General features: G+C 35.2%; 7 protein-coding genes and 1 long non-coding RNA gene across 11 annotated transcripts in view; 5 read left to right on the top strand and 3 right to left on the bottom strand.

Moving 5' to 3' along the window:
- Positions 1 to 45,487: 45,487 nt before the first annotated feature.
- LOC104897547 (histidine kinase 3) lies at positions 45,488 to 54,551 on the top strand. The gene is made up of 11 exons (XM_010684440.3): positions 45,488 to 46,887; positions 47,883 to 48,164; positions 48,331 to 48,500; positions 49,390 to 49,602; positions 49,736 to 49,922; positions 50,024 to 50,075; positions 50,191 to 50,420; positions 50,532 to 50,630; positions 50,859 to 51,991; positions 52,500 to 52,863; positions 53,949 to 54,551. The coding sequence occupies exons 1-10, from the start codon at positions 46,402 to 46,404 to the stop codon at positions 52,756 to 52,758; spliced, it is 3,111 nt and encodes a 1,036-aa protein (XP_010682742.1). The 5' UTR covers positions 45,488 to 46,401; the 3' UTR covers positions 52,759 to 52,863; positions 53,949 to 54,551.
- A 7,619-nt stretch (positions 54,552 to 62,170) lies between these two features.
- On the top strand, positions 62,171 to 65,999 carry LOC104897546 (nuclear transport factor 2B). Its single transcript, XM_010684439.4, has 2 exons — positions 62,171 to 62,601; positions 65,635 to 65,999. Exons 1-2 carry the CDS (start codon positions 62,308 to 62,310, stop codon positions 65,707 to 65,709), a joined length of 369 nt encoding a protein of 122 aa, XP_010682741.1. The 5' UTR covers positions 62,171 to 62,307; the 3' UTR covers positions 65,710 to 65,999.
- A 739-nt stretch (positions 66,000 to 66,738) lies between these two features.
- On the bottom strand, positions 66,739 to 69,751 carry LOC104897545 (uncharacterized). Its single transcript, XM_010684438.4, has 2 exons — positions 69,323 to 69,751; positions 66,739 to 67,374 (listed from the first exon to the last, which is right to left on the bottom strand). The coding sequence occupies exons 1-2, from the start codon at positions 69,557 to 69,559 to the stop codon at positions 66,913 to 66,915; spliced, it is 699 nt and encodes a 232-aa protein (XP_010682740.1). The 5' UTR covers positions 69,560 to 69,751; the 3' UTR covers positions 66,739 to 66,912.
- LOC130591709 (uncharacterized) lies at positions 67,812 to 69,970 on the top strand. Its single transcript, XR_008969751.1, has 2 exons — positions 67,812 to 67,907; positions 69,051 to 69,970. It is a non-coding gene; the product is annotated as an uncharacterized LOC130591709 (long non-coding RNA).
- Positions 69,971 to 82,950: 12,980 nt separating this feature from the next.
- LOC104897544 (calmodulin-binding transcription activator 4) lies at positions 82,951 to 110,580 on the bottom strand. Of its 4 annotated transcripts, none has more exons than XM_010684437.4 (13): positions 110,216 to 110,580; positions 103,853 to 103,978; positions 103,655 to 103,770; positions 102,402 to 102,490; positions 102,125 to 102,170; positions 101,028 to 101,463; positions 89,005 to 89,156; positions 88,328 to 88,412; positions 88,004 to 88,206; positions 87,065 to 87,735; positions 85,396 to 85,984; positions 84,513 to 84,809; positions 82,951 to 83,329 (listed from the first exon to the last, which is right to left on the bottom strand). In XM_010684437.4, the coding sequence occupies exons 1-13, from the start codon at positions 110,226 to 110,228 to the stop codon at positions 83,240 to 83,242; spliced, it is 2,913 nt and encodes a 970-aa protein (XP_010682739.1). In that variant the 5' UTR covers positions 110,229 to 110,580; the 3' UTR covers positions 82,951 to 83,239. The 4 variants fall into 4 exon arrangements, with proteins under 4 accessions (XP_010682739.1, XP_048502403.1, XP_048502402.1 ...); XM_048646446.2 differs by lacking the exon at positions 110,216 to 110,580 and adding an exon at positions 104,723 to 109,185; XM_048646445.2 differs by lacking the exon at positions 110,216 to 110,580 and having other exon boundaries at positions 103,853 to 109,189.
- A 15,173-nt stretch (positions 110,581 to 125,753) lies between these two features.
- LOC104897543 (hypothetical protein) lies at positions 125,754 to 126,453 on the top strand. Its single transcript, XM_010684436.4, has one exon. It carries the CDS (start codon positions 126,053 to 126,055, stop codon positions 126,275 to 126,277), a length of 225 nt encoding a protein of 74 aa, XP_010682738.1. The 5' UTR covers positions 125,754 to 126,052; the 3' UTR covers positions 126,278 to 126,453.
- Positions 126,454 to 128,877: 2,424 nt separating this feature from the next.
- LOC104897542 (hypothetical protein) lies at positions 128,878 to 129,399 on the top strand. Its single transcript, XM_010684435.4, has one exon. The coding sequence runs from the start codon at positions 129,028 to 129,030 to the stop codon at positions 129,235 to 129,237; it is 210 nt and encodes a 69-aa protein (XP_010682737.1). The 5' UTR covers positions 128,878 to 129,027; the 3' UTR covers positions 129,238 to 129,399.
- Positions 129,400 to 130,372: 973 nt separating this feature from the next.
- LOC104897541 (hypothetical protein) overlaps positions 130,373 to 133,561 on the bottom strand; it is a 3,574-nt gene continuing 385 nt past the window's right edge. Inside the window, exons 1-2 of the mRNA XM_010684434.4 lie at positions 133,271 to 133,561; positions 130,373 to 130,853 (exon numbers count right to left, since the gene is read on the bottom strand). The exon at positions 133,271 to 133,561 is cut by the window's right edge and continues 385 nt beyond it. Of these exons, the coding sequence (XP_010682736.1) occupies positions 130,837 to 130,853; positions 133,271 to 133,561 (308 nt within the window). The 3' untranslated portion in view covers positions 130,373 to 130,836. The remainder of the gene's footprint in view (positions 130,854 to 133,270) is intronic.

The raw sequence follows: 133,561 nt of genomic DNA, 5'->3' as shown, positions 1-133,561 counted from the left end.
CACCCAAAAGACTTGTTGTACACAAGTATAATTAGGTTACATTATTATCATTATAAAATCTATCTCGTATTATCTATAAAGCTATAAAGTCTTATCGCACAGTACAATTGTTTCATAAGTTGTTTTTTCACTTTTTGTAGAAGAAACTAGTTATTAGGCCCGGGTTATATCCCTGGTAAGAAAAAATTTCATTTATTAATAATACTTTATGATTATAATACTAAATATAACTTAGCCTAGTGGTTAAGACTTTAGTATATGTATTTGAGGTCTCGGGATCAAACCTTGTACTATGCAATTTTTAATTTTTTTTATTGACATGGATTACATGAACTAAAACTCCCTAGGGAGAGCGCCACGTAGCTTAGTTTCTTGTTTATGCACGCCTTTTAATATATTTGTATAGATAGATAGATTCTAATTATCCCTAAAGAACGATTCTTTGAACGTTAACCTATTTTATTTGGTGTAAGTAAAAAATATAAAAATTTGATATTTGGAATCCTCTCATTGAGACGAATCTAACAAGACCTCACTTGACTGTTATTTCTTATATAATAATACGAGATAATTTAATAATTTTTTTAATAAATAATACCACAAAATCAAATGATGCAACTAAAAAATACGGAGATAGTATGACATTTCCATGGCAAATTGGCAACACATAAGCTATCTATCCTAGAAATTTAGCTTATCTTATTGCCATTCCCAACATATATGATATATGTCAAAGAAAAGGTAGTGGGTCGCAACTCGAAAGCCCATCGCCTCGTAATTTTGAGGGGCTTCGCATGGCCCATGGAAAATAATAAAAATGCTAATGCGGTTTCAAATTATTGGACTACTTAGCTGGAGAACTAGAGATGTTGCTCTCTTTTTTTTTCTTTTTTTTTTTTAAGGGAGATGTTGCTCTCTTTGATTTTTTTTTTTTTTTTTTGAAAGAGACTTTGATTATATGAAGAAAACGTAAAAGCTAAGGTTGGTTTAGGATTACTGTTAGTTTTAATTATTATTTTTTTATTTTATGAATGTAAGAATTATATGATATGAGTATAACGAGCTTAAAATTATTCATATTTGTAGTAATATGTCAATTATAAAAATCGATAATCAAAAATTGAAAATAATATTTCTAGTTTCCATATTTTGTTTTTAGTTTTCAAAAGAATTAAAATTGAAAATTATAAACAATAACGAACAGACTCTGAACTAATGCTATTACTTGGTTCATTTTGAATTTTTATACAATTTAACATATTACTCTGTGTAAAACAAGAAATTTTTATGTATTTTCTCCTTCTCCCAAAGGATTTTTCATTGTACTCTTGACACTACTAATAAATAAAACGAATCTTCAAAATTCCTTTTAATATAAAAAGAAAAAAAATATAGTGATGTGGAGGCTATATTCGGTTTGTGTCAATGGATACATTAAAAAATCGAACATTTATGATCTTTACGAATATGTGATCAAAAATCTCAATTTTAATATATTTAGATAATTTCATATAAGGTATGATAATGACAAATAAATCATTATGCTTGCACATTTCTCTAGTTCCTTTTCTTTCCGTTATTGGATTGAGGTCTGTCATTCTACTCTTTCTGATGATCACATAATTAAGTCTGCTTTTATTTGGTGATTTATTTGGTTCACTAGAAACAAAGTTATCTTCAATGATGAGGGTTTTTCTCCTCGTCGTGTTAGTTTTATTATTAAGAACTTTTATGAGCAATGGTTGAAGACTGATATGGATGATGGAAATGATACTGTCGTTTCCACTTCTAGCATCAAAAAGCCCATGATCAAGTTAGATAGATCGGGCCAAAATCTTATTTGGTCCCCCCCTCCTCCTAATTACTGTAAGCTTAATTTTGATGGCTCTAAAATTAGAAATGGGAATGCTTCCTTAGGTTTTGTTATTCGTAATAATTCTGGGGAAGTCCTCCTAGCTGGTGCCAAGTCTTTGGGGCCCAATATTTCTATTTTGCATGCTGAAGCTTGGGCTCTTAGAGAAGGAGTTAAAGGAGCTATTTCGCTTGATATTTCTAATATTATTATTGAAGGAGACAACTTAGCTGTCATTAATTCTATGAAGAATTGTTGGCGTATTCCTTGGGAAATTTCTAATATTGTGATAGATGCAGGTGTGGCTACTAGGTGGTTTCAGGATTGTCAGTTCTGTCACTGCTATCGCGAAGCTAACAAGGCTGCTGACTTCATGGCTAGGAAAGCGCATGACCACCCCTCCCTACTATATTGGTTCCCCCCACTGTTTGGATTTTTCCCTCATCATCCGAAAGGATGTTTTAGGCTGGCCTCCAGATTAGAGGTTAGCCTAAGTTTGTTCTCCTTATCAAAAAAAAAAAAAAAAAAAAAAAAAAATACAGGCTCACCGCTCACACTAGAGGAGAGAGTGACTGTCACACACAAGCCCAGACAAGGTTCCATCCTAAAACCAATTGACAATAGCAGGATTAGCTCAATAAACTTATATGTTAGTCATTTCTCTTTTTTTTTCAATGTGGACAAGCTCACATGTGGGTTAACACATTAACACTCTCCCTCACATGTGAGCCCATATGAAATAACAACCCTACATGGAGCAAACACTATTATTGAGCCATCCCTATATGGGAACAACAATGGGCTAGGATAGTCCTGCTTTGGTACCATGACAAATACATTATTAGGTTTTTACATACAGGTCGATACTAAAAGAGAGAGTGACCACACACAAGCTCATATGAGGTTCCATCCTAAAACCAAATGGCAATAAGAGGAGTAGTTCATTAAGCCTATAGTCATTCTCTAATTCTCTCTCTTTTTCTTCAACGTAAGACAAGCTCACATGTGGGTTAACGCCTTACCCGATAAGGATTAACAAGATCTAGATAAGCCTTGTTCTTCAAAAGCACGGTTTCATTTTAGTTAAGTTGTTCAACTAATTTTCTCTCACAAGTTTAGTTCAACTAAGTTCACTTCAGCTCAATTCAATTCAATTCGACACAAAAAATTAGACTCTAACACGTTTAATTACATTCAGATAAATTTAGATAAGTAAAAATAAGTTGAAAATCATGTACATGGTATATTTTTATATAGGTTATAAAAATTGACTACACTACAAAATTAATGCTCTTAGCCCTTAGGTGTCGAGTCCTTGTACATCTTGGATAGTGGGTCACAATCTCTGGCCTAGTTGCAAAAACAAACCTCTGGCCTTTACACATGTTTCACGTACATCCTGCCGAAAATTTTGCCTTTTGGAGTTTTTTCTTCTTTCTCCATTTTTGTGCTGGCATTGTCTCAATTCTTATCTAGAGTTCTTAGTAAAAGTATTTTTTTAGTATTTTATCGCAAAAAAAACAACATGGTTATTATTATTTATTAGTACTTAATTCAGTCTTCATGTCTCCCTCGTGTTATCTTATTAGTGTAAAAAATAACATTATCCTTTCGAAAAAAATTATTGAGGCCATCTCGAGAATAAGTCGTTTACATATTATATTTATAGCAATTAATAATTTAAAATATCGATTTTCTTAGTTTATTTTTTCTATAAATTCTTTATAAAACAAAGATAGTTAGAAGATTTCACATACTAAAAAATGACAAACAAAATAAAGACTAAGAAAATGAAGCAATTATATAGAATATTTTCTGATCTTTTTAAGATAGTGTGTAGGGTTGTCAAGTTAATTAGACCATTTAAAACCGTTATGATTAACCTGTCAAAGTGTCATGCGTAGATTCAAGGAGGGAATCTTCATGATACTGGAATTCTAGGGCATAACGATCCCTTTTGTCTGTCTTACCGTATTTTTTTCGTGGGCGATGTTTAATGAGCCTGGGCCTGATCCATTTGTGTCTTAAATGGCATATGGGCCTAAAGAATCAAAAATAAGTATTGATGAGAGGATAAGTATTAATTGAGTCAATAGGAGAAATGTTGCGATTATGGCAATAGCTGCAACCCTTAATTGTTAAGGGTTGCGGTTATTGACTGTAGCCCCTCATAATTGCTAAGGGTCGTGGTCAATAAAACGCAACCCCTGAGTCGATTTTGACCACAATCCTTGGTCTTTTTTTTCCTGTTGTGTTAGGACACTCCAGCCACTATAAATACCTCATGATCTGAATCATTAAAGTACATTTATAATTATTATTCTATACTACTTGAGAGCTACCGGCTTTAACTTTATTGACTTGGACGACGTGGAGATACTGGTTAAGCCCATAATCGTTATTCCATACCATAATAGATAGATTCATATTAAGGTCTTATTTTTTTTACTTGACTAAAAAGAACTGACTTTATCTGGATTATATTTTATCATGCGGATTTCAAACTATCTTCCTATTTATTAATTCACTATAAAATACTAATTTTCTTTCTGATGCACTAAAAATCTATATACACGTACATAGAAGCTTAAAATTGTACTCCGGCAAAAATGCAAAATAGTTGGTCGAAATTGGTTTTGGCTCGGTCAGACAAAATTACTGGATTTTAAAGTGTATTAAGATACCAATGAGTCTATTCAGTCTAAGGATCAGGTTGATCAATTTGACTCAAGGTCTAGCACTAATTAGAAGTTGCTCGCTTCCTCTATTGAAATTTTGAAGCTTTTAGAAAAAAAATTGTTAGGTCCAGGTTCATAATAACTTATTGTGTGCATAGAAAATCATGTAACATAATCACTGTAATTTAATATAATCAGTTTTCATTTGATATAGTCCATTTTGTATGATTTATATATAGTCAGTTTTTGTATAATATAGTTAGTTTTCGTATGATACAATCGATTTTATTATGATACAGTCAATTTTTATGTGATAAAGTGAGTTTATTTAAACCTTTCCACCCGAGACATTTTGAGAAAAAAGATATATCTTTTTTTCGAATTATGTAACACTAATTTTAGGAAAAAGTGTTGGTAACCAACTGCAGAAGCCTTCAAAAGACTATACCAAGGGCAATTTTGATATTTGCATACATATATGCCTCTTCCAGTTGATACTTAAGTAACATCATTTTAGTACCAAATATTACTAAAATATAACCATTTTAGTACCAATTAAAAAAGGTGTAGGTACCAAATGGTAATAATCAAAAGAGGTAGAAGTAATTGAGAAATAAAGGTTAATATGACACGTATATATAGCGTCTAAAAAATATTAGTAATTACTTTAATGAAGGGGATAGAATACTTTAGTCGTCATTAATTTGCTTATTTCATAATATATCCTTTATATTTTAGATTTATTTTCAGTTCAATTTATTTTAATTTCTCTTTACAGTTCACTTTTTCCTCAATTCAATTCAAATTATCTGATTCTAAAACAAGGATAGGAGTTAGCTCAAGTGGGTATAGCACTCCCCCTTGGCCCCTGAGGTCAAGGGTTCGATCCTTACCCCCAACATTATGTTGGGGTATTTCCTTAGCATGCTATGCATGCCTTACCAGCCAATGTGTTGGTGTTTCCTACAGGCTAGTAGCCTTGTAGGGGTTAGCCCTTGTGCTGACTTAATTTCCCAATCAAAAAAAAAAAAAAAAAAATCTAATTCTAAAACAAACATGACCATAATAGTAAAGTGGCTTTGAATTTGATGCTCTAAATCTAATTCAAATTTTGCTTATTTTGCTTTATAAGCAACTCAAAATTTCGAATACAATCAGTAAATTATTTAATGTAATACCTCTTTGTTGCCACTCATGTGTAATCAACAAAGCAACCTAATTGCTTATGTCATCATGCAATGCATTTAATTGTTATATAATCAAAATTTTATTTTCTTTTAGGGGATAATCAAATTTTATTGATTAGTTTTAAACTTTACAAAAGTCGGTATTGGAGTATGACTCATCTAAAGAGAATGATGAGTTACTCAAGTGCATGACATTACCTACGTCCCCATCATCGACTACGGCACGCGGTGCTCAATCGGTTAGGCAATGTTCAAAGATATACACAAGTTTTGTCATGTTTACGTGTAAATGTTACGAGATACTTAGTCCGTTTCATAATAAGTGAAACACTTATCTAAAAAAGCTCTTACATAAAAGAGAGAAGTATTTCATTTATTATAAAACGGAAGAAGTAGGAGATTAGAGTTGTTGATTAACGCACAAATTTATATTTGAAAAATCAGGTGTCTGTCAAATATCACAAAACTCTTATAAAAAAAATTGTATTAATATATGCTATTACCAACGAGGAATAATATTAATCAACGATTTTTTTTGTAATGATTTAGTTGAATATATTTACATTCATCAAGTTTTATATTGACACTTTAAATAGTAATTATGTAAACTAGATCTAATTTTAGGTTTTATAGAAATTTTACCTATTTTATTAACTGACTTTCACATTATCCACATTTTTCTGAAGTATTAGGAATAGTAACATGGTACCAAGGATGTCTTGGCCTAGTGATTAAGTTGAGGTCAGTGTTGTGAACGATATGTTACAGGTTCGAATCCTCCTTCTTTGTACTTTGTACATCGTGGCTCATATGGATTAAAAAAAAGAATCGTAATATGGTGCATGCTATGACATCTACTACTTCAATTTATGAAACAATTAAAATGTACTACTAGAGTTTTTTTTATTTAATTGAAAAGAACAATGCCTTAATCCTGGGTAGTATATGTATTTTTTTTTTTTTTTTTTGATAAGGAGAGAAAACTTAGGAAGACCCTTCAATCAGGGGGGCAACCTAAAACATGTTTGCGGATGAAAAGAGAAAAATCAATATTATAAGGAGGATAATTATAGACGAGATCCGAGTGAGAGTGTCCACGATGCGCCATAAGGTCCGCTGTCTTGTTCGCTTCCAGAAAATAATGATGAACCTGAAAATTATCAAATTTAAGCAGATTAGCATTGACATCTAAAATGATATTATACATTTCCCAGGGGACTTTCCAGATTTTCCTAACAGCAAGGTTATCGCCTTCAATCTCTAGATTAGAAATATTAAGCGACAAAGCCGCATTAAGGCCTTGCTTAAGACCCCAAGCTTCAGCTTGCAGGATAGAAATGTTAGGACCAAGCGAGCGAGCTCCAGCCATAAGAGCATCACCTGAAGAATCCCGAATCACAAAACCTAAAGCAGCATTACCATTATTTAATTTGGAGCCATCAAAATTAAGTTTGCAAAAGCCAGGCACAGGGGGGGACCAGACCAAACCAGGCCCTGTGCGAGGTTTATCTCTCTTGGTGTTAGCAACTAGATTAGGCTTAGAGCCTATTTCTTCTAAATTAAGAGCTTTTGACCACGAGGTAGCAAAATTACTAATAATAAAACTATCCTTCCTAGAGGAAACCACTTCATCATTAAAAACAAGCTTATTCCTGAAAAACCACACAAATCACCAAACAAAGGAAAAAAGAGATATTTCTGATTTAGACGACAATGAGAGACAAGCTTCCAAAACAAAACGGAAAGAAGTAAGATCTATATTTGCTAAACAAGAAGGGGGACTCAGCCAATCAAACGAGGCCTTAAGATAGGAAAAAATATCTAACGTAAAAGGGCAAGCAAAACAAAGATGGCCTATAGATTCACTTGCATTATTACAGAACACGCATTGCTGCGGCCAAAAAATATGACTTTTCTCAAGACGCAATTTAGTTGGGATACCATCATTACAACTTTACAAGCTTTCCAAAGAAAGTTTTTAATTTTAGGAGGAATCTTAAGCTTCCAAATCCAATTAAACTCAATTTTTTAAAAAGAGGAAGGAAGAATCCCTTGTGCAAGAAGAGCCCCACTCTTAACCGAGTACTCACCATCAGCTGTAAGGCCCCATATGAGATTATCTGGTTGTGACTCAGAGGGGATATAAATAGAACAAATCTGCGAAACAATGTGAGGAGGGACAAGGGAAAGAAGCATCTGAGAGTCCCATTGTCCAGAAGGCATGATACATCTACTGACAGTCAGATTTTCTGTACCAGGGATAGGAGTAATGATAGACTTAAGAGAGTATTGGAAAACCCAATTATCCATCCAGAAGTTAATACATTTACCATCACCAATCTGCCAACGTAAAACCTTTTTTAAAAATATCACGTAAACTTAGAAGGTTACGCCATTGCCAAGAAGCCGATTTAGAAGTTTTAACAGAAAAAATACTATTATTTTTTATGTACTTTTTTCGGACTAATTTGACCCACAAATTGTTATCATTTTTAACAATCCTCCATAATAGCTTCATTTGGAGAGCTTGGTTGTTAGCTTCAGCCTTACGGAAACCTAATCCACCCGCCGATTTTGGCTTGCAAATTCAATCCCAACCAATAAGGTTATGCTATGTTTGGATAGCAAGATTTCATTTCAAATCCTGGATTTGGATGAAATCTATTGTTTGGATGGCATGGAATTTGAAATTATGGAATTTGTCCAAATTCTTATCAAAAGCCTATATTAGTAGAATTTGAAATTCAAGCTATTACCTTGTCATTTGAAATTCTCTCCTCATATATATCCCAATTCCATGAGTATTTATATCCCAACTTCACTCATTCTCTTTCTAATATTTATTTCTCTCTCCTTTAGTAAACCCACACTTTTTCTCTCTCTCCATTAAACCTCTATTTCTCTCCTCTATCAAACCCCCTTTACAAAACAATGATTAGGAATTGAAATACAAACTTTAAATTCCAGATTTCAATTCCATTATTTGAAATGAAATACAAGTTTCCAAACACTACCTTAGGGGATTTATTAGTGGTTTCCTTGTTCCAAAAGAAATTTCTATATGTTCTATACAAATTCACCATGGGTAGTATATGTATAATTCATAAACGGTACATATACACAACGAGATATCCTTTATTATATATTATATACAAACAATAGAAGCATACAAAATTTGACTATTTTATGAAAACAAAGTTTATGAGTTCATCGTGGAAGTCCAATGATTAGAGCTCCCACCTCCTAACCACGTAGTTGAGTGATCGTTTTTCATCAGCATCAAATTTGAGGCGCTTGTGTAAATGTTTGGTTTTGGATATAAATTGTTGAAACCCATTAAATGCCCACTTGTAAGTGTCCTACATTGGAGAAAGATGAGAGAATAAACTACTTTATAAGATTAGGAGTTACTCCTCCTATCACCAATTAGTTTTAGAATGGAACCTCCTAGCTTGTAAGTGGGCTAAACTCTCCGGCCTCTTTATTGGGTTATCCTCCAGGCCCATTTTCATATAATCTAAAAATTAATGTAAATCTCTAGTTTTCAATTTATGAAAGTTTTTTTATGGATTGGAATTTTCTTTTTACCCCTACTCATGAGAGTTGATCCTGTTTGGACTAGTTAATTATCGGATTAAAAAAAATGCAAACAAAGCTGACCTACCATTTACCTGAACTATTATGTATGCCAGACATTCTTACCTTGTTGATGTTTATATTTCTTTTTTCTTGATCTTTGAAAAAAAGGTTGGCTTAAAGTTAATGATGTGCGGTAATATATATATCAATGACATATGTAATATAAAAAAACTCAAATGGACCCGGTGCATACTAACTTAGTGTGCACCGGATTGGTAAGATATTAACTTCATATAGTGAATTCTATAGTGATATAGTGAACTTATATACAATATAGTATATTTCATTAACGGAAAACATAATGTGAAATTATATGCAATATAATAGAGGAATTAATTAAAATGTTTTAATATACAGGAAGATCTAAGTTGCGTAGTATATATCATGACACGTATTCTAACATATGGAATGATTTAGTTTCTTCATGATATAATGAGTGTCTGAATGATATAGTGAGTCTCTACTCGATATATTGTGTGTTTGAATGATATAGTGAGTTTCTGCATGATATAGTGTATTTCTGAATGATATAGTGAGTTTCTGTATGATATAGTGTGTGTCTAAATGATATAGTGAGTTTCTGTATGATATAGTGAGTGTGTCGTCTGAATAATATAGTAAGTTTCTGCATGATATAGGCTCCGTTTGGTAGGGCGTAAAACGTTTTCCTGGAAAACTGTTTTCCTCTATTTTCTATTTTACATTGTTTGGTTGGCAAAAGAGTGTAAAACCATTTTCCCTTGGGGTAAAATTACTCTCACAATGAAGGAAAACCATGTTCCCTTCAAAATGAAGGAAAAACTATTTTCCTTATCTCTTTTGTTCATTCTTCTCCCTACCTTCTTACTTTCCCTTTCATTTTCCTTTCACTCCATCATTTTTCTTACATGGAACCAAACAACGGAAAACTAATTTTGAAATTGTGTTTTACATTGTAAATTATTTTCCATGAAAATCATTTTACACTGAAAATGTTTTACACCCTACCAAACGGAGCCATAGTGTGAGTCTGGATGATATAGTGGATTTCTGCATAATATAGTGGATTATCAGTAATGATATGTTGTGTTGCCTGGTGCACACTAATGTTAACGTGAACCGTGTCCACACAAGTCAGATTGTTAGTTTCGATCCTTCTTGCATGGACCAGGTTCACACTAAAAATAGTGTGGACCAGGCCCAGTCACGTGACCGGTTAAGAAGTACTTACTTATACACTATATCAAAAATAGATACACTATATGATACATAGATACACTATATCAAAAATAGATACATTATATCATAACTACGTACACTATATCATACAGAGATACACTTTATCATAACTAGGTACACTATATCCCATAGGAACACTATATCATAACTAGGTACACTATATCCTATAGGAACACTATATCATAACTAGGTACACTATATCCTATAGGAAAATACTCCCTCCGTTTCACAATATAAGGCACGCACGATGTTCGAGGTCGAACTTTGACCTTTAATTACTCTTAATTTATGTTGATAGAAAATTAAAAAAAAAAATATTATTATAGTATTTTTCAAGACGAATCCAACAGTATAATTTTTATAATTTTTACTTATCGTATTTGAGAGATATTTGTGGTCAAAGCAAATTTTCGTAAAGCGTGAATGCCTTATATTTTGAAACAGAGGGAGTATTTACTTAAACACATTACAGAAACATACACTATATCAAAAATAGATACACTATATCAAAAATAGATATACTATGTTATGTACACTATATCATTTTAGCATACACTATATCATTTTAACATACACTATATCATATCAATATATATTATCCTAAACTCACGTGATATGGATCGGGTGCACGCTATATTAGTGTGCACCGGGTTCATATTAGTTTTTGGTTATTATTGATAGAATATCATATATTATTATTGTATATAGGTTTTTTAGGACAGTATATGCACATATATTAATACATAGATATAAGACGGCTTTATACTATATAGTATATGCTCCTATTAATTAATTTAATCAAGTATGTCTTGGCATAATGGTTAAAATTGAGGTGATGTGAACGATAAGCCACAAGTTCAAATCTTCCCTCTCCTTTTTTGTATTGCCTTCGTGGCTCATATGGATAAAAAAAAAAAAAAGTTTAATAAAACTTACCAAGCAAGACTTGGCCTAGTGATAAGGAAAGAGCCTCCTTACCTCAATTAGGTTGGGGGTTCGATCCCCATTAGAGGAATTTTGGGAGAGGTTTCCCCTTACCATCCCTCCAATCTCAAAGTGTCTGCCCGCAAACTCAGGTCGGGTTAACCTGCCAAAGGTGTCAGTATGGCAGGGCATTCATTTACTCCTGCTACTCTCAAGCGTGGTGATCTATGTAACTGAAGTGGCTTATTTGCGAGAGGTGCTGGTCCATTGGAGTCATTATTATAGTAATTATTATATTTAGTTTGAAACTTTTCCCTTGTTACAGGTTTCATTTTTAAAAGAAAATCTAAAAAACTTAAAAATAAACAATTGGGATTTATTTTTCCCGGATGTGATATTAAATGCACTAGATTCACTATATAACTCCAATTTTGTAATAAGCTAATTAGCAACAAAACATGTAATTAGTCAACTCTCAACATCTTAAACTTCACTTTCTTTTGTCCCCCCTTTTGATATAAAATACTATATTTTATATGTATTCCATTCCATATAAGAGTACTATCGGGACTTTTGGTATGAGGAATTGGGAGTTTGGGGATTAGAGGATGGGATTGGGAATGGGAGTTAGAAGGTGGGAATTCATTAAATATATCACAATCCCTTGTTTGGTATGTTAGTGGGATTCAGTATGGAATATATTGCTAAATTACAAATTTACCCATTTTAATGAAGGATAGCAAAAGAAGAGCAAGCAATATTAGTGAAGTATATTTTAATGAAGGGTAAATTTGTATTTTAACATAACCAAAAATAATCCCCCTCCCTAATACCTGCCCCCCCCCATGTCTTATTTTGGTGGGATAAGAGGGGTTTTAATCTCATTTCCCTTCACATGGGAATTTAGATATCCCCTCAAACAAACATGGAATATCTACCCATAGAGATATAATATCCCATTCACACCCCCTAATCCCCCTAAACAAACACCCCGTACTAGAAATATACTAATATGTGAGGTACTTGCAAACGTATGCACTATGATATTTGTTTTATTATTAGTGGAGTAAGTCCAAGGTTTAAGACAATATAACAGTACCTTTATTAGGCATAAACATGATTACATGATATAAATATAATATGTTTAATATTGCTAAGTGCTAACATAATACGGAAAGAGTTGGGAAGTTCTTGAGCCGTAATGTTAGAAAAAAAAGGTATGAAATTGAAAGCAATGAAGGGGAAGTTCCACCAAATATCACGTGGATGAATGTCTTTCACTCTTAATGGATATGGACCTAGACTATGACCCACATATTTATGCATTATTTTAAGCTTAATGATTAAACTAATCCTTAACTTATACATTACTTGAATTCTACATATTGCATGTTCTTTTCTCACTCCCCGCCACTATATTTTTCCACATATACATCAACACAAATTTTTGGGTGTAACTGTTACACCATAATTTCTGGTGTAACAATCCATAAATATAAAACGACGTAATTCGATTTTTTCATCATATACTCTTGACAATTTTTTTACACCATATACCATTGCAAGTTTCGAAATTCACCTTATACTACTTTTCAAAAGATCCACAACACGCCCTTAATAAATAACTGATGTTAACACCGTTAGTCATTAATTTCTAATTATCCTAATTAATTCATCTAAACCTAACCCTAGCCCTAATCCCAACCACCACCCACCCCACCCCTGCAGCCCTACCCACCACCCTCGCAAACCCCTACCTCTCCCCCTTCCACGTATCCCCTTTTCCCCTAGCCTCACAACCCCACCCCCCTCCTCACAACCCCACACCCCTCCGTAGCCCCCCAGCCTCACAACCCCCTCCTCCACAGTCTCCCTTCGCACAACCTCGCAACCCCCTCCTCCACATCTTCCCTCCGCCCAGCCTCGAAGCCTCCTTGACACCCGTCAAAAGTAATTCCTGCAAAACCTTCTAACAATGTAGTAGGGTAAGTAGGGTCGAATCCACAGAGAGATGGTCGTTTTAATCTAGTTTCTAAGGTATAGATAGAGAAACTAAACAATATCAAGAATATGAATATTAAAATTCTAAACTAATTAAATTACGAAAATCAAACTAAAAAGGATCTAAGGTAATGGTTCACCATGTTTATAACTATAATCTATCAAAATATCATCAATAGTTCAATCAATCAGATATCTAGAGCACAGTTAATCCTTGGTCAGGCATTAACGCTCTCAAATCAACATATGCTAGTACGGTCGCTCAACATAATCAGATTTGCTAATTGTAGGTAAGCCTCTAAAGAGTACTATCTCTCGATCTATGACTCGATATTACAATATTTAATCAACAATTGATCAGATTGCAAGATTAACAATAAAACACTAATCAATTAGAGAAATCAATAATTAATCAAACACAGAATAAATATCAATCAAATCATAGCATATAAACATGGATTCCCAAACCCTAGAAATAAAAACTACTCTATCATGAAATAAATAATGAAATCTAAATTCAAAGAAAACATAATCAAAGAAATCAAGGAAAGAAACTAAAAGAATCATGAATTAATGAAAGAATAAAAACTAGGGTTTACAACTAAAACTAGAGAGAAAGAGAGGAAGAGAGAAAACTAAAACTAAACCTAAAGAATAACGTGAAAGGGGAGAGAAGAGAGAAAAGGAATGAAAACCCTAATCTAAATAATATCTTTTAACCTAATATGACTAGGAAAGTAATTTACAAGATAAGGAAAGTCTTAATAAATCATTAATGGCGGATTAGTGATCCGCGCGTACCGTGGCAGATTCCAGCAGAAACAGTGCAATCTTCCGAAAAGCATAACTCCTTGACTAGAAGTCTCCTCGGGGCGTGCCACCTATCGTTGGAAAGCTCTTCAAGTCTAGTTTCCAAATCTGCTGGAATTACTTGATTTTAAGAAGTACATCATAAGTTATGATCAGAAGAGTAGACTGACTCTTTTTCACATTTCTTCTAATGATTTTCCGCTTCGTTTTTGCTCAAACTCGTACTATGACATATCCATACGATCCTTATGCATTGTAGCTTCTTTCCAAGTGCTCCTAATCCTCAAGTTTAGCTAATCATACTCCAAATACGTCTCAATGCCTGAAATTCATCAAAAACAAGAAAACATACCGAATAGGAGTAAAAAACATAACTTAAGAATATAATGCAACAATGAACCTAAATATGAAACTAAATGCTCTAAAATGCAACCTAAATGCACCTAAAAACTATATATAAAAATAACTTATCACTCCTCCCACGCAACCCTAACCCCCTCCCCTCGCAACCTCACATCCACCCATCCCCACCCCCGCAACTTTGATTTCTCTCTCCATGGGCTAATAGGTTGCGGGTGTGGGGGGGATGCGAGGTTGCGGGGAGGGGTGCTGCGGGGCTAAGAGCGAGGGATGGGGGTTGCGAGGGTAATTGTCATGGTGATATGGTGAAAAAACCGTAAAATAATTGACATAATGACATGAAATTCATGTCATTATTTGTATAGTCTATGTCATTCTTTTTTGAGTCTATGTCATTATTAAGTTACACAACGAGTTACAATATAACATGTTACATACAAGAAGCGCACTCATATATAAAGCCATCCAGCAGTTTTTTACCACAAATTAATCTAGAATCATAAAGAAAATTAACCTCCATTATGAACACAGTTTATTGTTTCAACAAGATCTCACGGAAAGTAAAAGAGACGGTAAAATGTTACAACCTTAGTTACTATAAGCAAGCTTCTTCAATGCATCTTCATGCATAAGCTTTGTGACAACCATCTTGAACTAAGATGTCGTCATCTTAAATTACCAAAGGTCAAAATTAATCGACCTATTGAATTCCTTAATTGCATCATGCAATTCTCTAAAGACTAATAGTATTGACAACTAATTGTTGATTTAGCTGACTCTCTACTGAGAACATGCACTGTGGTTAATTTTCTATTAGTTTTTGTTTGTTTATGGTTATTCATTAGTTTTATTTTTGGTTTTCTCCGTCTTCAGCATTGGGAAGACCCTTCCTAGAAGACAATGAATTTTACTTCCAACAAAAATCTCTTACTTACAACCGAAAAAAGGTAAAATTCATTGTTGCAAATAGACCTGGCAAAGTTGGTCCTGATTCGAAAATCCGGTCTGAAATATTTGATTCATGGTCCGATCTGGGTCCGAACCAAACAGTCCGAACTTTTGGTCCGAATCAAACGGTCCGAAAACGAAACGATCCGGTCTGATCCGAATCTGGCCTGAAATAATCTTGATATGAAACTCATCCGAAATCCAAATGATCCGATATGATCTTGCTCGACCCAAAATTAATCTGATCCAAAGGTAACCCGATCTCAACACAATAAGAAATTATTGGCTTCCATTAGGCTTTGATCCAATGTACTCGAAATTGACTACTTTTAAAAAGAACGATTATCACAGTACTCTTTGGTACAAGTTCTGACTATGCAAATTAGTTATGTATACCTTTAGAAAGCATGAAGAGTGGCAGTTTCATATATGCATAACAAAAGCTCATAGTCAAAAAAACCATCAAACCAGAGGAGTAACAACTCCATTTATAGTAAAGATGAGACAATCCACCATTTGATCCACAATCGTCCGATCCGAAAAGCATCCCAATCCGATAATGATCCGAAATTTGGTCCGATCCGAAATGGCATGGTCCGGTCCGAATCCGTTCTGAATATAGCTTGATTCATAAAACGATCTTATCTGAATTGATCCGGTCTGAATCCGATCCAATTGGTCTGATTGCCAAGTCTAGTTGCAAACATGATAGAAAAAAAATATTGAACACTTCCTCTACACACCTAACTAATAGAATATTGATATCATTTGTTTTAAATTTAGGGTATAGGCTAAGTGTTTGATTTATGAATAACAAATTAAAAAATATAGAATGAGAAAGGAAATAAGAACATAAAGAACACATTGATCTATATGGTTCAATCAATGATTCTTAGTGTACTAGTGGGGATCAAGATTTCTTTCTTTATTTTCAATTGAAAAATGCAAGAAAATTGAAATGTAAAAAGAATCTTAATGGGTTCGTATATCCCATCACTCTCAACAATCTATATATGAGATTGAGGAAATTGCTAAAAAAAACATGGATAATTTCTCAAGAATATCCAAAGAAGTTATAACCATCACGAAATATAATGAAGTACGTTGACGACAATTATTAAAAAAAAAGTACATTGAACACGATGTCTTGTCCGACCTCCAATTTGGACTCTAGATTTGTCTAGCGGCCAATATATTCCAAAATTACATTTTTCTTTCTTGCTCAAAGTATTTTGTGAATGATTAGAAAATATCTTATCTTATTTTATCAATTCTGAAAAAAAAATTGTTTTATCAAAAACAAATAGGCTTCTGATTCTTTTAGATTATTAAAAAGACGGTAGTAGAATGATCGACACTTTTTACAAGCCACTTCCGCTCAGCTTAGCAAATAAAGTCCTTTAGGAATAAAGAGGAATACTAAGCTAGCATGAAAAACATCATGTATCTATATCAGATATCCTTTTTGCTTTCTTACAGTCAAAATTGATCAAGTTAGACCATATTTCTAAATTTTACCCATATTTTTGAAAGGCCAAACTTATGAAACTTTGACCATCTTTTTATTATTTATATAAGAAATCCTTTATTATGTGTGATTTTGTCAAATTTTGTTTCAACATGTATTTTCATAATATTATTTTTCAAAATTTTACAGATACATAATTATCATTGAACAAATATGTGCATTAGAGATTCAAAGATATGTAAAAAGTGGATAGAATGTAAAAATTGAGGGAATATGATATTAAGAATATTTTTATAGTATTTTATAGGATTTTGTTGTATTCATTCTCATGTGTATTTTCAAACAATCATATTTTGTAATTTTTATCACACCTCAACCATATAAATTAGATCCTAAATACTTATTCCATTTCCTTTTACTCGCTATATTTTGACTTTTACGCTTGACGATGCACAACTTTGACTATTAATATATTTAATTGTGTATTAGAGTAAAGTATTAAAAAATCAATTTTATAAATATATACATTGAGACAAATCTAACAACATATTACATCATAACATTTGATTTTTATCTAATAGTAAGTAAGCATGGTCAAACCTCATAGATGAATAGTGAAATTTTCAAAGTGTAGCGAGTAATTTTTTTTTTTTTTTGACATCAAGATAACGTACATCAAGGAAAAAACAAAATACAACCTACAAACAGTCTAGGGGATCATTACATCTTTGCTAGCAACAGATGCTATGCCTGCGTATGATCCCTCGACCGCGACTGGAGTGAGACACTGACAACTACAAACAGTAAAACAAGAACAAACGAAATTAATATATTTTTTCCTAACATGATAAGGGAGGTCTGATGAGGGCAGAACATTGCTTTTCCTCTTAGATCCGACATGAGGGATGTCACCTGTGTTGATATTTTTCCTAAACATCCTTCTAGACTTGAGATTGGCCTGGAGAGCACCTTGTTCGGTTGGTCTTCGACGCCTTTCAATTGAGCTTCGTGCCTTCTTTTTCGTATTCTTTGCCTGTGCTTTGTTTTCCTTGAGTGAATGATCCAAATAACTGAGTTTGTCTTCACTAGTAGAATAAATGATATTTGCTGCGGTCAAAAAGTGCCATGTTGCTGCGGTTTTGGGCGCGCAGCAATTAAGGGGGCAGCAATAGGTATTTAACTATATTGCTGCGGTTTTTACACTATTGGAAAAATGAAGAAGGGCTGCGCTTTTTGACAGCAGCCCTTTCAGTAGCAGCCCTTCACTTTTTAAGTAGGGCTGCGCTAGAAAAGCGCAGCCCTTAAGCTAGAAGGGCTGCGCTAGTTAGGAAAAAGCGCAGCGCTTCTAGCCCAGAAGGGCTGCGCTAGTTAGGAAAAAGCGCAGCCCTTCTAGCCTAGAAGGGCTGCGCTTTTTCCTAACTAGCGCAGCCCTTCCTACCAAAAAAAAAAAAATTAAAAATAAAAATTTGTCATTTTTTTACTCATAATCTCACATTTTCTGAAATTAAACAGAAGAGAAGAGAAACGAAACGAAAATACTAAACCCAAAACAATAAAAAGAATGAAACGAAAATGAAAAAAGGAACAAAAACTAATATACAAAGAGAAGTATACAATAAGTATTCAAGAAGTATACAAGAACATTAATCAAAATAAACAAAGAGAAGTATACAAGAATAACATTAATCAAAATAAACAAAGAAAAGTATACAAGAATAACATTAATCAAAATAAACAAAGAGAAGTATACAAGAACATTAATCAAAACAAAGAGAAGTATACAAGAACATTAATCAAAACAAAGAGAAATATACAAGAACATTAATCAAAATATATAAACAAAGAGAAGTATACAAGAACATTATAGATCTGAAAAAATACAAGAACTACAACCTAATAATGTTTAAATACATAAAACAAAACCCAAATACATAATTTAAGGGAAAAAAAAATTCGGAAAAACTTAAAATGGCTATTTGGAGGCTTAAACGAACTCGGATGGCTTAAAAAGCCTAAACTTCACGGCATATTGCCGTGAGTTTGACTCGTTGGCTCGTTCCGCTTCCGAAAAGGTATCACAATAGGCAATCGGACTCCGTCGCCATGTTTAGTGCAAATCATTTTAAGGTTTTTGTCGCAAATGTTTCTGGGAGTTTTTGAGAGAGAAGAGAGGATGAGAGAGAAGAGAAAATGAGAGAGAAGGAGGAAAGGAATAATGAGGGACGTGAGAGAGGAGAGAGAATGAGGGATAATATATTTGACGAATCCCCGCTCAATATTTCAAAGCCCGCGATTCCGAAATTTCAAATTTTTTCAGGAAGGGCTGCGCTTTTTTAAAAAAGCGCAGCCCTACTAAGCAGAAGGGCTGCGCTTTTTAAAAAAGTGCAGCCCTTCACTTAGTAAAAAGCGCAGCCCTTCTTACCTACAGAAGGGCTGCGCTTATTTAAAAAAACGCAGCCCTACTTGTGAAAAAGCGCAGCCCTTCTGCTTAGTTGGGCTGCGCTTTTACGAAAAGCGCAGCCCTTCCTGCGCAGCCCTTTATGTTTTTTCCCCTAGTGTTCGTCTAAACCGCAGCAATATTATAATTTTTTATCAGGAAAAGTTCAGTATATTGCTGCGGTTTTTAGCCAAAACCGCAGCAATATGACCTGGTAGAGACAAAAAAAAAAAAAAAAAATTTGTATTTGTCAATTAAATTTGAAATATTAAAACCAAACAAGCAACATATTCACTATCCATTAATTTCATAGACAAACTGAAGATAAAATGTTCATTAATATATAAAGATGAAAAATCTAATTACATCAATATTACAAAAAAATAAAATATAAAATACAAACGTAAAATTAAAAAAACAATTACAAGTAAATGACTAATAAAAACAAATAATACTAAAAAAATAAAAAACTGAAAAAAAAAATCTCAAAACAAAAAATATACAAATCTAAAAAAACGAAAAAAAAAGGAAAAAAAAAACGAAACAAAGAAAAACAAATCTCAGTTCATGTTCACGTTCGACAACTCCCATTCATCTCGCGATGACCTCTGTATACAGAACCAAGATGCGAGGTCTCGAACAATGAGCGACGGCGAGGTTTCAGAATATGCGAGGTCTATTGGGCGACGAGGATTTGCGAGAAGACGAGATTTAATTTGCTGGGCGACGACGATTTGCGAGAAGACATGGTCTTCTGGGGTATCTGGGTGACGACGAATTGCGAGAAGACGAGGTATGCTGGGCGACGGCGAGGTCTCGGGCTCATTGAAGACGTCGGCGAGCAGTGGGTGAATTGAGCGACGACAACGTGAAGAGAGAGAAACTCACCTCAGCGCCATGGGTGAGGGTGAACTGAGAGAAAAGAGCTAGTGGGTGAATTGAGAGAAAGAAACTGGTGAAAGGTGAGAGAAGTGAAAGTGAATGGTGAGAGGAGTGAAGGGTGAGAGGGGGCGTGAGAAGAAGGGTGAGAGACTGAGAGGGGGCGTGAGAGGAAGGGTGAGAGGGGAAGTGAGAGAGAGGCGTGAGGAAAAAAAACCCTAGCTGATACACACCTCTTATATATTTTTTTTAATACTTTTTTAATGATATCAAAATATTATTTTTTAATATTAGTTTAATATATTGCTGCGGTTTTTGTCAAAAACCGCAGCAATATGTATGGTAAAAAAGTCAAATTTTTTCAAAATAATTCCGTTGAAACTATATTGCTGCGGTTTTGAGTAGGAACCGCAGCAATATTGTCAATTTCTATTTTTTCTTTTCTTTTTGCGTGTTATATTGCTGCGTATAGGTAAAACCGCAGCAATATCACCGCAGCAATTAGCATTTATTCTACTAGTGCTTGTCCTTGGATACCTGCACTCAAAATTGTGTTAGTTAAGGTATCGATACTTACCTCTTGGTGTTGCATTGCATTTTTACAGCCCAATAACCAATCCGCTCCATGGAGAGGTGTAGATGTCCGATTTTCATCGTTCGGACTCGATGGCGGATATGAGATACCAGCCTGAAGGCCCTCATCTTCAATGAGAGCCGAATTAGAGACCTGAGCGATCCGCAATTCAGAATTGCGGGGGGGCTCCTTCAAATTTCCATTTTTTGAAGTGAAGGTGCGAACCTTCAAAATTGACAGAAAATGAGGTTGATAAAATTGGATTACTTTCCCTTTCCTTAACTTGTCTAAATCTGATTGTGAAATCATAAGGCGAGAGGATGGCTTGCTTTTGTTGACGAATGGGATCTTTCTATTGTTTTGAGCACAACGAGGCCCTGCACACTGCAAGTTAGCCGAAGGAGCCTCTTCTACCCCCTTCGTATCCTGGTTGGTCATGATCTCATTGGCATTGCTGTTTTCAAAAGAGAACTTGCTCTTAACTGCTTCCTGGACATCCAAATCCATTGTAGTGATTCCAGGGTTCAGTAATGGGGTACCTGTAGCATCCGGTGGACCGTCGCCACTAATCACCGAGGGTTGACCAACACCCTCAGCAACCCTATGAACCTGAAAAAGGGCAGCCTCGAGACTTGAAATCTCTTTAGCAATCACCTTATTTTTTGGCTCAACTCTTCGAGCTGTCCTAAAGTCACTGTAACCATCTTCAAAAGTACCAATTTTTGTTAGAGCCACGCCTCACCTAAAAAGAGCTTTCACATTGCTCTTGTCAACCCCTAACACCAAGGAACATGAACGGATGGCTTCCTTAAACAAACTAAGTTTGATTTCACACGCTGCAATATTCAATTGCAGAGAAATAACTAGCTCTGTAATTTCACGATCAATATTATGCACAGAGCACTCTTCATACATGACAGAAATGGTAAGACAAAGGCACTTCATAGCATTCCTATGTCTCATAAGCTTTGCAAAAATTAGTCACTTTGAAAAGAGAATTACCAATCTCCTTTGATGAGGTCACATATTGAATGGCCTCATTAGGTCCAGACTCTAGTAGTGTTTGCAAACAAATCCTCAAGAACTCTATCCTCCTCATCCAAGAAATCCAAGTGGTGCAACATGAATAACGCTAAACTAGGATCCTCCCCCATACTTTCTAAACAAACCATTAAAACTGGCAGTAAAAAACAGTAATAACTACAGCTAGAAACGCAAATCAGAACCACAAATACAAACTGAAGAAACACTAAACATCACAATATTCAATCCTATTCCCAATTCAACCAATTTCATCACACATAGTATACCCTTCGCTCCTTCTAACCAAAACCCAATCTTGTTTGTGCTTGACTTTAGTAAGATTGGTTCAAATGAGAAACGCAACTACAAAGACACAGTGGGAGAGCAAAGAATACTTACGCGTGGAAACCGCCTTTAACGGTGATGGATGTGAAACTGTGCAGAGCCGTTGAAAGATCGAAACCCCCAATCCGAGCCTGTCGGCCACCGGTGGAAACGAGGGAGATTCACAGCGCGAGGCTACAGAAAGGAGTCGCAAAGACTGACGATAACCCGAACTAAACCTTGAAGGAGAGGGAGCAGAGACTCGCCGGCAGCCAGAGATAGAAGAGCGAAATTTCTGGCCACCGGCGAGCTTTCAGCAAGATAGGAGAGGTGTCAGCGACGAGCAAAGAAGTTACTTAGGGTTTCGCTAGGCTGTACAATTTTTTTTTTGAGCCTTGAGCATACTTTAGCAACTCTCCATTATTAGGTGTAGCGAGTAATTCGAAACATACTTTATTGTAATTAAACAAATAGATAAAATATCAGTCTTATGGATATTACTACACCTGTCCATCGGGTAAACAATCACTAGTACTAATAGAACATTATAAAAATAATTATTATATATTGAATTGAATTTCATTATTACCACAACTTTCAATCAGTCTTGACTAATGACGGGTAATCTACTCGATGTTAGACAAAGTTTTTTCCAATTAATGACGAGCAATCTACTCGGTGCTAGACAAAGTATGACATGTACAAGGGATTCGATATTGCTCAACAGCTCTTCATTGGCAGAAAGCAATAGAATCAGTACTCTGAGCTTTATAGTCTTCTAATTTATTCTCACTTTGATGTCATATTTTCATCAGCAGCTACAATCTGATTGGTTTGGAGCACTTGAAAAGAATGCCGTAATCTCTGACACTTGTATAGTTATATCATCCGACATTTATACTTGCAAATAAAATATTGGCACACATATTTAGCTGACTTTTTTTAAGCTAGTATTTTTTGTTTAAAACCACACGAATTTTAAATGTATAATGGCAATATAACTACCTTTATAGAGTTTAACTAGTGGGTTTGGACGTTGTTTCTGGTGTTAGTTTTATTTTTCCTCATAATTTATATATATTTTTTCCACTTTTGTAAAAATTAATTTTTACAAAAATTAACATTTAATTACTTTATGTTTCCAATGAATATATAACATTATGTCGATTTATGAACCACTAAAAAAAGTTGATTGAGATGATGAGGACAAATTTCTCCTTGCAAGAGGTTGTACGTTAAAATCTGGTGGCAAACAATATTTATTTTGTAACATAACGCATATGTGGCGCATATATAGTGAATAGTGTCACGTGACCGGTGACACCGTTACTTTGATAGGTACACCTTTTAATATATTACTACCTCTGTTTTCTATTATTTGCAATGCTTAGACATTTTCCCTCTCTACTTTATATCAAATCGTTGCACATAATAAAAAACGGAGGTAATAGTATAGATAGATAGTCTAGTTAGAATAATGTCCAATCACTATGCAATATTACAATACTTTCACATCTATTCTTTAACTTTTTTAAGAAAAAAATAGTATACTATAAAATATTGAAAGTTTGCTCATCTTCCATGTTTTGTTTGCATGCTGAGTGAAGATTTCTACATCCGAGTCACAGAGTAAGTTTGTTGATTATTTTCTAATGATCAAGTTTACATGTTGGTGGTATCAATTTCAAATAATTATGAGTTTATGACATGATGACCAATAATAATATTCACGAGGGTTGTCTCCAAAAAATATATTGATGGACACATACAATGTGAAGTAAATAATATGCCAACCAAAATTAAGAAAAGACGTACACAATTTTATATCAAGAAAACATCACTAAATGATATAGTATATATAAATATATTCTTGGGGCCTCAACCATTAGCTTAAGTTTTTGGTTGAGTTGGTCCTTTGACATGGTATCAAGAGCCAGCGTGACAAAAAGGTCACGGGTTCGAATCTCATCTACCCCTCCTTTCTCAGAGGAATATTTAGCCTCAGGTATGAGGGACACCTGTGCTGCATCCACACTTCAAGCCCAAAGGGCTCTTGTGTGAGGGGGCGGATCTACTAAGTAACAAGCCCTCAAAAAAAAAAAAGCTGGGAGAAAAAAAAAATAGAAACATAATATATACAAAATCTAGGAAGATAATATCGATGTTTTGTGCACTGCCGCAGTGGTAAGTGTACTATCCAGAAAACAAGGAGGTCTCAGGTTCGACTACGTCTAACATGTGTAACATTTTTTTCGTTTTTTAGTTTCTTTTTTCTTTTTTTCCTTTTTCCTCTTTCTTTTTTCCTTTTCTTTAATTTCTCCTATGTCCCAAATTTTTTCAATCTTCTACAGTGATACTTGTAAATTTAAATAATATAATACTTCATATAACAACAAACTTTATTTTAATTATAGTTGTCGTTCATTATATTATAAATTTTACTCTTCTAATTTCGAATAAGAATGTTCAACCTTTTATAAATCACATATTATAAAGAGAATCTTTTTTGATAAAGTACCCATGTATTTTTCCATTTCCTACGTTATATTCTGAATATTTTTTTCATTTTAAATTGTAGCTTTGATTTGTTTTATTCTATATTGTACCCCTCTGTTAAATCAACTTTAAGTTTTTCATTAGTTTCTTATTTTTAGTTCTTCAGGCTTACATTATACGGAGAGAGAAAATTCTTCTGCTTTAAAAGGGTTGGATAGGATAAAGTAATAGGGTACATAGATTTTTTTATGGGAAGAACTCTCTCATAATGTACGTCTAAAGAATATAGTATTATGAACCATATAATAATATAGTGTCGTACAAAAGGGTTATAAGTGTAGGTTAACGTGAATTATATTATACTATTATGAACCGTTATTTGGTTAGTTATGTTATGCTACCCCTAATTGAAAATCCTGGCTCCGCCACTGGGCGTGATAGAGTATAAATATATTCCTGTGGCCTCAACCATCAGCTTAAGCTTTTGGTTGAGTTGGTCCCTTGACATAGTATCAGAGCCAGCGTGACAAAAATGTCACGGGTTCGAATCTCATCCACCCCTCATTTCTCAGTGGAATATTTAGCGCTAGGTATGAGGGAGACTTGTGCTGCATCCACACTTCAAGTCCACAGGACTCTTGCGTAAGGAGGCGTGATAGAGTATTATAAATCTATTCCTGGGACCTCAACCATCAGCTTAAGCTTTTGGTTGAGTTGGTCATGTGACACTAAAAACTCTAATTCATGTTCAAACTTCTTAATCAATTAAAAAGGTTTAATGAATACTAAGTACACCTACACCATGTGAGATGAGAGGATAATAATGAGTTTAATTGTTTTTTTTCATTTAGACTATTATAGTTAGTTTTCATTTTTTTATTGTGAAATTTCAAGAATGATATAAGTAATGTTTTAGAACTAAATACTATCTTTTTATGCTTCTCAAATTATTGTTTAAAATAATTAATTTAGATCACTATGATAACAAATGACTATATTTATATTTATTTTAGGTGAGATAAAAATCCAATTCAATTAGTGGATGGTTCACTTTGATAACACTAGGAATTTATGCACGCGATGCGTGTCTCACTTTTTTAGAACATAATTTTTAGCTTTTTTTGAGCATAAATAAAGGTAAAATTTGAACATTAGACATGTTTTTTGGGCTAGCTAATTTTGTTGATTAAGCCTGTACTCCCTCTGTTTTTTTTTTTTATCGTTCTTACTTAGAATCTTGACACTATTCATACTTAGAGAGAACCTTCTCAATTTTTTTCAATATATATAAAAAAATATAGTCATGTGGGATCTTGTTTGATTCGTCTCAATTAGTAAATTATTAATATTCAATCATTATAATTTTTACTAATGTATAAGAAAGATATTTAAGTTCAAAGATGTGCATTGGGAGATGTGCAAAGGAAAGTGAGAAAGAAAAAAAAGAGAGGGAGTATCACTTAACCAAATCCTTTTTTTTTCATACTTTTCTTTAAGATTTTTAAAATAAAAACTGATAAGCGATAAAAGAATGTTATATGGATTTATTATATTTTTATCAACAAAGTATTTTGTTTTAATTAAATCATTTTACTTTGTTAATTGATTGTATTTTCCTTTTTGATTTACTACTTGATTGTGTTTTGATTGATCAAATATTTGATTGATATAATTTTCTTTGTTAATTTTTTATGCTATATTTGAGCTTGATTTTCTTTCATTGTTTTGATAGAGTAGTTGATTTACTAAGGGGTAATTAAGTAAATTTATTAAGGGACACCATGGCTCCCCTCTTATCTAATATAATAGAGATAATAAATAGGTCGGTCTTGAACGTTACGGCTAGATACGTGTGGGCAAGTTAAGAGAGACAAATTAGCAAAAGTAAAAATTAAATCTTGTATTATACTCCATCCGTTTCATATTAATTTACTCACTTTACTTTGGGGGAGAACCAAGGAGGAAGTACAAAAGTATGAGAGAGAAACTGAAGAGGTGGCCGGAGAGAGAAACTGAAAAGTGAGAGAGAGAAACAAAAGAGTGGGTTAAAATATTAAAAAGTGAATAACAAGGATGAAAAAAGAGGGGAAAGTAGATGTGATATGCTACCAAATATAGAAAAAACAACAGTGTGTAGATTAAAAAAACAGACTAAACATAAATGTGTGTAGATTAAAAAAAAACGGAAGGAGTATATTTTTATCATCTCAACTCTTATCTTTTACAACTTACTAGATTACCATTTTTTAGTAAAATGACACTGTTTGATAAAATAATTTCCATTAAATTTACTACAACAATTCAATATTTGGCCGGAATTAGTCAATTAAATATGGTATAAAAAAATTGTGTCCTTGATTCTCATTTTTTCTGAATTATAGATTTTGGTTCAATCCAAACCTAAATTATTTGGTCCACATTACTTTGGACCATTTCAATATTTTCTTCGTTCTTTTTAATTTACAACAACATATCTTTTTCGCGAATCCTATCGCAATCTTTGACCATTAATATGATCTATTAAGTATAAAATTATAAAAAAATTATATTTGACAAATACATACACATTGAGACAATTCTAAAAATATATCACTTGATAATTAATATTGATTACATTTGAATATATATATATATATATATATATATATATATATATATATATATATATATATATATATATATATATATATATATATATATATATATATATATATATATATATATCTGTGTGTGTGTATTGCAATTAAAAAACAAAGGAAGTGTTATATAATAGTTTTATTCTGCAAGTTACTATATTAATCATGTTTTACCAAATTTTCGTTTACTAAAACATTGCGGTATATATTAATATCTTATCATCTACTATCTCTGTTTTTCTTTATCTTTCTCACTTGGAATCTTAGCACTATTCATGTTTAGAGAGAATTTTCTCAATTTTTTTTCAATTTATAAGAAAAAATAGTCATATGGGGTCTTGTTTGATTCATCTCAATTAGTAAATTATTAATATTTAATCGTTATAATTTTTACGAATATATAATGAAATATATTTAAGTTCAAAAAGGTGCATTGAGAGACGTGCACAGAAAAGTGAGAATGATAAAAAACATAGGGAATATTACCAATAGTTTTCAAGCTTCAATTTAAATATGCAAATATATCAAACAAATGACAACTTACATATATAGTAGAAAACACCGAAAAAGAATAATTTAGTCCGCTTTTACTCTAATTTTACCCGTCTGGTCTTTAATTGTGATACTTAATTCAAAACAGATGATTTTGAACAGGTAAAGACTTTTAACAGGAATACATGATCCTACTCTTATGCTATTGGGATTTGGGATACAACTACAATTCCCATTAATATATAGTACTTCCTCTGGTTTTATTTAATTGCTACATTATTGTATGCATAATTATTTAGGCAATGTCATTTTCAAGGTTTTGGGAGGTACTTTTGACTCATATAATGTAAAATAATAGAAAAAAGTGAAAAAACAATACTTTTTGGGTGGAAAAAGAGAAAAACAAATATAATAGTAATACTTTATGGTAACCAAGTACCCTAAATAATGAAAGGTTAAATAATGTAACAATTAAAAAGAAACACCTATATGACATTATTCACAATTAGAGAGAATCTTTTAGATTTTTCTCAATATATAAGAAAATAAAATATAGTCATGTGGGGTCTTGTTTGATTCGTCTCAATGAGTACTTTATTAATATTCAATTATTATAATTTTACAAATATGTAATGAAAGATATTTAATGAATAATAAGTGTATTGACAAACTTGCAGAATCAAAGTAGGAAAGATAAAAAAAAATACAAAAAGAGTATATTTTCTTTGATCCACATGAGCCACGAAGGCGATACAAAATACATAAAAGGGGAGGGGAGATTTGAATTTGTAACCTATCGTTGTTCACAGCACCTCAATCTTAACCACTAGGCCAAGGAGTCCACTCATGGTACACCCGGGTGTACCATGCTCATGGTACACCCAGGTATTTTCGTAATTAGTTGGAACTCTAAGGACACGCTGGTAATTTTGGGTAATATTTGTTCTTTCTCCTTCTTCCTTCCAATGCTTAGAAATAGAAAAAACTACAGAGGAAACAACCCAACCTCTCTCTCCTCTTCCTCTTCTGCGTATTCTCTTCTTCTGTGTGCTTCGCTGCCATTTTTCCCGGCGATGCTGTCGCTACTTTTGTTGCTGCTCATTTCCGTCGATAAGGCGTCGTCTTCTTCCGGCGAAAACTATGGCGTTTATTTCTCGCTCTTCTTTCTCGCTGGAATCATGAAATTAAAACTTCCAGATCTGAAATTTCGAAATCAAAATGATTCGAAATTGTTTCACAGGTTGCAAGTTATAGGATTTGATGAATATGAGATTGTAATTTTCTCTCTTTTCGTCCTATATTGATAATTTGATTTGCATGTTATTATAATGATAATTGTTGAGGAGAGAGAAATTTTTTTGTTCATATAATACCTATTCCTAGGATACTGCTCATTAATTGCAGCAAAAAATTGATTGTTCATTTAATAGCAGTTGATTATTTACTACAATTTTAAACCACAATGAGCATAAATTAAATGTTCATTAATCCAAAAACCGAATTTTTTTGTTCATTTCATTCAACAATGAGCAAAAATTTACTGCTCATACCAATTGCTTATACTCTTTGAATGTAGAATAAGCATGTTCATTATCATTCTTTGTTATGTCATTATTTGCTCATTAATAACATAATGAATATTGATCATGAACATTGAATTGCTCATGAAAAACATAACTACTCATTTAAAAACTATACATTGTTTTATCATTTCAAAAATGTGCAGAAATATATTGTTCAAGTATGTTTTGCTCAAGTATAGTTGTTTTCTCATTGTGCTAAACTTTTCACAAAATTTTCTGCTCATTAGGCTTGTTTTACTTGCTCAAGAGACATAGTGACAGAGGAGAGAGAAATGTAAAGAAAAAGAGGAGAGAGAAACGTAAAGAAAAAGAGGAGAGAGAAATCAGAGAAATTTAATATCTACCTGGGCTCAAAAGTTTGGGCTGCGTGTACTTATGTTGCAATAAATTACAAAAATATCCCTGGGTGTACCATGCTCATGGTACACCCAGGTCTACTATAAAGATTCTCCTAGGCCAAGACATCTTTGATAAAAAAGAGTATATGATAGAATGTGTTGTTTTCACGTTGATTACATTGAACATAGCGTGTCTTGCTAGTACATATTATTGCATGGTGGGTGATTTTGATAGATGGGACAAATGAAATTCTGAGTGCTTGAACGATGAATTGAGAGTCTCACTCTCAGGAAAGTATTATTCATCTTTGTACTTAAAACGGGAAAAGCTAGAATTTTAAAGAATACTTATAACCAAACAAGTGGGACAGGCATCAATTCTAAAGTTCATATAGTGCTCAATTTAGTGCACGTTTATTAGTGTTTAATTATTTTGTTCTTCCCCTCAAAAAAAAATAAATTATTTTGTTCTTAAGAAGTCCTACTACTTTAGTTTATACGACTACTAATTTAGGTTAGAGTTGGTCTTATAAGAGACCGTCTAATTTTAATTTAAAATTAGGCAACATATTAAGCTCAATAGAAAGAAGATAAGTAATGGGCTTTTTGAATAAAGTGATGGGCTTTTTGAATAAAACGATAAACTTAAGTTAGTCTAATTTTAACATAAAATTAGACCGTCTCTTTTAATAACTTGTGTTTAGGTTATACTTTCTGCATATCTAAAAACGATATTTCAACATTAATATTTGTAATATTATAATATACTACTAATTAATGGACTAATGGTTACATTTTTAGAGTGTTTTGTTCAACTAATACTGATTTATCAAACCTTTTTTTTCATTCTTAAAGACTAAAGAGTTGCAATACTTTGAACTTCACATTTTGATAAGTAAAGTTCTGATTATTTATAATATCATTGAACCCCCTCAAAAAAAAAAAAAAAATTATAATATCATAGAAAATTTAATAGTAAAATTACTAAAAGATAATATTTTGAAAATCGACATTTAAGCAAATTCTAATGACATATTTCATAAAATTTTTAAATAAAGGTGTTATATTATACTACCTCTGTTTCCTAAAGATTTTCTTTGTTATGTTACTACATATACCAATGAGAATCAAGTTGTTTGGGGTGGGTTGTGGTAAAGTAGGAGAGAGAAAAGGGTTAAGATAAATAAACAAATAAAAAGGGATAAAGGTAGGAGAGAAAAAGAGAGTAAAATTGAATTAATAATGTAATGGTGGACGATATGATAGGAACATGAGAGGGTAAAAAGGAAAAAAAAATCCAAATAAGGAATAAAGTAAAAAAGAGATGATCTTTTGAAAACGCACTTAAATGAAAAGATAGAAGATCTTTATGAAACAGAGAAAGTAGCAACAAAGTATGTGTCGTGTAAAGTTAAAGTATAGTACAAGAGATATACTTCATCAGATTATTTCTGAATAAGGTAAAATAAATTTAATTGAAATCTGGAATACTATGGAATTCACTAATTGCAACGTTATATTTTCCTCCCTTCGTCTCATAATATAGTACTTGCATTTTAATTTGGGTATTCCAAAATGTTGTCTTATTTCTATTTTTTAATTTTATCTAGATATGAGGCCCGCTGGGCTGTGCCTCGAGTAAGAAAAAAAATTATTTATTAATATAATACTTTATGATAATAACACTAAATACAACGTAGTCTAGTGTTAATACTTTAATATATGTACTTAAGGTCTTGAGATCAAACCCTATATTGCTCAATTTCTAAAAAAAATTATTGTACATGGATTTCATGAACTAAAACTCCCTAGGGAGAGTGTCACGTGGCACAATTTCTTGTTTTCACATGCCTTTTAATATACTTGTATAGACTAGTATTTGGGCCTAGGAGTTGCTCCGGGTTGGTACTATTTTACAAATTTGATATACATTTTTTTCCATTCCCATTAAGATATATTAAGGAAAACTCAACATTTAAAAGGCGTACAAATATAATAATATGGATACTTAAAACATGATTAAAAGTTGGTTGAGATGAAAATTGTGTTATATATAATTGCAAGAGGTCATGGGTTCAAATCTTGTTGCAAGCTAATTTTACTTTTGTTAATTGACATGACTTGTTACTTGGACAATTCTAGTGGAGTAACATATGTGTCATGTGGCGTGTATACATTGCGTGGAGGTGCCACGTGGTGTGTATACAATACATTGTCACGCACGCCTTTTAATATATTTGTATGGATTATATAGAATTATATATAGATATAGATTCTCCTTGATTTGCTTAAAAAAGCATGCAACCATAATTTATTTTCTCCTTGGAAATAGTTCTTTTTCTTTGTTTATTGAACCTAAAGGTTGAATTAGTCATATATTTAATACTCTGATCTTTCACCCATTATACACCATTCTCTGTCCTAAAATCAGTTATACACCATTCGCTGTCCTAAAATCAGTTTTTCTTTTTTCCACAATATTAATTGTTTATTATTCATGTTCCACTTTCTTTAATTTTTGTAAAAAATGGGAAATAAGCACTATATTATAAAACGGATGGAGTACTAAAATAGAGGGTTGCTAAATGCAACTTTCATTTACCATGTACAACTCATTTAAATTCCAAAATTACCCTTATTTACTAACAACTCATTTCTCCCTCTCCCTCTCCTCTCTCATCACCCTCTTCCTCTTCGAAAATTTCTGGTTCATTTCCTCATTTCTAATTCACGAAATTTCACAAATTCGTCTACCATTATACCCCAAATTCGTTTGCAATCTCTTCAATCTTTATGAAATGTTGGAAAATTGATAAATTTAGATCCTTTACCCCAAATTCGTTAGTGTAATTTCTCTCTACGTTCTCCCTCTACTGTTTCTATGGCGTTTGCCCAGTTAATTGATGAAAATGCGAGTTACAATTTTGAAGGAAACTGCGAAATTCATTGCGATTTTTTGGATTTTCGTTCGTTTCCTTCAAAATTGTTCTTAGTTTTCTGGATTGTAACTCACTCTACCGTGTTCTTAGTTTTCTGGATTTTCGTTCAACCCGTTGTTGCGAAATTGGTATTTCGTGCAAGGTGCACGAAATGGATCCAATTGTTTCGTGCAGATTGCACGAAACAGAATCATCTGTTTCGTGTAGTCTACACGAAATGGAATCATCTGTTTCGTGTAATCTACACGAAACAATTGATTCCGTTTCGTGTAGTCTACACGAAACAGACTAATCATGCATTACGAAAAAAATTCAGGGTTTGAATCTGCGAAAAAAAATTCACAACTTACATCAAATTGAAATTCGATTGGGTCAAAATTATGGTCCATTGAATATCAAATTTAAATTCGTAGATCTTTGATGAAGTTTTTTTATATCTAACAGTGAGATAGGAGGAGAGAATATTTTTAGAGAGGGAAAGGGTTTTTTAGAAAGAATATGATAATAAGGGTTTTTTGGAGTTTTTTTAAGGTTGCATTAGTAAAGTGAGGTTGCGTTTAGCAACCATGCTAAAATATTCAATCATTAGAAGCTCTTTCATCATAATTAGCTGCATGTATCAATTACACATGGGTTGTGTACTTGTGTTATGCGGGTCCTATAATTTAAGCTGGTTAGCACTCCACTAATTAGTAATAAAGTTATTAATGATGTGTGAGACAAACTTCAAACTTTCTTACAGGATAAGCTAGCCAATTACTTATACTATAGAGTATAGTATTGAATTAATATTACTCTCTCCGTTTCAAAATACTACCTCTGTTTTTTTAGTTGCAACGATTAGACATTTTCTCTCTCTACTTTATGTCAAACCGTTACAACTAAAAAAAACAGAGGTAGTATAAGACATTCACGCTTTACGAAAATTTACTTTAACCATAAATATCTCTCGTAATATGATAAATAAAAATTATATCTTTTGATTCGTCTTGAAAAATACTATAATAACACTATTTTTTAAAATTTTCTATCAACATATATTGAGAGCAATTAACGGTCAAAGTTCGACCTCGAACATCGTACGTCCCTTATATTTTGAAATCGGAGGGAGTAGTAGATTTACATACTCCCACGGTCCCACCATTCTTTTGATGTTCCTACTTGAAATCTTGACACTATTTAGAATTACGTGGCATCAATTAGAAAATTCCAATATATAAGAAAAAATAATATATTCACATGGGGTCTTTTTTAAATTAGGAAAGACAATTGGTCTAAAAATTAATCCCTGCTACGCTACTAGCCTGCAGAGCACACCAGCTCAGAGGCTGGGTACAAGGCTAAACAGCCTAGAAGTAAATGCCCCAACATATTATTGGGATGAGGATTCGAACCCTGGGCAATGTCCTGAAATTCGGGGTATTACTCCACTAAACTACCACCTCTTCTTTCACGTGAAGTCTTATTTGATTCGTTTCAATAAATACTTTAATGATGTCTAGATTGTATTTATTTTTACTAATATTACATAATTACAATATTAATAGTCAAAGATGTATATTACCAAATGTGCAAGTCAAACTAGGCACATCGATAAGGAATGGAGGGAGCACAACATTTTATCATATATTTAGTGTACCATGAACATTATACATCATCCACGCCTATTTATATGGGATGGGATGGGATGAGCTGGAGAGTAGGGAGTATATCATTATCGAGTTTAGTGATTTAGTACATATTTTTAATGAATATTATATTAAAATAAAATAAATAAACTAATAGAAAATAAAATAAATTATCAATCTACTCGCAAACTTATTGAATTGAATTGAGTCATGCTTATCGAGTCGAGTTTGGTCATGCCCAACTCGTTTCAGACCGATACGATTTGAACCAACTTGAATCGAGTTCGAGCTGCTCGCAAGCTGTTGAATACGATTATCATTCTGATAATGAAGTTAACACTTAAAAACGGAGTAATTATGATAAAAGTATTTTCTCCTATGGAGTACTTCCTCCGTTTTTTTATAGATGCTACATTTCCCTTAAATAGAAATGTCATAATAGATGCTACATACCATAAATGGATTCCTTCTCACCATAAAAATCTTAAATTATTATTAAAAAGTTGGTGGTCCCCCACCTTCTCTTTTAAAATACTCATATTTTTTTCCTTAACAAATGGTTTTTTATTCAAAAAGTGGTGGTCCCCTACTTTCTCTCTCTACCTTTCTTAAAAACCCTCCACTTTCTCTAAGAGCATACCCAGTGGTTGGACTCTTGGGAGTTCATGAGGAGAGAGAGGGAAAAAGTAATAATAAAAAATAGGAGAGAGAGTACAAAGAGGAAAGAGAAGAAGATGAACTGGTCATTGTGATGGACCGTTCATCCCAAAAACTTGTCAGCCAAAGTTATATAAAGGTGGACATGTGGCAAGAGTATATTGGGTTAGTTAATTTGGTTTTAATTTTTTGGGTATGGTAAATAGTAGGAGAGAGAGTTTGATGATCCTTTAAATCAGTCTAACCATTGGGAGTAAAAAAATAAGGGTTTTTGGGTAAGTTGGGCATAAATGAGGTGGAGGAAAGAGAAAGTAATAAAATAATTGGTGACCCCTAAAATTGGTCTAACCATTGGTTATGCTCTAAGTAGCAAGAATAAAAACACGAAGGAAGTATATCGTAAGTTATACACTTGCATCCACAAGCCACAATCATCCACCCCAGAAAGGTTGGAGGCCTTTCTCATCAGCTTCCCCTTTACGTACATTTCATTCATTTATTGGAGTTTTTATCATATCATTGTGTTCCAAACACGTGGCAAGCAGATGCTTTTCCATCTATTGGTCACTCTAGAAAATAAACCCATAGTGGGTGTTACACGTTGGCTTATCCGATTGGTTTGTGACAGATTAACGGTGCTCTAAACTGTGATGTCGCTGTCAAAGGAGAGAAACAAGTAAGAAGTAAGAACACTCTCACCACTCTACAAGTAGCAGCAGTAAAGCTGTTACAGGGTAAAATTGTGTAGTAGTGATGGCTTAATCATGTTATGTGCTATAATATGAGGTTAGCTTGTAAACTTAGATTGTTGGATCGAATTAAGTTTAACTGAATTAAATTGATTGAATTAAATTGAAATTATGAAAGAAAATTAGTTGAACTGAATTAAGCTTAGTTGATGAGCTAAACTAAACTAAAATTGGACCAAAGGAAAAAAGCTTTAAGGTGCCTGAAATTATTAGAACTGATCTAATTTATCGAAATTTGCCTGAACTTATATAAATTCGAAACAATACTCATTTCATAGTTCAATAATTACTTAAAAGTTTTCTATACTTCCTCCGTTTCTTTTTACTCGCTACACTTTTCATTATGGGAAGTTTCACATTACTTGCTACACTTCTTTTTTGGGCAATAAACTCTCTCTATCTCTCCTCCCACATGGGTCCCTTTTCTTTTTTACTCTCTACCTCTCTCTTCTCCAAAAATTGCCTAGGAGTCCGTGAAATGAGAAGTGTAGCGTGTAAAAAGAAACGGAGGAAGTATAAAACATTAAAAAAAAGATAATTTTGGAATTTTGATTTATAACGGGCCCAATTATCTTCCTTTCTTTTGTTTTATGGATGCCATATTCTCTATAATCTACTTTCTCTGTTTCTAAATAAGTGCAACATTTCTTGTTTGCACGTTTGCCAATGCATTATTTTAACCATTAATATCTTCAATTATCAATAAGTAAAAATTATAAAAAGTTGATATTAAAAAAATTCACATCCGGACGAATCTAACAAGATCCCACATGACTATGTTTTTCCTAAAATGTAAATCACCAAAGCTAATTAAAGTTTAAACTGTGAATAGTAAACACTATGCAAATGTTGCACTTATTTTGAAACGGAGGTAGTATATACCTAATTTTGCTTTTGTTGTATGCTTGTTTTTACTATTCACCCTCATGTCAAATTGTCAATACTTCATATTAAGGATGATTCAAAATGCAACTCATGCAATTTACTGTTATATGATGCCTATATGACTAGGTCGTTTCATGACTATGTTCATAATATGAATTTAATTAAGTTGAACTTAATAAATTTAAGATGGGGAGGTAGAGGTTGCTTAATTCAATATTATAGATCAATATTCAGAAATTGTGATACTGCTTATTTGAACATTTCTAATATAATGTCATGTTAGTAAGTATAATAGTACGTATAATCCGCAAATTACATGGACCAAATCATGTAAGTCATTGTATCCTTGGTTACCTTCTTTTGTTTTCTCAATTTATATGTATGTGTTAGCTTTGCTTGGCATAAATCATCAATGATCTTCTAATCCTATACTCCCTTTGTTTCATTTTAATCTACACACTTACACTTTTTACGTATGTGAATGCAAAACTTTGAGAACATATATCTTTAGTTTTATATTTGTAAAAAATATAAAAAGTACATATTAATAAAATACATACTAAGACTAATCTAACAAGATCCCACATGACTATATTTTTATTCACGTATAAATCACAAACGAGGGTCAAAGTGCAATTTGTGAATAGTGTAAAATGTCAAAATGTAACAATTAAAATAAAACGGGAGTAGCATATAATTCCATGGAACTTATTTTAATCTTCTACATTTTTAAAATATGATTGACAACAATAGTTGAAAGTTGAAACATGTGATGAAAGAAAGTAAAAATATTGTTTCTCATTGGCCATCACTATAAAGCTACGAAAAAGAACCAATAACATTTTATATTTGTTAATGCCCACTAAAATAGACTAATAGTCAATATTATTAAACATTTATACCATGTCTTCATTACTTATAAGACTTAATATATGACAAAAATCTCAAGCTAGGCGTAGTAGGAAGATGTCAATTTGCGTCCATGAATTTGCATCTCACCAACATACAACCGACGCAAATATATTAGGTACTTCAGAGGTTGCATAATCTGCTTCGGGTTCCAGGGAAGCAACCAACGTAAAAGATCTTAAACAAGTAATGAGTGGGGCTATTTGCATCGCACCCTACATAGGAACCGACGCACCTCATTTTGAAATACATACTGATTTTGCGAAAGGCATATATAATAGAATGTTTGATTGACAGAGTTTCAAGGTAAAAAGTGAGGTTTGAGATAAATAAATGGCTTTGAGCCTTTGATTAGTTCAAATCTCTAATGCTATGTAGCACGGGTACATTTTATAGGTCATGTACTCGCATCTGTGCCCGATACGATATGTATTCTATATGGTATGCATCCCTAAAATTTCAAAATATTGTCCACATACCCGAATCCTTTTTCTAACATATGCACCTTGTATGTAAAGGTTAAGTCTTATCTATTAAACAAATTAATTAATAAAATATAATATCCTTCCTACAATTATGCTAAATATATATTAATGAAAATTTTAGTTTGATTAAAAGAAAAAATAAAATATATATTAATAAGGAAACTAACTAATTAACATATTTATAGAAAATATATTATATTTTAACTAATTTATTTATTTAATAGGTAAGCTTAACTTTTATACGAGGTGGATAGGCTAAAAAAACCATCATAAAATTTTAAGAACTTTACCTAAAATTTGAAGTCATATCAATTGGTCATCATTTTTTTAATGAAATTTTTTCCTTAAAAAAAAAAAATAGTACTTTAGCAAAAGAAATTTGGAATTTTGTGCAAATATTAAACTAGTGCATATGAGAGGGAGAGGCACCCAATTCCGTGTGCTGCCTTAATTTGATGCCAGCTTTTGACATAATCAAATCAACTAAACTCATACAGTCATACTTATAAAATTCCAAAAAGCTAAACACCGGCACCCTAAGGTGGACTTTAGGTTAGATAAGGGGGTGTTTGTTGCAACTACATTTTTCTCTTGTGGAGTAAAAGTATATTGTTAGTAGAGTTCTTTACCCATTTTATCGCTCTTTTTTTTTGGCAAATAAAATGATTGGTGGGGTTTTACATTACATCTAGAGATGACATTGACATGTAAATTCAAGTCGGTGCATCATTAAAGTTTACATGGGTTAATACTAATGCGGGTATTGTGTTCCCAGAGTCTAATGAGGATTGTGCTTTTACAATACAAAATAAAACATTTACGAATATGAAATCGAATATTTTACTATTGAAGTGGAATATTACAAAAATTCACTTACGAAAACGAATATTTTTATTGTTGAAATGAAACATTATAATAATTCATTTACGGAAAAAAATTTATTTTACTATTGAGTGGAACATTAACTTAATCCAATTACGAAAATGAACATTTTATTGTTGAAGTGGAACATTACTAGAATTCAATTACTTAAATAGAACATATGCTCATGGAATTTAGAACATATATTCAGGAAAAATAGAACATATTTTTTTGGTGGAAAATAAGTTTTAAAATAAGATTTTTTAAAATAGAACATTTGCTTATCGAAAATAGAACAATTTTCACGAAAAATAGAACATAATTTTCTACCGAAAAATAAGCTTAAAACAAACATTTGTTGAAATACAACATTTGCTTATTGTAGATTTAACAATTTTTACGAAAAATAGAACATTTTTTTTTTGCTGAAAAATATGCTTATGAACCTTTGTTGAAATAGAAGATTTACTTATTGAAAATGGAACAAATTATTGGGTGCATGGTGTATACCGTGCTCCTGAAAGCACAATAGAATTTTCAGGTTAATATACTGTTTTGTTATTCTAATATAAAGATATGCACTCATACAAAATTATAAACTCCTTGTGTCATTTTTTCTTTTAATTTGGTAAATTGTTCATAATTTGATGTATTCTTTTACTTGTTGTATGTTTTTTTTTTTAAAATTATGATCTACAAAAAAGATATTAATATCCTCATTTATTTTAATCTGATCTTCTTCCTACCTTTAACTATCACATATTTGTCATTTTCCATAATGTTATAGTCCCCACTTCCTCTAATAAATTATTGTGCAAAAGTAATATATACCAAGTAAATATAGATAGATCCTTCAAAAAAAAAGTAAATATAAGCAATTTATACCCATCAAATTTGTAAAGTAGGGATTTGTTATCAATTATAGATAAAATATGTAGTTAATAAAAAAATGCTATTTTAAGTTAATTTTATGTTTTAACAATCAAATACTAAACAAATGTTTATGGTCCAAACTTGATTTACGTCATTTCAAAACCCATAGATGTGTCATGTATATATTAGCCCTAGAAGGCACAAATCATGTAAGATGAAGCAAAATAAGGCCGATACCATCACATAAGGGCACTTTAACTGATAGTTTGGAATTTTACTAAATAAAATGCAATTGACAATCCAAATCATTTGTTGTAAAGATGGCACTAGATCATACATAGGGGTATTAATGGGTGGTTTATCGTTTTGAAACGATATTTCGGTTCAGTAATCGAAAGTTTTTAGTTCGCTTTTATTGTGAATCGTAACCGTTTAGACCGATTACCGCCAAAGCGGTTAATCATTTCTTGATACAGTTTTTCGATAAACGATTAACCGTTATTCAAGTTATATTATTATATTTTATTTAATGTACATATATATTATCTTTTTTTGTGCATATGATTTAATATTATTATACTCTAATATAAAATGTTATAAAGTGGATAATAATCCATTGGAAAATGACATAAATAACACTAAATATTCTCTCTGTTTCCTAATTCTTGTGTTTATATTAGTACTAAGATTTCTAAACAATCACATATTTCCTCTAGTTGTTGCTACTTAGTAATAAATATTTAAATTAATGTAATTGTTGAAGTGTTCACAATAATTAATAGAGTAAAAAAAAAAAATTTTGGCTTTTCGGTTAGCCGTTTACTTAAAAATCATAACTGTAACATTTAGCTGTCACCTTTATTGGTTTGATAACCGTACCTTGAATTTTATTTTTATTAGTACGATGGCCACCCACATAGACCAGTTTTCAGTTTTTAATGAACACCCTAGTCATACATGTAAGACCAGTTGCCTAACCCGATCACAACCAATACTGACAAGGGCCCAATTAAGCCCATTTTGGCACCTTATCTTCGTGGGGCGCTTCGTACCCCGCTCGAGCTAACTTCATTTGTATTATGCACGTGCTTGCTCATGCATGTTGGTCAAACTCCTCTTTGGGGGGTTTCCACTTACACGAGTAAACAACTGAATAAGAAGAATTGATTAAGTTTAAATGAGTAAAAAATAGTTTTGGATAATAATATCCGCACAATGTAGTCGGGGGTACGATGAATCTATTAACAATCATTTTCATAGGTCTAGATCTCTCTTTAAGAGAGCATAACCCCCTCCCTTCCCCATCAATATTCCACCATTCTAGTTGCTTGGGAGCCATCTCCCATCAACTCCTTGAGACTCAACTTCGATGGTTCCGGTCAAAGGTTCTTCATCAGCAGCTGGTATCATCGTCCACAAGTACTGCAACCATTTGGAAGACCTCATTCATGCTTGCACTTTCAACCTTGGTTCGACCTCAACATACATAGCCGAAACTTCTACTCTTCACCAAGCTAAGCTTTGCTCTTTGTCATTCAACAAAATATTAAAAATATCATCATTGAAGGCGATAATCTTTTGATCCTCAACACATTGAAAGGTAGTATTTGGGCACCTCCATGGCAAGTAGCAAACATCACGGAAGATATTAGACTCCTACTTAATAAATTCGATAGGTGGCAGCTCAACCATGTTTTTCGAGAAGCAAATCGAGTGACTGATTGGATTGCTAATGTTAGTTGTTCATTTAGTTACTTAGCTTCTTCTTTCATTGTCACTCCTTATATAATTATCCACTCCCCTCTAAAAGTTAGAGACCCTCCGCACGAGGGGAGCTCCAACCTTATCGTTTACAAGAATTGAATGAAGAGTTGAACGAGTATAATTTTCAATATAAAAACTAGAATCTATGAGGTGGTCAACATTGGCAATCCAATCTGCTGCTTTGTTTGCTTCCCGGTAGACATGTCGAATAGTTCAAGAAGAATAAGAGCGGAAAGAAGTCTGGATATCCTGAATGATGTGGGCGATCTGCCGAGGGGGGAGGGGACCAGATGCCTTTGATGGAGTTCATAACCATGAGGTTATGTTCTTCGAAGTGGAGATGAGTAATAACATTTTGAATAGCTAGCCTGACTCCATGCTGAAGGGTTGTAGCTTCTGCTACCGAGACTGAAGATGTACCAAGGTTAAGGTTGCGGCTTTGACTAAATTGGCGTTGGAATCTCTGAAGATAAAACCTGTTGCTGCTGAAGAATCACAAACAGAACCGTCGAAGTTGAGTTTGAAAAATGGAGATGATGGATGCTCCCTCAGGGCTGCATATAAGAAGCTAAAAATGGTAAAAATATGTATTAATTGATCATTTAATCTATTGATGCATAATTTTTTCATAAATCCACAACTCATTTTCATTTAAGGTAATGTATTTATGTCTTATATACAATCCTTAAAGCTGCATATAACATAACCCTTTTTTCTTTTACGATCTTGACCCATAACTCATTATCACATAACATTTAACAATAGCAAGTTAATGTGTCGAAATTGTCTACATCTGATTGTACAAAAGCAACCCAATATTTTTTGATTTGTTTTAGTAGAAGGGACAAAGAACAAAGTAGACCCGTTCTACTTTTAGCCTTCTTGTGTGAACGAGGAGTTAGGCTATGTTCAGTTCACCTTATTTTTGCTTATTTCAGATCAGATCAGATCTGAAAAAAATAAGTTCAGATCAGAACAGTTCAGATCATGCTTATATTTAAAAATCATTATATCTTTCATTACATATTAGTAAAAATTATAATAATTGAATATTAATAAAGTACTCATTGAGACGAATCAAACAAGACCCCACATGACTATATTTTTTCTTATATTTGAGAAAAATCTAAAAGATAAGATCTTGTAATCAGAAAAAATAAGTTCAGATCAGATCAGATCAAAAAAAATAAGTTCAGATCAGATCAGATAAGTTCAGATCAGAAAATTTCAGGTGAACTAAACATAGCCTTAAACTCGACCCGTTTCCAAACAACAAAGTACTCTTTTATTTTTTTTTGCAATTTTCTTTTAAAGAAGATGGTTGCCTGAAATCTGAATGGATAAGAGCTAAGTTTTACTTTTAGCTAAGGGGATGCAAATAATGAAGTTAAATAAATCAAACCAAGAGTATAAAAAGTCGAGGTTTTATAAATTTTTAACAGTTGGACCATTTAACATAAGTTTTTGTGTAACAAATATTATTTGTATATGTAATAAAGATTATTTGTTTATGTAAAAAAATATTGTTTTTATACTTCCTTTATGACTACCAAACAATTTAGAATAATTCCTACGAATTTCATACGAGAATTAATTTCCCACAAATTATAAATTTCTATGGGAATATAATTTCTATTGCAACCAAAGAAGCACTAGATGTATGTAGAATTAAGCTTTCCATCATTATATCATTTTTTATTTTAATAAACGCACCTGATAACTTCTCACATAAGAACATATCATAGAACTAAATGATCTATTTAGATTAAACTAGCGAGTGTCCCGGGCAATGCCCCGAGTTGTTTCTTTTCGTAAATTTTGTCTTGTGAGGAAAAAATTGACGTCATAATTTGAAAAATACAAAAAAATTGGAGTAAGAGTTTATGTCTACAATAGTCTATTTTTATTACCATTAATGTGTTAGTTATCTAAATACTTGTGTAATCTTGTAGTGAGATATAATTAAAGACCTTATTATATTTTATTTTAAAATATTAAACAATGATGTTAGGTTGGTCGTTGGATCAATGGTTAAACTTTCATTTTACCTTTCAAAGGTCATGTATTCGATACCTTTTAACCACAAAACATTATTTTTTTAGTTAAGGGGTTTGACATGAAAATAGAGCATCTACATTAGAGCCTTAGGGTAGAGTGCCACATGGCACATACACATTCTTATAAACGTCTTTTAATATATTAGTATAGATTATCATTAAGTACACATTCTTTTTCATGTTTTAAAAGAATTTTTTTGAAGTTAGGTAAGTTGAAGAGTCTTATCGAACTGGAATCTCTCCAAGAAAAACACAACTTAGGTAAGGTGAAAGAATTAGGTAATTATTTTTGCATATAAATATATTTTTATTATGTGCTTGGATTATTGGAGTTCCAATTATGAGAAGGATCTCCTAGTACCTTATCCATTTTTTTCCTTTCAATTTTTATTTATATGTAACAAATAGTACTTGCAATTGGTGATGAGAATCCCATGGGGAGATGAGGTGTGTGTGTTGAGCTCTTAGCTTGAGATAGGTGGATCAAGTACTTTATATGTACCTTAAAAAAGTATAGACTTGTGAGTCTCATTTGAAAATGTTCTTTTGGCTAATTTTAGTGTTAGAAAAGAATTACGGTATTATCGGTTGTTGCAATAAAATTGGTTATTAATGTTATGTTTAGTAATTTATTAAAAATCAAAATATATACTTTTTATTATCCTAAAATCTGAATATGTATATTATTTTCTTATTTCATTTTGCTAGATTTGGTTAGTAGAGAGAGAATGTGTGTTTGTGTAGGAGAACACATCAACCACTAATCATAGCAAGTGTATCTTAATTATAATTGTAAGTCGAAAGTCTGATTCAAAACATTATGCATTGTAAGGGATACCAAAAAAACACATATGTGATAATAATTGAGTTTTAAAATCGAGAGATTCCAACGTGTGTGTAGGCACACGTCCACTATTCAATCACTAATTATAGCAAGTGCTTCTTAATTATAATATTAAGCCAAAGTCTGATTCAAAACATCATTACATTGTAAGGGATCAAAATGACTGTCTATGACAAAAATTGGGTTTTAAAATCGAGATATTCCGATAATAAAAAACTAAAGGCAATGAAGGGTATAAGGCAAAATTAGACTTGGACACACCTCGACATTGAAATAGACGAGTGAATAACCCTATAGTGTCAGGTTCATACCAAATTACTAAAATAGGGGGTCATGACTCATGCACTAGTCAATGGAGTCCTCTCAAAATTTTATGTTCTTTTTTGTTTGAAATTAGATTGGTCAGTAAGTAGTGCGATCCATCATATTTATACAAAATTATACAGTCAAATCCCTATATGACTCCATTGCGCCTCTCATGTCGTGCCGAACTAGAAGAGGCTCATGTTAGACTTGACATACTCATGCAGGTCGGGTCAAATTCATGCCGACCTCCGAGCTAGCTTGCAAAACAATCATATTTGTAAGACGAAAAAGAAGAATAAGGTTAATAGCAAAGTGCTCAAGTATTACGGTGAAAATAGCCAAATAGGTTAGCACTTAGCAGTTAGCACCAAGTAAAAAAATAAAAATATGGTGAAAACGGATACACAAAAATACATAAATATGCAATCTTTTCTTTGTCCTACAATTATTATACATGAAGTATTATCTTTTAAGGAAATTATAATATAATATATACTTCAATTCTATGATATTATCTCAACGAATTTAGAAATAGTTTATTTGGACGTAATGGACATACACCGATAATTGCTTGTTGCTAGCAGACATTTCCACAACCATTAATAACATATTATTTCTTTTTTACTGTACTACTATTACTATATATTATAGCCTAGAAGTTATTTCTTAGATTTTATTACTATATCATATGCTTTGGTCATTTTTTACAAAATTTGTTCTTTTTCTAGTAGCAGATTCTTCTTCAACTATATGTATTAAAACACTCTCAAAAAATAATACCCTTGAATTATTGTGTAATCTAAACCTTAACAAATGATTCCCAATTCTTCCTCAGTTTGATTTGTATAGCTTTCAAAGTGTCAAAATCTGCAACAACCGACCACATGTTTGATTAATTATTGCTTGATGCTCCAAATTTTAGGATTTCCAAAGGACAGATAAGTTGGTGATAAGCTTTAGATTTCCTTGTAAAAAATTGCAACTTTTTTGAAAAAATAAATATGAATTATGGGTTTTACTCAAATTTGATAAAAAAAATTCTGGGTTTTACTTAATTTTTCCTGATTTTGTGCTCCTGCACCCATTTCTTGATCTGGGTTGTGGTTGGTTACTAAGAGGATAAGCCCAAATTCTGTCTGTTTGGTAAAGGAAATTTGGAATCTTTTGTTTTTGGGATTCCTTGATTCTCCTCTTTCTTTCTGTGGGTTGGTTAAATTTTTTTTGGGGTATAATTTTTCTTGCTTAATTTTGCTACTTGTTGCATTTATTTCACTTTCTCTCACTTTTTTTTTATAAAAAAAAGTATAATTTTGGTAGCTAATACTTTGATGGAGGATAAGTTGGCATCTTCTTGTGTTTTCTGGTCTTTAATCTGTTTCTTAGTGGTGGGATATAGGAAAAGTGGGGTGTGAGAGCTCATCTTAGCTTAAATTTGTTATACCCTTTTTCTTCATATTCTTATCCCTCTTTATTTTATGCACTTATTATTCTCTTCAAAATTTGATTATTTTTTTGAGTTGGGTGTCCTTGTTTCTCTCTATTCCACCTGAATTTTGCCTCTTGAGATACTACTGTGGATGAGTTTGCTTCATATTGTTGGTTTTGGGTTTAAGGTGGGCCATGTTCTTCTAATGATATGTTGTTGGTTTATCTCTGTGATCCCCATGAATTGGCTTATTAATGGTGGGTTAATGGATGCTAAGCCTAGTTTGGTTGGTGATGATGGGAAAGTTTTGAGTGATTGGTGGGAGAAAATTATTGGTAGTAGCTGCAAGATCCATCATCACTATTACCATTATATTGGGTCAAAAAAGTTGAGAAAAACATGGTGGAAAAAGTTATTAGTTGCTTGGGTTGTTTTGTGGATCATAGTTTGTTTATCAATCTTCTGGTATATGAGTTCACAAGCTTTTGAAAAGAGGAAAGAAGCTCTAGCAAGTATGTGTGATGAGAGAGCTAGGATGTTGCAGGATCAGTTTAATGTCAGTATGAATCATATTCAAGCTATGTCCATCTTAATTTCTACTTTTCACCATGGCAAATTTCCATCTGCTATTGATCAGGTAAAAATTTCAACCTTGTTTGTTGTTTTACCGTGAAGTATGTTGCTCCTTGGTCATTCTTTCTGATGAAATTTCACCTTGCTGCTTTGATAGCTTCATTTATGTATCAGATTTACATTTAGTCATTTATCTGTAAATGGCTTTTATGAAAAAAGTAATTAGGAATAATGGGTATAATTATTATGTTAGTGAGCTGAGTATCCAAGCTTTTGCAGTATGTGATACCATTAAACTGAGTATTATTTGGGTCTCTTACAGTGATTAACTTGAAAAGTTTGTACTTCCGCTATTAGAGGAGCTAGTGGCCTGAGGATGTTGTATTTCTTTCTTGAGTTTAACTCAAAACTTGCATATTTTCCATCTCATTGCTGGTATTGAGTAGAGCAGGCAATTCTGGTAAACAGGTTGTATTTGGTCTCATGTTGATTTTAGGTGGTTCATAAAATATATAAAAAACCAAATAAGCTGTAGAATAGTTACATAATATGCTAAATTGGTCAATTGCGATGGGTTCCTGTTGATATCATGTTTTTCTGTCAGGTTCGAGTTTCTGTGAGCAACTTTGTTTTTGTGTTGTATCGTTTACAACCGTGTTGTTGTGTTGGGTAAAATATTGCTAGCTCTAGTAATAGGCCATTAGATGCTAACTACGGTAGAATTGGAATTTGAAGCTTTTTCACTTAGGATGGCTTGAGGAATAGGAAAATCCAGTACAAATTCTTCTAAGCTCTTCATGTTATCCGACATTGCAGTATATGATTCCAAAAAATGAGGTATGTTGGTTATTTGTGTAAGTTACCCTACAAGAGATAGCTGCTGCTCTGGTAAAAATATAAGAATAGCATAGGCCTTTGGGTGGTGATACTTTTTTTCTTCAGATTTTAGGATATGATCTGTGATTCTTTGTTCCTTTGGATTAATTCTGGATTTATACGTATCCTATCTCATCGCCAGTATTAGGCCATCAGTATCTAACTCAGCTGAACTTTGAACAGAGAACTTTTGCAATATACACTGAGAGAACTGCTTTCGAGCGCCCCCTAACAAGCGGGGTTGCATATGCTGTGAAAGTGCTCCACTCTGAAAGAGAACAATTCGAGAAGCAACACGGCTGGACGATTAAGAGGATGGATACTGTTGAACAAAAACCTGTTCATAAGGATGATTATGCTGTGGAAAAGCTGGAGTCTTCTCCAATTCAAGAAGAGTATGCCCCTGTCATCTTTGCGCAAGATATCATAAAACATGTGGTTTCTGTGGATGTGCTTTCTGGAAAGGTAAATTCCTATTTCTTGGCTTCCTGTGCCACCCTATGCTTTTTCCATGATCTATGTATATTTTGAGTCCATTTGAGCTGTGATTGATGATGGTCATTTGAACTCAAAAGCTCGTCAGCAAGTAACTGTTTGGTAATTTGATCTTGGTTGGCTTGTGTATTGGTAGGAGGATCGTGAAAATGTATTGCGTGCAAGAGCATCTGGAAAGGGAGTTCTCACCGCCCCTTTCCCATTGCTCAAAACAGGCCGCCTTGGAGTTATTTTAACTTTTGCAGTGTATAAAAGAGATCTTCCTTCCAATGCTACCCCAGATGAACGAATTCAGGCTGCTGATGGGTATGTATGACTGTTCCTTTTGCTATCTTGTATACGAGCTACATCCTACAGTACCTTCCTACTTCTTTGAGACCTAAAAAATTCCCGGGAATAAAAAACCACATGTTTGATGCTTATTTCCCGCAAGCATCAAGTGACATCAACTAGAGAATCTTTCTTTAGCATTGTGCACAATAGAAAAAATGGAAAGGAAATTATTCCATGGATACCTTGAGCTGGAAATTATCCTGACTTCTATCAAGTACATGAGAGTTATCCTAAGGTTGTGTAATTTGTCTTTGTGATACTTTTGTTGAGCGGAATGGGAAAAGAGTTTCTAACACTGCTTATTAAGTCGAATAGTCAATTTAAAACAAGAAAAAGAATATGATTCAGCTCCCTGTACGTAGTTAAGAAGCTAATGAAGGATTAATACTAACCTCTGCTTTCTCTTTTAGCAAGGCGTAGGTGTGATGCTTACTAGATTTTGATAATTGTTATTAATCCTATATTACATGAGGTAGCAGTTTGCAACATATAGAACAATATTGAAAGCCATGCTTGTGATTGTGGATTTGTGGTAATGGCTGCAAAGTGGAAGAAGATACCTTTTAACTGTAGCCATTGTCAACAGAGGATGAGGAGATCATGAGATCTCAACAGGTCAGAGTCTCAGAGTTCTGCCTTATGTGAAACATAATCCTGTCTTTTTGTATAACCATTTCTATAACTACACTTACTATGCGACCTGTCATATTCCTGCAAAATGTGAATTTTGATGGTGTATTGATCTGTATTCTGTTAAATGCCTGTGAATTACATAGTATTCGTGTCAAAACTACTTGTAACATCCAAAGCTGCTCTAGAACGAAGCATATTATGGAAGATAATAAACAAATGTTTCTGGCAGGTATCTAGGAGGGGTTTTTGACATAGAATCGTTGGTGGAGAAGTTACTTCACCAGCTTGCCAGCAAACAGACTATACTTGTAAATGTGTATGACACAACTAACCGCTCGCACCCGATCAGCATGTATGGTTCGAATGTATCTGGTGATGATCTCGAGCACGTGAGCCCACTGAGCTTTGGAGATCCTTTTAGAAGGCATGAGATGCGTTGTAGGTGAGACACGAAAACTTGGACTGTGATTTTCCTTGTAAAATGGTGCTTGTGAGGGATAGTTTTAAAACTTATGCTGTTTGTCATAGACATCAACTCTAGATTTCATTGGTCATGATATTCTATACTTGTGCAGATTTAAACAGAAACCTCCTTGGCCGTGGTTAGCCATTACGACTGCTGTTGGGATACTAGTGATTGCATTACTTGTTGGTCAGATATTCCATGCAACCGTAAATAGGATTGCCAAAGTGGAGGATGACTACCACGAGATGATGGAGCTTAAGAAACGAGCTGAGGCAGCAGACGTGGCAAAGTCCCAGGTATACACCTTTTCTGTGTTTTCTTTTGTTGTCTGCTAAACAACAATTCTTCAAGCTATCTGTTTTGCCTAAAACTGATTATTTTTTTGTGTGTCCTACAGTTCCTTGCTACTGTGTCTCATGAGATCAGAACCCCCATGAATGGTGTTCTAGGTAATGGTTGTTGTAAATCTCTCTCTCTCTCTCTCTCTCTCTCTCTCTCTCTCTCTCTCAGCCTAGTATATGAGAATGGGAATGTACAATATAATATACATATTAAACTATTCAGGAATGCTTCACATGCTTATGGACACCGACTTGGATGTAACTCAACAAGATTATGTACGGACAGCTCAGGCCAGTGGAAAGGCTCTAGTTTCTCTTATCAATGAGGTTCTTGACCAGGCAAAGATTGAAGCGGGTAAACTTGAGCTAGAAGCTGTTACTTTCGATCTCCGGGCAATTCTAGATGATGTGCTATCCCTCTTTTCAGGGAAGTCTCAAGGGAAAGGAGTAGAGGTAACCACCATTAACCCTTTCTGCCAATGGTTTATTTAACTTGCAGTGCATGATGTTCTGTTTTATTTCCTTTCCGGAGTCAAATTTATGATCTCAATTTTGGCATTTCAGCTTGCAGTCTACATTTCTGAGCAAGTGCCAGAGTTGGTTATTGGTGATCCCGGAAGGTTTCGCCAAATTATTACAAATCTTATGGGAAATTCGATTAAAGTAAGTAATAAGCAGAAGGACAAGCTTCTTATCGTTGTTATAAAGCATTTGAAGACAGCTAAGCTTTGTATATTCATAAGCTCGCACGTAGATATAAAGGAACTTTTTTCATGATGCAGAATGGTTATAAAGTTGAGGCATTTTTCTGTCCAAGCAAACCAATCTGTTTAAGAATTGCTAATTTAGGTAATATATTGCCTAATTAGTTTTATTTTTTCATTGTGACAGTTCACAGAAAGAGGACACATATTTGTGACGGTCCATCTTGTGGAGGAGGTGAGAGATTCAATTGAGGTGGAAACTGAGCTATCACCAAGGAACACCTTAAGTGGTTTGCCTGTCGCAGACAGACGCAGAAGCTGGGCTGGATTGAAAGCTTTCTCTACAGATATACCACCTACTAATTCTTTGGCATTGTCCTCCTCCAATAATCTGGTCAACCTAATTATCTCAGTCGAGGATACAGGTTGTGGCATCCCCGTTGAAGCGCAGCCTCGCATCTTCACTCCCTTCATGCAAGTGGGTCCTAGAAATGGAGGCACGGGCATAGGACTGAGCATAAGCAAGTGCTTGGTTGGCTTAATGAATGGGGAGATTGGATTTGCTAGTTTGCCCAAACTTGGCTCTACCTTTACATTCACTGCCACTTTTAGCAATGGTTGCTCAAGTTCTAATGAAATAAAGAACAAACTATTGAAAAATCAAATTAATTTAGCATCGGCTGAGATTCAAGGCATGACAGCATTGATTATAGACCCAAGACAAGTTCGAGTGAAGGTGGCTAGATATCATTTCCGTCGACTTGGTATCAATGTCGAAGTAGCTTCAGATTTGAACCAAGGTTTTGCTATTATCAGTACCGGAAAGCCGTGCATTGATATGGTGCTTATTGAACAGGAAGTGTGGAACAAGGACTTCAAAGAGGACTCCTTATTGATCAATAGATTGAAAAGTGTCAAGAATGGGAGAAAGCCGCCTAAATTTTTTCTTTTAACTAATAGTATAAGTTGTGCTAGAATGAATTATGCTGCTAGTGGTGTTGATAATCCTTGTATCATCATGAAGCCCCTGAGGGCAAGCATGGTGGCTGCATCATTGCAACGAGTCATGGGTGTTGGAAACAAAGGAAACACCCCCAACGGACAGCTGCCAATATTACCACTCATCCATCTTCTTCGTGGGAGAAAAGTTCTTGTTGTAGATGACAATAGTATCAACCTCAAAGTGGCTGCTGGCGCTTTAAAGAAGTATGGAGCTGAGGTCGATTGTGTAGATAATGGCAAAATAGCTATCGAGAAGCTTTCACCACCACATGATTTTGATGCCTGCTTCATGGACATCCAGATGCCAGAGATGGATGGGTATGTATTTTTCCACTGCTATTAAAGATGCTTTCTTCTATGCCAGTATATATTTTTTTTGTTATCGAGCAATGTGGCTTACAAAAACTTTAAGTGGTCCTTAACAAAAGAATGAATTATGTGTACTAATACCATAGAACAGTGTATATCAATGGCACATCTCACATGCAAGGGAGTTTGGGCACTACTTGAGTGGTTATAATAATTACTAGCTCATCATATATGTACAATTCATGGAAAGTGGCTTGGCTCAAATAATTTCTCTTTTACCATAATTAACATTAACGATCAGGATCACCTTCGTTTCTTTTTCTTATCTGGCATTCTTTTGTTCAGCACTGTAGTACAACCCACTTCAAAAAAATTCTAGATCTCCTACTGAGACTAATACCACAGAATCCGTGCATTCAAAATCCTATAACACAAGCACAAAATAGTATATATATAGTGTCTTGAAGCCTGTGCTCTGTAGGCCACAGATGACTGATATGGAATATATGCAATGCAGATTTGAGGCTACTAAAAGAATCCGTGGAAGAGAGCATTATGTCAATGAGCGTATCCAACATGGTGAAGCAACAACTGAAGCCTTTGCAAACATTTCTCACTGGCATGTGCCTATTTTGGCCATGACTGCAGATGTTATCCAAGCTACTCAAGAGGAATGCCTAAAGTGTGGAATGGATGGGTATGTCTCAAAACCATTTGAAGCGGAACAGCTTTATCGTGAAGTGTCACGCTTTTTCAGCGAAAACACATCACAATGAGTAGGCCTCTTAACTTCTCAGAGAGTTCCTCAGACGACACAAGCGCAAGCTTCTTGCCTGCTGGATGCTTCAGGATTCATAATTGGTCTTCTATCTTGCATAAAAGTAAGATTTTCATCATTTATACTCTTACATTTTGTTTGGTATTTTTTAAATAAAGGAATGAAAAAGAAAGGAAGAGAAAGGAAAAGAATAGAAGAGAAGGTAGTTGTAGTTTCTAATGTTTGGTATAATTAGTGGATTTGAGAGGAATCACATGTTTGGTTGTCATTAGTAAAGGGAAGGAAGGAAATAAGAAAACATAGGTAAAAGCTTCTTAGCTTTCTTTCCAGTCAAATTCCTCCGATTTTGGAAGGAAAAGAAAGCAAGGATTTAAGAGTATTATTTTCCTTCCACTTCCTCTCCTTTCCAATCAAACCCCTCTTATTTTCTTTTACCAAACATGAGAAAGTTTGTTTTTACCTTTCCTTTCCTTTCTTTTCCATCCAAATCCTTCCTACCAAACAAAGCCTTGGTAAACAGGTCTTAAGCTCTATAGAATGTGAAGTTTTATTAGGAAGCCAAAAAACAAATATTTGTAGTTTACTTTTCTGATTTATATTTCTACACCTGTTCAGTCTTTACTTCTGATTTTTACTGGCTAAAATTATCTTTACTGGCTAAAACTATCTTTACTAATTTGTTTTTTGATTAAAATTTATTATTTCTTGTTATCTAGTGATCTTTTCTTGTGCAGTTTTAGTAACTGATTTTTGCGATTAAAACTGAAATTTGCACCTATTTATTTAAGTTGAAGTGAACATGACCGTAGTTGCACATGCTTGTATTTAAGAAGCGTACAGCAAGTAGCAATGAAAACCAATTATCTAAACATCAATGTTCAAGTCTTAGCAATTACTTTACGGTAACGATTTATTTCAAGGTAATTTTAGTTGGTAAGACCGTATTAGTTCTCAATATTTGCCTTGGAAAAATCGCTGCCTTGACTTTTATAATGAATTATCTGGAGAACCTGCTTACAAGTTTTGACAATCAAAATTGAAAACTTAATGACCCCGAAAAAGAGTGTATGTTTCAGTGTTTACTTCAAATCTTGATACAGTATCACATGGTGTTTACTGTTCATCCATTGCCAAAATTACAAGTAGTCTTTATTTCATTCACTTACACTTTCATGTTTTAACCTGCAGAAAATGATTGGTTTTACATTGAGGATGACACACACCATACTTGATCGGTAACACATATGATTACTTTTGCCGGTACTAACATATTTATAAGATTCTTTCCAACGTGAGCTAGCGTGTAGAATGAATGAAATCCCGAGGTTAGTGAAGGGCCTTCTCGAACCTTTTTTTTTGAGTTCATAGCTCTTCAATGGCTTTGGAAGGATTAGCATGACACGGCTCTGGTGCCCTGATCCTCATTTGGATTGTATCTGAGTTTTTACTTTTTAGCTCCTCTCGAAGGGCGTTTGGAAGGATTTTCATTTCTCGGGTTGGTGCCGTGATCCACAAATGGATAATATATGTTTGTATCATATAGGTTAGAGTTTGCATATTGACAGAGCGTGTAAAGGATGCGCCATGTATAGATTACTCGAATAAAAAAGACTTAGATTATCCTGTAATATAGTGTCACATTTCCTTTACTCACTGAATTTGTGATAGGGAGGAGAAATAGTCATATATAAACAGCATTCGAATGTAACTATTGAATCTGTATGCTCTAGTACAGTTTGTGAGTTGTATATATTCGAATTTTAGTTTAGAAATGTGAGTAAATTCTGGTGATGTTCTTTTTCATGTACTAAGCAAGCAATATTACTGATGAGCTTCACTTCGAAGTTGCAGTAATTTGAATGCAGATATACAGTTTGATTGCAGTGCAGAATACAAAGTTTGACAGTGATCTCCTTCACAATTTTCACTAGCGCAGCAAACTTTCAACCATGAGAAATCAAAGTGGAATGGACAGAAAAGTAAAAGAAAAACTTTAATGCACTGATTTGTTCTTTAGATTTAGTCAAATATGTATTTTAAGAGAACAATTGAAATCATATGCATGAGTTGAAACGAGAACATGGTGGAAAATGATATAGAGGTATATTTGTGGTTGAACATTAGATATACAAAACTACCTCTAGAAGATATTTTTTTAGGAAACATTGACATCCTAAGTCCTAACCACCTAAGAATCATCCTTAGTAATTTCGAGTTTCTCAAGAAATTCCCAAACAAAAAACATCGTCAAGTCCGAAAAATTAAAAATTAGTCCAAATATATAATCAAATTTGAATAAGATATATACTAAATAAGGTTTAGAAGACATTTCAAGACAATGTAGAAGGTTTTAAGCACGCAAGAATCATTTTAGTGCCTTACAAGGCTCTCAAGAAGATGTTAGATAATAAATTTCGACAGATTACAAAAAAAAATCAATACAAACCCTAAAATAGCCAAATTTGAAACATATAAGCCACCCTTTTCAGATATTCTTGAGGTTCGGGCAACAAATCATATGGAATAAATCTTTGCGTCATTGGAAAACTTATAAAAGCTAATTCATGCTTAATAACGAGCATATGATGATCTTCATAGCTATTTTGGGGGTTAAAAGAGAGATATACGCAACAAATCGTATATATATTTTTAATACAATCTAGAGGGTTCCAACCTTTTGAGATTCATTCCAAAGCCTTCTCAGACCCTTGAGAGGTCATGGACAAAGTGTATCATTAGGTCTGGAAAATTCTACGAATAGCTTCAAAATAGCCAAATTTAAAGCCTAATTCACATTTTGAGACAAAATTCGAGAAAACATTTCGAAAACATATCACGCATAAGAGCAGGCATTTGCTAGCCTTCGTAGCTACTTTCTGATTCAATGGAATGTATAACAAACAAGCTGTAGAAAACATTTTAAGGTAAGCAAGGGTTGTCAACCACTCGAGAATTGGCATATACCGAAACAATAATATATCACTAGGTTCATAGGATGCTAATTGAAATCATTTCCATGCTTAACAACGGACGTATGATTTTGGAGCTATTTCGGGTTGAACTTGGACTATACAAGAGAGGATGTCAAAGGTAATTATTAGGCAATGTAAAAGGTCCTAACCAATCGAGAGCCATTGTAAAATTTCGCAAGGCCCTCGAATTTTTTTTGAATAATTAACATTGCTGGCCTTGAAATGAAATCATAAAAATAACCCCAACATATAGACAATCTGAAGGTTAAATTACTGATTTTGGATCTTATTTCAGGACCCTGACAATAAACCCATGAGATGCTTCATGGTTGGTCATATCATACTATATGAAAGTCATTAAACATCCTAGGGTCATAAAGTGGTGTCGAGAGGCCTGTAGATTGACTTTGAATTTAGATCCATATTTTAATTTCTAAACAAAAATTATAAGGCCATCATTTTTAAACCTGATTTGTCTTCTTTTTGACACGTTGCACATCAAATGACAAAGTGAATTATAATCAACCCCATATATGCATTATAGTAAGTCAATTTGTGCTTGTTAGTAACACATATATGCATTAGCCATTGACATCATTACTACCTTAGCAGTTCTTACAGCAACTCTAACCATAAACTAATAATAAGACACATCACCTATAAAAATTTGCAATATGAAAAACCCTCTCTAATTACATAAAAGGCATAGATGCGAGATAAAGACATCTATATTAATGACATCTTCATCAACATTCATCATGTAGTAGTTTTTGCTCTAGCTAAATTAATGCCCTCATATATTTTATAACTGTTGGATTATATACGTGTATAGCGAATATTTACCATGTTTTGTATTAGCTTTGGGCTCCTTGTTATGTATATGAATTAGGGAGTAAGTTAGGCCCATGTGGCACTTGACATGTATATTTCTAGGGCTGTATATATCTTGCGCCAGAGATACGAAATACACAAGATTAAACACTCCAAAACACTTGCCGTCGTTAGCTGCGTTTACATGGTATCAGAGCCGGAATAATAACCGGTACTCGTCGGATTTTTTTCTCTTCATCTCGTCGGAATTCTCGCATCACCCGCGTGAATCGTCGGATTCTGTTTGTCGTGATGGGAGACGAAAAAAAGGTTATTGAAGGAGCGAAGAATGAATGGATGGTGAATTCTTCGTCGCCATATTTTTTGGGTTCCGGTGACCAGCCCGGAAACATGATTACTCATGTTGTTTTCACTGGGGAAAATTACGTGAGTTGGGCCAGAGCGATGACTCTCTCGCTTCGCGCAAGGCGGAAATACGGTTTCGTCGATGGTACGATTTCAAAACCGAGCGAACCTGTCGCTCTCCTTGACTGGGATACGGTTCACTCCATGATTGTGTCATGGATGCTGCGGAGTATGGAACCAAAAATTGCTGCCACTAGACCCTTACATGAGAATGCGAAGGACCTGTGGGATTATCTTGAGCGGAGGTTTTGTGTTGCGAACGGGCCGCGCATACAACAAATAAAGGGAGCAATTACAGATTGTAAACAAACTGAGAACATGACCATTGATGCTTATTACACGAAACTTATGGGACTATATGATGAGTTGGCACGGTTGAAGCCGTTGCCTTCTTGTGTGTGCAATAAATGTGAATGTGAATTGGCGTTGAAATTATCGAAAGATCGTGACGATGAAATTTTTCATCAGTTCCTGATCGGTTTGGATGGTAAAAGCTATGGTGCTGTGAGGACCAATTTACTTTCACAGCAGCCTTTGGGCGACATTAACCGCGCTTATCAATCACTTGTGCAAGAAGAACGTTCTCGAGCCATGGCAAGTGGGCGACCGAACACTGACAACGTACATGCCTTATATGCACAAGGTGAGCGTGGGAAAGGGAAACTCGAAAGGGTTGATAAGAGCAAACTAACCTGCCCTCACTGTAAACAAAAAGGCCACGAGATTGGCACATGTTTTAAAATTCATGGCAATCCGCCATGGTATGAGGAGCGTATCCGGGCTCGTCAATCTGCCCGTGGAGATGGGGGTGTCGCTGGTTCTTCGACACGGAGTGATGGAGGTGCTGCTGGGCCTGGAGGTGCGGCTGGGTCTGCTGGGCAGCGTGGTGCAGGGGGGGCTGTTCGAGCTCACGCTGTAAGTGACGGGGTTTTTGACGCACCGGATGGCCGAGGTACTCCACTTGCTAGTCTGACTCCCGAGCAAGTGGAGGCCCTTATGACACTTATGAATTACAAGGAGCAGCCTTTGACTGAGCGAATGACAGGTGAGACATGTGCTACGGAGTGGATTATAGACACAGGGGCCTCGCATCATATTACTGGCACGCTTTCTCTTTTGAGCAATGTGCGTGATGTTCAAGGTCGCCCTGTGGGCCTTCCAGATGGAAATTCGGTTATGGCTACCCAGGAAGGGGATGTGTATCTTACAGATTGTTTGGTTTTACGTGATGTGTTATTTGTTCCTGCATTTCATTGCAACTTGATATCTGTTTCTCATTTGGTGTGTGATAATTGTTGTGTTGTCCAATTCACTCCCTCTTTATGTGCTATACAGGACCGACCTTCAGGGACTCTGATTGGAGCAGGTGAACGGCGAGGGGGGCTTTACTTCTTCCGCAAGGTGGCTATGGTGCAAGCAGTTAGTGTGCCTGACATTAGTGATTTTGACTTGTGGCATCAAAGGTTAGGTCATCCTTCGGAGAGAGTTGTGAAGATGCTTCCTGCTATAAAATCTAGTACCTCTAAGAAGAAATTGAATAATGTGTGTGGTGTTTGTCCTATGGCTAAACAGACTCGTGATAGTTTCCCTGTTAGTTTGAATAAAGCTAGTTGTTTATTTGAAATGATACATTGTGACTTGTGGGGGCCCTATAGTGTACCCTCCTCCTGTGGAGCGGTTTATTTTTTGACTATTGTTGATGATTACTCACGTGCTGTGTGGGTGTATTTGTTGCGAAATAAAACTGAGGTTGATCACTATTTTCATTCTTTCTTTGCCTTGATATCTCGTCAAATTGATGCCATTGTTAAAGTTGTTCGGAGTGATAATGGGACTGAGTTTAATTTTATGAAGGAATTTTTTAACCAAAGTGGGATTATCTTTCAAACCTCTTGTACTGGGACTCCTAAACAAAATGGGAGGGTTGAGCGCAAACACCGCCATATTTTGAATGTGAGTCGAGCTTTGATGTTTCAGGCTAATTTACCTGTTGATTTTTGGGGTGAATGTGTTCTCACAGTTGTGCATTTGATTAATCGCACTCCTTCGGGTGTCTTGGGAAATAAAACGCCTTATGAAATGATATTTGGGCATCCTCCTGATTTTGATCTGTTACGTGTCTTTGGGTGTTTATGTTTTGCTCATAACCAAAAAGCCAAAAAGGATAAGTTTGCTCCCCGGGGTCGCAAATGTGTTTTTCTTGGGTATTCTACTGGGAAGAAAGGGTGGAAAGTTTATGACTTGGAGACTGGGGACATGTTTGTGTCGCGTGATGTGCAATTTTTTGAGACTTCTTTTCCCTACATTACTTCCTCCTCTATTTCTGCTTCTGACCCCTTCTCTTCTTTCTCGGATGAACCACAAAATTTACCCCGCTCCACCAACGGCCCAAATTTTAGCCCAGACCCCACTGAACTTAGTCCAGGCCCTACTGAACCTCGTCCCGACCCCGCTGAGCCCAGTCTCGTTCCTACTGATCCACCTCAGCCGGATCCCGTGTCCTCTCCAGCGCTGGGTCCAGCGCTTACTTTGCCCGCGTTTGGCCCAGCGTCTGACGCTGCACTTGGGCCGTGTGCAGCCCCTAGTGGTGATGTTGTTTCTAATGAGGTTTTTGGGCCCTCTAGTGGTGATGTTGTTTCTGATGAGGTCTCTGATGATGATCCTCCTATGGGTCGTGGCCATCGTGCTAAACAGCCCAATGTGTTGTTGAAGGATTATTTGGTGCATTCTGTGGATGTGACAAGCCCCTCTCTAGGTTCATTACATACTCCGAGTCCCTCAGGTACTACTCCTTATTCTATAGCTCATGTTGTGAATTGTGATAATTTTTCTCTGCGCCATCGTGCTTTTCTTGCTGCAGTTGAAGAGGGTGTTGAACCAGCTAGTTTTAAACAAGCTATGGAGTCTCCTGGATGGCGGGAGGCAATGCAGAAGGAAATTAGTGCTTTGGAGGATAATAAGACCTGGGTTATGACTCCTCTTCCTCCTGGGAAGAAAGCTCTTGGTTGTAAGTGGGTATACAAAATCAAATATAATTCTGATGGCAGTGTTGAACGTCTCAAAGCTCGCTTGGTTATTCTGGGAAACCATCAGGTGGAGGGGATTGACTACAATGAGACTTTTGCTCCTGTGGCTAAGGTGGTGACTGTTCGAGCTTTTCTTGCAGTAGCTGCTGCTCACGACTGGGAAGTGCATCAGATGGATGTCCATAATGCATTCCTTCATGGTGATCTGGACGAAGAGGTATATATGAAGCTTCCTCCCGGTTTCTCTACTAGTTATCCTGGTCAAGTCTGTAAGCTCCAAAAATCTCTTTATGGGCTTCGTCAGGCTCCTCGGTGTTGGTTTGCCAAACTTGCCGCCTCCCTGCGCCAGTATGGGTTTTCTCATTCTTACTCTGATTATTCTCTCTTCACTTATTGTCGTGGTTCTGTTCGACTCAATATTCTTGTCTATGTTGATGATCTCATTATTTCTGGTAATGACCCTGCTGCTCTTTCTGCTTTTAAAACCTATCTTGGTGAGTGTTTTCGCATGAAGGATCTGGGTCTCTTGAAATATTTTCTTGGTATTGAGGTTGCTCGTGGGCCCGATGGTTTTTTCTTGACCCAACGTAAGTATGCTCTGGATATTATCTCTGAAATGGGGCTCTTGGGTGCTCGCCCCGCGGATACTCCTCTCGAGCAAAATCATAACTTAGCTCGGGCAGACGGTCCTCTCTATTCGGATATTGCTCAATATCGGCGCCTTGTGGGCCGCCTCATCTACTTGGCGTTTACTCGCCCTGATTTGGCTTATGTTGTTCATGTGCTTGCCCAGTTTATGCATGAGCCTCGCCAACAACATTGGGACGCTGCCCTTCGGGTTGTTCGCTATTTGAAAAGGGTCTCCTGGCCAAGGTATTGTTTTGTCTTCTTCATCTGATCTGCATCTGAGTGCTTGGTGTGATTCTGATTGGGCGAGTTGCCCCTTGACTCGTCGCTCTGTTACCGGCTGGCTAGTCTTCCTTGGTTCATCTCCTATTTCTTGGAAGACTCGCAAACAACATACTGTTTCCCGCTCATCTGCAGAGGCCGAGTATCGCTCCATGGCCGATGTGACTGCTGAACTTAAGTGGCTCCGTGCTCTTCTTCGTAGTCTGGGCGTTTCCTCCCCTGGTGCCTGTTCTCTCTTCTGTGACAGTAAATCTGCTCTTTATATCGCCCAAAATCCGGTATTTCATGAACGGACTAAACATATAGAGGTCGACTGCCACTTCATTCGCGACGCTATCAATGCTGGTCTTATTGCTGCTTCTCATGTTTCTACTACAGAGCAGCTTGTTGATATCTTCACCAAGGCTCTTGGCACCCGCCAATTTTTGCATTTGCTCGGCAAGTTGGGCATTAGTAATCCCCATGCTCCAACTTGAGGGGGGGTGTTGGATTATATACGTGTATAGCGAATATTTACCATGTTTTGTATTAGCTTTGGGCTCCTTGTTATGTATATGAATTAGGGAGTAAGTTAGGCCCATGTGGCACTTGACATGTATATTTCTAGGGCTGTATATATCTTGCGCCAGAGATACGAAATACACAAGATTAAACACTCCAAAACACTTGCCGTCGTTAGCTGCGTTTACAATAACCTAGTCTTTGGCAAGGTAATAATACAAGTTCTCGTCAAAAAAAAAAAAGTAATTATACAAGTGTACTTTACATTTCTTATCATCAATTTTCAAAATAAGCATCTAGCATCATATAACTTTTAATGTACTAATCCAAAAATTAAAAAACTAAACGTAACATCTAAAAAAATCTTAATATAACCTGTTAAAAGTAAACACCATTTAATTTTTAATTGATATCGTCTTATAAACAACTAACTAGTTTTTAGGGCTGGGCTACGCCCCGAAAAATTATATCTTTCATTTATTAAAATTTTGCTTTGAAATAATGACATTAAGTATCACTAAAATCTAGATTTAGTGGTTAATACATTAGTATATATGTGTGTGATCTTGGGATCGAATCTTACCTATACTCCAAACAAACGAAGGCGCCACGTAACATCATTCCTTGCTTAAGAACGCATTTTAATATCTATTAGTATAGATACAAAAGGATCGGATATACTCTCTATCATCATCGTCAATCTACTCTTACCGAACATACCCTCGAAAAAAAAAATCATTTTATATTGTAACCTCATCCGCGCCCCTCCCCTCAACCCTTTTCTCCCAATTGCGTAAATCTAAGGCTATACCATACCAATAACACCCAAACTCATTCCAATTTACACTCTCTGTGATCTTCATTTTCCTTGAGAGGAGAGAGAGAAGAAATTAGGGCACAAAAATGGATCCAGATGCAGTAGCGAAAGCATTTGTAGAGCACTACTACTCAACTTTCGATGCGAATCGTCCAGGATTAGCGAACTTATACCAGGATTCATCCATGTTGACCTTCGAAGGGCAGAAAATTCAAGGTACTCAGAATATCACTGCTAAACTCACTAGCCTTCCTTTTCAGCAGTGTCAACACTCCATCACAACTGTTGATTGTCAGCCTTCTGGCTCTGGCGGTATGCTTGTTTTCGTCTCCGGTAACCTCCAGCTCGCCGGTGAACAGCATGCTCTCAAATTTAGTCAGGTATTGAGTTTTCGAGGTTTTTTTTGGTTATTGTTGTGGAATTTGTTGATGATGATTACGATTATGAGAAATCGATTGATTAGGTTCTTAGTTTTTGCGTTGATTGTGTTTTTTTTTGTTTGATTTGTTGTTTTAATGATGATTCTCTTGTATTTGTTGTTACTGTTGTGGACTTGGTAATTGTATGGTGAAATCATGAGTGCTTTGGAAATTAGGGTTTCTCGGAGGTTTTAGTTGACGGAGATTATCAGATGTCGTGAGATTACACATTTATACGCACCAGTTCCGTTTTATTATGCTTTCGTGTTACACGAATAGACGATTATTGATCTGGTGTGCTGTTGGTGAATCGGTTTTATGTCTTTTTTGCTCATGTTATGGTGGATTTGCGGTGATGTTAGGATCTGTTGTGGTTTTTAAGCTAAAAAAAGCGGTTCATACTGAATCGCTTATGTTTTTTTGCTAGGTTATGCTTGTGTTCATCTTTTAGATTTTTGACAGGCTTCTGTCTAATGTCCGACGATGCATGTTTTGTTCATGGATCACTTGGAATTACAATTTTATTGACCGATTACATGAATGGGCTTTTATTTTTGCTTCAGTGTATGTGGATACTCATTGCTTGGTTGGGTGTAGTTTGAACTGAATGGTTGTAGCTTTTATCCAGCTATATAATGATAATCCATATACCTTAGGCCTTAGGGTTTCAGGAAACATAGTTTTGGACTGAACTTGCTGTTATTAACTGATTACTGGTTAGTTTCTTGATTGAGTTGCTGGAGCTTTGGATTGATGTGAGCATTACTTCTAAGTTAATGTTAACCTTGTAATTAAAATTGTCAATACAAGAGTTTGTTCTGGATGAATATTTATGGATACTTATTCCTAGGTCATGACTTTAGATGACCATGCATGTTTTAGTATCACTGTCAATCTTGTAGATAAGGGTTATGGTAGAAGAAAAGGGAAGTGAAACGAGAATAGCCTTTAAAGATTCATGCCGATTGAAGTCTTTTCTTCCACTTGTTCTGTATTTTGTTTACTACTGAGTTACTATTAGAACTTGCACATTTAGCCAAGGTCGTCTAGAAGTTTTCTATTTTCTTTTGGTTTCGAAATCTAGTTACATATGCTCATATCTTTGTTTAGTATGTCCTACTTTTGTGCCATATAGTGCTGTATTGTTGGTCAAGTTCTGTACATCTTTCATTTGTTTTAGCATAGGAGACTAGTATTGCCATCTCTGATGTACTAATGAGCTGAATTGCTTTCTCAAGGCTGATGAGAAGTTTGATAGAGTTTTTTCATTACTCCATTCCTTTATATTTTTGTAAATAGCTAGAGATTTCTAAAGTAAAAAGGAGTCCTTATAATAGGTTCTTAATGCAAATATGTTACTATATGACTTTTTGAGATTGTTTGAGTGATATCAGACATATATTATTTTATAGTTACTTGGCTACCTTGGTGAATGAATTTCTTTCGCTCATTGACACTGAACCAATTGAGGCATTAGGATCTTTTGTATGTAGTATTCTAGGCACAAGCTTGTTTAGATGTCACACACATTGTTGGACGGGTCTTTGTCCTGCCCTTTTGTGTCTGAACATTGTCAAGTGGATAGTTGTCCCTGGCTAGGTTAAAATGATGAAGTTCTCATCTTTAACGAACACACTATATTGCTTCTGCCATTTTTGCTGTTAATGCGCGGTAATTTTATATAAGGTTCTCCTGGGTAGGATTGTCTAAGTATGCTGGAGGATGGAGAGGGTGGGGTAAGTGACTCTGATAGATCGGGATCAAAATTTTTCCTTAAGCCTGTCATTTGTTGCTAATTGCTAGTTTACATCAGAATGTCTTCTCTCTTTATTCGGCTTGAAAGAGAGAGCATGTTCTCCTGTATTCTGTTTGTGGACTTTTTCCTGTATTTTGAAGATTGAAGAAAGAGTAAGGACCTGCAATATATATACAGACACATGCACGCTCAAACACTTTTCTTTTTGCAGATTTACTTGTTCTTGTACTCCATACTCCATACTCCATAGTATGTGATTAACTATCGATCGAAAAGGAACTGTATCGTTTTTAATCTGCTGTGTGCCTTTCAATATTTCGCACTTGAAAAGTGAAAAGGCATCAATTAAAAGTACCTTTCAAAGTTTGCTTAGTTCTTTCTGTTGTATAAGTTGATCTTATCATGTCCTTGGGCTTAGTAGCTTACTCATCGTTACCCATTTTGTGTTATGAGAATGAGTATGGGATTGCGTTTTGCTAATTACTTCAAAAGTATATCACATACATGCACAAATCACCTTCTTGGATTGCAGTTTGGGGGGGGGGGGGGGGGGAGAAGGGGATCAGGAGAGTGTTAACTGTTAAGTGAATTTAAGTAATATCGAGCTTGCTGCTTCTTGATGATGTCATCTGAGTTTCTCATACAAAAAAGTTTTGTTTTAGATAAATTGCCAACCAATCGTTGTTCGTTGAGAAAATCCTTTTTCCTCCTTATACGTGAACGAGGATCAGCATTTTGTTCGTCATACTGTTATCTCCTTTGTAGTTTGCACATGACAGTGTGTACATTTTCTTTTCTGAGGCACATAACAGTGTTTATTCTTGTAAACGAGAAATATATAAATCAAAACCTTTTGATTTTCTTTCTGTAGGTTAGTCCTCTATACGTGGGCTTTGCAAGAGAAATGACATGCAGTGTGACTCAGTGACTATTCTTGATCATGATCTTTTTGGCTTATGCATTATTCTACTAAGAGCTTAGAGTATTTGTGTATACCTTTCTGGCATGACTAGATTTATGTGTTCAGCTCGGTGTACATATGTGTAATCTTTATTCCGACTTATGCTGCATGGCTGGTTGCTTGTCATCGAAAGGATCTTGTCTTTGACACCTTTCTTGTTTGTGATGCTTTCGAACTATTATTATTCACGAATAATGAAATGAAGAGAATATGTGGCCTAAGGGCCTTCACCTGGCAAGTTATTGCTTTTACTAACCCAAATTTTCTTCCCTGCTAGATGTTCCATTTGATGCCAACACCACAAGGAAGCTTTTGCGTGCAGAATGATATATTCCGTTTGAACTATGCTTAAGTACAGTGATGGGGACCCATATTCTCGACAAAGGCTGAAGAATTGTGTTCTTTGATTGTCCGCCATTGAAATTAAGTGTTGCTTGTGTGTTTAGTTCCATAACATTCTGATGGAAACTGGAAATATTTTTGGCTAGTCATGTTAAAATCATTGTCTGATTTTGTGTTTTGCATTTGTCGTGAAGGTTTAGATTCTGGCATTTGTATGGGGCAGTCTCTGGATATTACTCTGAACAGACATCTCCAGTTTCAAAATTTACATATATCAGAGTATTCTGGATTCTCAGTTCATTGTTTTCCTTTGGTTCTTTTTCTTTGGGTCTCTCTCACACATCATTTGTAGGGGTGTCAATCTGGTCTATTGGGTGGGTCTAGGTTGGTTCGAGGTGGGTCGGATGTGTTTGGGTCAAATTGTACGGGATCAAACCTTTTCTTGGATAGAATGTGGGTTGGGTCGGACCCACTTAGGTCGGATCAAGCCCGACCAACGTATACTCGGTTGTTGGTTGCGCATGGTTCAGACTACTCCGGCTTGGCTCAAATCTATTTTTGGTAGACGTAAGTCGGGTTCCAAATGGGTTTGTGCGGATCAAGTTGGATTTGAATAGGCTTGGGTCTGCTCAGGTCATGTTTGGATTCAGGTGGAGTTGGAATGATCCATTATATGTTTGAATCGGTTACTTTATAATCATTATCAATATCGATCGAAGTTTGGGTTGGCACACGCATATATGTGTGCGCGACATGTGAGAAAATACATAAATGGACAACTTAATAAAATTGGCCAATGTTAACCATAATCATAAATATGTAATTTTGCATCTCATGTTTCTTATTTGTAATATTACACAATAGAATGTAGAAGGGTGAAAAATTAAAACCCGTAAACTGAGGTGTACGAGGAACACTTTGGTATCAATGAGGATGATATAGGATTATCAAAGTTTAAAGTCAGATAAAGAATTGGACCTGGCTATTTCGAGACGACATGCCAAGTAAAAAGAGAGCATGTTGCGAAGATGTGGACATGTGGTAGCACTTCAAGTACAAATGCGCTCTTGAATCTTGATCATCATAGATAAGAAGTACTTCATACAAGATGTTTTCTTTTAAGCAAATAACTTCTTATAAACATTTGAACGAAGAACTGTACAGATAACCAATATCAGAAAGCCAAACAAAAAGAGAAAGAAATCCAACACTATCATTCTTCATCTCCATTAATCAAACCTGAAAAATCCATGTTGGTTATATTAAGAGGGTTTTCACTGTCATTTGTCTTCTTTGCAAACAATGAACCTTTGTCTGCTACATCTTCGTTTCGTTTAGGACGTTTAATCATCCCGGCAAACACATTACCAACAGATTTTAACGGGTGGGTCAATCCATCTTTCAGCTTTAGTAAGAGGGAGACCTCAGAGACCTGCCAAGCAACTGTCAGGACAATGAGAGCTGTAATCAACCAATGGGTAGTTTTGTTCTGTTTCTCCATTTTTTTCAGCTGTTTAACTACTTCTTCTGCTCCAACTCCTGTGTTACTCTTTGAAGCATCATCTTCATCATTGCCTTCTGTTTCTAATTCACTAGCTCTACCTGAAGGAACCTGTTTTGGTTCAGCCGGTGGTTCAGATTGGTTGGCGGCTTCATCTTCTTTCAAGGATTTCAACTGAAGATCGAAAATGTAATTTATGATTTATTTTTCACACATTTTAACAAACTTGACTTTCATTGATGAAGATAAATTCATAGTGTGGTTGATTAGGAGATAACAAGTTCGGATAAGGGATAAAGGTTTGATCAAAACCAATAAGTTTATATGAGTCAGTATAAGTTCAAATGAGCTCGGATAAGTTAATACAATTTCAAATACGTTCGGATAAGTTAATATGATTTCAGATAAGTGAAATTCAAGTGAATAAAACACACCCTAACAGCATTAGTTGGACGATTGTCTATCACCAGATTGATAACAGAAACTGATTCATGGTCTCTCAAGCACACAAGCTTCAACAATTTTCATACAACTTTCACTTATAGTACGAGTTTAGATTATTTGGTTAGAACTTCACCGATTTCTGATAAAAAAATCATTCATTCCCTCAGGTCAAGTGCTGTTACTAGGGACATGAAGCATGGATAAGTCCACCAGACGAGCAACGCCAAATCCTAAGAAGCAAATTTATGGACACTTTATACCTGGTGAGTGGTGACTAACAACTATAGCATATTATAAGCAACAGGTACTATCAACTTACCAAGTACTACTCTAGTAGTACACACATATCCTAATCAACAAAAGAATAAATCCCAGATTGATACGACTGTATATTAGCCACAATATTCAGGTTATAGCCATGGAAAAAATCCACTATCAACTTATAAGTTAATAACTCATAATTCTGCCTCCCACTCAATTTCAAGTCTCAACTCTCAAAAAAATCACAAAGGATCCTCTGTTCCATGTTGCAACTCATCTAGGGTCACTAAGTACTTCTGATTCTTCTACATCAACTTACATATATTATTTAACCTGATAAAATTAACGAAATCAGATGGCTAAATCAGAGTTCTGCCTGTGATTGTTCGTTAGACTATTTTTGCCAGTCCTAGCCACAATAAAGCAGGAGGCTCGCAGTAGGTTTTAATCAGTGTAAGAATTTTTCCAATCCACGAGCAAGAGCTGAGATGGCTAAAGAGAAAGGAACATAAGATGATAAACTAATAGGACACATAATCCGACTCAAAAATAAATCTGGCTCAAAGACATCCCAGCTTTCTGATCCCACTTACAAAGTTACAGCAATAGAACATGCAAAATAGATAAACTGTAAACTTCAGAAGTCAGAATACCACACAAAATCCATTCCCAAGCTGGATTATCAATGAAATTCACAACATTCTAGCTCAAGAATCTTGTACAAAGAAACTAACACAAATAACTAGAACATAGAAGTATAAAGTATGTTAAAGAGGACTTATGATGATCATGTTATGATTTAAGCTGTAACGCCTAGATCCTACACTTGAGAGTATGATTTCAAATATAGTTACGGTTCATGTTCTTTTCATTATACATGTGTGTTTCTACTTTCTCTTAACATACAACCATAATCTTTTATTGTATATTCTTTCACTATGAATTATTACATTCATTATGAGATTCTCATAGTATATGTCATTTTACGAATGAAGTGTCTGTGTTTTCCAAAGCATCATACCATGCTCCCGAGTGTAGGATTATCTAGTTTGATTAAATATGCCATCACAGGAAGATCAATAAGTTTGAAGCTATATAATTTGTCTCTCATTTCATACAGTATTGTTCTTTCTTTTTTGCTGTAGGGAGAGACACATACAAGGGCAGATTAAGTAGACGGGATTTGATTGCCTTCGACACCACCTCCCACGACTTTAACCAATTAAGCTAGTTGACATCTACGACTACATACAATAACATTCTATATAGCTAGTAACTGCACATATCTAATTAATTCAACATCCAAGAATGAGAGCCAAACATAAAAATTTCAGAAAACCCATTAAAATATGAGCACAACATAACAGAATAAACAGGTCAAAAATATAGATACATAATATTTAGAGAATATAATTACCTGAGAAAGCAATTTGTCAAGAAGTTGGTGTTCTTCATCACTTAGAGTGATGGGTGGTTCAGTGGCAGAAGATTGTTGGGATTCAATAAGTTGTTGGATAGCTATCTGAATCTGTTCTACTTCAATCTTGTTTTTGCTGATTGCTGAAGTTTCCATTTTTGGAAGGGATTGATTATCTAAAGAAAAGTGAAGTCGGTGGAAATGGAAAGTCAAAGAAAAACGAAAAGTATAATACATACAATGAAGTACAGCTTATTAGTAATACTAAAACTAAGCGAAATTCGCACAATCAAAATTATTCACGATATTAGATGACCCTATATTAGATTATCCAAATCTCAAATTTCAAGACTCTACTCGGGGAAAGCTACAATTATCCTGTTTGTTGGGGATGGGTATGATTCCAAAGACTCCTCCCATTGCGCATCTCATAACTAATCCAATAACATACTCCCTCCGTCCCATAATATAGTGCCTATTTCATTTTTGGTGGTCAAACTTTAAAATCTTTGACCGAATATTCTCATTTGTATATATAAAAAAACATATTCATGTAGGATCTTGTTAGATTCGTCTCAATGTGTAGTTTCATAATATCAACTTTTTATATTTTTTATTAATAAGGAATTGAAGATATTAAAGGTCAAAGTTACGTTTTGGAGACCGTGAAAAAAGAAACAAGCACTATATTATGGGACGGAGGGAGTATTACATTATAACATTGTAATTACCTGAGAAAGCAATTTGGAATTCTAATTACCAAGAACATGTTTACACTAGGACTCCGAATTGGGGTTATCAATTCATACAACAATGTTTACATTTCGAATTACTTTGACTTTCACGCGTTAATGCACTACTTTAATTATTAAAAATTAATATTTTTAATTATGTATTAGAGTAAAGTATACAAATTTGATTTTCTGAAAATATTCATTGAGACTAATCCAATATAGAGTTGTCAATCTGGGTCACTGGCTGGGTTTGGGTTGACCCAAGCTGGGTCGGAATGATTTGGGTCGGAATAATCTGGGTGACACTGTGTCATGGGTCGGAACTGGGTGGGTCGGGTGAACTTGGGTCGGGTGAGACTGGGTCGGCCGGTATCTGGGTTGGGTGAATTTGGGTCGGAATGGAATAAGGTGAAGTCGGTCCAAATCGGCTTTCGGAATGACTTGGGTCGGAAGAAATTGGCTTTCGGAATAACTTGGGTCGGAAGAAATCGGCTTTCGGAATGACTTGGGTCGGAAGAAATCGGGTTTCGGAATGACTTGGGTCGGAAGAAATCGGCTTTCGGGTTACTTGGGTCGGAAGAAACCGATATCGGAATAACTTGGGTCGGAATAATTCGGCTTTCGGAATTACTTGGGTCGGAAGAAATCGGTTTTCGGGTTACTTGGGTTGGAAGAAATCGATATCGGAATAACTTGGGTCGGAAGAAATCGGGTTTCGGAATTACTTGGGTCGGAAGAAATCGGCTTTCGGGGTTACTTGGGTCGGAAGAAATCAATATCGGAATAATTCGATTTTCGGAATTACTTGGGTCGGAAGAAATAGGCTTTCGGGTTACTTGGGTCGGAAGAAATCGATATCGGAATAACTTGGGTCGGAAGAAATCGGGTTTCGGAATTACTTGGGTCGGAAGAAATCGACTTTCGAGTTACTTGGGTTGGAAGAAATCGATATCGGAATAATGCGGCTTTCGGAATTACTTGGGTCGGAAGAAATCGGCTTTCGGGTTACTTGGGTCGAAAGAAATCGATATTGGAATAACTTGGGTCGGAATAATGCGGCTTCCGGAATTACTTGGGTCGGAAGTAATTGATATCGGAATGAATTGGGTCTGAATAAATCGACCTTCATAATTAATTGAGTGTTCAAGAAATCGACTATCAAAATGACTTGGGACTTGGGTCAGAATAAATCGGATTCCGACTTGGGTCGGCATAAATCAGATCTCGGTAGGACTTGGTTCTTGGAACGACTAAATATCGAACCTGCGGCTCCGTGGCGTATTGATTTGGGTCGAGATTGTTATAAACTTATAACATGTGATATTGTGGTATTGTGGTATAGATTATAGTCATTATACTTTATACTTATAGTGGTATATTATAGTAATCTGTAATTATACTGATATTGTGAATTGTGATTGAGTCATTGTGAATTTTTTAATAATACATTGAATCATTAATAGTTTGATACTTATATTACTAATTTGAAATGTTACTAAAGTAGGACTTATAAGTTATACTTATATTATTGGGCCATTCACCATTATTGGCTATTGGTAATTGGCCTATTGCCTAAGTTACTAAGTATCGCTCATTAGTTATTTATTTATTTAGTTATTCTTATTCATGATTGCATATGTATTCAAGTAACAAGTAACAACTAACATCTAACAAGTAACAACTAACAACTAACAACTAACAACCATAAGGATTATTGACGATTATAGACTTATAGTGTTAGGGCTAATAGACTATTAAACTTAAACATTTTGTTAGTTAGTGACGACTTACTCACTCTCAAGTTTGAGTCAGTTATATATACAACAAAAAGAGTTAAATTAAAGAATTAGGTTGACATTAAATCATTAATGAAAGCATCTTAATTCGTAATTATAAAATTGTTCGACTTTTCATCGTTCATGGAACAACTCAACAAGTAACAATGATCAATGTTAATCACTTAATCGAATATGTCATATAAAGATGATACATAATCATACACTATATCTCTAAAGGATGAAGATGAAATATTGAAGCTGTGAAATAGATCATAGTCAATAATCAGTATGAAATAATCATGTCATTGTATCAGTAGAGGAGTAGAGGATGAAACATTGATCGAATTTCGTTAAGTTAAGGTTGACTTAAATCAAATGATCATAAAATTGGCCTATTGCCTAAGTATCGCCTATTAGTTATTCACTTATTTAGTTATTCTTATTGATGATTGCATAAGTATTCAAGTAACAAGTAACAACTAACAACTAACATCTAACAAGTAACAAGTAACAACTAACAATGATCAACGTTAATCACTTATCACTTAATCGAATATGTCAATATGTCATATGAAAATGATACATAATCAAACACTATGTTTGTAGAAGATGAACATGATCGAATTTCATTAAGTTAAGGTTCATAATATTGGCATAAATTAATTAATGAAATGATCATAAGATTGATTGTTTTCGACATTAATAAAAAGTCAAAACCATCAAATGATCATACGATTGATCATCGATGTTATTACACGGTTTTAACATTAATCAAAGCATACTAGAAATCTGTCTATTTCATTACTTAAATAATCACACATTCATGTATTTCATACTTAACAATTAACAATTTATACTTTCACTGTTTCACAAATTCACATCAATACATCATTATTCATTGAACTTCTAAAGTAAGTAGGAATTACTAAAACAGTTAGTAAACATCATTCATAATGATTTTTACATTAATGATCTTGTTTATAACTAAAAATAGTAATTAAATTTCTAAAGTTTGTAATTTTTATTAATTTATAATATTACTAATTAGTAATTAGTATTACTAAACAAATTTACAAATTAATACTAAATGTCTAAATGAACTATAAAATCAGAAATCTAAAACTAAAAACCCTAAATGAAGTCACAAAAATAAATCTCAACCGTTGATCTAAATTCTAACCCTAAACCAAGTAAACCTCAACCGTTGATCTAACCCTAAACTGTTGATCTAACCCTAAATCTCAACCGTTGATCTAACCCTAAACCTCCCCCTAACCCCTTAGTATATAAACCTAAAATTCTAACTCACACCCTCATTTCAACATCTTGGTTTCTCTCTCCTCACTTCCTCAGATCTAATCATCTAACCCTAAATAAGCCTCCCCTTAAAACTATTTCTTCAGTTTCTTTTCTCTCTTATTCCGGTTTCACACAGTCACACTCGTTCTCTTTCTTCATTGTCTTTTCTCTCTCGTTCAGAAGGTTTTGGAGTTTTGAAGTGAAGGGTTGAAGGCTGAAGCTGAAGCTGTGAAGAACTGAAGATCGTCCTAAAAAACAAAGTGTTCGTCCAAGAAGAAGCAAAAAAGAAGAAAAAAAAGGAAAAAAAAAACGCAAATTACTCTTTAAAAAAACTATGTCGCAACCACCAGGTAAGTTTTATGTTTTCTAGAGTTCTCGATTTCGTTTTTTTAGATTTAGGAAGATCTGCTCTTGCATGTGATTGTGGGAATATATGCCGGTCCATTTTGCAGATTTACTGGAATATAGATGTTTTTTTTTTAATTTTACTTGTTTTTTTGTGAAGATCTAAATTTTGTCATTTTGAGCTTTGGAATATCATGTTTTTTTTTTTAAATTTTACTTGTTTTTTTTTGTGAAGATCTGTCATTTTGAGTTTGGAATATCATGTTTTTATTTTAATTGTACTTGTTTTTTTTTTGTCAAGATCTAGATTTTGTCATTTTGAGCTTTGGAATATCATGTTTTTTTATACTGATTTTGTATTTGTTATATCTGATTTTTTTTGATTATTTTACTTTTATCATATGTGAAATTGTGAATGTGAGTATGTGACTATGTGAGATATGATATCTATACTATTTCGGAATATCATGTGTCTGAGATCTATACTTTTTTTTAACTTTACTTGTTTTTTTTTTTGTCAAGATCTAGATTTTGAGCTTTGGAATATCATGTTTTTTTTATACTGATTTTGTATTTGTTATATCTGAAATTGTTATATCTCAGATCTCATATCTCACATAGGAGCAGGGAATTAAGACAACGAAAATCGAGGAAGGGGAGCGGGCGCCGGCTCCGGCAAATGGCGACTCAAGATTTGGACTGTCAAAATAAAGCTCATCAAAGCCTATGCCCGTAAACATGAACTCCTTCATACGAGAATTGGTTGCTGTGATCCTATCAGAACCTACTTTTATCAGTTGCTAAAGACTTGCTTCCTCAAGGAGTGGAAAAGAAGTAAGGTCTTTTAGCAGATCATGCTTGTTTACTGAGCATCGAGAAAGCACAAGCGTCTTAATATTACGACAAGCACGTAAACTGATCAAACACTATAAATCAACACTAGTACACCGAAAATTCTTGAGGTTAGTCTCCCTAATGTCAACACATTGGAGGACGACCTGTAAAAAATCTATCAGAGAAGCTCTTTTAAGCTTAGGAAAGTTTGAGAACTTAAGAGTCCTAAACAATATAATGCAGTTGCCGAATTCAATCTCTTCAAGTTCTGGGCAACAACGTGCTATGGTGGTTATTGATCTTTACCGAACCAACCGACAATGCCACATCCTCAATTCTTGCAGACAAGAAAAGTTGCCTACCTCCTTGATCAGTTTTCTATCGTAAATAGATAGGTGAACTGTAACTCCCCGACTCCTAAGCATCATGTATAAGCTTAATTAATCAATCATTAGCAGCGGAAGTCCTAATTTAGTCGGAGCGTCACTGCCGTACCTCCCATCTAGAAGGTACAAGGCAACATTCTTTCGTAAAACTAAACTTATTATAATAATCATAGCTAATAACTTAAAAATAGTTAGAATTCCATAATTGTGTGTAAGTGAACTTATAATACATTACCGTCATAGTTGCATAATCTAAAGTTAATATTGCCTCACTGCTACGCCTTCCCATCTTCATAAGTATACCTAAAATAGAAAACAAAACGTCGTGAGTCGAGACACAGTAACATAGTACCCTAACATTGTAAAAGCATTTCAATTCATTTTATTAGCAAACAGGGAGGAGAGAAATAGTAAAACCATTTCATAAACATAACCATTTAATCATAATCATAAAACATTATCATCATTCGTTATCTTGTTCATCATCATATATCTTTTACTTTGGTAACTTGGCTAATGTAATAGAAGGGAGTCTCCCACAACATAGGTGACACTTTCGGTGCCCACATCATTGACATACAACAGAAGGGCGGTCACGACATAGGTGACACTTGCGGTGCCCATAGAAAGGCGGTCACAACAAAGGTGACACTTTCGGTGCACAATCATTAACCAGAAGGGTGACCACAACAAATGTGACACTTGTGGTACCCACGAGATATTGCCAAGAACCTTCTTTCACTTGAACTTTATCATGTTTCGTTTCTTTTAACATTACATAATCATAACGTAATCATCATCATATTTTCGTAACATCAAAGTTGTCATACTTCTTAAAACATCAAATCATTTGATAAACATCATTTAGATAGTAAATATTTCATATCCCGCACACCATAAAAACATCGCATAAACATTTCATAAAAACGTCATATGAAACATAGTTGGAAGGGGAGTGCGGGTGCTAGATAGCAGTAGACGTTACCCGGATTCCTGCTTAACAACCTTGATAGCCGGGGGAGGCTTGTAATATCCTTTATCTTCTTTAGTCTAATCAAGAATATTTTTATTAATGAATGTTTCATTATTTAGCTTTTAAGCCTAAATATTAGTTGGAGCTTATTATAGTCATATCGTTCATTATTTTGTCATAAAGGTCTCAATAAAGGTCATTATTAACTTAGTCGTTAATAACTTCTTAAAGTGACCTTTAACAACTAATTAGGTGAAAGTATATCCTTTAGTTATAATTTTAGAATTATCGAAGCATTATACTTGAAGTTATATTATTACATATTATATAACCCTTTGAAAATATATTACTATTATAAGAGTTCATAGTTAATCATCCATAACAAAAAGAAAGTATATACCAAAGTCGTATTTGGGCCTGGGCGAGAGGGGCAGGTGCCAGAGCCCCAAAACACATAACCCAAATAAGTAAAGGTAAAACAGAATAAAAAGAAAAATAGATAAAATTCTCCCATTTGTTTTCCAATTAAATGCCAAATGCTCAAATTTTTTGGGTAATTTCTCTCTTTTCTCTGCAATTTTTGTTCTTTATTCGATTTTTTTTTAGGTTTTGCAAATTCTGAATTTTATTACTTCATTTTTTTACCAAGAATTATTATAATTATTTGAGAATTTCAATGACACATTGTATTTTTTCATAGTAACTAAGTATTATACATTAAATCAATTTAATTTTTCTGAAAACTTGAATAAGTTTTGTGAAATCAGATTGTTGCTGATTAATTTTAATGAACAACTGAGCTCAAAAATAGATTGGGCCATAGAAGTAGACAGACCATGAAAATATGTTTTTATTTTCATGTCATGTTGTAGACCCTGAAATGTTTTTAATGTATATAAATTTCAATCTTTCTTTAGTTTTTAGTCGTTAGTGCTCCTGATTCTGTGTTGGTTGTTGCTCCGCGAAAGCGTTGAGGTTGTTTTGAAAGTCCGAAAGCGTTTATATTAACCTTCAATTTTGGGTTGTTTTGGCGCATTTTGGACTCTTCCGACCTCGGTCATATTTTTCTCCCGAAACTTTCCTAGGGGTGCCTACATGGCTTGTAACTTAGCCCAGGAGCTTTCTAATGATCTCCCATGCACCTAGGAGTTGACCCCTGGATTTCGGATCCCAGGCCCCAGAAAAGTCCGAAAGCGTGTATTATAACCTTCAATTTTCGTTATTTTGGGGGCATTTTTGGAGTAATCGAGGCCGTTTAATTTTTTTATCCTGAAACCCTTCTAGGGGTGCCAACATGACTTGTAACGTAGCCAAGGTGGTTGGTACCTTTTGTGTGTCCCAAACAGACTCTAAACACCTCATTTATCAATTTCCCTTGCAACCCAAAATTGCACCGAAATGAATGTGAAATATTTCATATAATCGTTCCAAGCCATTAGAGTCCTTTATAATGACCTCCCAAGTCCCTAGGAGACAGCACATGGCATCCAGAGATCAGGCTCCGTGAAAGTCCGTAAGCGTGTATAATTTCTTGTAGTAATGAAAGGATTAATTTTTTTAATAAGCTATAGAATTATACAAACTACGAATCGTGTATTAACTATTAAAACTGTTTTCATTGAATTAACTTATCAATTAAGTGTTATACACTTATATGTATAACAAAATATGAAACTTTAAAAACTATCTAGCACAAACATGCCGTAGACAAAAAGATAATGTAAATTAATTAAATTCATTAGCTTTTACAATATTTGTACTTCGTGGGAGGGAGTCAAGGAAAGATTTATAGATACAAAAGAGAGCTTAAAAAATAAAGGAAGGATAAAAAAAAAGGAAAAGAAAGACCAAGATATAATGAACTAAGCCAAAAGGGAGGATTAAAAAAAAAAGACCAAGGATATAATGCATAAGCCTAAAGGGACTAAGGGAGGATCAAAAAAGGAAAAAAAAGACAAACTACATCATCCAGGATTTGAACATGAGACTATTGAGCGGAATCTCAAACAATACTGCAGTACAGTAGCTTTACCGCTGAGCTACCATGCCTTTCAATGATAAATCCGCTGTATTTAATATATATTATATCATTTGGTTTGCCCACTTTTCGTGGTTTTGTCCCGGATCCACGTGGGTTCAGTTGAACCCACTGAACCGACGCTGGATCCGCCCCTGGACCCATGGATTTCGATCCCGGGCCTCGGGAAAGTACGGAAGCCTGTATTATAACCAACAATTTTGGCTATTTTGAGGGCATTTTTGGAGTAATTGGCCCGTTTATATTTTTATCACAAAAACTTTCTAGGGGTGCCTACATGACTAGTAACGTGGCCAAGGTGCTCGGTACCATTTGTGTTGTCTCTAACAGCCTCTAAACACCTGATTTATCAGTTTCTCTTGCAACCCAAAAGTGCATCGAAATGAACATGAAACCATTCATATATTCGTTCAAGGCCATTAGAGTCCTTTATAATGACCTCTCAAGTCCCTAGGAGGCATCCCATGGCATCTAGAGATTGGTCTCCAAGAATGTCTGAAAGCGTGTATATTAACCTTGAATTTTGGTTGTTTTGGCGCATTTTTGGACTCCTCCATCCCCGGTCATATTTTTCTCCCGAAACCTTCCTAGGGGTGCCTACATGACTTGTCACTTAGCTCGGGAGCTTTCTAATGATCTCCCATTCCCCTAGGAGTCGACTCATGGATTCCAGATACCGGGCCCCGGGAAAGTCTAAAAGCGTGTATTATACCCTTCAATATTCGCTGTTTTGGGGGCATTTTTGAAGTACTCGATCCCGTTTTTATTTTTATCCCGAAACCTTTCTAGGAATGTCTACATGACTTGTAACGTAGCCAAGGTACTCGATACCATTTGCGTTGCCTCAAACAGCCTTTAAACACCTCTTTGATCAGTTTCACTTGCAACCCAAAATTGCACACAGAAAAAAACATGAAACCATTCATATATTCGTTCCAAGCCATAAGAGGCCTTTATAATGACCTCCCAAGTCACTAGGACGCATTATATGGCATCTAGAGATCGGGCTACGTGAAAGTCCGTAAGCGTGTATGTTAACCTTCAATTTTGGCTGTTTTGGCGCATTTTGGACTCCTCCGGCACCGGTCATATTTTTCTCACGAAACCTTTCTAGGGGTGCGTACATGATGTAACATAGCCAGAGAGATTTCTAATGATCTTCCGTGCCCCTAGGAGTCGATCCATGGATTCCGGATCCCGGTCCACGGGAAAGTCCAAAAGTGTGTATTATAGCCTTCAATATTCGCTGTTTTGAGGGCATTTTTGGAGTACTCGAGACCGTTTTAATTTTTATCGCAAAACCTTTCTATGGGTGTCTACATGACTTGTAATGTAGCCAAGGTGCTCGATACCATTTGCGTTGCCTTTCTAGCAGTGCCGACATGGCTTGTAACGTAGCCCAAGAGGTTGGTACCATTTGTATTGTCTCAATAATCCCCTAAACACCCTATTTATTCAAATTTCGTGTAATCTAAAATTTCCCCGAAATGAACGCGAAACCATTCATATATTCGTACCAAGCCATTAGAGTCCTTTATAATGACCTCCCAAGTACCTAGGAGATGGCATCCAAAGATCGGGCTTCGTGAAAGTCCGAAAGCGTGTATATTAACCTTCAATTTTGGATGTTTTGGCACATTTTGGACTCCTCTGCCCCCGGTTATATTTTTCTCCTGAAACCTTCCTACGGGTGCCGACAAGACTTGTAACGTAGCCCGAGAGCTTTCTAATGATCTCCCATGCCCCTAGGAGTCCAGTCATAGATTATGGATCTTAGGTCACGAGAAAGTCTGAAAGCATGTATTATAACCTTCAGTTTTGGTAGTTTTGGGGACATTTTTCAGCTCCTCCGGGACCGATGATATTTTTCTCCCGTAACATTTTTAGCAGTGCCGATATGGCTTGTAATGTATCCCAGGAGGTTGGTACCATTTGCGTTGGCTCAAGAAGCCTCTAAACACCCTATTTATTAAAATTTCGTGCAATCTAAAATTACTCTGAAATGAACGTGAAACCATTCATATATTCGTACCAAGCCATTACAGTCCTTTATAATGACCTCCCAAGTTCCTAGGAGATGGCATCTAGAGATTGGGCTCCGTGAAAGTCCAAAAGCGTGTATATTAACCTTCAATTTTGGTTGTTTTGGCGCATTTTGGACTCATCCTTCCCCGGTCATATTTTTCTCCCACGTAGCCCGAGAGCTTTCTAATGATCTCCCATGCCCCTAGGAGTCGACTCATGGATTCCGGATCTTGGGCCCCGGAAAGTCCAAAAGCGTATATTATAACCTTCAATTTTGGCTGTTTTGGGGGCATTTTCCAGCCCCTGCGTGACCGATTATATTTTTCTCCCGTAACCTTTCTACCAGTGCCGACATGTCTTGTAACGTAGCCCGAGAGGTTAATACCATTTGCGTTACCTCAAGAAGCCTTTAAACACACTATTTATTCAAATTTCGTGCAATCTAAAATTTTCCCGAAATGAGCGTGAAACCATTCATATATTCGTACCAAGCCATTAGACTTCTTTATAACGACCCCCAAGTCCCTAGGAGATGGCATCCAGAGATAGGGCTCCGTGAAAGTCCGAAAGCGTGTATATACCTTCAATTTTGGTTTTTTGGCGCATTTTGGACTCCTCCGGCACTGATCATAATTTTCTCCCTAAACCTTTTTGGGGTTCCTACATTACTGGTAACTTAGCACGGAAGCTTTCTAATGATCTCCCACTCCCCTAGGAGTCAATCTATGGATTCCGTATCCCAGGCACCGGGAAAGTCCGAAAGCGTGTATTATAACCTTCAATTTTGGTTGTTTTGGAGGCATTTTTGGAGTAATCAGGCCTGTTTATATCTTTATCCCGAAACCTTTCTAGGAGTTCCTACATGACTTGTAACATAGCCAAGGTGCTCGATACCATGTGTGTTCCCTCAAACAGTCTTTAAAAACCTCTTTTATCAGTTTCACTTGGAACCGAAAATTGCACCGAGATGAACGTGAAACCATTTATCTATTCATTCCAAGGCATAAGAGTCCTTTATAATGACGTCACAATTCCCTATTAGGAATCCCATGGCATCCAGAGATCGGGCTTCGTGAAAGTACGAAAGCGTGTATATTAACCTTCAATTTCGGCTATTTTGGCGCATTTTGGACTCCACCGATCCCGCTCATATTTTTCTCCCGAAACCTTCCTAGGGGTTCCTACATGACTTGTAACGTAGCCCATTTGCTTTCTATATATATCCCATGCCTCTAGGAGTCGACCCATGGATTACAGATCCCGGGCCCCAGGAAAATCCGAAAGCGTGTATTATAACCTTCAATTTTTGCTGTTTTGGGGGCATTTTTGGAGTAATCAGGCCCGTTTATATTTTTATTCCGAAACCTTTCTTGAGGTGCCTACATGACTTCTAACATAGCCAAGGTGCTCGGTATCATTTGTGTTGCCTCAAACAGCCTCTAAACACCTCATTTATCAATTTCTCTTGCAACCCAAAATTCCATCGAAATGAACGTGAAACCATTCATATATTCGTTCCAAGCCATTAGAGTCATTTACAATGACCTCTCAAGTCCCTAAGAGGCATCCCATGACATCTAGAGATCGGGCTCCGTGAAAGTCTGAAGCGTGTATATTAACCTTGAATTTTGGTTGTTTTGGCGCATTTTTGGACTCCTCCATCCCCGGTCATATTTTTCTCCCGAAACCTTCCTAGGGGTGCCTACATGACTTGTCACTTAGCTCGGGAGCTTTCTAATGATCTCCCATTCCCCTAGGAGTCGACTCATGGATTTCGGATCCCGGACCCCGGGAAAGTCCAAAAGCGTGTATTGGGTTCGTTTATATTTTGGCTGATTTTTGGGCATTTTTTTGCGTACTCAAGTTCGTTTATACTTTCATCCCAAAACCTTTCTAAGGTTGCCGACATGACTTGGAATGTAGCCAAGGTGGTCGGTACCATTTGTATTGCCTCAAACAGCCTCTAAATACCTCATTTATCAGTTTATCTTGCAACCCAAAATTGCACCGAAATGAACGTGAAAGCTTTCATATATTCGTTCCAGGTCATGTGAGTCCTTTTTAATGACTTCCAATATCTGTAGGTGACATCCCATGGGTTTCGGCGCCGGGTTGTCGAATAAGTCTGAAAGCATGTATTTTAACTTTCAATTTTGGCTCTTTTGGTGCATTTTTGGACTCATCCGAACCGGATTATATTTTTCTTCTTGCTAGGGAGGCGGACATGACGTGAAACGTAACGCGGGAGATTGGTACCATTTGTGTTGCCTCAAGAAGCCTCTTAACACCCTATTTATTTATTTCTCGTGATACCTCAAATTACCTCGAAATGAACGTGAAAGCATTCATATATTCGTTCCAAGCCATGTGAGTCCTTTCTAAAGACCTCCCATGTCCATGGGAGTTGACCAGTAGATTTTGGAGCTCGGACCTCGAGAAAGTCCGATAGCGTGTATTATAACCTTCATTTTTGGTTGTGTTGGTGGCCTTTTCGGACGGTTATATTTTTAACCCGAAACCTTTCTAGGGGTGCCTACATGACCTGTAATGTAGACCGGGTGCTCAATACCATTTGCGCTACCTCAAAAAGCCTTTAAACACCAAATTTTTTGATTTCTTGAGCAACCCAAAATTGCACCGAAATAAACGTGAAAGCTTTCATATATTCGTTCAAAACCGTAAAAGTCATTTCTAATGACTTTCCATGTCCATAGGAGGCATCCCATGGCATCCAGAGCCCGAGCCCAGGAAAGTCCGAAAGCATGTATAATATCCTTCAATTTTGGCTTTTTTGGCGCATTTTGGACTCCTTTGGGTCCAGTTCGAGGGAGTTGTCTACTAAAAAAAGGTTTTTACTTTATTTAGTTCGATTTCAGTTTATGTAATTCTTGGACATGTTATTTATAAATGTTAGTTAAGTTTTAGACTTGGTCTCAGGACTAAAAGCGTCAACTATAGCATCTAAATTAGGTTCATGAAGGGCTATCCGTGATATATGTAGGCTCTAAAATAGCCTCAAGGATCAGGGTCAACAAAGCTGAGAAGCCACTTTGACAAGGGAACTTTCCTCATAACTTCTCCCACAACTTTCCGAATGAGATTACTCATTAACTTACAGAGATAAATTTCACTAACACATTTGATGAAACAAAAGCAAATGGTATCAGTTAGAAATGATCATAATGTTGTATGCAAATTAGGTTCAATAGCCAATGCTGAAAGTGAGAAGACACTTGACTAAATGTTATTGGATCCAGCAATTGTTATTTACATACATTTACATCAGATATATGGACATCTTATACAGTAGTAACCCATCTACTAAAAACGGGTAGTTGTTCCAATATTAAAATTTGGTATTGAATAGTAAACGATCTAGAAAAACAGCACAATACATCAGCTATCTATTTCATATACCTATATAGTGCCCGAATTTAAACCAATCTAGCAAGCTTGAGTTAGACAAAGAAGGATCAGTACTTTCAAGGAAACACCATCTTCGTACCTAATGAACAAACTTATCATCATTAGTCATGTTTAAAAGACTATCTTCGGAACCTGAGGCCTCTGGACTCGTGAGGCCTTGCAGCTCAGCCTGCAATATAATATAGACATTCAGAGATCCCATATACAAGTTGGTACATGATTTTTGGAAGTTCTGATCAGATACAGTGCCAAAACACGAAATTGCTTGAGGTAACATTACTGAATAATCGAGAAAAAATAGTGAAAAATACAACTGCAACTGCTACATACACAATCCGGAATGCTTGATGTGGAAGAGGGCAAACGAGTCAGCCACAAGATGAATTAAGTTCCATTAAAAAAGTGCACATGTTTCTAACCTAAATTGTTCGTTTCTCGATACATTTACTAATTACTCGAATTAAGATGTATTTCCCCTTCATAGAAAACAAGTCTACATCACATCTAATTATATAAAATGAGCAATAACAAATAAAACATGATAACTCAAAAACAAACAAAATAAAAGCCTTATAATAAATACATTTGAAGTAATCCAGTTAAGCTCAAGATTGAACTATGCACTCATACCCAAACTCAGCCTAAACTCAACTTTGTGGCTTGAACCAAGCACAAGATCAATTTTGAACTTGCTGAATTAGATCTGTACCGAAACAAGCTTTTAAATTTTGAACTGAGCCAAGCTGCACTGGATTACTCCATTGCTTGCTTCATATCCAAATCTCTTTCCTCTCCCCATTCCCTCCATGTTCCAAACCTCGGCTCTTTTCTCAATATCTGTTATGTCTCACTAATCAGGTATCATAAGTCCATTATCTTATAGTATTTCCACCCTAGAATTAACATGCCCATAGTACTTCCGACAGGTTTATTAGCTAATATTAGAAAATTTTAGTTGTATCCTCCATTCTTTACTAATCACTACATTTCCCTTTAATGAAAATGTACCATTAATCACTGTATATCTATTTTTTGTAACTCTTTCCTCTGACATCTACTTTTCACGTTACTGGGACCAGTTGTCTCGCTCATGTTTCTATTTTTCCATTGCCTTTATATGTGTGGCGAAGGCATAGGTAGTGATTAATAAAAATGGAGGAAGCATTGAGTAACCAATTCAAGATAAGGGCACTAACATTAATAATTTAAAACTTAGGACTGGAAAGCCAGATCCGTGCATTAGAATCATCTACAAAAAGAATCCAGGGTAAAAAGCTTAAGGAATGCCTTATCAAATGATGGTAGGCAGATGAAATTACGAATCCATCTATGAAAATCAGCATCATTAATACCTTAGCTTCTTGAAATCTTCCAAGCATGCGATGATATTGCTGTTGGGCTTCTGGGGATTCAACCATGGATAGCACTCTTGTGACAGCCTCGTCAATAGCAACATTGACTTTCTCTTTCCGGAAGACCTTGATGACATCGTCATCATCTTCATCTTCGTCAACATGATCTGACTCAGGTTTGAATCCTCGTAAACCAACTCCTTTACGGCGCCAACGCAGTACAACCTTGTCTAGAATACCAACTGCCCAGCAAATAACCTTGTACTTCTTTCGAACCTGATAACCTCTCACGTGAGCCTGCCAATAGAAGGAAATAACATGATCTTATAATTCCCATGCCAAAAATACATAAACAGTATGAGTAGTTCCAGCTCCCAACCCCTCGTACTGCTTCCTGAATCGGAAGAAAAAGAACAATACAAAGTGGAATTATCATGATCATTACATCCTGAAACAACCATGACATTACCTAATATGCAGATTTATTCCCAAGAAGCGCAATATTGTAGGATAGGCCAAATGAGTTAGGTACAAAAGAGACTGTATGCAAGAATAAAATATGTAGAGGAAAGGTGAGGGGACAGTTCAGAAAAGACGGTATGAACATAGGAAAGGTGAAGACAAACTAATATTTCTGTATAAGTATAAAGAGAAGTAGGATTTGAACCCAGATGAAGTTCGGACCATCTGCCAGAGAAAAAAGAACGAATAGATGTTGTAGGATTCTCAAGAAGTTCTTCGATTTCTTCCGGAAGCAGATGAAAGATGAGGTTATAGATTTCACTTTTTTTGGAATTCAAAAAAAAAGTAGACTTTCAAGTAGGTTGGCAGGGTGAGAAAAATAAAATCTTTTTTATGAAATGATGATAACAGACACGTGTACCTGTATCTTCACTACTTTCTGGCGCAAAGTTAGGAAGTCTTTTCGACCTTTCCAACCCCGATAGTTTTTCTGAATAGATAATGCAGCTTTTTGATGATCATGCAGATTGTGAAATGCCAATTTCGATGCAGCTGAAAGGCCCTGAATGTCATTTTCACTGAAACCATACTCATCCAGGTCAGTGATAGCCATTAAGCTAGTCGTTCCCCTATGTCGCCTCTTTCTGAAAGAATGGGCACGAAATGCTGATTGAATCCGTGCAGCAGCCTGAGCTGCATTCCTAACTGCTGCCAAGGTGTGCTTTAATGAAAGTTGGTCCTCTGTTGAGTTGACATTTTCCTTCGAAATGTTATTAATAGTTAATTCAGCCTCAACATCAGCAGAACCTTTGGAGAGTACACTTTCTTCCAATGTGAGGGATGAGAGATGACTAGTAAGCGCCAGTTCTGACAGATAACCAGCAAGTCCCTTGTGCCCACTTGTAGCAGCAATGTATGCTGCATTTCTACCGGTAGGATCATGTGAACTGGGATCAGTCAATGCCCCAGCTGATGCTCCCAGAGCAATAAGAGAAGCAACCATTTTTTCTCTGTCAAAGAAACAAGCAAGTGTTATGTCATTGCAGCAACAGTTTGGGACCATAAGCAATTATGCATTACATATATTAGAAAACAAAAAGATCATTCAAGTGAAGCTCTCAAGGGCATCAGAGTCCTTAGGTCACATCAAACGGATTTCAGAACTTTAAAAATTAATTTGAAAGGAATTGCAGAACTTGGACGCATTGCACTGACGCATAGGCATCCTTGCCACAAATTAATTAAGACTGGCAATTAAATTTCTATGTAGAATTGAAGGAGTTGACTTTCTTAAAACCTCCTCACTCAAGAATGTGGTCACAACACATTTTATTTCAGCTCCTAAATCATCAAAAGAAGGTGAAAAAGACTTCACATATATCCAATAAACCATAAGGAAATCGACTTTGGCCATTTTTCTTTTTCTTATGCTGGAAGCTTTCCCTGAAGTTTCCCACCACCTAGCGTCATTCTTTCTCATGAAGTCAGCCAAAAGAGCCATGATGGTACGAGGTCCTCAATAAGCACTTATTAGAACTAGTTTGGTCGAAGATCTTCATCTCATGAAGGTTCATATTGTCAACCTCTCAACTCAGTATGCTGAGACACAAGAACTCTGTATTTATAAGCTACTAATACCTAGGGGGAAAAGTTTACAATTAAACTCAAATAGGTAGAATCTTAATCTCTTATCAAATCCTAAGGTACTAGTGTTCACCACTGACCAGAAAGAATGTTGCTGTTTTATTTGAGATAATCCCGAAAACACACTTTCCATTACAACAATTACATACATGTGTATGTATGGCATCTGAAGATTAAACTCTCTCAACCTTCTGCACACTTATACAGCCAACTGCTCTTTCCCCTGATTCAGCCACAAAGTTCAGGATATTTTTGGAAAGATGCACAACTTCTTTTAAATATCATTTCAAGCCTACAGCGAAGTTCTAATTTGCAATAAACCATGAGTCCAAGAGTTAAATACATCTCTATAGAATTTCAAATAGAAACACTTTGAAAATTCTGAAAAGTGAAATAAAGACAACTATTCATAAGATAACTGGTTATGCTGGGACCATAAAAGTTACCTTCCAAATCTTGCAGCCCAGTGCAGGGCAGTCCAGCCATTAATATCACGAAAATTTATACCAACTCCACATTCCAAAATCGGGTTCAAAGCCCACTCGTATCCCAACCCAGCAACCATGTGAATTATTCCTTGTTCCTTTCTGGACAAGGAACAGTCTCCACCTCCTCCTTCTATGGGTCTGGAGGAAAGCCATAGCTGCAACTTATCCTTTAAAAGTTGTTGCAACAACCAGTCAAGGGTGTCAACTGAAGTTGCACCACCAACTAAGAGAGATTCAATAATTTGATTCCATGAATCACAATTAATCTTTTGTTTGTCAGCACCCAACTCATTGCCTTCTCCTTGTCGGAGAAGTGAATCTGAAAGAAGCATCTGCACCAATCTTACGAGTAACAACATCTCCTCTGTACTTCTAGTTGTTTCTGCTCCATGTTTATCACATTGGATACAAGTTCTATGCTTATTACGATACTCAAATTCTCTAATCTCACTGCAGGATTCTCGATTCCCAGAAGTTATGCACAGTGTCACCTTTCCTGATGGATGAGGAGGAGCTTGGCAAAGAAGGACGCCATTCTGGACAATTTGTAGAGGAACTTCAACATCACCAAACATGCAAAGCCACCTAGACTCTGACGGATCACAGAGAAAAGATCCAATAATAACGACCTGCACCAGAAAAAAAACGATTCATTAAACAGTCTGGGAAGAAAACTAAGAGCTACAACTTGCATCATCCCTGCAAGATCAGGAATAATATTGGCATACGCCCACAAACTGTCCCCACCACTTAAAAGAAAGGTCAACAGAGATGAGAAAGGGAACATGAAATCAGAAAGGCACATGCCACACCCTCAGATGATTTTCTACCTCATGCAGCACTATATTGATATATATATGAACATGTGACATCCCTGCACAAAGTATCATTAAATACCTTTGTGGAATCATCTGCAAATCCCCATTCTGGAGATATTTCGCATATGGTAAATTTCTGTTCCTTTGCAACTGTCAAGCTTGAATCTGCGCCAAGAGACATTCCAAGATTTGAATCAAGCAGCATGTTCGACAACTCTGGGACGGAAGAATATATCTGAGGCGAATAAGTTAGCATATCCATATCCTTGGCTGCTTCAGTCCCTGTATCAACAGTTGTAAACACAAAAAAAGCTGTTAGAGCAAAAAACTTATCTGCACCCAAAAGTTGGTCAAATCCCAGGGGAGGGACCTGTGAAACTTCAAGAGGTAAAACAGAATGTACATTTTCCAGCAATCTGTGCTTCAAAAGCTTGAGGTTGATGGTTCACTGGCTCAGCTGTTCTCCCAGAAGATGATGGTTCTTTCTCCTGGCATGGGAATACTCTCAGGAAAAGGTTAGATAAACAGAAATCAAATATTAAAGTTACAAATGAGACTTTAGTCCATGTTTAAGCTGATCTCTAACAGCATACCAGTAGTTGCAATGGGGAAAGTTAAAAGAAAAACAGTGCAATACTGCATAAGACTAATCTTAATCCACCATTTTTGAATGGTATAAGAGCAGCAAAAATGGTAAAAGGAAATACTTCAGTATGCCTGGTTTGCAACATTCCACACCCTTGCACTTTTCTAAGTAACTACTTGTGTCACTTATTTTTACTTTCAATAATAAAAGCCAATGCAGAAAGCTAAAGCAAGGATGGCCGGTGCAGCTTTACCCTTACAATTTGGAGAGAGCAGTTTCTAAATTCCACTGTCTGTTAATAATGTTGTATATTGTTTTCCAGCCTTGAACAATTCAGGCCATTGCCCAGAAATCATCAATCACACACTTACGCCTTTGCATTACCAAGAAGCTCAAGACTATACCAAGAAAGCTTTACATTACCAAAACCCATAACATCTTTTGAAAAGGCATGTGAAATCAGGGGGGAAAAAAAGGATAACCAGAAAACTCACAATTTCATTTAGGATGTATGCCTTCTCTCCTTCTTCATTCAAGTTTAGGGAATCCTTGGACAACTCAAGGAAACCTTTCCAGCATAAGGATTCACCATTTTTAATACTCTGCACCATGCCCGGCGTAACATCATGATGCACTTCATTACCACCTAAAAATCAATAAGTTTTCAGGAACGATTTCTCTGGATTACTATGTAGTAACTTGAACTATCACATCCATAAGTAACTTCTAAAAGTAAACAAGCAAAAACAATCATGTGATGATGTTGATTGGTGACACATCATTGTCAGTATAAGTTACAAAGGCTTGGACAAGACAGTAACATGTTTTAGGGCATAACAACAATAAAAGTGTGCTCAACACTATGTTACTTAGACACAGGTATGAGTGTCAAGTACGGGTACACATCAAGCATCGGACACGCGGGGGTTCAAATTTTCAAACATGGGCATTCACGTAACATATTCCTGATTCTAAAATATAAAGACTTTTGCATGTGTTCTCACTTATAATTACATATATACACATTTTAGATTTACTTATTGGCTTATGGTGATATATTCTCTTGTCAAGTCCCTTTTTTAGCACATACATTTTCCCTTTTTCTCTATTTTATATTTTTCTCCACAAATATCTTACGCAAGATACTTGCGGTGTCTTGCTGAAAATCGAAGTCACATGTACGGACTTCATACCCTTGTCAGAGTGTGAGCATCTGAGATTTAAACACACATGACACATCATCATCATCATCATGCTTTATTTTATATGCATGTGTGGTTGTGTGCATGCCTGTGAGTGGAAAGACAAGTAAGATAAGATTAAACAGCAGAAAAGAGAAGTACTGGTTGGCACTACTTCAATGGTCCTGTGCATGCCAGTGAAAAGTACAGTTGTAGAATAAGGGGAATATTGTGTTTTTACTTCTACTCTTTCAGCTGTAATATAGTGACTTTGACACTCACTACGCGAACATCCTCGTAAAATGATCAAATATGATAATCTCAATGATGGCATCATGAATAAGTACTCCATCTTACTCTTTGTAATATGGGGAAAAACGAAAAGTAAAGTTGATCTAACAACACTCTTTCTGCAAAGTTACTCAAAATTAGAAAGAAGAGAAAAGTGCAATGATCTCAACAAAAACTGGAAAAAACACCTGGAGAGACTCTTGAACAAGGTTCACGATGATGCAATAAAATAAGACCAAATCCCCCACAAATAAAACATCAAACGAGAGAGAATACAATAGGGGATACTACAGAAGCAAGACTGGATAAGGCTAATACAATGTCTCATAATAAAGTACGCAATCTTCCACCGCCCTACTTTTTTGGAAACTCTTTCCCCCAGCAATTCCCTGAAAAAAAAGCCTCCAGAGCTCTCCCTGACAGGGACTCGGTATATTAATGAGAGTTTCTGGACGAGACACTTAATAGCAAACTCAATGAAAGAAGAAGAATCCAAAATGATCTCTGAGACGCTACACTTATCTAATAATAGTCTCCAACATAAAAATAATTACAAAACCTATAGGACATGGTCAGAACATTGTTTAAGATGACCACATCAAAGTGGAAAAGAGCAACATAATCAGCAAAATGAAGGTGGGAAGCTAGCAACACTCTTTCCCCCACAGTAAACCCCACGGCAAAACCCAAAGCCTCTACCAATAGAGATAAGGGCTCCAAGTTTCAAGAAACAATGTAAAGAGGATACAAGATCACCCCATCCCGGACCAATCAAAATCCAAACAAACTTCTAGGACACCTAGTAATAAACACTGTATACTCAGAAGACGAGCAATACCTATACCAAGACCAATTCCACTTCCACCATGGAGATCCAAACATCGCATTTTCTCAAAAGAACGACCGCTAACCTGATAGAAATGATCTTGCTAAATCTTTCAAATACTAGTAGTGCGGAGCCCAGAAGATTCATAATCACTATTTTTCAAAAACTTTACTTTCTAAATGATGAAAGATATAAGTGAATTTTACACATTTTGCAATCACTTGGCATCATAACACTCTTGAAACACCTTTGAAACACCTAATGAATTTTCAAATATACCAACATTCTTGGAAAATTACATAAAACAAGCCATTCTCCCCCATACTAAAAGCAACAATATGTATCTCCTCCTTATCAAGAGTCATATTAAGAACAATCTCCTATTTCAGCAAAAGGCTCAACTACAGCATTAGCAATGACAAAAGCCTCCCATTTCAAGATCTTACTGTTGTAATATTGTGCATACCCAAAACCTCCTCATTATGGACCTTAAGCTTTACTTTAGAATATTTCCAATTCTTCTTGGATCTAAAACTTACCAATCGTTCCACCTGGTCACTACTCCAAAATTTTTGCTTTTAGAGACCCAAATGTCCTAAAATCTTTGGTTGGGAGGGATTTTCCTATTGTTTTAAAAGCTTGTCCTATTCAACAGGATTATATTTCATTGGGGTCCAAGAGAAATTTTGAAACTCACAAGGGGTTGAATATGAGGAAGATATAATTGAGACTTAGAAAGATCGTAGATTAAGCTAACAATACAACTGTGTAGTTTGAAGTAAGCGATCTATTTCACAGAAATTTTCTTTTATATACTTACCTCTATTTTTTTTAGTTGTAACGTTTTGACTTTCACGTTTACCAACGCAAAACTTTGACTATTAACATCTCTATTCATCTATTAGCAAAACTTTTATGAAGTTGGCATTATGAAATATACATTGATGTATCCAATAACGTCTTATGTACTACTTTTTGTTTTTATACATGAGTCTAAGATTATTGCCTTACTGGTGATAGGTACTATATGAATAGTGCAAAAGTCAAATGTTGCAACAAAAACGACAGTAGAAATAATCTAATTTTTAATTAACTATTACTAATCCTTTGGATGTGCTATGGTGTGGTGATGCACCTTGAACAATTCAAGGTGGGTTACCGAGTTTGGCACAGGTGGCACATGGAGAGTTCAACTCGAAAAAGTTGAGGGTATGAGAGAAATCAGAGTATGGAGTTTTAGGTACTTCCACTCAAGCGCCGTGAAAAGAAAATGCCAAAAAGACTGAATCAAACACACCCAAAGAGAAATACAAGAACAACTCCCTTTCCTTTTCTTGAAACCCTCTAACCAAATAACCCCTAAGTAGTATAGGTCTTAGTGAATGTGGCTCAATTCTACTAGAAGAAGTTGAAATTCGGGAATGATAACCTTGGCTCGAGCATTAGCAGTTTTTTCATTTCAAACTAGGCCTGAGTGAGGAAGGCCTGGTCTTGTAGAAGACTATACCATAGGTCTAGCCTAGAGAATAGAGTTGCGTCCAGAATGTATGTGGATCCATCATTCAAGATAAGTAGCATCCAAAAGCTTCCAAATTTGATGCAACAAATATCTCCACCTATATTACTGCAGAAAGAAAATTTGACTCTTACCAGAACTCCGGAACCCAATATTAACAAAATCGAGTAATGAGTAGTCCACTTATCTTTGACTATACAGGACACTAAATTCTCCAAAGACCATACTGGAACTCACCCGTCATCAGCTTCCAAAACCTCTGATTATTGCTTTGGATGTCAATTGCACAGAAATTCACCTCCCGCGACTGCAACTCCAATACATGGTCAGAGTGTGGCTGGACTGGCTACTCCCGCCTAACCCCACAAAAACTCAAACCCAATCTGATCCTCCTTTACACTATTACATACACATAAACGGTCTCATCTCCTTAGCCATCCGACTCAGCAGCAAAGACTTTCCCATATACTAAATTCCATAATCCAAAAACAGACGCCTTGAGCCGTAAAATATCACAATTAAGTCGACTAGAAGCTCACAAGTCAAACGAAATACTATTTAGCTTGACCAAATGAGCAACAGAATATGAACAGAAATTGAAAACTATAGATTAAGAAAAAGATAACAGAAACTCAGAAAGAACACCACATCTCTCTTAGCCCTATCCGAATATCTCTCCATCAGAAGACAACACTGGATTTCTCTAAAGCCTGCAATTCACTCAACAAACAAGCATCATTGCTACTTATTGGTTCCTTGACTGCACCAGAGGAGAACATTGTTTAACCAAAAAAATTTATTACATACAAATTTAGTTTGGAAGATAAATATAACTATAACTAACTAGCAAATTTATTTAAAAAGTAACAACTTCACCAATCAGGTAAGACGTTTTCATATTCATAGATGAAATTCGTTAACTCATTTACTTTGATGCTAATTACATACTACCTCCATTTCTTTTTAATTTACGCACTTTTTACTTTGACACTATTTACATACTTCACTTTGACCATTGTTGGTACATAGGAAAATATATAGTCATGTGGGATCTTGTTAGATTCGTCTCGACATATATTTTTCAAATATCAACTTTTTAAATTTTTACTTATACATAATTAAAGATATTAATGGTCAAAATTATGCGTTGCGTGAAAGTCAAACCATGTAGATTAAAAAGAAACGAAGGTAGTATGAGTCAACACAAACAGCCTCATAATAAAATTGTACTTTGTTTTGATGGGAACCCATCTCAAGAAATTGTGAACGCATATCACATTAGCTAATTTCAAAACTTCCTCCTCCCCTCTGGCCAAAAATGACTGGAGTTTGGCCAGATTAAGTGCTACGTTACTATCCTCTAGCTTAAAACGGATCTTAGAAAAAAAAATCACATAAACTAGCAGAAGTCAGATTCCCTTCAATATTTTTTTCCAACAGCTGGGTCTTGTAGTAGTTCTAGTTCCCCTTTGTGAGTTATTTATGAGTTGTATCTCTATACCCCCATCTCCTGTGTGGCTTTCAGCTCAAACAGAAAGGATCCAGGTTCTTCAATTTCGAGCTTAAAACTACCCAATCACTGGCTTGACCCCAACCAACACCACCACATCCCAAGTGCTGTAATGCCCATCCAAAGCCCACCCCCAGCTTTGCCATGTCAAAGTTCAAATTCCATCTTCCAACTAAATGGGAACACCACTTGGTAATTGAACTATTCCCAGATGAGTGCAAAACTGCCAATCTACACAATGCCGCTTGGTAAGACCCAACTGCGCACATGATCTTTACTTCTTACCCCATCATGCATTTACCCTCAAGAATTTTCAAATGCTGAATCCCTCATACTACTGCAGTTAGCTCCACATTTCTACTTCTCTGAAAACCACTCAAACCAATTTTTCCTTGATAATCCATGTATTGCCATGTTCAAATTTTACTTTCCTCGGAAGCTGATGGACTATTAAAAAGAACTTCAACGACTAATCCCCACACCCCCACCAAGTGATTGGATTATTGTTTATATATAAAACTAGTAACTATTACATTTGCATTTACCTGGGAAAGATACAGAACCACATATATCACATTTCAAAATTCTCTGATATACTAATAGCAAAAAGAACCCCAAAGATACACCCTCTGATTAACAGGAGTGACTAAAGGATTATCAACTTAATCTCACTAGCTAGTACTTAAGAGCAGAGTTTATACACAACATTGCATAAACTTATGGTACAGCCAGCAACAAAATGGGGTTGTTGCACCTTTTCTAATCAAAACAAGGGTATTATTGAAGCCATCAGGGAACTCATGCTCGTCAAGAGAAGAACTAACTAACTAACTGACAAATAGAAGAAGACTGCCAGTTTTTTTATTTAAATAGAAGGGTATTCACACCATTTGTTTTGGATGCCTTTTGCCTCCCTGCAAAATGACTTCCTAATAGAACATTGATCTCCTCTGTCACCCTTAGCTAGATATAATGCAGCACATCCTCAATAGTTTCCAAGCCTATTTTATTAAGTAGATGCACAAAATATATCCACGATCAAGCTATTTCCTTACCTAACTTCTAATTAACATCCCAAAATGGTATGTCTTTCTTTGGACGTTAAGTTTATTATAAAAAAATCTTGAATTGACTTCCATATTAAAAGGAAATCGTACATAATTGCCACCATCACATGGTCTTCACTTTATTTCCAAATTTCTCACCTCCTCCAAATGCTTCTTCCTCTCCTCTATTGTCTTTGTTGCATGCAAGTCCAAATGCTTCTTCCACATTTTGTCCCCACAGTAATTATCATTTCACTCACGAAGGGTGATAGCACAATGCCAGCCTCTCCATCATCCCGACTCATCCCACTCTCTAGTCCCCCTTTAGCACCTACTCCCACTCAGCATCCAGTTCCACATATTTTCCAACCCAAAACAAGTGCATGTCATCTCTTCTATGCTCATCCATTATAGTCCAATTTCAATGAAAACAATGGGTATGACGGAGTAATTGTCATCAATAAATGTGACATGAGAAAAAGGGAACAAGGTAGACCAGTACAAGTTTGCCACAAACCTGTCCAGTCTTCCCTTGATCGACACATTCCCTTTCCTACAATTCCACCAATACCAAAAATATTAAAATTCAGATCCATATCCATCCAAGAACAGCCTGAAGCTATCGATCATGTTGGGATTCCTTGAATTTGGAGATCTGAACAACCCAGCACGAGGATCTTGCATCTGATTCTGAATCTGTATATGGGGTTTACCACATTTGTTTCTGCTTTGGGTCCGTTTTTGGGCTTTCATTTTAGCTTATAAAAGGTGTACTAAAACGGTAAAAAACGAAGGCTATAAGTGACGGTTTTAGACCTCCCTGGGAACCTTGCACCGAATGTCGTGGGATGCCTCGAGGGGGCATGGGATGGTATAATAAGGACCTCCACGACTTTGAACGGCATAAGAACAACCTTTACGACCGTTTCAGGCCATTCCTTGGCTGCAGCACAAAATCATAAATGGGTGGTTTGATGGCATTCTGTGGCAATTTAGATGATGCGAAACACCCAGGATACATTATAAGTCGTGCCGCACCCCATAGGAAGATTTTCAGCGAAAAATACAACCGGGCCCGAAGGAGCTCTAAAACGGTTAAAATTGAAGGCTATAAGTCACGGTTTTAAACGTCCCCGGGACCTATGCACCAAATGCCATGGGATGCCTCGAGGGGACATGCGATAATATATTAAGGACTTCCACGACTTTGAACGGACATAAGAATAGTTTTTACGACCGTTTCGGGGTTATTCCATGGCTGCACGACAAAATAATAAATTGGTTGTTTAGTGTCATTCTAGGGCAATCCAGATGGCGCGATGCACCCGGGATGCATTATAAGTCGTGCCGCACCCCATAGGAAAGTTTTCGGCGAAAAATATGATCGGGCCCGCAAGAGCCCTAAAACGGTCAAAATGGAAGACTAAGTCACAGTTTTAGATGTCCCCGCGACCAGTGCACCGAATGTCGTAGGATGCCTAGAAGGGACATGAGATGGTATATTAAGGACTTACACGACTTTGAACGGTCATAAGAAAACTTTTACGACCGTTTCAAGGTCATTCCGGGGCTGCACCACAAAATCATGAATGCGTGGTTTGGTGGTATTCTGGGGTAATTCATATGGTGTGAAGCACCCATGATTGCATTATAAGTCGTGCCACACTAATAGTAAGGTTTTCGGCGAAAAATATGAACGGGCCCGGAAAAAGCCTAAAACGATGAAAATTGAAGGCGATAAGTCACGGTTTTAGACGTCCCCGGAAATCGTGCACCGAATGTCGTGGGATGCCTCGAGGGGACATGGGATGGTATACTAAGGACTTTCACGACTTTGAACGGGTATATGAACAACTTTTACGACCGTCTCGGGGTTATTCCGTGGTTCAACGACAAAATAATAAATTAGTCGTTTGGTGGCATTTTGGGGCAATTCAGATGGTGCGATGCACCCGGGATGCATTAGAAGTCATGCCGCACCCCATAGGAAGGTTTTCGGCGAAAAATATGACCGGGCCTGGATGAGCCTAAAACAGTCAAAATAAAAGGCTATAAGTCACGGTTTTAGACCTCCGCAGGACCCGTGCACCGAATGTCGTGGGAGGGCTCGAAGGGACATGGGATGGTATATTAAGGACTTACACGAATTTGTACGGGCATACGAACAAGATTTACGAACGTTTCGGGACTATTCTGTGGCTGCACTACAAAATGATAAATGGGTGGTTTGATGACATTCTGGGTAATTCAGATGGTACATAGTACCCGAGATGCATTATAAGTCGTATCGCACCCTATAGGAAGGCTTTTGGCGAAAAATATGACCGTGCCCGGAGGAGCCCTAAAACGATAAAAAATGAAGGCTAAGTCACGGTTTTAGACCTCCCTGGGCCCGTGCACCGAATGTCGTGGGATGCCTCGAGGTTACATGGGATGGTATAATAAGGACTTCCACGACTTTGAACGGGCATAAGAACAACCTTTACGACCGTTTCAGGACAATTCTCCCACCCTTTTAATCTTTTAGTGCCTCTATCATGCTGTAATTTGTATTCTCTCCTCTCAACCTAATCAAATCAGTGTTAGTGAACCACATTAAATCTATATGTTGATTGTTCTATATTCTTTGTCCATTGATTGCTTTTGTTCTAACAGTGAACATGCTTATCCTTGCCATTTCTCCCATTAATCTTCAAATTAAAAAGAATCTTATTGAAATCTCCTTCTACTAAGCATGGCAAGTCAGCTCCCAAATATTTCTCAATTTGAACCACCATATACCCCACTATATCTCCAATCACCTTTACCTCTATCCGATCCACTAGATACTACAACATGGTGGGGCTGAGTAGGCAAATGAGTAAGTTAACATCCATCTCCCAAGCCCAAAGAAGAGCTAGAAGCCCAGAACCATACAGTATGCAGAAACGCAGAAACCCTGCAGAAATCCCCACAAATACCATTATTAGCCATTTCACCATGTTGTGCTTGGGCCTTCATAGCATATTATGAGGAATTTAGGCTCAAGCTCAACCAACTCTCAACAGTTTGACATTTTAAAAAAATTGTTACCAAGGCTGGTCACTATCAACATCCACACCGTCAATGAATCCAGAGTTCGGCAAGCCTAGCATATCTTCTTCAAACTCCACGCACTAGTTCACCAAAAAGTCTAATTTTCCCCAAAGGAGGCAATAAGGTGTCCCCTTGTTATACCTCAAGTAGATGGTTGTATCCTTCCCTCTACGTTTCATCATTCACTACCTACATAAAGGGGCTCTAGGACTACCTTGTAATTGACTGACCTAATGAGGAGTAGTGTAGCCATTACATAATTAGTTGGTTAGGATTAGCTTCAAGAGAAAGCAAATGAGTTAGTTAGGAGAGGAAAAAAGAAAATTTGCTTCGCAATAAATGGAGGAGATCAGAGAGAGGGGGCATGAGGAATATTATTCAGAGTTTCCTATATTGTTATTTAGCTTTCTTTGGAGAGATTGAAGCCTCTCAAGTGCTTGATATTGGCCCTGTTTGACAAATAGAGTTTAGAGTTTAGTTACTAGAGTTTAGAGTTTTACCTTTTTGTTTAGCAGATTTGACCGCAAATTTGACTAACTTTTCACATAAATGTGTTTGGTAAAACTTAGTTGATTGTTAAAAGTTGATTACCCTTTGTTTGTATAAAATGATATTTATGGACATATTAACTGATATGTTAGTATTATAATTATGGGCAAAAAAATCATTCACACATTCTCCCACCTAATCCTCCAAAGAAAAAGCTCCAAAGAGGAGCTTTTTCATTTTGAATGTTTTCACCCAAAACTCTCTTGAAACTCTCTTTACCAAACACCCCCATAGAGTTTTTGACTAGTCAAAAACTCTAAAAATGGTCCCAAAATTCTCTTTATACCCCAAAACTCTAATTGTCAAACACCCCAATTATCACAGTTTCTGAATTTTCACTTAATTATACAAAATCTTCTACTTCTTTCCCCAATTTTCATCTTCTTTCTAGTTCTGCCAACTACCATCCACAAACTGATTCTAATAGTTTAGGACCAATCTAGCATATGATTTCAACGAACTCTAAGAAAGTAAGAACTCCTCAAAATGTTGGGTTACTTGGATATCACTTAAATTCAACTCTAAGAGGACCTAAACGAGGAAAAGGAAACAAGGAAAACAACCAATTTCCAGTGGCGAAAACAATGAATGACTTGAAGATCTTTGAAGGGTAAAATACTTACAGAATTTAAAAGGAAACTAAAGCTCTACAGAACATCCCATCCTTTACCTTTCAGCCCTTTAAAATGTAAAAGGGCGAACTTATCTCCTCTTGCGTCAAAGAGATTATGCCAAAACTAAAATATGATCTCATAATTAGTATTAATACATAAACAAGTATATCCTCACCTATACATTAGGCAAAATGCCTCTATGCGGTCTAGCAATTCCTTTTTCGTCATCTTGATTAGGGCTTAGTCTATCCGAAGTTGACACGGAAAAATTAAATAAATAAAAGATCTCTAAAGCCTTCAGTGTCAAACAATGTAATACAAAGGGATGGAACCTTTTGCAACTTTTTGTTACAGAAATTAGAAAAGACAGATGGCAATATGACCCATTCAAACATTACGAACAAGACTTTGAAGCATACATTCTCACTCACGACACCCAACAAACTAGTAAACCTTCCCCATCTCCCAGTACTTAAAACATTGAAAGCAAAGAAGAAAATGATGAAGGCAAGAAAAAGAACGGACAAAGCATGCTTGCTACCTAGTCTTCTCCCAAACAGCCAATCTTCCTAACTGCGTAAGGGCCGGGACGGTTGTCCCTGCTGATTTCAACTTCATAATTTAACAAGGAAAGGCTTTTATGCATATTAAGGACCAAAGTAATATGCAGTCATCCCAACCAAACCAACCAAATCTGAACAATGGCAAAACTCCTCTTGATGACCCTGTGAGAGAAGTAATTAGGTCACTGGGGAAATCGTCAAAGTCGGTTATCCAAGAAATTAGGCCACTAGGGGACAAAGTAATATGGATACATTCCATCCAAAGCCACCAAGTATAGACAATATCACACCTTCTCTTGATGACCCTGTGCCAAAAGTAATTAGGTCGCTCGGGAATACATTAAAGTTGGGCACCCGCAAGGAAGATGTTTTCTAACAGCATACTAACAAGCCCACCCCCTACTAGGCTCAGAGACAAGGTCTGAGATAAAAATATGATCTCCCTTCCTCCACCCCAAACCAAAGAAGACCCTGCATAACTTTCTCCAGACTATTTCTCATATCTACCATAAATGATAGCGGAAAAATTTGAAAATCAACATGTAACAGATTTAAATAGAACTTTTCGCAACAGTAATATTTTCCCTCCCCCTCCCCGCCAAAAAAAAGAGTAAGAAGTTGAATTCTGGTAATATCATGGGATAAGTAATTTGCTTGGGTTCTTCTCATAGAGCCTCTTGGACACTATTTTAGTCATAGAATCACAAAGTTACTCTGTCCAACATCCAAGTATGTCTCAAAAGGATGTCGACTGGCTAATAAGGAAATGGCAGTAACACAGAGAGCAAAAATGGGGAGAACAATAAAAGTAGGAGGAGAACACAGAACGCTTGCCCCCCGCCCTCCCCCAACTACCATCACCACAACCAGAATATTTATCCCTATTACAGAAATGAGCCGATGATCTTGTATCCTTTGCATGATATATTGAACAATAAAATACTAAAGAAGTGTCAACATCAGTTCCACACCTACACTAGGATCCTGTGCCATCATCAGGTTCTGTCTTTGATATCGTTACACATAAAAAGAACCATCTCATTAATTCTTCATTTAACGACCTAAGGAACTCTAAACTAAAACGACCTTAGGAACTCTAAACTAAAACCTAAGAAATAAACTCAGGCACAAAGGGGGGCCACATACCCATAGCTGAAAATTTGTCGTTTGATTTTTGGTGCAGAAGCCTATAATTCATGACTCACTCTGACAATTCCTAATTATTTTTTCTTTTATTGAAGAGAAGGCCCAAAAACCCTTGCTGCTGCAAACTAGGCAGATATAATGACACAAAACAGCCTGAAATAAATACAACTATGATAGAACAACAAAAGAAAATTCTGTACCTGAGTACTCTTGTTGTGAAGGACCATTTGACTTGGACAACGCTTCAGCATATCTACTGTCATACAGATCATCCAGGACTCCATATAGGTCTTCATTCCCATCCTGATCATCAACTGGAGCATATTCTTTGACGCTGTCACCATCCAAGCTCAGTTGCACCTCTAGTCTCCGTAAAGCCTGGCTAACCTCAAAGTCCGACGACATACTCATATTTACAGTTGGATTTGACCCACTTAAGCAGTCAATCCCTGTCCCCATAGTTGCATCTGAGCTGACTTCTATAGATCCAGGACTCGAATAACTCTGGTATGATTCATGAACATCACTCAAACACGAAGATACTGGCTTTTGAATAGTGTATGCGCTGGGGCTCTGACTGAATAAAGATGATGTTCCAGAGGACAACTCTGCCATGGATCCAGAACTAAGCTTCCCCTACGAGATATAAATACAGTGATTTTTTTATTAAAGGCTTTAACTGAGAATGTAGGATACAGACCCCAAGCCCTTGGCCCGGGATTCTGGTTGACCAGCAGACAAATAGAGCAGTCTAGGTGTTGTGCAAATGAATTGGACATCCTCCTTGAAACCATAAATGGAAAAAGCTAAATAGTTTTACTCCCACTATCCAAAATATATGTTTTTGAATCAAAAGCAGTAAAGCCAAACCTTAACCACTAGGGAGATTCAGCAATATTGGATGATCCAGCAAAGCAATAAAAAAAGGCCCAATAAAATGCCAACAAGATACCAAAGTGATGGTCAGTTTGTCGCACCCATCACTCCAACAGAAAAAGGGAAGAAATTTTATTTTTCAATAAGGGAACATAAGGCACAAGTTCCAAAATTGCAAACAAAAAATTTCTAGAACCCCGCAGTCCCAAGAAGAGTCACAGTGAGTTAACTAACTTCTCAAGTTCAGCTCACACACAAAAGAATACCAAAAATATGTAAGCTAAAGATTACGATTTGTTAACAGAAAGTTTCAATTATGGAGAATCTATGCATATCACATCAGACTAAAATAAAATTCAGCTAAAGACATTAGCAATAATTTGGAAACAACTGGATGTGTCCACCATGCTTCTCAACTTACCTCAGTGATCTCTCTGTAATGGACAAGAACAATGTGCTCATACTCCCTACAAAAGAGAGCATAAGATATTAGAGTAGCCGCACATGATGAACCTTCATAATCCTCAATGAGCGGGTTTTTTAACAGGGCATTCCATAGGGCTCCCCTTTAGAAATCCATAAGAGGCATCCCCCTAGATAAGATCCCCCCCCCCTATCCCCGATGGTTGATTCTACTTTCGAAAAGAAAACTGCATCACATGCATGGACAATCACAACAGAGAACCCAGTGAACTCACCGGTCTAACATCCAGTAACTTCGCCTTTGAAAAGTTGGATTCTCCTCTCCATGTGCATAATAGCAATTCAAAGCTTCAGCATTTCCAACCTAGCCATGTACAAATGGACATTCAAGCTTCAAAATACAAGAGACCAGAGAGAAAAACAGCTTGAAACCGACTCAAAATATATATCTACAGCGACAGTCCAAGAGCAGCACCATGTTCAAAACATATATCTGCCAATTTCCATTTACTTATTGTTCCAGCAATTACAAAATATATTTAAACAATCAATACATTTGGAGTACTCCCTCTGTCCCAAAATATAGTTCCCATTTCCCTTTTTTCACGGTAATTTATGCAAGTTGAGATAGTAAAGATTTTTTGTTTATTTAAATAAATGTTGTATGGGAAAAGATGATTTTAGGAGAGAGAATGGAGATAATTGGTGAAAGAGCATTAATTGTAACATTTTGGTTGAATAAACAAAGGAAAAAAACAAAATTCAAGAAGCAAATAAATGATGGGACACGATTTTTCTAAACAAATTACGGAAAAATGTAGAACTAAATATGGAAATGGGAACTATATTTTGGGACACCCAAAATGGAAATGGGAACTATATTTTGGGACGGAGGGAGTAGAAAAAAATGAAATTATAAGGACATCTGATTTTTGTCACATCAAGTTAAACAAAAATAGAAGGCTTCCTTTCATGCTTGCCAGGGTAAAAAGAAAATATTCCTTGATCACATAAAAAGGGGGAATTCATTAGCTAGTATAATAAACTCATACAAGAAACCTCCTACCAAATCTTAATTTGGATGTTCATTGTTGGCAACTCAAAGTAAACAAATCCTTAATAACAGCCTCAAAAGACCAGTATACAGGCAAGTACATTAACCTCTATGCCCAGTATTGAGTACAATAACTATGCCGATAATATGGAATTCTGAATATTACAATCATACGGTGTTATGAATTTAAGGATTTTGAGACTAAATACTCAATCAAAAAGCCATCAAGGGAAACATAGCGTCTTTGGTAATGAACAGAATTTGACAACAGAGAATAATGACACCTCAAGCCTAACATTATGATCTCTGAACAGATCAGTAGAATCTTGCTCTACTTGAGGACTAAGAAGTTGCTCATTCTCCATAAAAAATTTCAGAAATTCAATCTAATGAGTTTTGACCTCAGTTCAACTGAAAAAAGGTGTTCAACTACTATTATCATATACAGAAAAATCATAAGCAACCAAATAAAACCTTGAGACGTTCATGTGCTTCTCCAACAGTCCTGCCATCCTTCTTTTTTCGCCAACTATAGCCATCTTTCCGGAAAAACCTAAGAACCCTCTTGTTGAAAAGAAATACTGAACCACCTGTCATAATAAATATATATTAAAAATGTCAGTGCTGTCAAGAAATACAATAAGTAAGAAAGGCAGTTAGAGTAGCACTTACTAGGTGGCTTTTGAGGAGCCTCCTGAGTTATCTGGTAATTTGCATGATTCTGTAGAATGAAAAGCACTTCCACGGGTTTCAGCCAACGTGTCTGAGCTGCTTGTAGGAGTTCATTTATATCATATCCTGAGAGTTTCAGGAAGACACATCTGTCAACTACCAGCTCAATAAACCATCCAATCAGATAGGGTGCAATTAAGTTGTTATTAGAAGACCAACAAAGTCCAAATTGCCAAAATGAACACATCTAGTGCCAAATGTTTCAGGAGATTTATCAGAAAGACATTTGCCTTTTTTTCGCCTTAGTTTTAAAGATGGAAGAAAATCACTTTGATCCCTTATTCATGGATAAAATAATTCAGCTAGTGCTGATGTGTCCCATGTTTTCTGTTCTAGAGCTTCAAAGATATAACAACTAGCAACCATGAAAAGTTCATAGAACAACTAACAGTGGGTTCACCTCCCCTTCAAATGACTTAATTTCAGGCAAACTAAGAAAATCCTTATTAATGAAATACTGATAAAATACCCACACCCCCGTAAAAATTTTAAATCAAATAAAAAAAAGAACTAGGGTAGCAGGGTTTGCAAAAGGGGGAAAGCGGGTGCCAAAAATCCAATGCCTTTCCACTTGCACTTACTATATGCAATCTAAATCCCATTTAAATGTAAAAATAGGCAAAAATCAATTCATAAATTCATCATGGGTTTGCCATAATGCTGAAACTACAGCAAATGCCCTCAAACAGAAGGATACTGTTCAAACCAAACTTGTACCCCTTTTTGTTTTAACTAAGTGAATGACAGTAAGATGAATCCCAAGAAAATGAGATATTGTAAGTCCCACGAAGTGCTGTTCCTAGAAAGTACCTAAATCTGGTAAGTTGACTACCATAAAGTTCCACTTAGAGGAGCTAGGTATGCAACTCCGCCCATTCTATCCCCGATTACCGACAACTTGTGTTCCAATCAATTATAAAACTTTACAATCTTCTACTTCCAGAGATGTACAGACACCTCTGTTAAGTCAACCAAATGACTGGATACCACTTGATTTAACATTGCCTTGGGCAGACGAAAAGAATATAATTTATGATAATATGTGGTGAAAGAGAAGCAGCTGTTTTGAACACTTCAACGAATAAACCAGGACTTATATCATATGGAATAGGGCCATAGCTCATAGAGGCAGTAGTACACAAATTACATACTAATCTCCTGTTATCTCCATGAGTGGTGGTATCTCAATAATACACCAAATTTAAGAAAAAAATATAACCAAAAGATTTTCACTTTGACCTAAAGAGTCAAATGCAGGTATGATTATGTTAATCTAGGACTCGGGGAGAATAACCTTCTACTAATAGCTAACTCGAACTTCCAATTAAAAATATAGCAATAAAATGATAGATACGCTATTTTGATCATTGTGCATCAATCGCACAACCCAAATCAAAAACTTCTGTCTTCTATGATTCAAGATGATAGATGATAGATGATAGATGATAGATGATAGATCAAAGTCACTCAGATGGACTAAGCAAGTTTTTACTCAGAAGTGTTTCACAAGAAATGTTGAAGTCCAATCTCATATTCACAAAGCACGCATTGCTATATGCGATCATATTATTGTCTCATATAATTCCTGCACTTGCAGGGTCTGAGAAGATGTAAATGCTCTTACCCTCAAAATTAGACTAATTGGAAGGCTAATTCTAAAATTCCACTGTAAATCTACCTCCCTTCAACCCATAATACCTTGTGGGCCAACAGAAATACATTTCACAATCCCATGCTACTCGTGAATGCATACAATCCTTTGAATCAAGTAAACAAGGTCCTGATTATACGCAATTGATGATCACACTACCCATCCATATTGTTTCTTGTACTACATACAAGTATCATTCATGTACTTCTCTATCATACTATGTCATCATACTACGTGTCTTATGTGCAAAATTTTGTAGATGCACTCTTCAAATTGAATACACCAAATAGTTTATGTCTTTACTTTCATCAATAGATGAAAAAAAGGTATTATAGATCCCCCTACATTGGAATTCGGTCAATCTTCATCTACAACTAAGACTTGTTGGATATTCATTGTATACCTCTTCTCTGTATTCAAATATTTGGAGTTCTTTTTCTTGCACAAGAATTTTTCGAGTTCAGAAGTACAAGAAAACGTGTATTAACAAGAAATGTCATAGAAAAAAAAAAAGACGAGTTTCTTGGATTTGAACTACAGGTAGTGCAAATTTCCATGGTTATGCAAACAGTGCAGATTTGGCTAAGAAGTTTTCCCTATGTTTGCCATGAAAGTTCCCAAAGGGCTGCTCGATTGTGCAACTTTTTGCACGATGGTGAAACTTTGAAACAATGAAATGACTCCAAGTTCTGTACATGTTTTGCATTATTGTTTCTTTAGAAATAATGGTAAAGTACTCAAGGACAATTTAGTGACATTAACAAATAAATCCTTCAGTTAGTACATATTTGCATTATTATTTCTTTAGAAATAATAGAAAAGTTATAAAGGACAATTTAGTGACATCCATGGATAAATCCTTCAATTCAACGAAGCGACACAACCCTTTACTCAATTTTCTATAAATAGAAACTATGCAGCATATGTGAAGGGTGTGGAAAATATGCATCATCTTGTATACTCTTCAAACAATCTACTGTAGAAGATGTTATGGGCACGTTTGGCAAAACTAGCGGTTCTGGTAGCTGTTAGCGGTTGTAGTAGCTGTAGCTGTTGGGGGTAGCTGCTAGTTGTCTACTAGTAGCTGTCAGCGATCAGCGATTAAATTAGTTGTTTAATTAGAAGTGTTTGGCAAAAGTAGCTGTTGGAATTGTAAAAGACAATAAATGACATTTATTCTAATATGATATGAACTAAAACAATTTCATATGTTCGTTCAATATTTATTTTTTCTAAGAAGTTACACAAAAAGAAGTATACGACTTTTTAACTGCTCAAAGAAATGTATAAATCTAAGAAAATATTCAACTCTCAAAAAATTTATATTACCAGTTTTAACTAAAATACTTGTAAAACATATCATTTTTAAAATGAATATTTAAATTACATCTCTGCTATTATAAAACAAACATTGAATTGCCATAAAATAAAACAATTAATAAACAGTAAAAGGAAAAAAAAAAAAAAAAACATTGGTTAATAATTCTACCTTATGTATTATATAGTGTTTATTTGCTAGACCGCTACCTCTAAATCTCAAACGTTACTTGTAGTAACGTTCCACAACCGCTACTCATAATCTACTCCAACTGCTACCCGCTACTACAACCACTACCTTACCAAACATTCATAATTTTCTTAAGTAGCGTTTCAATCTTGTCCAACCGCTAACCGCTACCTCAAACGCTAGTACTAAATAGGACCATAGTATATCTTTGTCAAGATTGTAGTTATTTTAATCCTTTATATTTAGGTTGTTAGTTACGTATATCCCTAATTGTTAGTCAAAGTATATCCCTAATTGTTAGTCAAGGTATATCCCTAATTCCTAGAATTAAGCTATGGTTAGTTGTTACTATTATAGCTATATAATGTAATTGATATAATGAAATATAATTAAGGTTTCCAACTCTCTACATGGTATCGTGAGCCTTAATATATTTCCGCTTCAGCAATCCCCTCTTCCCTCTATTCTGTCTTTTGCTTACTCCTATTCTTTAATGGCTACGTACACCATCAAAATCCTTGCCCGTGTCGACAAATGATGTTGACCACACCAACTGTTCTCCTTCCTCTCCATGCTTCCCCTTCTAATTCTTTAATGGCTACACGATGCACTATCCCTTCTTCAATGACTGCAATTTTAATCCTCTCTCGAAGTGTCAACAGTTTCTTATCCTCTCCGCCAATGGTGAACATGGAAACCCTCCATACTACACCTCCCTCCTCTAAAATCGGGAAAACTTCAACCCCGACAATAATCTGACTTAACTCCTTCGGCACCCCCGTAGTTTGACTACCAAGAGCATTGCCGAACATGAAACTCCTTCCTCCAAACTTGTTGCCTCCATGCTGCCATGCAAACACTATCCTCTCTTTTTCTTTTCTCCCCCCTAAAACTCCAGGGGAAGAGATTTAGCATTTCTGGTCTTCTATCCCTCCTCTCTCGGGTATTGAATCTGGTGGCTTCTAACTCGAAAGGCCAAAACGGCAAAACCCCAAATATCCTGTACACTATCTAATGATCTACCTCTTGTTCTCTTTCCAGAAAACCTAAACACTCAACATCTCCTATCCCCTCTTTGTCACCCTCCTTTAATATTAAAAAGAAAATTCTCTTCCACTAACAATAGCACTTAGCCAACCCTGACATGAGCACACTATATTGATCATATTCGTCGTCGCTCAACCTCGTGCTAGAGCTCCGACAGCTTCTCCTACATATGGTGCTTGTTACCTCCTATACTTTTGTCCAAGATTTCGTCCCGGTCATGTGTCTTGCAGGGGCGTGTAGAAGATATATGTGGTATATGTTAGTCAATAGTTATTGTAATCCCTTATATTTAAGTTGTAGTAAATGTATATCCCTAATCATTAGTCAAAGTTTATCCCTAATTCCTAGAATTAAGCTATGGTTAGTTGTTACTATTATAGCTATATAATGTAATTGATACAATGAAATATAATTAAGCTTTCCAATTCGCTACATCTGCAACCTTTTGTTCTTGAATGATTGGTAAACCTAAACACACAAACTCTTGTAGATTGTTTCTCTCGAACAAGCAAAATCAAAAAGACTTCCATGTGTCTAAACTCTAAATAGTATTATTATGCAACTTCATTGTTTCAAAAGAGTCAAGAATTTAGTATTAGGAAAACGTTCATACTTCATACACTAGCCTTCAAAGAAATTATTCGATTGCTACATTCTTCATACACATTGTTCTAACAAGATCTTGATATTCTTATTTCTCCCTCTTAAACTATCATGTAAACCTCAACCACATAAGAAAATACGATGTTAGTTTTTAGGGAAATTTCCTCATGTACTCTAGAGGTTTGACGTAATTCTCAAATTACCCTTCACATTTGGAAAATTCCTCAAATAACCCTGACTTTGTGTTTTGGCTCAAAATACTCTTATCATATACCGAAATTCAAGTGCATTAATTTCCTAAGTTACCCTTGACACTTAAACTTTGAACTTCAAAATTCAATAAGTGTAATTTGAGAATTAAGCCAAACCTCAAGGGTACCTCAAGAAATTTCCCTAGTTTCTAAATTGTGTTTTAGCTAAAATTATAACATAAAGACTAAAGTAACCACTCTCCCCCCCCCCCTAGAGTCTCTAAATTATAACAATATTTAAATTTCCAAATAACACCTTTGAGGCTTCGGCATATGGTTATTCAAATTTGACAAATTTTGAGAAAATAAGTCATCATCATAAGAATTATGGCTAAGAATTAACTTCTAACATAACTTGACATACTTAAAGGGGTAAATGAAAGTCTTGAACATCTTAATTGCCAAATTAAAAAAAGTTTCAATCTCATGATATCATGATAAAAAATAGGCCATGTATCACAATACGGCCTGATAAAAAAAATCTTTTTTTTGTAAGTGAAACATATTTTAACAAAGTCACCTCTCAAAGTTCTCAAATTTGCTATCTTTCAAAATTTAAACCCTTGCAAGCAAGTTTAGATAGAGAGATGCAATCCCCTTGCTAGTAAATTATGGATATTAGTAAAAAATATATATATGAGCTTTCTTATGATCCTAGAATATCTAAGGTTATTTTGAGCCTTTAGACATATTCTTGATTATAAAGAAGACATTATTAGGATTGAAACGCAAATGATACTTCCATAAATTTGTGATGAACAAAATACTCATATAAACTTAGAAACACTCTATCAAAAAAAAAAAAAAATGTCTCCATATCATTTTCTCAAACATCTCCAAAACATCCCCTATTTGTCCTCACAAAACCAAAAACACCCCCTATGATCAATAAATACCCTCTACAAATTTTGTTCATCACACTCATGTATTAGTAAAACCTAAATTCCCTATTGCACAAAAAATGTTCTACTTCTAGTCTTCTACCATTAAAGAAACATAACCAAACTGTCGTTGTCATCTAGCTTAGTTGGTAAAGTTAAAGCTAAAGTTTTGCGAAGCTTATAAATTATGTGCCCACCAATTCACAATTACAAATAACATTAACAAAGATAAACAATTCTCACAAACTACTAAATTTAGATTTAAAAAAAACGTGGTAGAAATGAAAAAAAAAAAAAAGAAAAAAAAAGGATGAACACATGAAAAGTATATAAGAGAAGAGAAAAGGTTAGAAGATAATTTACCAGAAGACTGCATGACTAAATTAATTGCATATGATCAAGAAAAAAAAAAACAACTGTGATTGTTTTTTTCTCTAGTGAACAGAATTAAAACAACTGTGATTGTGATTGTGTCGTTTCATCCAAAAATCAATGTGGTGCTGGAAAAGAAAAGGGGACAAATTTGAAGCAGCGTTGACTGAAGTAGCAGATCTCTCGTGTTTGTAATAAGTGAAATGAAATTGAGGAAAAAAAAGATGTAGAAAAGAGGAAGAGAGAGAATTTGAGAAATTTCGTGGAGTCAAGACTAAAGAGGATGATGGAATGGAAAGAGCAAGTGAGTTGACAAGGAACCCAACGGAAACTGGGATACTAGGCAAGTAGGCTGTAGGCATCAATAATATCGGAGCTTTTCTACGGAGTGTCCCTGTGTTTTTTTAAAAAAAAATATATTGTAGTTGTATATGTAAAAAAAAAATTTTGTTCGGTAGAGAAATATTAAACTTTTAAACTTTTTTCTATGGTATTTCTATTATTAGTTTATTCATTATGGGCGTTAATGTGAAGACATAATGGACCATCAATGTTGTTATTATTTGAAATTCCATGAACTTCTATAATTTTATCCTATAACGAAATTTCGAAGAATTTATAGATAAAATAGTAATTCGAATTATCATATGATAGATCGTGACATCATTTCGATTTCAATTGGAAAAAGTCAAATAGTCTTTTCGCAATCCAATATATATGTATTATAACTAATAATCTAGTACAAGTAGTTTCAAACTTTTGTGGGGATTTTTTCCCTCAAATATATGGAAATAGAGAAACAAGCAATTAGTTTAACGTTGACTTCACAAAGGGGTATCATAGAAAAAACTTAGGGGGTGTTTGGTTGGAGTTTTTTGAATGGTACGGAATAGATGTGATACCATTCCGTTGTTTGGTTAGGTTATTTTAGGATAGAATGTCATACCCAAGGGTTCTATCTCCACCCCATCCCCCTATAATCTCCGACTCCCTTACCCCCCTAAGATTCAAAGTCCATTTCTACACTACTATCAAACCCTAATCTTTCTTCACCCGGCCACCCCCTCTCTCTTCTCTGCTTCCCAGATCTGCCCCTCCCTACACATCTCTCAACCATCGTCGTCCTTTTGATATGGATATCCACATCATTTCGATCATATCTAGTGAACCAAACAAACACTTAAAAAGTCAAAGAGTATATCGTAGAATTTTAAAAAATACATGGATACTCCATAGAGAAATCTGCTATAATATTTTATGGGGTTAATATATGCAACACCAAGTACTAATTAACAATATACATGATTGGCGGTTTCAAGTAGTGAGCTCTCCATCTCCCCTAACAAAAGTCTATGGTTCAATTCCTAATAACCCAATCAATTTGCTTGAGATTTAGAGGGTGTTTGGTATAGAAAAAATTGATGTAGGAAACGGATTCAAATAAGCGTTTCCATTTCTAATTGTTTGGTATGAGTGTTAAGTAACAAATACAGTTTCTAGAGGGATTAACAATCCCCCCATTTGTTACCCTTATCAAACTAGTGGAAACTGGAAACAAATCACGTTTCTTTTCTCAATCGTAAACCTCTCAATTGTTTTCATTCCACTAGGATACCAAACAACTATTAAATAAAGGTAACAATTATCATTTTCATTTCCCCTCTTTATCCAAATCCTTTCCGTTCCGTTTCCATTAATCATACCAAACGCCTCCTTAGAAGGAAGAAAGGGGGTTGAGTAGAGTATGACTTATAATAGAACTTTAGATGAGAGCCCTGTATGAAGGCAACGCAAAAATTTCTCCTCACCTTTTATTTCAAGTACTAACAATAATATAACATAATTCGCGTTTTACATGGATGTGTATTAGCGTATGTGTAGATTATCTGCTTATGTATTTTCACACATCATGTAGGATAGTGTGACGTGATGTGTTAGGTATGTTGGGCGTTGAATGAATTTCTAATAAGATTTAATTGCATACATTTACTAAAATAGTATTGATTTAAGAAATTTGACTAAATAATACATTGTTTGGTGTATCTATCTATACAAATATATTAAAAGGCGTACGAAAACAAGAAATTGTGCCACGTGGCGCTCTTCCTAAGGAGTTTTAGTTCAGGTAATCCATGTACAATAAAAAAAATAAGAAATTGAATAATATAGGGTTTGATCCTGAGACCTCAAGTACATACACTAAAGTTCTAACCACTAAGGGCCTGTTCTCTTCGGCATAAAACAGCTGAACTGAACTTATCAGAGCTGAACTGAACTGAACTGAACTTAACTGAACTGAACTGAATTGAATTGAATTGAATTGAATTGAATTGAATTGAATTAAATTAAATTAAACTGAATGTAATAAATATATAAATAATATTTTAAACAAGAATAATATGAATATTAAATCATAATTATAATGATTAGTAATAATAATGAATAATAATAATAGTAGTATTTTGGATATTTTTAAATGATAGTTATAAATAAATAATATTAATAATCATAAATTAATAATAATAATAATTAATGATAATAATGATAATTAATAATAATTAATAATAATTATTTTATATTATTTGTATTAATATATTAATACTTGATGATGATATATAATAACAATAATATCTAAGAAGTAAATTAATATTACTATTTTAATAATTAGATTTAATAATATAAAAATATTTAGTAATAAAAATAATGATTGGGTTGGACCGCAAAAAGTGCATCATAAACCGTCTTGATGCGATTTGATTGGTTTATGGGCTAAAAAAGTGGGTTTATTTGTGCTTTGACCTAAATCATGTTCCTCCTAATAATAATAGTAATAATAATGAGTAAATCTATAATAAACAAAATAATATATAGAAACAACATACAACAACAACAATAATAATAATAATAATAATACTTAATAGTAATGATATATATTTAAATAATAATAATAATAATCATAATAATAATAATGATAATAATAATAATAATAATAATATTTAACAAAATGGTTATAAAAGAATGGAGCTGAACTGAACTGAACTGAACTGAAGAGAGCTGAAATGAACTGAACTGAAGAGAGCTGAACTGAACTGAACTGAAAATAAGCTGGGGAGAACAGGCCCTAAGCTAAGTTGTATTTAGTGTTATTATCATAAAGTATTATATTAATAAATGAAATTTTTTCTTATCCGGGGAATAGCCCGGGCCTAATAACTAGACACTAGTTATATGCTTAAATTTTGCTTAATATCTTCCTACTTTCATTCTTATAGGCTTTTTCAGTATTGTTGCTAATTTTAAGATTGACTTTCATTTTTTACATTAATCAAGCAATGTAATTTTCTCTAAACATGAAAAAAAAACGGATTAATTAGGCTGGCAGGTAAGATAATTAAAGGAAGGGAATAAAAGGATTTGAGTTCATATGATTCAACTTCATGTTCTAGCTGCATCATCAACAGGACTTTTGGTATGAGAAAACTAGAATTTTTTGCACGCGATGCGTGCTTGAATTTTTTTTCGAAATGGAAACTCGATTTTCTTCGACATAAGAGTCAAAATTTGAACATTAGACATACGAAATATAATTGTTTTTAGTTGCAAATTTTGATTGGTTTAGTTTCTTTCACTTAAGTCTCTTACCATTCTTTTTGTTTTTTTTTAATTTTAAAAGTTAAATTCTATGAACAAAATAGAAATTTTATTGAATTTATTTATGATTTCTATTATTATTATTTTTTAGTTGATTTTTGAATTAAGTACAGTACTTTATAAATTGTAAAGAAAGTAGACACTTTGATTCCCTTTCAATTTTTTCATAGGTTGTAGTTTGTTACTGAATTTTTAAGTTTTTGTAAAGTTTTCTCATTTTAGTGATTTGCATAACGTAAATTATGCAATTTTATGATTTTAGTTGACTTGTGAGTGATTGTTATAATTATATTTTTGGTATTTTTGTTTGAAGCCCCCTTTGATTTGTAAGTGAATTTGTAATTTAGAATGGGAAGGGGGTAACATAGTCTCTTCATTCAGGGACACTATAGCTCCCCCCTTCCCTTATATAATAGAGATATGTTGTACTTTAATTCTTGAATGATATTTTACATAAACTTTTTTTACCTTGATAATTAATCGCTATTATATAATAGAAAAAGATAGGTCCAAATATATGTAAAAGTTTCATTATATATAGGAACTACTATATATAAAAAAGTAAATAATTTTTTTTCCTTGTCTAACTTCTAAATTCTGATTTCACTATAAATACACCTCTATTTTTTATCATGACCCACCATTAATTGTGAATGGTTCTTGAAAATAGTGATTTGTAAGTAAATTTTTGTAAATATTTTTGTATGTATTGACATTCTAGGTTATTAGTTTAGTTTATATGTTAATTTTAAGTTTTAATAAAGTTTCCTGATTGTTTGAGTGATTTGCGTGATTTTTATAAGTGATTTTGTCAATTGTATGAGTGATTTGTAAAGTTTCTTCTTTTAAGTGATTTGTGAGTGAGTGTTGTAAATTAATTTTTGGTAGTTTTCTTTGAGTGACGATTTTGATTTTGACATTCCATGTGTAATTTAGAAAGGGAATGGGGGCAAAATAGGTATTTCAAAAGAGGACACCATTGCTCACCCCTTCCCTTATATAATAGAGATAGATCATGAATTTACCAACCTAAAATAAAAGGATTTGAGTCTAAAACTCCTCATTTTTCAACATTCATCCTCCCTGATCCTGATCCTATATCCTAGATCCTAATGTCGAAACATTACTAGTAAAATAGTTATTTATCATTCTATTTTCTATGTTCCTAATGCCGAATCACTTTTAAGTGTTGTTTGGTTAAATGTGGGAATTAGTAATTTTTTCTTTTTAGGGTTTTTTGTCAGAAACAACCTTTTAAAAGTGTCATTTTGTCAGAAACAACCTTATAAAATTTTTTTTGTAAGAAACAACCTTTAAATGCGATTTTCTTGTCAGATCAGACCCATTGACCATTTTCCGGCATTGACTAGATTTTTCCGGCGAAGACTTTTTTCTTTTACCCTCTTCCCTCTCTTTTTCCCTCCAATTTCTTCCTCCCAACCCCACCCCAACCTCCAGCCTCACCCCATTCTCCATCCTCCATCCTCCATCCTCACCCCATTCTCCATCCTCCATCCTCACCCTCTCGCCTTCTCCTTCGCACAAGAAGCCACCACATCGGCAGTGGCCGGAAGCCTAGGGAAAAAATTAGCTTGTTGCCATTAACTAGTAAGAAACCATGGCCCTCCAATGTTGCTAACCTAAGAAAATCCCCCCTCCCCCCACAAGCTTGTTGCCATTAACAATAAGAGTGGAGACAGAAAACAGAGGCGACAAATTTGGGAGAGAAGGAAAGAGGATGAGCAGCAATGGCGGTGTTCAGTGGCACTGTTCAGCGAGGTGGAGGAGAGAGAAGAAGAAGGCGAGAGAGATGATGCGTGAGAGAATGAGGGGTCAAGGAAGGAAGTGAAAGAGAGGAGAGATAATGGTTTGCAATAAGAAATTGGAGGGAAAAGAGAGTGAAGGGGGTAAAAAAAAAAGTCTTCGCCGGAAAATCAAGTCTTGGCCGGAAAAAATCAAGTCAATGCCGGAAAATGGTCGAAGGGTCTGATCTGACAAGAAAATCCCATTTAAAGGTTGTTTGTCACAAAAAAAATTTTATAAGGTTGTTTTTGACAAAATGGCACTTTTAAAAGGTTGTTTCTGACAAAAAACTCTTCTTTTTAAAGTTCTAATTCCTAGGAAGTGGCAAAAAATTTATTGTTTTCTCATGAGACGTTTACATTCTATGAGAAGTTCTACTTATTTAGGGGCTATGGTCTAGGGTTTAGGAGGGACATAGGGGATTAAGTTCATCCATTTTCATGAGAATTATAATTTCGTGAGAATTAGAAATTCGTACGAAGTATTAAATATCTATAGTCTAGTCAACAGAACAACCTCATTTTATTTTACTTCCTAAAAAGTTCCATTGTGCATATTTTTTTTATGCAAAAATTATTAAAAGAGATGGTCTAATTGAAATATAAAAGTAGACATAGTCACTTAATGGATTAAATTAGTCACTGGAAAGAAATTTACCTTGTCACTATTGAGTTAATTTTCTTTTTAATTCTGGACTTACCATTGCTTAATTTTAATTTAAAAATAGTCGGTCGTCTTTTATGAGACATATGTCAACAAGCAACATTTAGCTAAATTTTAGTCATTTAGATAAGAGATAGAAAGATTTTGTACGTCATGCTGTCATAAAAATTGGCATCTCATGGTTAACAACCTAAAATTGTTAAATTGTTAAAAATAGAAAGGGAAAGAGGATATGGATTGTGGAGATACATGATTAACAAATTGGATCATATTAATTTTATTTGACATTGTGTATCTATGGCCTATAGTGTAGATACAACTACACATCATCATGTAATCCAAAAGGATATGGATTATGGAGTAAAACTATAATTTATATATATCATCATATAGATCTATTAATTGTTTATGAGAAAACTTTTAACCTCATATGCACGTCTATATCTTAAAAATTCATTAACTAATATCTATAATCATACAAGCTGTTGAGCAATCAAATTAGTGAGGGATTTAGTGAATCAGGAAGAAGATAACAGGACTTTTTAATATTAAAAAAGAAATCACAGTGTGAAAAACATGCATTACAAGGGATATCTTATGGTGCTTTAGTATTCATTAATCATGATCTACAACGCCACCAACCCTTCCCACCTACGCCAATACTCTATATAACATAAATGAAAATACAAAAATTATTAAAAAAGACGGTCTAATTTTAATCAAAGGTAGATCTAGTCTGAATTAAACTAATTACCGAATGAGATTAACCTAGTTACTATTGGGCTAATTCTATTTTTAATATTGGGCTTACTATTGTCTAATTTTAATTTAAAAATAGGCAGTCTCTCACAAGACAAACTCCTTAATATTTGAATGTTCATGAAAGTTTATGATATCCTTTAGCTAAGAATTTCAAAACATACAACAAATAAATAAAGATGTAAGAATCTGAAATAGTAATTCACCTCAATATGAGTACACCTAATTTCAAGTAGCCAATTAGTTAGGCACAAGGAAAGTAAATAATTTAAATTAAGGGCATGTTCGGCAAAAGTAATTGTTGTGGTAGATGTTAGTTGTAGAAATAGCTATCAGCGGTCAGATTTTAGCCGTTAGAATTTGATTGTGAAAATAGTTTTTATGATAATTAATGTTTGGTAAAACTAGTTTGTTAGTTTAAAATTAACAAAAATAAATTATATTCAATCTTCAAAACTACTCCAAAAGCTACATGTACATACCCCAAAACCTAATATTTATATATAGCTTTTCCATAATACTAGTTCAAACACCAAAAAGTACTCAAAAAACTACTTCACCAAACACAACTTTTCACTACTATTAGAGTTTCTTGCTTAGTCCAAACACTAGAGCTACCTCAAAAGCAATTGTCGAACATATCCTATAATTCAGCTCTAAGATTACGTTTGATGAATTTTACTTCCTTCAATTTTAATATTCTACCCATTTACTATTAAATGATCAAAGTTATTAACTTTTGACCATCTTCTTGAACTTATATATTTTAAAACATTATCTTGCGTGATCAAATAAGATTAGTTTTGATTATGTATTTTCTTAAGAGATAATTGGTTAAAGGTTTGCATAGGAGACTATGTAAAATGCAATTCAGTAGATTATAAGAAAACAGGGAATGTACTGTTTGGTATTTATTTTCATTGCACATGGCTTGATGTTCATCAATTATTAGGTGAAAGTAGATTATTTTAGCATGTTCAACAAAAAGAAGGTGTGATGTTGTCAGATAGAAAATTTGATGAAAAAATACTTCATAGTTGTTTGTCTTTCAAATTAATCTATCTATCTATCTCTAATTTATTACAAGGACTTCCTCAAGAAGAAACGGTGCCACGTGACATCATCTTTTAGAAGTTTCATGTACTCCACATACAATAAAAAAAATAGATTATGTATGCATGGTATAAGATTTGATCTCATGACATCAAACTTGTGCACTAATGTCTTAACCACTAAACCAAACAAAATCTGATGTTATAATTTCAATGTAAAATACTAATAAATGAAATATTTAAATACCTGGAATATTGTCTGAGCCTATATTTTAAATATAGGTGAGTTTTTCAATTTTGTAGCAAATACACTATTTAATACTTAACTCGTCCAAATTAATTTGGATCAAGCACCATAAAATAATAAAATTATTTATCACTTTTTTTGTTCTTTAACCCAGTGAACTTTTTCTCACCCAACATTATCTCTAAATAAAACATAGGATTTGCATTTGTTGCCGGAACCATGATGGTGATCTGCCCTGGCCTTCAGATTTAGAGGCAGACAACAATATAATTTTCCATTATAGTACATTGTTGTTATTGGGCCACATCAAAACTAGTTTAGCACATTTTGTCTTGTGTTAAAAGGGGCCCATACTTATATAGTTATATGCACTATTGGATAATATTATGTGTAAAGAGGATAATATTATATGTAAATGGTAGAATGGTACTTTACTAGTTATAAGTCTGTATTATAAACATTATATATATTGAATGCCAGGTAAACCTACTCAAGGTTAACACAATTATTCTCCACACTTGTACATGGTATCACAACCTAGGTTTTTTTAACAAATTTTTTTCCTCAAATAATTTTTTTTTTCAATGGATCTTGCGCCTGCTTCCGCCGCCTCATCCATCTCTGCCCCGCTCTCGCCGGCGTCGACCTCCGGTCCGCCGTTGCCACCGCCGGCGCAGAGCACCGCTGCCCCGCCGCCTTATGGCGCGTATTACTCGCAGCCTTGTCCCAAGCGTGATTTCCGGCCAGCACAACCCTATGCTGCCCCGACCACCGAACCGACCGCCGGTTCTCATTTCTCACAGCCGTCGTCCGCCGGCTTCTCATCCGTATTGCATGGGGTCTCCTCCTCTGCCTCGTCATCGCGCGCCACCTTGCGATTTCCCCCTGGCTTCCCAGCCTCCACAACGGCCACGCCTATTGGCGCCGCCCAACCAGCACCCTTCTCCTCCATGTCGGCTTTCCCTACTGTCTTGTCGTACACCAACCCGACCACGCCTATGGTAGGGTCGTCCATCCCCGCGTCTGTTTTTAGTCTTCCGCATTTATCGGCGCCTAATCTTACAAACTTGGTAACCATTACTCTTTCTTCTCCTGAGGATTATCTTTTATGGAAAACGCAAATAACTTGCCTGCTGCTTTCTCATCAATTACTTGGCATTGTTGATGGTACTGCTATTATTCCTCCTGCTATTGTACTTGATGAATCTGGTAATACTGTTCCTAATGTTCACTTTTATGAATACCTGCGTATTGATCAGCAAGTAAAATCATGGATTTTTGCTACTTTATCTCGTGATGTTTTTGTGGATGTTCATGATTTGCACACCTCTGTTGATATTTGGAATAGATTACAGTCTAGATTTATGCATGTCAGTATGGCTCGTTCTATGGAGTTAAAGGGTCGTTTAACTCGTATTAAAAAGACTGTTTCTCAATCTATGGATGGTTATTTAAGGGAAATAAAGGTTATTGGTGATTCTCTTGCTGCTATACAATGCCCTGTGTCAAATCAGGATTTAGTTTAGTATACCCTTTTTGGTCTGGATCGTGATTCTGAATATGATCACATTGTTACTACCTTATTGCATTATCCATTTCCTATTAGTTTTGATGATCTACAGCCTAAGTTGCTCCTTCATGAACAAAGATTGAAAAATTCGAGGGATGGATCTGATTCCTCCTCTCATCATGCCTTACTTGGTTCTGGATCAAGTTCCTCCACCAAGTTTAACTCTGGAGGGAGGAATCGGGGAAGAAATAATAGGAATCGTGGGGGTAATAATAATCGTGGTGGTAGCAATAATCAGAATGCTCGAGGTAATAATGGTGGCCATGGGGGAAATAATAATTCTCGTGGCTCTGGAAACAACAACAACAACAACAATGCTGATCGGGGACGAGTACGCTCCAATGGTATGAGTAAATATTCTAACTTGTCATCCTATAGTATGCCTTGCCTAGATTATATTACTAATGATTTGTCATCTGCAGGGAATAATCCATCAAGTAGCACTGTAATCTCTACCCCTACTTCTGATACTTGTGGTTTATGTTGGTTTCCAGGTCATCAAGCTGCCTATTGTCCTCAACGGTTTAATTCCAGCTTTGTTCCCTCTTTCTCTGAAAGTGTCACTCGAGCCTTAGCTGCACTGTCTGTTGGTGGTGAATCTAATGATTCAGTCTGGTACCCGGATTCGGGAGCTGCCTCTCACATGACTCCTCAGGATGGTACGTTTTCTGCTAAAACTCCTTATACTGGGTCTAGTTCTGTTATAGTTTGTAATGGTACCTTACTCCCTATTCAAAGTACTGGAAAATTAACCTTCAAATCTACAAGTCGTCCTCTCCAGTTGTCATCCGTCTGTCATGTTCCTAACTTAAAACATAATTTATTATCGGTTAACAAGTTATGTCATGAAAATGATTGTGTTGTTAGTTTTGATAAAATTCTGTTTATGTTAAGGACCAGATAACGGGGGAGGTTCTGCTTTAGGGAACCAGTAAATAAGGTGTCTACCCTCTTCAGCCCAGCATTGTCCCTCCTGAGCCTTCAGTTCCTGCTTTTTTAGCCACTAAGGAGTCGGGTGACATTTGGCATGCTCGTCTGGGGCATACATCTTCTACTATTTTAGGATCCTTATGTTCAAGTAAATATATCACATGTACCTCTAAGTTTCATGATGATTGTGTTGGATGTAAGCTAGGAAAGATTCATCGTTTACCTTTTGATTCAGTTGAACATATTTCTACATATCCTTTATATAAAATTCACAGTGATCTTCGGCAATCTCCTGTTTTGTCAAATCAATTATTTCGTTAATATGTTGTGTTTGTTGATGATTTTTTGCGCTATTCATGATTTATTCTTTACGTCAAAAATCAGAAGCTTATTCTAAATTCCTTATGTTTCAAAAGATGATTGAAAACCTTTTTAATTACAATTAAAATATTTCAAAGTGATGGAGGACGGGAATTTGACAATTCTCCTCTTCTCCAACATTTTTCTGACAATGGCATAATTTTCCAAAAATCTTGTCTCCATACTCCAGCTCAAAACGCATCGTCATATCATTAAAATGGCTCGTACTATGATTATTCATTCTGACTTTCCTGCTGAATTTTGGGTTGATGCATCATATACTGCCACTTACACTATTAATAGATTACCCAGCTCGGTTTTAGGGGGTGTTTCTTCTTTAGAAAAATTATTTCATCGTCCCCCTTCCTATCAATTTTTGAAAACATTTGGATGTGAATGCTTTCCTTTGTTTCTGAACTCTAAAAATCACAAACTGCAACCTAAGTCTAAAACATGTGTTTTTATTGGATATGCACTGGATTACAAAGGGTATCTTTGTTTTGATCCTACTACCAACAAAGTCTTCACTAGTCGTCATGTCCTTTTTCATGAACATAAGTTTCTGTATCGTACTTTGGTTGGTTCTGCGTCAAATGTGCCTTATACCTCCCCAATGATCTTGTCTTATGATTGGAGTCCTACTAATATTGCTCGCGAGCCTACCCCAGCTCCCGTCATCTTGCCACACTCGACCCCTGCCCCTCGGATCCTCTCGTCTATGTCTAGGCCCGTCGTTGTGTCGTCCCCTCACGTGTCGCCTGCCTCGCCAGCGGCCGAGCCCACGCTCGCTCGGCTGGCAGGCCAGCCGTCCGTTCCAGCGCCTCCTGCTGACGAGCATCAGCTCGTTGACCCACTCTCGCATGCTGCCATGCGCAGCACTCCTCGCACGCCTACTGGCTTGAGCGCACGCTCGCCAGCGCTTGCTAGCCCGGATTCGACGACTTCGTCGACTTCTTTAGCTCACGAAAGTCCGCCTAGCCTTGACTCTCCCTCTATGCCCTCTCCCTCCTCGTCAAGTCATGTGTCGCCCCCACCCCTCTTACTCAACCTCCCTATGTCGTTGTCAACCATCATCCCATGGTCACTCGCTTAAAAGACGATGTCTCTAAGCCAAAAAGAATTATGAACTTAAAAACTGATATTGTCGAGTCTGAACCAACTGATTTTAAACAAGCTTCTAAGGACTCACGTTGGCGTCAAGCTATGTTAGATGAATACCTCGCAACTTTGATAAGAATTTACTTGGTTGTAAGTGGGTTTATCAGATTAAATATAATTCTGATGGTTCTGTGGAGCGGTTCAAAGCCAGGCTTGTCGTTTTTGGAAATCACCAGCAGACAATTATTGATTACTTTGAAACCTTTAGTCCTGTTGTTAAACCTACTACTGTTCGCTTGGTTCTTACTATTGTTGTCTCTCTTAAATGGTCTATTCGTCAATTAGATGTCAAAAATGCTTTTCTTCATGGTTTTCTTAATGAAGAGGTTTATATGCGACAACCTTCGGGCTTCATTCATCCATCTAAACCTAATCATATTTGCCGTCTTCGGAAGTCCATTTATGGTTTGAAATAAGCTCCTCGAGCTTGGTTCTCTAGGTTCAGTAATTTTTCATTATCCATTGGTTTCAAGTGCAGCAGTTGTGACACTTCTATTTTCACTCTCAAATATCGTGGTCATCTCATTATTCTTCTGTTATATGTTGATGATATTGTCCTTACTGGTAGTAGTCCTCGTCTTGTTGCCAAATTCATTTCTGTTCTTTCTTCTCAATTTGCTATGAAGGATTTAGGGGATCTTCATTACTTCTTAGGTGTTCAGGTTGTGCGTACTCCCTCTGGTTTATTTTTGTCCCAACATAAGTATGTCTCTGATTTACTTCGTAAATTCCATCTTCATACTGTTAAACCAGTTACCAATCCTGTTGTCTCTAGAGTAACATTGTCTCTGCTTGATGGAGAACTTCTTGCTGATCACACAGATTATCGTAGTATGGTCGGTGCATTGCAGTACTTAACTATGACTCGTCCTGATATTGCTTATGTTGTTTAATATGGTGTCTCAGTTTATGCATGCTCCTCGTACTACTCACCTTCATGCTGTGAAAAGAATTTTCAGATATCTGCAGGGCACTTTGGATTATGGTCTTTATTTATATAGCAGCAGCTCTCCTACTATTGTTATTGCCTATTGTGATGCAGATTGGGTAGAATGTCCTGACACGCGACGTTCTACTACTGGTTATGTTGTTTTTCTTGGGAAGAATCTTATTTCCTGGCGTTCGAAAAAGCAACCTACCGCCTGTAAGTCCTCCACTGAAGCTGAATACAGGGCAGTTGCCTACACAGCTGCAGAAACTATTTGGCTCAAGCAACTTCTTACTGACTTTGGCCATTTTCTTCGTCGTCCTGTGATTGTCTATTGTGACAATGTCTCTGCTACTTATCTCACTGCTAACCCAATTCATCATGATCGTAGCAAGCATATTGACGTCGATTACCATTTTGTTCGCGAAATGGTTGCCAAAGGAGGTCTTATAGTTCGTCATGTTCCTACTCAGTCTCAGGTTGCTGACATTTTTACTAAGGACCTATCTACTGATTTGTTTACTAAACATCGTACCAATCTATCTGTTGTTTCACCCCGTACAGATTGAGGGGGTGTATTGGATAATATTATGTGTAAAGAGGATAATATTATATGTAAAGGGTAGAATGGTACTTTACTAGTCATAGGTTTGTATTGTAAACATTATATATATTGAATGCCAGGTTAACCTACTCAAGGTTAACACAATTATTCTCCACACTTGTACATGCACATCTCTCCTGCTGTCGGTTTCTAATTTGCATCAAACTGACCTAAACTCATCCATGGTCGATCCGGTTATAACTTATAACTAGTATTTGCGTCGGGATTGCTCCGCGTTGGTACAGTTTTCCGAACTTGATATGCGTTTTTTTCATTCCCATTAAAATATATTAAGGAAAACTCAACATTAAAAAGGTACAAATATAATAATGTTGACACTTAAAGCATGATTAAAAGTTGGTTGGTATGGTAATTGTATGTATAATAGCAAGAGGTTATGGGTTCAAATCTTGTTGCAAGGTAATTCTAGTGGAGTAGCAGAGGTGCCACGTGCCATGTATACATTGTCACACACGCCTTTTAATATATTTTTATAACTAGTATTTGTGTCTGGGCATTGCTCCGGGTTGGTACAGTTTCCCGAACTTAATATGCGATTTTTTTCCATTCCCATTAAAATATATTAAGGAAAACTCAACATTAAAAAGGTACAAATATAATAATATGGACAATTAAAGTATGATTAAAAGTTGGTAGAGATGGTAATTGTGTCATGTATAATAGCAAGAAGTCACGGGTTCAAATCTTGTTGCAAGGCAATTTTACTTTTGTTGTTAATTGACATGACTTGTGTACACATTGGACAATTCTAGTGGAGTAACATAGGTGTCACGTGACGTGTATACAATGTCACGCACGCCTATAGATATGAGGTCGTGAACAAGTATTGACCCGATCGAATTTGAACCCAACTCATAATATGATTTGACCTTATTAAATAAACCTGGATCTAATTAATATGTGTTCAGCTTGAAACAACCCCTATTTACTTAACCCACATCGAAAGGTGAGAAGAACGAAATTTTGTTTATAAAGAGGCGGACACCTCAACCTAGTAGAGACCTTTTGAATATCTACTAATGGAACCTGCACACTTACGGGTGTTACACCAACCCTATAACTACATAAAAGCGGTTTAACCCGATAAATACCTACGTGACCTATTATTAAGTAAATAAGGTAGTATTTCACAAAAAAGAGTGTAAATAAGGTAGTTATGGACAAAAAAATCCTAACTCAAATATTATAGGGTTTTTCTATGTTATACCCTTGTGTTTCTTCAATTTCTACGTTTTACCCCAGCTTTTTAAAAATTCCCACATGGTACCCTCAAGCTTACCTTTTTTTAATGCACGATGCCCAAACTGCTGATTATATGTCATTAATTTCATTATTTTTTAAAAATTATTCGAACTAATTTGACTTATACATAGTTTAACCCTTAGAAGGTTATTCACTAATTAGATTCGTTCTACCGGATTATAAAAAGTAGACGAAATTAATGATGTATAATCAGTGGTAGGGGCATTGTCCGTTGAAAAAGATAAGTTTAAGGGTATTGTGTGGAATTTTGAAAAGTTTGGGGTACAACGTAGAAATTGAAAAAATACAAGGATATAACGTAGAAAAACCCTATATTATACTACTACACTACTAAAAATAACAATTTATAGAAATTAAATTTTGTAGGATGCACATAGGAACAGATTATATTTAATGATGTTAAATTGATAATGGCATGATGAAAGTCATGGAGCCTAAAATGATAATGGCAGGCGCCAAATGAATGTAGAGTTCTGAGTTCTAGACCATCTACAACGATCAATTAATGGCACATACAAGCAAAGATCAGGCTCAATTAAAAGGTTATTCTCTCTCTAACATCACATACAATTGTCAGGCAGTTTTAGCAAATGGGGCGGTTACAATGAATCAAAGATAACTTGCTCCATAAAACCTCCTCACTTCTAAATTTGTAATCTTCTTTACTTCTCATCAAAGTCTTTCTCCCATTACTTAAACCCTTTCATTCTAAATTCCATAATCATCCCAAAACATTAACCATTCTATTTCATCACAAAACAAACTAAACATCTATCGATCTATCTATCTGTCTACGCTTAAAAAAAGAACCCGGAAAATATGGGCCATAGTCATGGACATGATTGGGGTCCGGTTTTTATTGCAACAATCTTGTTTGTGCTTCTTTCACCTGGGTTGTTATTTCAAGTTCCGGGTCATCAAAGGTGTATTGAATTTGGGAATTTTCGTACGGGTGGTGCTTCCATTTTGATTCATGCTCTTCTCTACTTTGGTTTCATTTGTATCTTCTTGATTGCCCTTGGTATCCACATGTATTGGGGTTAATTAGGTTGAATTTTTAGTAACATGTGAGAGCCTGAGAGGGTGATTGAGCTCATGTATGAGCAAGTTTCTTTTGTTATCTATTCAATTTTAGTATTGTTAAAGAGATATGTCGTCATTTTTAAATTAATCGAGATTTGAAGTATGTACCTTTATATTATGGCACTCTTTTGAATTAATTGATTTCATGTTCTCCCAATGAAATTCTCTTCAATTTATGAAGTTGATGAGTGATAATGGTGCATGCATGTTTGTTTTAAATTATTCTAGGTTATATTAAGTAATTGGTTAAAGTTTACAAAAGCTCTTATGACTAAAGAATTGATCATATGATCAAAGTCGCGTTTGATATTAGTGTTAATTTGTAGTGTATTGCATGTATTTTTGTAGAAAAAGAAAGTGTTGTATCAATATCCATGACAACACTGCTACATATCATCAAGCACTCATTATTAAATATGGTGAACAGTCGGTGATAGCCTAGTGGTGTTGACATCATCTCTGATCCCAAAGATCCTGGGATCGAGTCTCACCCTTTACAAGGAGGATCTCTCCTTGCAAGGGACTTCATTTTACCTTAAAAGATAAAATTAAAAATTTATCAAGATATGGTATTGAATACTAAGCAAAATAATAAAATATGGCAAAAATAATCATGTACCTAATGCAAAAAATAATCATATTGTTTAGTGTTAGAAAAACTTTACTATAGATATTGTTATAGAATTAAGTTCCCTATCAAACTCACATGTTAAATTGATCAGTACCATCACCACTAGGCACTAATCCACTATCAGATACTGTCCACAAAAAAGGACAATCTCATTCCTACTCATGAGACATTGAGACCTACATGTAATGAAAGCTAGATTGTCAAAAAGATTGTACATTCTAATTTTCTCAATTCATCTCAATTGATTGCATAGAAACAAAGCTGCACGTCATGATCTGGCCAATTGGCCATTATCTCAACAAAAAGTATTTACTTTTAGTTGGCTTTCACTTAGAGAGCCAAGATCATTCTCCAAATATCTTATGGTATAAAACTATAAATGGCTATAACTAGTACTCAAACCTAGATTTGACTTGTCGACCAACACATTAGTAATGAAAACTCTCCCCATTTTAAAATATAAGACATTTATATTTTACGAAAATTCACTTTAAACACAAATATTTATTATAATATGATAAATAAAAATTATAAAAGTTATAACGTTGGATTCGTATTGAGAAATACTATAATATTATTTTTTTTAAAAAATTCTATCAACATAAATTGAGAGTAATTGACGATCAAAGTTCAACCTTGAACATCGTGCGTACCTTATATTTTTGAAACGTATAAGGAATAATAATATCTAGCAAATGCTATCAAAATAATATGAGGAATTGGATACTAAACCCTAATTTGAGGTATCATTATGATAGGTAGAATAATGGAAATATAAAAATCATTGTTAAACTTACTAATTTAAACCTTTAGTTTAGCTAGTTAAAAAATTTGAATCTTGAATAGAAGCTTTATCCTCAATAATTAAATATTTCTACTAGTACATTAAGAGAACTGTGAAATAGTCCAACTTATTATATCCATTTTTGTATTATGGTTATATGATCACTTCAAAAAAAAATTCCAGTATTTTATTTTTCTACATCTTGTCCTTTAAATTAATCTAATCAATTTAATATACATATTATTCTCGTCTTTTTCAAAATTTTATATCATATAAATTTACTTAAAAGAAGATATATGTTGCTTTTGCTTTTAATTGGACGTTAACAAGTTCTATTATATGTATTTACAATTTTTTAAGCGTGTATTAAGGTAATATTATTTTTGACACTTTAAAGAACTACTAACGTCATGCTGCACAATCGATCTTTTCAAGTTTGCTCTTTTATATTTCAAGTTGTAACTACCTTAATAATGAAGGTCAAAAGTGAACTTATCAATTTGATGGAAAAGATCCCAACTTAACATTTCTTAAGCTAAGGTACAATACAGTATTTATAAAACACGAGAATATAATGTAGAAAAAGAAAAAAGAACACCACACATATTTCTCTTTCAATTATTGTCATACTTATTCTCTTTTGTTTGTGATTGATGATATGACCTAATATGACCATTATACGCACATAATAGTTGAATTATTATGATGAATCAATATCATATTATATTAGCATATTTTTTTTTTTGAGGGGATTATATTAGCATATATGGAAATACTAATAATCACAAATAAAATTACCAATAATAATGGTTATATAAGATTATCTATAATATTGTATTATCAATTAAGCATGCAACACATCACACCAAAGTGTTGTATAACATTCTTTCAATGATGTATAAGATTGGCCTATTCATGACTCACTATAACAAAGAAAAAAAAAAGTTCACAAAACTCTCTGTCACTAATAGTAGCCCAACACAAGGACAAAGTTATAAACTAAGAAGACCAATAATCCAATAAAAGATTGCCACGTTGCAATAATCTAGTGGAATCTCCTAAAGCCTTGATGACTAAGACAACATCTTTCATTTGTAATACTATATTCCTTAATAACTTCCTTTAATATTAAAATACATTCCTTTCTTTGCCACCACATATGCTAAGAATGCCAAACAAGTTATAACACCAAACTACTAATATAAGAACATTGCTACTATAACAAGCTCAACTTCCTACAATACAGCATACACCTTCATAGTTAGAACAGGAAAGAGCAGAAGAGAAAGATAAACAATGGCAGACTGGGGGCCGGTCGTGATCGCGCTCGTGCTGTTCATACTGCTGTCGCCAGGGTTGCTGTGCCAGATTCCGGGGCGGGGAAGAGTAGTGGAGTTTGCCAACATGCAGACGAGCGGTGTTTCTATATTGGTTCATGCCATAATCTATTTTGGTCTCATTACTATCTTCCTTATTGCTATTGGTGTTCACATATTCTCTGGCTAAATAAACTTACATGATCATCCTACTTTTCTGTCAGAAATTTGACATTTTTTTGTTGTTCATACTTCAATTGTTGTTAAAATGTAAGTTTGCCAATTTTCTATGTGTGTGTAATATACTGGTTAAGTACACTTTGTCATATAAGTATGAAGTTTTTGCATCCTACTATGATTCAATGAATCTGGCAGTAAACTGTATTGCATCTTGTTGTCATTTTACTACCACTGTATTAAGCATAGTACCTTCACTACCTTAGGCTGGTCTATGCTCCTTTCAATTCTTTCTTCAAATAATTTAGGTTTACCTCTGGAAAGGAAAGTCTTAAAAAAAAAAAAGAACATTGATGTGAATAATTCAATATACTTCCTCGATTATGAAATAAGTAAAATATTTCTCTCGTGTTTTACTTATTCTCAAAATTACTTATTCTAAAACGGATGAGATATATTCCGTATATTATTTTTTCTTGTGGCATTACTCCTCTCCGCAAGTCAATATTAACAATCACTATCGTCTTCTCATTAAGCTATGAGACAATGGTAAAATTAACACAAAATTATATAGGGTTCTAACATTAGATCATGTGTATGTATATCATTAATCTTCAGAGTTTGGAGTTACATTGACAATTTTCCGGTCGAAATAAGTATAATCTCTTTCAAACCACCAGTTCTATATGAGATCCCAAACAGCATAATAGTGGAATATCATCAATCATGTTAATAGTGGTCTATTTACCAAACAAGTTCGGTGGTGAATACGATACAGGACAAGAAATAGCATTGCTGAAACGACTCTATTCACCACCACATGCTCAACAAATAGCTACACTCCAAATTAAGCCTCTGATTAATTGCGCACATCACTACACAGGAAGACAAGTACTACTTCATTATACAGCATGCTATAACCCAACAGGAACCAATCAAACTGGCCTGAACCGGTGAACCCAACACAGTTCGCCGAAGAACATCCATCTTGAGCTCAATAGCTTAATGGGCCACACCTCTGCAAAAAGGCCCATACATCAGACCAGGCCAGAAAGTAGCCGCCAAACTCGGATCGCTCGCAAGCCGAGCAATATTGATAGACTCCAACCAGTACACAATCAAAATAACAATGAACAAGACACAGAAACTGTACATCAAAAGATTTCCTGTATTCTGGAAACATGTTCTTCCCCTGACCTTTTCTTTTTTCTCAATAATCTTGGTATATTGAAACAAGAAGCCAAATACAATCGTAATGCCCCCTACGGCTTTAATTTTACATAATTGGGATCATCATATAGAGCAACATGGTTATGATATGGAAAATTAACAGTTTCAACACAAAAGAACCATCTATGTTCTTGACATTAGTATATTATCCACTGTAGTAGGCAACTCTCAACCTAAAAAAAGAAAATTGTCTCCCTATTCAATGAAGAAGCCATATCCACAAGTTCTAGTAACAATCATAAACCGATCACCGGCACTTCCACAGGTCCAAATTCCAATCTGTTTCGGGCCCACAGCAATTTCCTCGACATCAAAAGAGAGGCAGCCCAAGGGTCACCCGTCTCTGCCGTCGCGATAGCGCCTCTATTAAAACTAACCATCTTTACGAGAACTTCCATGCTGCATTGAATACAGATTACGGGGGGACACATGTTAATCTCCCATCATTATGTTTTGATGTTGAGCAAATAAAAGTATAAAACTCAATCAATGAAAATACAATCATTCAATATCAGCAAACGAATTGACTACTTTATTTGAAAAATCAACTAGGGAAAGCTTCAAAAACTTGCACATATTCTGTGGATTACTCGCTTGATTTAGACTTCATGTGCATCGCAGAAAGGTGAAGTAACAGCTTGCTGATATGACCCTTAAATGAAGAAATCATATATCCCAAGTTTACTTAAAAAAAACTAAAACTAAATGACAGATGCTAGTTGCTACCAAGATCTAGCAAATTCATATGCAGGATGATGAGATTTCCTTAATCTGTCAGCCGAGTAACCATCAAGAAAAAATTTAATTCAAAATGACCAGATCTTATTCCGTATACAGCTTAGCATCATGCTCACATCCCTAGACAGAAAGTATGAGGTATTTGAAAACTTGTTATTCTCTAAGCTTATGAAGAGGTTACGAAAGAACCATGTCTGCATTCTCACCAACTTCTCTCTCTGTCTCTCATAAGGGTGGGAGGCATCTTAGTTGCATACCTGGCACCCAGGGTGGAAATAATATTCCTCGGTCTCCAGAGAACCTAACAAATTTCCATTAATCACCCAGTGTATGGACTTGTGAGAATGCGTGAGCTACTAACAGCTTTTGGGAGATCAGTGTAAGGAAGCAAGCTAATAGATATGACAAATAGTGACATAGTATTAATTAACCAAGAGTACACTTGCTACGGCTTCATCAACTCCAATGCTTGTAGCTTATTGTAACCAAAAACACTAAAACATATGCTAGATGAGCCCATTCACCACCAATAAAAAATAAAAACAGATGTCTGTGTTGTCTAATGGAAAGTGTAACCAGCATTAAGAGGGTACATTTGGTATTTTACAGCAACAAAAAAACATTTCGAACACAAACAAAATCATGTTTGCTTGAGAATGCCACTATCCTGAATAGAAGTATAATTACCCTCAATGAAACATTTAAGATATTTTAACCCCGTCACCCAAAAACCACGGTCAGTTACATTCTCAACATCTAACAATGCCTCTTGAAGCATTCTCTATATCTTCGATAACGGGACCTCCGAAATCTAAGTAAACACATATCTATAACACAGCAAGGCTTCAGCTTTCAGGCATCCGAGCCAAAAAGGTTTGCAGTAAAAGACCTTGTCATTAAAAAGGTTAACTGGTCATAATTGTTTAATCAACAATTACCGGGAACAGGACAAGACTTTCAGATTAAATAAGCAAACCCCCCAAAGATTTTTTTGTCCAAATCTACACTCTTGTCTGTTGTCACAGCTTCCAAGTCAAAACAATGCCAACAGGTAACAAGCAACTAGTACATGTCTTACACCACCAAAAAAGACTTCTCTTTTGTCATTCTGTTGATTATAGACCAGTCCAAATTATCCATTATTGGGTAACAAAATAAGAAAAATTAAATACCCATGATGTATCAAAATAAAATACACTCATCATAAACATAAATCATCATTATACCAAGTCAAATTGCTTTATTTCACCAATACAAGCAATAACCCACATTTACCTCATCCTTCATCATCCAAAAGACTACCATTCACATCCACATCCACATCCACATCAAGATTAACAAAAAGCGTACACACATAAACAAGAAATTCAAATAAATTCAACTTAATCATTCTTAACTCCAACCCATCTCTTGAATAATCCACAACCACCATACGAACCGACACCGCACAATATGAAAAAATGGATCATCCCAACTACTCAAAACTAGCAGAAATATAAACCAAAACAAAAATTCCTTCTTACTTGCTTTCTCCCTAGCTCAAATCATATTATCTCAATCAAAACCTAAAATTTATACAATAACAAAAGTCCAAATACTCATCAACAAATGCTAATTAAACTCATTTAAGCTAAAATGACAACTCAAATCATGACAATTTAATACCACAACTAATATTTAGTAAACTTGCAATTAAAATCTAACATTTCCTATCTTCAGATTCTTCACCCAAAAAAAACCCAATTAACAAAAGGCCAAATACTCATCAACAAATGCTAATTAAACTCATTTTAAGCTAAAATGACAACTAAATCATAATAATTTAATATCACAACTAATATTTAGTAATTATTGCAATCAAAAACTAAAATTTGCACAATAACAAAAAGCCAAATACTCATCAACAGGTGCTAATTAGACTCATTTTAAGATAAAATCACAACTAAATCAACAGAATTCAATTACGCAATCAAAATCAAACCTTTCCTACCCCAAAAAAACCCATTATTCAATCAACAACAGCCAATAAAAAGGAATTATTATTAATATTAATAAACATAATAAAGAGGAAAACAAACCTGGAAAATCCTTGGTGGGAGAAGATGGTGAAGAAGAACAAGAAGGTGAAGAAGAAGTAGCATAACAGAGAAAAGTCCGGCCCAAAACAGAAAGACTAGTCACAAGGCCCACAAAGTAGAACACCATAACAAGCCCAATAACCCAAGGTAACAACATAAACCCTATGAAAAAAGTTACCGATCCACAAAGCATCAACGCCAACGAAATCCCTAACATCAACGACGCAAATCCTGCCGGTGTTATTTGCGACGGAACCCTAACGGCGGAAGAAGATGACGGAGAATTTAACG

The sequence above is a fragment of the Beta vulgaris genome, chromosome 6 (assembly GCF_026745355.1).
Source record: "Beta vulgaris subsp. vulgaris cultivar EL10 chromosome 6, EL10.2, whole genome shotgun sequence".
Lineage (NCBI taxonomy): Eukaryota > Viridiplantae > Streptophyta > Magnoliopsida > Caryophyllales > Amaranthaceae > Beta > Beta vulgaris.
The sequence above is the reverse complement of the archived record's forward strand: the minus strand, read 5'-3'. Positions and strand labels throughout refer to the sequence as shown.

Excerpts from the sequence above, each read along its gene's own strand:
- LOC104897547 (XM_010684440.3), top strand. The coding sequence starts at position 46,402 with ATGAGTTTGCTTCATATTGTTGGTTTTGGGTTTAAGGTGGGCCATGTT. Across the intron at positions 46,888-47,882 it reads TTCCATCTGCTATTGATCAG|AGAACTTTTGCAATATACAC; the intron begins GTAAAAATTTCA and ends AACTTTGAACAG. Across the intron at positions 49,923-50,023 it reads CAGACGTGGCAAAGTCCCAG|TTCCTTGCTACTGTGTCTCA; the intron begins GTATACACCTTT and ends TGTGTCCTACAG.
- LOC104897546 (XM_010684439.4), top strand. The coding sequence starts at position 62,308 with ATGGATCCAGATGCAGTAGCGAAAGCATTTGTAGAGCACTACTACTCA. Across the intron at positions 62,602-65,634 it reads ATGCTCTCAAATTTAGTCAG|ATGTTCCATTTGATGCCAAC; the intron begins GTATTGAGTTTT and ends CTTCCCTGCTAG.
- LOC104897545 (XM_010684438.4), bottom strand. The coding sequence starts at position 69,559 with ATGTATTATACTTTTCGTTTTTCTTTGACTTTCCATTTCCACCGACTT. Across the intron at positions 67,375-69,322 it reads TTGACAAATTGCTTTCTCAG|TTGAAATCCTTGAAAGAAGA; the intron begins GTAATTATATTC and ends TTCGATCTTCAG.
- LOC104897544 (XM_048646445.2), bottom strand. The coding sequence starts at position 104,099 with ATGTGTTCATTTTGGCAATTTGGACTTTGTTGGTCTTCTAATAACAAC. Across the intron at positions 102,171-102,401 it reads AGTTACTGGATGTTAGACCG|GGAGTATGAGCACATTGTTC; the intron begins GTGAGTTCACTG and ends TCTCTTTTGTAG. Across the intron at positions 89,157-101,027 it reads TTCACAACAAGAGTACTCAG|GTGGTAATGAAGTGCATCAT; the intron begins GTACAGAATTTT and ends ATTGATTTTTAG.
- LOC104897543 (XM_010684436.4), top strand. The coding sequence starts at position 126,053 with ATGGGCCATAGTCATGGACATGATTGGGGTCCGGTTTTTATTGCAACA.
- LOC104897542 (XM_010684435.4), top strand. The coding sequence starts at position 129,028 with ATGGCAGACTGGGGGCCGGTCGTGATCGCGCTCGTGCTGTTCATACTG.